The following is a 144,179-nucleotide window of genomic DNA, read 5'->3' as shown; positions in this document are numbered from 1 at the left end:
ATTAAAGTAGGGAAGACTGGACACTGTTGCAACAGGGGACAGTTGCAACAAGTTGTACTCCAAAGAAACATCTGGTAAAGTATTTTTTTTCTCAGCTGTATTTTTGTCACACTGTCCCAGTCTTTTGTATGAACTTGTTTAGTTTGAATCATTGTTTTCTTGACTGCTGGGGGACATGCTTGACGTGTGTCAAGGTCACTGTATCCTGCAAGCACATGATGTTCTGTTATGGCTGACCGTCCCCAAGCTTGAGACAAAAAGCAAAAGTTAACTTGTGAAATTTTGTTTTTAACACGTTGCGACGTCCCCTGATCGTGTTAATTATGAACAATGTGCTATATGTAATCATCTGCAGACACAGCAGAGGCATGTATATTGTTTAATCAAGTAGGACTACAGATACTTTTTACTGTATAAAAGTAAAAACTTCCCTCTGATGGACATTTCATTAGGTCATTTATGTAATTTTTGTCTTGTTACGTCATTTTCATCTCATAGTTTTTGTGTTGTTACGATGGTTTTGTCTTGTTTCATGTATCATGCATGATATGTACTGATGGATACACAATTGTCACATTGTCTATTCACTGTGTTATGATCTATCCATTCAGACTGACATAGGTTTCATCTTGGTACACCTTTTATGTTCTTTTGTTACATTGTTTCCATATTGTTACATCTGTCATGTGTGATACGATGCATACACCTGTTTTCTTTTTTATGTGTCATTGTCCCTTCCATTTCGAACATAATTAATAATGCCCCTCAAATCCTTTAAAACAAAAAGTCACAAGCCTGTTTTGGAAATGTACGGAGTAGAAAGTGCAGATATTTGTGTTTAACTGTAGGGAGTAAAAGTAAAAAGTTGTCAGAGTAATAAATACTCAAGTACCAGATACTCAAGTGTCAAATACCTAAAATCTCTATTTACATACAGTAACAAAGTTTTATCATCTTTAAACTAATTAGCAGACAGATTAGTTATGCAGATTTAGTTGGTCTAGTCCAAATAGCCTCTGAGTAGCTGAGAGGAATCCAGAGTGTTGCAACCGTCCCAGGTCTCCCCTACAGAATGAGATCATCTGAATATCTCAGATTCTTGATAATAAGACCACTGTAAGGGCCGTTTTGTTTTTGTTTTTTTCCTCCAGTGATTGCTTACACTGTGTTCCTTGCTGTTAAAGTTGTTGGATGACCCGTTTTGCGTTTTCTCCTGCTCGTCCAGCGTCTGCAGCAGGTCCTGTAACCGCTCTATGTAGCTGATGGCGCTGCGTAAAATCTCCACCTTGGGTAGCCTCTGGTTGGGGTTGGCCACGGTCTTCCTCTTGAGCGCGTCGAAGGCCTCGTTGATCTTCTTCAGCCTCCTCCTCTCCCTCAGCGTGGCGGCCTTGCGTCGGTCCGTGGGCGCCGACTTCCTCTTGCAGATCTTGCAGGCCCACATGAGGCATTGGCCCTCGCAGTGCGCACGGAGGCCCGGGGGCGCAAGGACGTGCTCCTCCCCGCTGCTCTCGCCCCCTGTCTCGGACGGAACGTTATCCTGGCCCGGGGACAGGGGGCTGTCATTGCCGTTGTACAGAGGGGACACCCCCGCCATGTCCAAGTGCTGTAGTGGTCCATGATCCCCTTCTTCCAAATAGCGCAAATCATTGAAAAGATAAGGGTTGGTCTCAAAAAGGTCCATCATATTGTTGCTCCCCCTGTCTCTCTGTGTTTTGACAGTGGGACTCTGGCATTTAAACAGAGCAGCAGGGACACAAGTCACCAGTCAGACTTATATATAGAATGTGAAACTCTATCCAACACTTTGGCTGTCACACTGCATCATGCATCTTTTTTTCAATGGCTCTTTACAACCTACTACCGACTTTGCGGAGGAAATGCATGTACATTATAAGACCATGCAGAAGCTGTTGAAATGTCACCTCAGGTTTCATGACAAGTGCTTTAAATATCTGCATCAGGACAAAATGGCAATACAATGATATTTCCCAGTGGAGCCACTGTCAGTGAAAGCTGTTGTTGCACAGTCAACAGGGCAAAAAATTGAGTTTCTGGTGCCACTTTCATATAGGAAACACTTCCTAAAGGGTTCATGAGCTGTAATTAATGGCTTTATTTATGTATTTTAAAGGGAAAGTTCACTTCAAAGTCAAAAACAGACCTTTTTCCTCTTACCTGTAGTGCTAGTTATTCATCTAGATTGTTTCAGTGTGAGTGTCGGAGATGGTCATCAGACTTTACAACTCCTCCCTTCAGTCAATAGACTGGCCCTGGACTCATCTCACCATTATCAGAAGCTAATTATTATTTATTCAACATTTATATCTCCACTTGGGAAATATTGATCCAACACCACAGTAGTTTCACCCAATAATTCAACAGTGCAATACTTGTGTGCATTAATGATAATTCAGTAGTGGAATAAACTGGTTTAGACTGGCGTCAATACTGCATTTATCTATTTATACTATAAATTTCAACTGACCTATTCTCTTATTTATAATAATCTTCCACACATATTTTTATACCCCATCTTCAGCATTTTTACTTATCTTTTATGTGTAACTGTTGTCTTGTTTTGTATATTGTTTTATACATATTTTTGCACATTTCTATATTTTCTATATATTGTTGTGTATTGTAGTATAATGCCCCTATTATTTTTTTCACAGACTTTTATTTCTATGTCAATTTTCAAATAATATTACATGAAATGAATAAATAAATGGAATGAAATTAGATTTTGGGGTGAACTGTCCCTATATAATATTCCACTTGAAAAAACAACCAAGTAATAAAGTCATAAAAGTTGCTGTTTTAAATGTTAAGAAGGTCCTTCTTTAAAAGTTTATGGGTTTCTATCTTTTTAATAAGATATAAGGTGAGTCGATGTTGTCAACAAGCGTGTCTTGATTCAGATGTCCTGAAGCTCCATTTCAGGGAATCTGACTCAAAAGCTTTGCAGAGCTATTTATTAACAACCAAAGCATTATTTACAACCTACAGTACAAACACAAGGTCCAGTTTGTGAGACTCGGGGGGGATGTATTGGCAGAATACTGTAGAAATGGAATATAATATTCACAAGTATGTTTTCATTAGTGACGATTCCATGGAAAATCATTACCAGACTCTGCAGTTTTCCCTCAGCTCGAGTGTTTTACCCTCTTTCAGTTCATTCTTTTGGTTTTTACAACTTTCAGAAACTTTCAAAACAGCAGCTGTTTTCAGTGAAAGGGCTCTAAAAATCCGCTGTAAACTACTTGCTCAGCACCAGACAGCAGACAGACAAAGTGAGCAACGAGCAGTCGAGGACAGCGGACCGTTTTAGCAGCTAAAGAGACAGATACTCCCTCAGGAGGTGGTGGAGACCAAAAACAGAGCAAGAAGGAAACTGGACGCTGGATTTAAACTCATCACGTGGACACAAACACAAATCTAAATGGATGTTATTGTTGCTCTATAATTATTCAATTGAGCCCAACTTCCACCGACAGTTTTCTCAGTTTACTACTTACGACTCATAAACAGACACTCATTTTTCAAATATTCTGCATTAAATTAAATTAATCAACTAATTTACATGAAATGGACATCCAATAACACAAGTTGTGGCTGCAGTGTTTTTGTCAGAGAAGTGAGTATTTCAAGCCTGTTTCCTTCATTTCTGATGACATATCATGGTCATTATTTGATTTATTATATTAAATATATTGCAGATTTCTCCTTTAATGCATTATTGTAGCCCTTATTAAAACGCCTGTTACATCATATGACTGTGGTACCAAAGTATTTAAACATGTTTTTTGACAAATTTCATTTAAAAAGTCCAACGACTCCGTGCACAATCAGTGTCCCTGCTATTCTTTCTCATTTATCAGACATCAGTGCGAACAGTTCCACATGCTCCATCAGCAGGCCGAACATGTTGTCCACCGAGAGCATAATATCATTCATGTGCTGAAGCCATATAATCCTATTCACACCTCAGATGTGCTGCGCCGGTTTTAGCCGGTGGGAATGGTATGGCCGATTGTAACTCGTAGAAAATCCCAACATAGATAGATTGGAATGTGCAGAGTCAAAACAGCTTCGGGAGGTTAAAAATAGAAAGGTGGCTCGTTCATCTCAGATTCATAAAAGAGATAAAAGCCTGTGAGGAGGCGATGTATAGCCCGTGGCATTTCTGCCGCAACCTTGAGAGGTCTACAGTCGGAAACTTCACAGGCGGGAATGTGAGGGATTCCTATTTTTGTGGGCGATGGGGTTTTACTTTTACCCTATAGGACGTCCCTGCCCCCTCACTCTACCCGGCTTCTGTTACGTTGTTGTGGAGAGCTGAGAGTCACGGGTGCTTTTCGTCATTTGGCAGAGTGTCTGAAATACTATTACCAGTCAACATGGTCCCCCTAACTGACATACACTTCAATATAATGTGTCAGTTATGCCGCATTCACGTCGCATTATACAGACTGTTATTAAGAGCAGCCAAGTGAGAAAAACTATTCATATCAGCCTCCTGGTAGTAATTCCAATTAGATTTATCATAGCACTCTGAAATTCCCATTATCTCTGCATCATAATTACAAACAGGTGGCAAAAAGGCTGCAAAGCCATCATCACTGACACTTAAATCAATGTAAATCCCATATTAACACCAATATAATCAATTAGGGAGCTGCACACTTTGTTTGTATCTGGGTTTATCTGTTAAAGGGATAGTTCGAATTTATTTGAAGTAGAGTTGTATGAGGTACTTTAAATAATCGGTGTATTAACTACAACAGATGAAGCTCAGCATGGCTCAGTTTGGAGAAGCAACAAGAGTGCTGGTGTAGGAAGTTAAGTAGTCAGTAGCAAAATATTTAGCTCGTCTTTACTTTGCCATCAGGCCGTATGTATGGTTCCGTTTGAGCAACTAAAAGTGCTTGATTTAAGATCAGGGAAAGTTTGATGTCTTGCTTATAAACTGACAAAATTGACACTGACGTTTAGTTTAAAAGAGGCTGATTAATCTTTCCAGTATTTAGCCGTGCCACCATATTTCCACGATCTTAACCAAAGTGTTTTAGTCGCCCAAATGACAGAAGATGCAGGGCACAGAGCCACGCTGCACTTTGTTTACCCAGCCCTGCAGGTGCATAATTAATATCATTAACTACATGTGTTCATTTCCTGCTGTGTCAGAAATGTGCCTTATTGTATTTCTCTTTCTGCTTCGAACTCCTGTCACTAAAATTTAGGTTTCCTCACTGTGGACGTAACAGCAAAACTTTCACGAACTACTTATTTAGGCTGACTCAGCACTATGTCATGTGAATTGATGTCAAAAAGGTATTTCCTCACTGCTAATGCAGCAGGACAGAATATGGATGTATAGTATATTTGGTTTTAAAAACACAGTGCAGCTCATACTGCAGTCACTCCAGAGACCCTGCATTATTAATGTGTAAGTAATCATGACCAGAGAAACCTTATAAAAATGCTTAATGTACTCCGGTAAAATGCTTGACTTTTGGTGTTAAAGTAGTAAGCACACTTTTCAAGATGTGTGCATTTTATCAAACATTGCAAATGCATGAGATGTCCTTTGTTTTTTGTTTTTTTTCAGAAGCGAGGTATTCTCGGGGGCAGTCACTTGTGGAAAACAACGCCGCCTTTACTATTGGTTTTCTGTTCGTGATCTTGTCACGCAGCAGAGATGATATGTACAATATAGAAGAGACTGGGGGTGTGTGTGCCAATGAATGTGGTGCATTAAGTTCTCTTGAGTGGGAGGTGTTCGTTTCTGAGTGCATTTTGTCAGGTAAGATAGATTTTGCATCCCATAATTACCATAATAATCAAAATCAGACTAGTGCTGCATTCAGTGCCACTGACACTTTCTTATTTTCATGCAAACAAACGGTCACGGTGCAAAGGAAAAATGACAAATGATGATGAATGAGCAATGATTATAAATATATTAGATAAATTGTTACTCCAAATGGCTCATAAATATAAGATGTATTAAAATTAAGCCTGACTCACACTATAAATGGCCTCGATCATTGAGCTGAAATGATGTGCACCCTTTTTTCGAGATGAATGGAGTCGACTCCCCGCTGTGCCCCGGTCGTGTATTCTCTCCCCAGGGCTACTGTGCATCCTGAACCGCACCGTAAATTCCCGTCAGTGTCGGGGGTTGACGCCTCAGCTGTCAGGGAGAATCATGGGATAGCCTGGGTAGAAACTCAAACTGGAGGATCTGGCCTCTCAGGCAAGGAGGTGGAGTCAGGACGGACTGCAGGAAGTGTAAATCTGTCGAGAATCCAAAGAGGCTCGGAGGCAAGAGCTCTGCAGTCTGAACTCTGCATCCAAACAGTGAAAATTATAATGAATTCTGACATAATGATCTTAACATTCAATATGACATTTTACTTCTCTGTTTTGTGTTGCAGTGGTAAATGAAAAGGTTCATTTTACAGCAACTGATCCACACTAAAAGCCAAAAATCAGTCTTACTTAGTGGAGCAGTTAGAATAGTTATGGGAAATTTGTATTTTGTCTTTTGCTGAGTTCAATGGGAAAATTAAAACCACTCTGAAAGATTAATACCACTGTCCTATGTTTCTGTTAAGCAACCAGTTAGCTTAGCTTAGCAGAAAGACTGGAATCAACTGCACCTCTAAAGCTCACGAATTAACACATAGTTGTTTAATAAAATGACATACAAAAATGTTGCGTAAAAGCAAAGAGCTAAATGTGAGGCTGAAGCTAGCAGCAGTAGCTATTTTAGCATGAAGACTGGAAACAGGGGAAACAGCTAGCCTAGCCCTGTCAACAGTAACAAAATCTGACAACCGGCCCCTTTAAAGCTCATTAATTAGCCACATTATATGCATATTATTTGTCTGATAAAACAACATTCAAAAACTTTTGTGTGAAAACAAGCACTAAATATGAGGCTAAAGGTAGCAGCATTAGCTAATTTAACCTGAAGTCTGGGCACAGCTGGAAACAGCCATCCTGTCTTGTTCCCTAAAACCTTGAAATTTCTGGTGTATTATAAATTTAGAACAATATCTCAAGGTGATAAGGTGAATATCTTAAGGTGATCAACTCCAGACAGAAAATAAACAGCTGGGTAAAATATGTGGGTTTATCTCCCTGCCCTGCATAACCTGCTTCCAGCCACATGAAATTCATGAGGAAGAAAAGTTAAAAAAAAACAAAAGGCTTTCTGCACTTTGGCAGCACCTCAGTATTCCTGACTTTAAAGTAGGACGTGATCCCAGCAGGGACAGACAATGTCTCCTCCAGTGGCACTCACAGATTCAAACATTTTTTCTTAAGTGAATAATTGATCAGGAGCTGGAGGGAGGCGCGCTGCAGATCCAGACTATTCTAACTATATCATTAGCACCCTTTTTTTCCCCCAATTCTTTGAGGAATAATGAGTATTTTAATAGAAAATGTGAAGACGATGCTCAAAATCTATTAATATTATTTGGTGTCCATGTCATAAAATGAGACTAAGAACATATTCAGCATTAATTTTCCTCCAACCTGGCGAAGCATGTGTGCATTAATCACATCGATCAAATAATATCAGTGAGTCGACATGGAATGGAAAGCAGATGCTGTTTGCTGCCAAATATTTCAGTGTACAAGATATTAAGTTGTGCTTTCGTACCACCACTCACCTAACTTAATTTTTCTCTCTTTTCTTTATCTTAAATCCTCAAACTCTGCCTACAGTGTCATGTTGTCTCACGGCTCTCAAGTGGCGTCCGTGTGTTTTTTCTCCCTCTAGCAAGTGTTAGAGGAGGGATCCAGTTAGAACCAGTGCTGACATGGGGGTCACAAACAGAACTGATAATGAACATGAACTGTTGGACCTCGTTTCTCTCCGCCCCCTCCCCCGTCACACACCTCTTACCACTTCTTACCCCCCACCTCCCCCCTGGATTAACTGGACCTCCTGCCTCCGACAGGCTGCACACTCATTGGGCTCTCTTAGAGGAAACTCTGATCACCGTGACGGACACACCGTATATAACCCGGCTCCACACCTGGGATATGAATTAGCCTATCAAGGGTTAAGTACCCTGGTCATGGGCCCGATGACAATGCCTCACCTGGGATCACGACCCTTTGACCTGCAGGGTCTCCAGTTCACTGACTCAGGGTGCAGAGAGAGGCTGGTGGATGAGTGGAAATGATCGCTCATATCTCAATAAAGTTATGGATTTTGAGGCAAGACGTTAGGACGCTAATGACAAATGTTACATCAGATTTTCATCACAGATTGATCCAAAGAGGGAAATATAAGATGGATGGATCATTTCTGCGGTCTCCTTATTGATGTTTAAACATTTTCTGTTTGTAGAGTAACAAATAGACAAGAACCGCCAGCCATAAGTCATTTTCATAAATCATCTAAAGTTTTATCATATCATTCAGACCTTAGAAACTAATAATCTTGTCACAAATGGCAGCATGCATGACAGACCATATTAGCTCCTAGACTATTGCTCAAGCTGTCTGTCGCAGAGTAGGAGAAACAAACATTTATTAACATACATTTAAATATCCACCTTTCACGGTTTTCTCTGAAAAACATTAGAGATGAATTGGCAACAGATTGTTTCAAAGAGATACTTTTCTTTTTAGGTAACAGCAATATGATAACATAGACAATCAGTCAAAGAATACCAGCATGTGTGAATCAAATTGAAATTAAACAGACAATAGCAGGTGTTCATTAAAGCAAATATATTCAGACAGAGGTATAAGGGGGAAAACAGTCATAATATTCCACAAGTTTATTGCTCCTTTTGTTGAGAGTCTATTTTGAAGAGAAAAGGCACAACAATTTCTGTTAATGAAAAAACTCTGAAGTTTGTACTAAATATGAGGCTAAAGTTAGCAGCACTGGGGAAACAGCTAGCCTGGCCCCGTAAACAAAATCTGACAACCAGCACCTTTTAGCACATTACATGTTTGTTTATTAAAATAATATACAAAAACTGTAGTGTAAAACAAGCGCTAAACTTGAGCAAGGGGAAACAGCTGGCCAGTGGAGTGATATCTTTGAAATTTCCTTTAAATAAAAATAAAAATCACTCACTTATGTGTAAAAGGTGTCATGCATACAACTGCAAAAATAAAGACACTAAGAAACAGTCATGTGCCGTGGAAGGCAAGAAACAAAGACGACAACAGGTGACAATGAGCAGCATTCCTCCTCTCTATTACTGTGCTTGTTAGCCATTTTATTACCAGCCAGAAATAACCTCAGATGTCATACCAGTACATGCAATTATTAGCAGACGTAATCTCCTTTAGCAAGAAGACTGCCTTCCTCTCGCAAAATCCATCTACTTTCCGGAGATTACTTTGCAATCAGTATGGCCAGTAATGAGATGTCTCTTGCTTAAAACTTGTGCTTCTATTTCTGTTCACCACTCAAGCTAACTACCTATTTCTTCAGAGTCTTATTTTTCCAAACTGCTGCCTCAAATTATGAGCAGCAAATGGATTATACGGCACTAACATTGAGGGGGACATGCCATTTCCATAACTTTGCCAGCCACACAGGAGAGATATCAGTTAAGTTTAGAAGAGCAGCCCAACTTTAAGGCTGAGAGGGAAAATTTCTCTCACAGCTGAAAACCACTTTGAGGAATTAGGCAGGTTGCCAGAGTGCCATGCATAGAATATTTGAATTTCATCAGGCAATCTCAAATTCCAGGAGACCATAAGGAAGAAAGCCATGACTTTTGCAAGATGTTGCAGTGTCACACACTCACAAGAAATGTAAATGTACTTACTATCATGTTATTTTCATGACATGTAGTTAAAAAATGGGGCCATTTTACAGAAACTCCCAAACTTGTAGATCCTTACCGGTTTGGTTACTATGGTTAGGACCTGATTTAGCCATTTAACCATTAGCCTTAACTCCATGTTCCTGATTTAAGATAGAAAAGTTGTATTACACAGATATACACAGATATATTAGCTTTCACTTTTCCACCTGCAGTAGCAGCTAACTTTCTAACTAGTCAACAGTAGCTTTTGCTAATGGTAGCTATTGATACCTATACTGGATACAGCAGAGAGTGCATTGTCTGTTTAAGCTCTGTATGTTGTGTATGTTTCAATGCGTGTTTTAGTACATTTAAAACAATAGTTACAAAGTTGTTCAGCTAGGAAAGATGAGAAAAGCGGTGCTGTTTGCAGGCATAAAAGTTAATAAGCAATATTGGATTGTAACCTGATTCTAACCTGAGATAAGATAGAATGAAATAAGATTAGATAGGATTCCTAACATTAGTTATTAGGATTTGCTTCTGTAATACCAAAAAGAAAAATCATATCTTGCTCCTCCTAACTTAAGATTTAAGATAAGATCTTTCTGTAATAAAGCCACAGGCCTGTATGTTCAGAGGCACAGAAAACCTCCGAGCCTTCCTGCACAGGGCTGGAAGAGTGCCAGTCGAGGCTAAAGTCTTGCACAAACAATGGCTCCCCTCCTTGGGGCAGCCAAGCCCTGAAAGTCAGGGGCAGCCAGTATCACAGTCAATGCCGGTATGATAGCATCTCCAACTGAAAACACAGCTAATCTTTTTGGCCTGGCTCCTTCAAACTCACAGGCCCAGACTCAACGGTGGTCAGACAAAGCGGGGAGTAACTGTCTCTGGAGCTAAGCTAACAGACGGCTCCTCTCACTCGTGCCCTGAGCTTGCGGGTTAGACGGGTGGGCTTGGGTTTCAAAGGCGAAAGGGGAGGCAACGCTGATGGCATCTGCCTTCTCTCTGGTAGACGACGCAGGGATTCAGTTCAAAGGCCGAACGGCTGAAGTGCATCAATTAGCGAGGGAAAGAGCTCGCTAACTTTGCCAGCTAACTCTCTATGACCTCAGACCACTGCATTATGAGGCCTGATGAGAGTGCTGCTGGTCAGATATTGTCAATAGCCTCTTGTAAATGGACTGGTATTGATGGACAGGCTTAAACGGTTGCTCCTACAAATGGATGCAAAGAATAATAACTTGGCCTTTATTATTAATAAAAGAGGAAGAAACACTAACAAGCCTGCAGGGCGAGCAGACTTTACCAGCTGTTCACATCCCTTTCTTGCCATTGTTTCAACAGGTCGCCACACTGAGATCAGACCCTCTGCAGCTTATCACCTGACAGCCGATGGTGATTTAGTTTGGAGTGATCTGAAGGTCCCTCCTGATTGATTCTGTCCTCATTCTGGAGAGTGATGGATTATTTGCCGGTCAGTGTGTATGTGTTTGGGTGTTGTGTCCCTATCCTCCAGCCAGACAGAGCCACTGATCAGGTCTCGGAGAGGGCGCTGGCCTTGACCCTGCAGCAAATGATAGGAGACCTCTCGTCTGGCCAGTGAGGTGGGACTTTGACCCCGTTGCCCTCTTGTCTGGCCCCTCTGTGTTTCCCTCCAGCTCTTGTTCATGTACTTTTTGACAAGCGCCTCGGGTCTCAACGACAGGCACTTCTCAAAAGTGTCTTTTTATTGCACAAAAAGTGTGGAAATTGAATCCAAATCAGAGGGAGAGACAGTTTGAGGTTGTTTTTTTTTTCCTCACTCCGGCATTGCTTTGATGTCGCAGCCTGTAAACGATATGGTGGAACATCGCTATCATTAATATCACACTGCCTCTGGGAGTCGGGGGATGTAGCCAGCGATAACACACACAGAATCCAATCATCAGCAAGTGTGACTGTAGCCATGGCAACCTGGGTGACAATGATCCACCAATATTAGTTTTTCCTGAAGTGTCTGAGCCAAGAACAAAGCGTGTTTTGTTACAATGAAAATTGGACTCTTGAATAACAACAACAGCAGACTTTTTCTGAGGGAAGGGGGGATAAAGTGCCAGGCTCCAAGAGAAACTAATAGGATATTGATGAATGTCAGTGTTGACGAGTGAGAAGAGGGGCACTGCCGCGCTGTATAATTGGTTATATGGGGTCTATCATTAAAACAACAGATAGGAAGGGGCAGTGAAGCTTTGGCTGGATGCAGGCAATAACCTGATAGCCATAAAGCCACAGTGGGTAAAGCACACAGCCATGTCTGGCTCTGCCATTATGGAGAGCCTTTGTTACCCAAAACCTACGTATTATCCTTTTATCCTATTGATACACAAATGTAGCCCACATCCAGAGTCAACATCATTAGGGATGGGCTTTGTATATGTCTGAAAGTCCCCTTTAGTCTTTTAGACAGTACTGAGATAATTGATTTTAGTCATTCAGCAAAGAAAAACACAAATAGTCACAGGGTCCAGCTTTATCAGCATCAATTTATGACATTTATGGAGTAAATAATGATATACTAATTTAAAAAAATAATTTTCCTATTAGTTCCATACCTAATTGTAATTATATGAAGCTGTCCATCCAGAAATAACAGCAGTTCACAGTACACTATGGTGAGAAAACATTGAAGGAATTTCTTCAGATTTGGTACAAATGACCCACTGGACTCATGGATGAACATATTTAAATTTGGTGCTTGAAGGTCAAAGGTCAAGGTCACTGTAACTTCACGTCCACCCCGCTCGAGTGAACGTGTGATCTCAGGGAAGTTCTTCAGATTTGGTACAGTTTGGTCCACTTGAACTCAAGGATGAACTGATGAGAGTTTGGTAGTTAAGGGTCAAAGGTCAAGGTCACTGTGACCTCATTTCCGTCCCATTCTTGTTCATTTTTACAAAGAGGTTAGATACAAATATTCTTTTCGGTTTGCCTAGTGGAGATCTGCACTCTACTGAGTTTACTCTTTTAGTTTTGATTTAATTCTCTGTTCGAAACAACTTCTCAGGTCTCTCAAGCAATCAATGACAAATAGAGGATTTTAAATGATCAGTAAACTTAATAAGCATCTCTAATATTTGGCACATTACACACAAATTGCTTTTGCTTCCAAATACACAAAATTCAGAATTAGCATCCAAAGCCAACATTGTTTGAAAAAGGCTTTTTCAGTCTCTTTTCCCATAAGTCTTCTTTATTATTGAAATGACTCTTATGAAACTCCTCTTCAAAGAGACTGAATATCAGCCAGAAATAATAAATATGGATGATAAATTAAATAGCTTGGCACTTTACAATTCAACCAAAGCACGAAATATGATGAAATCTTTCTGGTATTAAGTTGTATCCCCTTTTTGAATCTATATTTTAAGTCTTATAAAATCCTTTATTTTGGAAATCAGCTCAGTATCATTCAATATGGGATTTGAAAGACTTTCAATACATGCATAAGTAATCTTTTTTTTATTAATAAGTTATGAAAGAGAAGAGAGGCACATTATCCAGAAATTAATAATGAATGTTGAAGTTGTTGAGTCGTATCCCCTTTTGAGGTGTTTGATAACGGACAATATATAAATTGAGCTGCTTCGCCCTCTAATGTATCCTGTGTTTTCCTGGAAGTTTGATAGCAACCAGCAGCTAGTACGAAACACACTGTTAACTTGAATAAATGTAGGTATTGTTGGGATAATATAAGTATACATCTCAATGCGGAAATGTTACATTTATAGCGTTAGAGCTTAAGAATTCTTAAATTTGAGAAATCAGTAGTAGATGTAGGACTTAAACGGTCAGTGAACTTGGTGAGAATCATGTAAAATAACCCAAATAAGTATCATCCCTACTGACTTCTCACTATAATATTTATGATTGTGTGTCCTGGCTGAAAGCAATAAATGAAACATGATTTACAATTGATCCCTACAATGTTGACAAATGGGCTGAAAGGCTGCATGAATACGTGTGTGTGTGTGTGTGTGTGTGTGTGTGTGTGTGTGGCCCACAAAATGTAAGAGAATCCTGAGCTTCCAACTTTTGACACTCACATGAATTATTCTCAACAGGTTGCTCTCCACACCCAAGACCCTCCGGACTAACATTACTGTCTAAACATGGGAGACAGTAATTGAGCATTGATGATTGTGTGTGTGTGTGTGTGTGTGTGTGTGTGTGTGTGTGTGTGCGTGTATGTGCCAGTTAAAGGGATAGTTTGGATTTATTGATAGTCAGTGTATTAGCTACCAGCTAAGCAGCAAACTGCTGTGGACAGAGTTAGCTACAAAAGGTATTTTAGCCACTTAAAAAAAGGTCCACCTAAAATAAATCAATATCAGTTCAAGTGTACACTATATTTAGAATATTTTTATTGCTTTACTTTGCAGTCAGACAGCTCTTTCTGACAGGAAATTGCTGCTATGTGAGCCAAATATCGCTCTCTCCAAACCAACCAAACTCCATAGGCAAAATGAGTAATTTTACCCTGCAGAATACTGGAGTTGCTGGCCTACCACTGCTAGTTGGCTTGTGTTATTGTGTGATTTCTGTGTTTTAAAATGATCGTTCAGATTTGAAGTCGCACAAAAACACAAAAAACTAGACCAGCAACTCTCGTGTTCTGCAGGGTAAAATGACTCATTTCGCCTATGGAGTTTGGTATGGTAAGTATTTTATGCTGTTAGTGGGATGTTTGCTCCTTCACATGCTGCTGCAAAGAGCCAACAATGAGCAGTATGAGACCAAGGATCAACTGTCCTCTCTGAGGTGTCACACATGCACGTGTAACACACACATGCAAACACAAACACGCAAGTCTTACGCCATGCTTGGTGCCTGTGCATGCCAGCGGCCCTGAAGGTCATCACCACCTGTTTGATACAATAAAAAATCTAGTGTTACCATTGTGGAAGTTATTGGAGATCGAGTTTCATTGTGTGTGTGCAGGTGCATGCAGGGAAATGGTCAGACGGGTGTAATATTATTGACAGGGAAGCGTCCGTCTGCACTTTACAGTGATTTTATTTCATTGTCTCGGAGTGGGAAATAACCAGTGAGTCATTTATTAAGACAATGTTTTTGCAGAGAAAAAAGGTTAATGAAGAATATAATGAGTTGTAATCCGCTGTAGAAATTAATTGTCCATCCAAAATAAAGGTCAAGACATGCCTGCCTGCTCTGCTCACAGATAGAAAATCAATTGCTGTGAGAAGAGAAGATCCTTTTCCAGAGAAAGTCCCTGGCTGGGGTTTTAGGGGATGGTTGCCCTTAATGACTTAATCCGAGTGCAGTCTCAGTGGTCTCAGTTTGTGTGTGTGTGTGAGTATAATCCTCACTGTGAGATGGGAGCCCAGAGCTGACCTCACTGTTTGGTTTCACAGGGTCTCCGGGGGCCCAGGGAGGTTCTGGGGCCGGTCCTTTACAGCAGAGCGGTCTGAAACACTGACATGCAGGCCGGGGTCCGCAGGGAGCGCCGGGCCCCGGCTCCTGTTACCGCCGGGTTAGTCACGCTCTGTGAGATTTATGTGTGGAACAGTAGTGAGGGCTTGTGTTGCACGATACCACCAAAGTGTCGCGATATTAATTCCCCCGCAGGATTTAACTTGTGGTGCCAAAGATGCACAACCTTTGTCCATGTATCTGCTGTACATATGAACATTTATAATGCAAGACGCTGTCTGTCCAATGTCATGATACATTAACTCTGGAAAGTACACTCTTTGGTGAATTGATTTTAAAAGATTATTTACTTAATTCGCTCTCAGCTTCCCCATCACTTTCCCTCAACACGATTTCTCTGGTCAGATACACTAAATTATGCAAGGAAAGCGTGGTTTAATTATACCTCCACACTTTAATTAACACTGCTTTAGCCTTCTCACCCAAATGGCCTTAAGGTGATTAAAAAGAGAGAAAAAAAGTCATGTAAAGTGGTTTGCAGAGTGGAAAAAGTAAGTAATGCATCAAAAGCAACAAGACTCAATTTGCAAAACTGGCCCCTGTGAATGTTATTCTATACATTTCATTATTTTAATTCTGATGTATTCATGTGTAACCAACATTTCGCTGCTGCATTTCGCTGTAACTAACAATGGGTGTAAATTAGCTAGCTACTTAGCTAGCATTTTGCTAAAATTGGTTACGTTGAGATATTTTGATCATTTTTTGATTATGAAGACTTTATCTTCAAACCCAACAATAAAAAAACACACTGGTGGGGATTCTATATGAGAAAAATCCCCTCAAAGTGGGGTCTGTAGTCTAATGTCCTTGACAGGAAAAAGTTTGGGAACCTGTGGCCGAGCACATCATGGACAGGAAAGGAGAAAGTCAATACATAAGATTTTATAAACTCATCATGTTTGGTGTGTAAAACCCTAATCTGTAAATTAACTACAGCTGTAAAGTTTGTATTTACGTGCATAGTACTTAAGTAAATGTAGTTTGTCACGTTCTACCATTGTTAAATCAAGTTTTTTACTTTTTGGAGGGACAGGAGTTACTCAAGTTCAATGTCAGACTAACAGTAACTAAATATTCATTAAATATTTTGAGTTGACATCAAATTGGTATCTCACTTGTTTCAAATTACTGCCTTGTAAAATTGAGTCTTAATTCCTCATTTTCAAAAAAGTGAAAAAAAAAAAAATCTGCCAGTTCTGTCAGAAAATTTCCACCAGTTCGCCACTGAAATTGACTTGTTTTAAAAATTGTGAGGGAAATGAGTGTCTGTATCTTCAAAGAAGCAAAGCCAGACTGTCTGGAGACGCTAATCAAGAAAATCAAGACAGAAATTACTCAAAACAAGCTGATTCTCACAGGAAACCTTTTTTCCCCCCTACTTTTTCCACTTAAGAAAATAAGACTTTTTTTCAGATTAAATAATTATATAAGTGGGTTGTTGCAGTGTAGTTTCAGAAAAGCCTTTGAAATTCTGCATAAAAAGACAGTTCAAGATCGTGGCTGTGGGATACTGGAGAAACATCAACCTTTGAGCTTTGAGAATTTTAGACTTTTAACTTTTCTCAAATCTGTTTCATGCATAAACTTTTTAATGCTTCACCCCCTCCTCCATTACGTGACTTGTTTACTTTTGTTCAAAGATCTGTGTAAAATCTACAAGAATATCTTCTATAAGTTATAGTATCGTACTCTTTTGTCACACTGCCTTCGTTCAGTCCACTTTCTCAGTGAAAATCATAGCTCAGACTCGTCTGCTGCTGTGTAGTTTGTCTAGTTTGTTTCATGCTCTTCTGTCACTCTGTGGATGTTTTAATTGTGACCTGCAGGGGACTGCAGATGAAAATTAGCCCCAGGCTATCGCTGGTACAATGCATCAAATGGTAATGTTTGTGCTTAAAATCCTTATTTTAGGCAAAAATTAATCAGGAATAACTCCTCAACAATAAGACCTATATGCACACTTCTTGTCACGTTTGATTGGTAAAAAGCTAAGGAATAGGAGTCCATTGTATTTAAACCTATTTCTGTTACCATTCCAGACTCAAATGAAGATTCAAAAAAAGGAAAAATAAGATTTTTATCCTCGCCTATGTGTAAAATCTGAATTTCAAAGGCAATGTCATCATTATAACCAAGTTCAAACGGCTTGTTTTGCAACTGAATTTCTTCTCTTAATCCTTGACTACAACTGTAAAACTGCAAATCTAATGAAAATACACAAAAACACAACATTTATGATGCAATATATAAAGATATTGGCCATGTTTTGTCCATGTTTACGTTGGCTGTTAGTGGGAGTTTTATTTCATAACACGATTTATTCACACAGATCCAAATTACAAATAACACAAACCTCCCAAAAACAATGAAATATTAATAAACGCAATGAATATTGATCAGTTTTGAAGAGCTCCATGCTGTAAGGCAGATAAATGGAGAATACAAAGGGCCCAAGTAGCTGGAAAAGGAGTCACATTCAATTAATACTGTGCAGATAAAATAAATAATAACAGTCAGTCCTTTATGCCTCTTCTCTCCATACACACCAACACTATTTCTAATGATGTCAATGTCTTCCTGTCTCTGAATATGGTAAATAACATTTGGCAGTACCTGATGATGCCTTAATAATTGTGTAACCTGTAGTGTTGGCTGAGCTTTAGTACAAATGGGCTTGGCAGGAATGTACCTCCAAATAGTGCAGATGTCAACGTCAACACGTTCTCAAACATCATAAATTCCTTCATTAAATTTTGCGGGTTTTGTATCTTTAACACAAAACCCCATCCAATCTTAAATCAGAGAAGATATTTCCCTTTTTTTTCCGCCCCGCAGTGATTCAGATGTTGCTCAGCAGATGATTTGACGCAGGTTATGACAACAACAACGCAACAAGAAAGGCAATCTGACAACAATGTATCTTCATGAGGAGACCACACAGCTAGATAACTGGATGTGAGGTGGTCGTTTTTAAAGCGAGCACTTGTCCCTGGCTGACATTTGGACAGGCCGCCGGTTAATGTGTTGTTTCACACTGTTTAGCGTTGATAGGGTGGGCTCGTGGTGTGGATGGAGCCAGGCGGGGACCACCTCTCTGGTGGCTGACCCTGGGTGCTCGGGGCAGGGGGACAGGTGGAGGGGGACCCCCCAGACTTAACCACGGACCTCCAGTAGAGAGTACTTAGTCCTGTCTCCCCAGGTGGATTATCACATCAGGGTTTCTTATGGGTTTTTTATAGGTTTTTATGAGGAAATCAAGAGTGTGTGTCTCATTTTATCACTGGGTGGGCAATTTTTAAGGGAAATTCTGAACATTTTTCAGGCACATTTCATGCATTCTGGCAAATTTTTATGCACCAATTTATGTCTTTTTTGCAACAATCTGTGGTGGAGATGTCTAATTCAGGTGTTAGGTGGAATAATGCAGGCATTCGGTATTACTTTCAACTTTTTATTAGATGAACTTTTAACATTTATTGTGTAATACTTAAATAATAAATCACTTTGAAATAGTCAGTCACTGAAAAGAAATTAATCCAATTTATCAATTTGATTGCAAGAAAAAATTAATTAAATCTGAATATTTTTGGATCACTTCTAAAAACAAACATTGAAAATAATGAAAAGTATTGCAGTATGCAAGCACTGGATGCTGTGCTGTAAATATATCCCACAATGCAATGCAGTAATGACGACAACAACAGCAACATAACAGACAAAAGCAGACGTCAGTAACACTTAAATTTAAATGTAAGTAAGGTTTCACTTTGCCCGGTGTAATATATTTTTTTAATTAGTTAATTGTTGCCACAGGTTACCATGGTTACGCTTCTCCAACCAGTGAGGAGGCTCTCAGGAAGTGCCGCTGTATGTGCTGAACAGTATGCTGAACAATAGTGCATATTTTGGGTATCTAGTGCTTAATATGCGATTTTTGAACGTAGCCAGTGTCTTAATATCGGACGTCCTCATCTGTTTCCCTTCTGGCTCCTCCACGGTTATCAAAGTCGCTTCTTCTTCTTTCCGTTTTATGGCAGACAGCTTTTGAGGTTGCCACCGCCTGCTTTGCCAGAGGCATTGTTGTGTCGTGTTCTAGTGGTTTGTCAAAATAAAAGTTTTCTGCTACTGTCACGTTTTTGCTTGTGTTCTAAATACCGATTCAGACGTGTCCTCTGTGTCCTGCCTTGTGGAGGAAATCATGCTACATTTCATATATTCATCTTGTGGCACTGAAATGTTCAGTTTTGTTTCCAGCAAACATAAATATCCAGGAGCTGAAAACATTTTTTTTTTTTGTCAGACATTAAACATCCACTGGAAGTTGGACTTTTCAACTGCAAGTGTTGGCAAAACAAAAGCTGTGTTATTACACCCCGTTCTTTGTGTGGGAGGTTTTAACGTCCCCGTGCTACACTGAAGAGAGACATAAGGGCTGCACACACGCCCCTGCATGGATGCAGACCACAAACAGGCAGCACAAACAATGCAGAGTCTGCCTCGTGTTTTATCTCCTTGCCACCCACAGTTTACGCCGGCGGGGAGCTGAAACCTTGCGCCGCCCGGGGTTCATCTGTAAGCCCCCAGCTAATCACCATACCCGAGCCCATCACAGAGTATGGCTCCAGCCCATTAGAACTAAACCACCCTCTGGCTCGCAGTCAAATTATCAAAACACAAACTGTAACTTTAAACTGCTATTAGACATTATTTCAGTTTTCCCACCAGCCCAGTTCCGCTGCTGGCTGAAAATCAAGCCTGCTTCGTCTGTGTGTTTTTCACCCCTTTGGAGGATTTCAGACATTGTTATAAGAGAGCAGCGCTGATGTTTGAGAGCCTCACGCTCATTTGGACATTCTTTGTGAGTGAGGAGTTCCTTAGGGGGCAATGTTTGAGTTTTGAGTCATTTCTTCATGCTTCTCGAATGGAAAGAAGACGGTCAGGATGATGAACAATAGGAAGGGAATGGAGTCGTCTTGGACCAGTGATTCCTCTCTTTTCCCCTCGGCTTTTCTTTGGCATTTAGACACACCAGTGTCCAGGACTGACCTGCCTGACCCATTCTTAACAGTGCTTGACAAAGGAATGCACATCTTTACTGTCTGCAGCACCCCGAATTCATCATTATAGTTTTGATTAAGTCCTGTCAAAGGCAAACCCCAATTCCAAAAAAAGTTGGGAGCTGTGTGAAACATAAATAAAAACAGAATGCAATGATTTGCAAATACTTTTCGACTTGATAGATATTTAATCTTTATTGTTTTTTTAATATATATACACTCATTCTGAATGTTTTAAAAATGTTGGGTCAGGCAACTAATAACAGGTTAAAGGGGCATCTTGAAAAGGCTCAGTCATTCACCATTTTTTGAAAAACTATGTCGATAAATAGTCCAACATTTTAATTTTAATTGCATGGAATTATGTGATTTCACCATCTGCAATCTATAATATCATTAAAAGCATTGAAAGATTCAGAGAATCCAGAGAAATCTCTCATGCTGAAAACCAACATTGAATGCCTGTGACCTTTGACCCCTGCAGACAGTACTGCATTAAAAACCAACATAATTGTATAAAGAACGCTGCATGGGTTCAGGAACACTTTGGAAAACCGTTTTCACTGAGTAGTGTTTGTCGCTGCATCTACAAATGCAAGTTAAGACTCTATGGTGCAAAGCGAAAGCCATATATCAACAACATCCAGAGACCATGCGGACGTCTCTGGGCCTGAGCTCATCTGAGGTGGACTGACACAAAGTGGAAAAGTGTGCGGAAAAGTCTGACGAGTCCACATATCGGATTGTTTTTGGAAATCACGGACGTTGTGTAAAGAGGAAAAGCATTGCCACCCCATTAAAGCTGAAAGTTACATACAGACAATGTCTTTTTTTTTTAGAGATGTCCTCGCTTATTTTAGCGAGACAATGCAAGACACATTCTGCACGTGTTACAGAAGTGTGACCTCATAGTAAAAGAGTTCAGGTACTTTCAGTCTCCCACTGAAAATGTGTGGTGCGTTATGAAGAACAAAATTTGTCAACAGAGACGCCAGACTGCTGAGCGCCTGAAGTTGTTTATCAAGCAATGATGAGACAGCATTTCACTTTCAAAACTTAAACAATTAGTGTCCTCATTTCCTTAAACTTACTGAGTGTTGTTATGAGAAAAAGGGATGTATCACAGTGGTAAACATGCTCCTAACCCAACTTTTTAGAAATGTGCTGCAGGCATCAAATTAAGAATGAGTGTATATTTACAAAAATCAAAGGTAATCACTTTTAACATTAAATATCTTGTCTTTGTGCCATATTCATTTGAATATTATGTTAGAATATATAGTATTTACAAATCATCACATTATGTTTTAATTAGTTTTACACAACATCCCAACTTTTTTGGAATTGGGGTTTGTAGATTATTCAGCAGAGACACACTGATTCCAGAGCTGTTCTCGGTGCTCCTCCTACCTTCTCTGTATTAGGTTGAGGTAGATGAAAGGCGACAGGGTGTCAGTGGTTGTTGGTTGTGTTTGTCGGACATGTTTTCCTTGATTCACTCTCCCCGTGTGGTCCCCGCTGGCCTGCTTTCAAAAAACAGCCTCCTGAGCCTGGGGAGTGGTGGACAAAAAGAAGAAGGAGTTGAGTCTGTGAATGTGAGAACACTGATCTCACCAGGAGCACCACGGCACGAAGAAGAATCGTCCCGCCGCAAACCCACTGTGTGCTGAAACAAGCAGCACACTGTCAAACTGTATCAGCATGAAAATATGGTTGATAATCCCACAGAAAATCACAAAAAAGGCTTCAATTTTCAAACACATTCAGGCTAATTTATTTCTTTTAATCAGCAAATCTTATTACAACCTGTATACACAACACTGAAAAAGAAAACCATGTCCTTTCACATGCATTTAATAGCTGTTTCACATGAACATATCAACTCAGAATCACAGCTTTTACTTAACAATATGTCCCTTAAAGTAAAACCATCCCCTCTACAACGCATATCCTATTGGTTTACTACTTTTAGTGATTCCATCTATTGTTCTGCTCCATGTTGGCGCATAACAACAAGCACATTTCCCAGAAAAACTGCTGTGCTTGGCTACCTAACATTACATCCCTTTTAGCTCAAGAAATCCACAATCCTGTTTGAAATAATGCTACTTATCTGCTATCACTCAACATGTGGCGGTGTTAGCATGGACCACCAGAGCTAACAAGCTGCCTGATGGGTTGTTGGTGTTAACAACACTTAACAGAATCTGCTTATAAAGGCCTGGGTTTATTATTTCAGCATTTGTCCTCTGGTTTAGGGAATATTTTCCTTGTCAACAAAGGTCTTCACCTGGGAAATGGTCAGTAGATTCAGAGGAAGGAGGTCTGGCATGGTGGGTAAAGAGGGAGGAGCTACAGGACAACCTGGGTAAACACAGCAGGGTCAAACAGGGTTCAAACCCAGACCTCACCCTTCTTCTGTCTTTCTACACTCTGTGTTATTCTTAAAAAGTTGGGATGTCATGTAAAACGAAAATAATACCTTTCAGCATTAATGGTGGCCTCACAGATGTCACAGTCAGCCGTGACGCCATGGGCCCTAACACACCCCATGGATGGTCCCTCTCCTCTTCAGCTTGGACGACACGACGTCCATGATTTCCAAAAACAACTTGAAATCTGGACCCATCAGACCACAGCACACTTTTCCACTTTGTGTCAGTGCAGTGTCTCTGGATGTTGTTGATATATGGCTTTCTCTTTGCCCTTCCCATGTGGTATGCTTTATACAGTTATGTGGGTTTTTAATACAGTTGCCGCCTGAAGGGTCAAAGGTCACAGGCGTTTAATGTTGGTTTTCAGCCTTGCTCTTTACATGCAGAGATTTGTCTTCATTCTCTGATTTTTTTAAATGATATTATGGATTGTAAATGGCTTTGTGTTGAGAAATGTTCTTAAACTGAACCTCACCCCATCCACCCCAAGCTTGTGAACGGCCGAGCCTTTCAAGGATGCTACCTAATCAGATGTGTTGCAGAATATGAGTGTAAATGTACAAAATGACTTGCAAATCACCGCATTCTGTTCTTATTTAAGCTGACACAACGTCCCAGCCTTGTTGGAACCGGGGTGGTATTTGTCAAAGACCTCTAAAATTACTTTGGTCACCGCAAGGGTCATAATTCCCCCTTTACTTCTCCGGTGAAACTTTTCCATTACAGTGATTCAGTACTCTGCAGAGTGTATCTGCATAAAATAAGTGTGTGTGTGTGTGTGTGTGTGTGTGTGTGTGTGTGTGTGTGTGTGTGTGCATGTGTTATTCAAACTATAGTGCCAGGTGAGATATATCCATGCAGACACTCCTGGGCAGAATGTGTGGAATTTCAAAACCTGTATCTCCCCCTGCAATGAGCACAAAGATGATTTGCACCCATGCAGCCCCAGCATTATATCACCAGGAAGAAGTCTTCACTTCACTTCACTGTGCCCCCGGAGTTAAAGTTACATGATGAATGACAGGGCAATCAGATCGACTTTCCAATGCAGCGAGACACCGCCGCCCTTGAGACAGCACCGGAGGAAGAATTGTTTCACAGTCGGGCCAAAAGGACATCGCGATAAAGGAGAAGCAGATATGGAGTGTGAAACTTAACAACAGATAACAACTGATACGATACATTTCTTTAAGTGGCCGTGCTCGATCTCTTCAGGATAAATCGATCGTCATAACCTAATTATCCTGAGAAGAATATGAAGAAGAGCGAGGAGGGGTTCGGGGTTGGGTTGGGGGTGATGGGGTTAGAGGGGATCGGGATGTCACTGCTCCGCTGAGCCTTCATTGAGGGCTTGATGGATGCTCTGTAACCAATGGAGATAGAGTGCCCCCATAGCCAGAGCGAGCACACAATCTTCTCAGCAGATTAACTTCCATTGATTTATAGAGATTTACCTCAGGAAAGAAAACAGCTGGCAAAAGGACAAATACCAGAACTGCCAAGGGATGAATTCAACAGGAGGAAAGCCAGCTCATTTGTTAAAAAGATGATTTTTATCACCGTGCAGGAGATAGAGGATAGAATTACTGAGCAGGTTTATGACATAAAACAAAGCAACTGTGTGACAAAGAAAACAATGCTTTTCATGAAAACCACAGCTATAAAAATCCGCTAAAAAGCTAAGTCAGTATTTTTTTTTTATTTTATTTAATCTCGGTGGCTGGAGACCAAGCTTGAAACACAACAATGACACTTTATCATCTTATATAGCTGATATGGCAAACAGTTAAAGCTTGACAGTCATAACTAAATTCAGGTTCAATTTCAGGTAACTTTATTTGTACTTGAAGGGAGATTTGGTTTGCAGTAAAACAAAGACAGGGCATCCATCATGACACATTTACAAACATCACAAAGACAAACCTGATAAAAGTACTCAGAGGCTCCCAAGGGCTTAATAAAATTGAGAAATAACTATTAAAATACACTTGAATAAAATTATCTGTCCAGTTCTTTAGTGGATTTGGGAAAGTGTACTCTCCTCCTTACCAAATGCATTGGTTAGTACCCTGAACCTTAAAAAACTCAACAGGAAACAGTGTTTTCAACCAAGGAGCAATGCTAAAGTTAGCATTAATTAGCTAGCCAGCTAGCTGATTAAACCTCACTACAACAGTTGAAATTGCAGCTGGTAAAATCAGCAGTTCGAGTGAGAATTTGTCTGCCTCTGCCCTATCCAGGATCTATAATTTCAAAAATGATTAAGACCCTCCAGTTATATTCTGTTCCAGTTATTGTAAATTGCAGATGTGCTGTGTGATAATGGAAACCTTGGGAAGGGACAGCAGCAGTGACTGAGCTGAGCGATGCTTGCCATTTGCCTTCCTATACATCCAGCAGACACGGGGCAACATTAGCATTCATTTGGAGTCGTATCTGTGCACTTGATGAATGAAAGTCCAATATTCTTTCTCCCTGTCTTTCCTCGCCAGCTCCTGAGGGAAATATCTGTCTCTTTATCTGCTAACTGATCCACTATGTGCACTAGCAAGTTGCAAACTTTGTGTATTTGCCATCAGGTGCTGAGCCCTGTTGCATAAACCAACTTAAGTTTGTCCCTGAAGCTAAACATTTCCCGAAGCTAAGGGGTTCACTTATCAGTGTTGCGTAAAAGCCTCTTGTCTCCTTGCCGTAGTGTTTAGACTTTTTAGACTAGAAGCTTTCACAGCAGTTACTGCCATGATACAGCACGTGTGCATCAAGATGACGCTACACTCACTTACCAGTTGTTAGCTAACTTAGCTAACACACTTAGTTAACCTGTATTTGCTAGGTTCTCCAAAATGGACAATAAAAGGCAGAAAAAAAGACGATAGAGTTGCAAATAAACACAAGCAGAACATGTGGCAAGTAAGCTAACTGACTAAATCAATACGAGAAATCTGCTGAGAAACAAACCGTAGATGAATGAAGAAATATATGTATATATATATATATGACTTTATGCAACTCATTTTTTAAGGCATCCTTAGCTGAAAATTTAAGGGAAAGCCTAAGTGGTTTTATGCAATCAGGCACTGGAGAAGCAGTGTCTGAAAGAGGCTCAAAAGCTCCATAGACCCTTAAGAAGCATTTACTGTGAATAAAAAAATATAGGTTAGTGTACAGCTAATCGGTACCAAGGGTATGATTGCTATAAAGAGCCAATATGCTCTAATAGGCTTTATTCTTATCATGTGTGAAACGGCCTCGCTGCTAAGTACTGATTTCACAATTTTATCTAGGACGCTACTAAACCTGCCAGAGGTTAGAGATGTCTGGGTAGGCTGAATAATTCACACTCAGAGAGGAAGCTATTAAGTATAGATTATCTGTGAAGCTGAAATCAGAACAGAGGAGGTAATGTTGGAGACTGATTGATAGCTATTGAGGGAGAAACCTATATAGGGCAGGCCTGTGGGACCTACTTGGACAGAGGCGTAAAAAAGTATATCTACGCTTCCTTCAGCCAAATGATCTCTCCTTTTTCTCTCCTGCTTCCCCTCCGCTATTAACACCCCTCCATTATAGTGAAATATCAGATGTGGTCTAACACGAACATTAACAGAGCTCCCATGACATCAGCGCCGTGCTTTGGCCAAAGACTCTCAATCTTTGGCACAAAAACATCAACTCTGCAAGTGTCTTATTTTTGTAGGATTATTGAGTCAAAGTATCTTAACTGCGGTGTTGTTACTGTAGCTCAGTGGCTTTTTTAGTGTACTTATAATTCCTCGAACATTTCACTTGGGGTAAATTTTCTTTTATGTGCGTTTTGAGTCAAGTGGTGTAGTCGTACATTTTGAACTGAATCCATTACAGACTATAAATGTTGTCAAGTCTCCATAAACAACAGAAATTGGCAGTGTGTGTGAAGCTTTGGCAGAAAACAGTTTGTCAGCGAAGAAAACAAGAGCCATCTGTGGTTTTTTTTTTTTTTTTTGAGCTGTATACATATTTATTTATGTTTATCTTTTGAAGGTGCTAATGCATGGTTTCTTTCTCTGATCTTCACAAAAACAAAATTGCAACCAAAAGCAGGAAGCGGTTCCTTGGCTTCTTGCAACAATCAGTAGGCTATTACAATATGATATGATACCATATGGTATGATACGATATGATACAAAATGATAAGATACGAAATGATAAGATACAACACAATACGATATGATATGATACAATACAATACAATACAACACAATACAACAAGGTACGACACAAAATTATATGATGTATATTGCTAAGCGTTAGATTTAATGAGCGGGAGCCAGTATTTCAAAACCTTTAATCTGAATCAGAATTATCTAGATTTTGTAATCCCTCGTTTTTTTTGTATTCCCAAATAAAAGGTCAGGATTACAGGTTTGCGGTCTTTTGATAGGCCCCCATCTGTTGGACAAAGTGACATTTCATTAATACAGATGTGAAAATGTTTCAAATGTTGAAAATAAAGCGAATCACTTAATTAAAGGGTTGCCAGGTCTGTAAGAAAACCAGCCAAATGGCAGATCACAACAAATCCAATGGCCAATAAAGGCCAGGCCGCATAAACTACTTTTAAAGTCCAAGAGAATTGCTATCATTGCCAGTTGTATTATAATATCTACAAAGTAATACCATAAAAGTTTAGTGTGCCAGCATTAAAATCAGCTTTCCCCATACAGTCATTTGGCCTTAAGTTATTAGATACAATATAATATAAATAAAATACAGCTCTGTTTACTTTTCTTACCTCGCAGAGCTTAACAACTTTGTAATCTTTTCTTTTTTTAAAAAAATTGCAATATACTAAAACATACATACCCAAATAGATAAATCCAAAGATGTTTGTTTGGGGGGGGGATTTAAAACCATACTAAGATAGCAAACACAGTCTCTGCTGTATCCAGTATCCATTGTGCAAAAACACAACTATTAGCTACCATTAGCTAGTTAGTAAATTAGCTACAACTACAGGTGTATAAGTGTGAATATTGGACAGCTTTGCAGTTAGGTTAAGTGAGTTTAATCAAGATTTTGGTTAGATTTTGTTGGCCAACATTAACATTAGCTACTGTTAGCTAACACTGCTGTTTGCTAACGTTAACTAACACTATCATTAGCTACTGTTACGAAATACTATCGCTGGCTAATGTTAGCAAACATTACTATTAGCTAACATTAGCTAGTTAGTGAATTAGCTACTACTACAGGTGGAAGGTTTACCAGTTATCTTAAAGTTTGGAGCGTTTACTTAAGATTTTGGCAAATTAGGATGTTTGTGTGTATATTTTTCTTTTTCTCAGTTAGGCTGGGAACACAGATTTAGGTGTTCATCTGCAATGACTTTTATTTTTTTTTTTTTTATTGCGTAATCAGGTGTGAATCCTAATTATAAATATTGGTAACCAAACAGTAAAGACAGGCTCTGTAACTTAAGAAGTTTCTGTAATAAGGCCCTGAGAGTAGGATTTGGGTTTTAATAACTTACTTCAATTAAGCTATGGGTTTTAGAATATGTATTTCTAGATATCATTCATCTGCTTGCAAAATAGCCAACTGGCAGACAAAACAATTCAACCCCTCCGCAATTCCACAGAAAAACCACAGTCCTGGCAACCCTTCTGAAAAGCATCATCAGTCCACAGCATGTGTGTTTCTTGTTTTCCCAACCTCCAGACAAGTCAGGACAAGTCCAGTCATGTCATGTCACTTCAGGGGACCTGGGACCTCAGGGCCAGTGAGTCATATTACCTCACTTAACACAATGGTGTGGCATTAAGTCAAGTTACATTAGTCCAAGTCATCTAACAGCATGTCGCACTATGTTACAATGAATGAGTTCCTATTAAATTAATCACATCTTATCAAGTCGCATCAGAGGATTTCACTTTAGCTGTGTCCGAAAGAACTCCCTGTTTACTGTACTGTTTTGGACAGAGCCTTTCATGTCAAGCCACATAATTTCATGTCATGTCTCATCAAACAGACAGAAAACAACAACACTTTACATAAAATACAAGTACAACAAATCAGTTACTCTAAAATACAAAATATCTGGTCAGATTTTTGAAAATAGGGTTGCATGAGACATTATTGATAGTCAGTGTAGAATTTTTATAATTTCTCAAAACTATACTGTACATATACAACAGTGGTTTTTCATTGGAAAAGGCTGTCCAACAGCAAGGTAAGGCAGTGAAAATATTCTAAACATAGCATACACTTTAACAGATATTGATTTTTTTCAGGGGGACCTTTCTCTAAGTGGCTAAATGTGTTTTTCTGCAGACACTGTCCACAGCAGTGCTCCTCTCCTCTCCCGAGTATCAATAAGTATAAGTAATCTGAACTATCCCTTTAAGACAGAAGTGGATCCTGCTAACCTTTCGGGAGAGGCTGTTTTACTACACACAGATTGTGTTCTGGCCCAGAGCCTCCGATCAGACGTCTAAAGGGACCAATGAGCCTTCAGTATTTGTACAATAGCAGCTCGTACAGTAGTTTCCTCCTGTGGATGTAGCCTCGTATTGGATGCAGCTGTAGTTGTGTTTAGGTGTGCCTCTCTGGGCCTTGTGTGTAATAATGTTACACGGCTACTGCTCGACAGATGCTCACCTCCCTCCCTCTGACTCGCGCACACACACACACATACAGATGTGCATGGAGAGGGAGACAGAGAGAAGTCTCCTTTTCCCTCCTCCCTCCTGAATATCCTTCCACACCTTGTTGATAGGACCGGAACTTTCCTGTGTTTCGCCAGGGTGGGCCCTGCTTGACTCATGGGGCTGAATGAGAGGGGTCGTGACCCACGCCATGAACTGCTTCCTGTTTCTGTTGAAGCGGTCTTCCGAGGCCCGCGGTGATCACAGGAGAAGCTGGCGGGCAGCCGGAGCGCATCCAGACTGAAGTGATGCTACCTCAGTAAAAAACATACATCAACGAAGCAGTAGCTGGAACAGGAAGATAGTGAAATGGTATTATTTACTGCTATGAGGGCTACAGGGAGAAATATGTTCACTCTGTCAGACACATAAGAGGAGAGGCGGTGTTAGACTGGGGGCTCCATGCAGCTTCACGGGGGAAGTATTCATGAGATTTTCATAGCAACGGTTCCCAAACTTTTTCAGGCTTATGGGCCCTTACAGGGTAATTACATTTTATTACAACCTGGGTCCTATTTTAGTCGTTCTGGCTTTTATTTCTATCAGTTATGATAACATTGTATCTGCTGAGGTCTGGAGATCCGCGACACTGCTGCAACAAAGTTTACTGGGCGAGAAACACGAGAGGTCAGATGATCAGAAAGTTTGTGAACAAGCCATGACTTTAACCAGTCTATCCGAACAATTTTATTTGGAGGTAAAACTGAAATGTCAGTAATAATCCTTCATTGGGCACAAAAAGTGTACAACTGCAATTGTGTTTTCAACTGTCAAGCAAATTTGAAGCAAACTTTTGAAATGTTGCAAAAAACAATGCAAATTATGGGCATTCCTGTCAACTGTTCCAGAGCGAATAAACTAGGCTCTGCAAAGCATAGTTTTGTCAGAAATTGGCAGTATAGACTACACTGACAAACTGCATAGAGGAAGTAGAGGTTTCGAGCCAGAAACAAAACCAGTAGCTGCCAATAAACCTTGCAAATGAAGAAGGAGAGGAAGAAGAAGAGTCGGGGGGGAAAAAAAAATAATTTGATGACTTTAGCAAAACAACAACTTGGTCCCACATCTGGTAATTAATTTCTTTCATTGGACGGTCGACATGGGACAACTTCCTCTTCTTCTCATGGAACAAAATCAGCCGGTCAGTCATGTGAGTTAAATGTTTGCTTATATGTAAACTTATTCTCGACATTGAAATTGAGGAAATATTTTGGAATTTTCTAGTACATTACTTCAAAATGCTATAAAATATCCCAGACACGAAGACTGCCATCTTGCGCCGGTTATGTAATCTGAAACCTGAGTCTGTGCAGTGGTGGTCAGGGCTGGAGATGCCGCCAGTCAGCTGTCAATCACGATGTGAAAATAGCATGAAACCTCGTTTTTATAGCATCAAATATATAAAACCACAAACAAAAAACACTTCATGTTGATGTGACTATTGTGCAGAAAGTCTCTATTTACTGTTTGTTCAAACACCAGTTAAAACTGTATGATTAGCTTCATCACTGATGACAAATTAGGTGGACAAGAGTTGCAAATATTTGTCAGGCGCCTGTTAATTCCAGAGATAAAGAGAATATCAGAGATGTTGTCCTTGCTCCTGGAAAGATGACTCTTGAGTAACCTGTCATAAATCGAGATGCATCACTTGATCAACGTTTTAACAGCCTCAGAAAATATAGAAAAGTTGCTGGTTGCATACAGTAGTATTAGATTAAGCTCAGAAAATCAATGTTAGTTGTGAAAGAGTGTCACTATTACCCCTAAACGCTTTCTTAAAGCCAATAATTGGACACTTACAGCGTTTTATCTCTTATCCGACAAACCCAGTCACTTATGCTATTTGTCTTTCCTCCTCAGTCGATGGCTCATCTGACCTCCTTATGCCCTGCTGACAACTGTCATGCTCTGATTTAGGATTATTTTTAAATCAGGAGCTGTCGAGGTTTGACGGGACGAGGATGGGGTACCCGTGTCCCGGGGGACCTTGTAAATCTGGACAGTTTACTACAGAGAGGGGGAAGAAATGGCCCCGTGCTCTCCTCGTCCAAGCCCGGCGTAATCCCACCACTTCCTCTCCTCCGCTCTGCTGCTCACGCCGTAATGCATTTTCTGTAACTAACAGCCGTTGTTTCCCGATTGTCACGCTCCCATCCCTTTCTCTTGGAATGTGTGTATGTGTATAAACTTGTGTGTGTGTGTGTGTGTGTGTGTATGTTTGTGTGTGTGTGTGTAGCAGTGGGATAGGGTGTTGGGGTTTAGAGCTCTCTGCTGACTGCAGAGAACTGAGGAAAAAAAGAGAGAACGACTGGTAGTAGAACGTCTGGAATTGCAGTTAATATTAACACTACCCTCCTCCATTACCATTTACCACCTCTTCCTCCTCCTCCCCCTCCTCCTCCTCCTCACAGGTCCTCGCCCTATGACCTAAATCCTTGAAGAACTCTTTCGTTAAGGGTTTGTCAAGGGTTCCTTGCACCCTAATACAAAAAGGTTATTCCTAGAACCTCCTGGGTGGGTTTAGGATAAACCCCTTGAAACATAAAAAGGTTCTTGGTAGAACCGGTAGCTGGTAGTTAAAACCCTTGGAATATTATATGGTTCTCGGCGGATTCTAGATAAAACTAAAAAAGTGTCAGTAGAACCACTTGGGTGGATTTTTGGTTAAAACATCAAAAGGTCCCCTATAGAACTTCCACGGTGGGTTCTAGATGAACTACTTGGACTATAAAGAGGTTCTAGGCAGAACCCCCTGGGTGGGGTCTAGATAAAACCCTTGGAATAAAAAAAGTCCTTGGTAAAATCCTCTGGGTGGGTTCTACCAGAACACAAAAAGGGCTGTCCTATTAAAGGTTCTGGTTAGCATCTTTATTTTTAAGCGTGCAGGGTGCTCCAGGCTGGGCCTCCTGCCTCCGTCACGCTCGCCTCCTCTCTGTCTCTTGAAACAAGAACACATGGATGTCAGGTTCTCCGGCTCTGGCAGTGTCCTGCTCCTTTCAACAGCCCGTACTCCCTTTAATTAGCCATGTCCCCCCGTCTCCACATACAGAGTCCACGACAGGCTGAAACACACACATGTATACGGCGCAGGATGGCACACTGAGGGGCGGCCCGGAGGCAGTCAGGAGGCAATTGATTCACGCCCGTCTCTCTCACAGTAACATTCTTCACGACACCTCCTGACAGGTCCGAGCCGAGCTGCTCATGTGCTCCACAGCGCTTAGTGAAGCCGACCAGGAGGTCAAACCCCTCAGAGAAGAGCAACAGGTTCTTGGGAGACTCGCCAGCTTAGCCTCTTAAGTGATGAGAGCATCGACAATAAAATTCACCTGCCCGCTGTCCCCGATCTTAACATTTTAGCGCACACTTTACTCCGTGTTAAGTGATAAAAGGTGACTATCCATCAGAGATTGCTGGCAATGTCAAAATTAGCTAAAATGCTCTTTTAGTTTGAAGCTTTTAGCTGCGTATAAGAGATTAATTGGCCCCTCACAGCTAAAAAAAAGTTAGTTATTTTTCATCTTTCAAATTATTCTGATGTTTTACCATCAGGATAATTTGTATAAGCTGTCAGTGACTTACATTTAAAGGTCCAGTGTGTTAGATTTACTGGGAGTTATTGGCAGAATATGAGATGGAATATAATGTTAATAACAGTAAAGATGCTATGTTTGCTGTGTTGATGCTGTGTTTTGTGTCAACCGAACAACAGACCATTGCTATGGACACAGTTCTGATCGTGAACATGGAGGAGCAATAAATCATTTTTGAAGCCATAAAACCATTTTAAAATTAATATTTTAGGACTTTAGATGTAGGTATATTTAAAAACCTGAGCCAAATATAAACATCACTTGACTTCACAACATTAAAACGTAATCAATCAACCATAAAACCCCCAGCCTGTATTGTAAATTATGAGCAGCTGAAACACAACAAAACAAATATCATGCAACTCAGGCTCACTTCTCTGTTATTATAGAATTAAGGATTGGCCACATAAAGCAGTGACTCATTATTGCTAAACATAGCTTTGAACACAGTGTTACCATGGAGCACCAGAGCCATTAATCTAAAAGGGAGAGACAGACAATATAGTTGCACACACTCTCATCTCTCTGCAGGTAAGCTGACCGATCCTGACGTATTCCTTTAATCATGACATTAAAAGAAACAACAACAAACGTGGCAGGAGTGAAAGATAACCTCTTCACTTCAAAGCTGACTGCAATCAGAGCGCTGTGAACTCTAATAATCTGCTCACCCCTGCTGCACAGGAGGTGTATGAACTCTGTGTTTTCACTAAAATAGATCCAGGCTGACCCCTGAAGAGGGGGATCAGCGCAGGTCCTCTGCAGGTTGTCGCAGGGAATCAGAGCGGCCTGCAGCCAGAGCCGAGGGCTAAAGGTTGAAGGGTGTGCGAGGTAGCCTGTGACCTCCCGATTTGGCTCGGGCGTAACAGACGAGCTCCCGGGGGGGGAGGACCCCTGCGTGACCCGGCTCACCCTGTGTCTGTGCAGGCCGTGTCCGGTGCCACCGCCACACTGCCTGCGTAAAGATGGAGGGAGGAAAAGAGGCAGAGAACACAGGGAGGCGAGGGTAGAGGCAGATTTTAATGGGAGACAAAGGTTCTGCGGTGTGAGCGCACTGGGACTAATTCCACTTTAGTTCAAGTCTAGGTTAAATGCGTCGGGAATGAGTCAATGCTGGCCGCAGAGAGTGTGACTAACAGAGCGGGTCAGTAACAGGCAGCCCTTTTCTGGCTGCTTTCAGACCAAAAACAGGCTGAGAAAAGAAAAGAGGAGAGTGGAGCCGAGGCCTCTTTGCACAGAGCGAAACAGATGAGATGAATCCATCATCGGCTCAATATTCTCTCTCAACCCTCGACGGTAACGAAGGGTACTTTAAGGAGAGCGGGCGGGGGTGAAAGTAAGTGGAGCGTGGGATTGTGGAATAAAGAGAAGAGACCTGACTTTAAAGTTGTCATCAACATTCATGCGAGACTTCTGAAATGTTTATTTCAAACATCCGGCTGGCTGCTCATTTGTGAGCACTGACCTTCCTCACAAGCAGTGAAACCTTTCACAGAAAACAAAGCAGCCATTTGCAGAAAAGTAGAAGACTTAAAACTACAGTTGATAACTTCTATAAAGAACTTTTTGTCATATTAACTGTCACTATATCCTGACAGTATACATGAGACCAAGGGCACAGATCTCATTACAACTTTGTGTGGGAGAGTGGTGGCACTGATGAAATAAAATTCAGCCCTGAACTTATCTGTTCGGGGTGTGCAAAGTAAAGTAGAGCTGCTGTCTCTACTTTGATTGCAGCTTGTACTTTCTGCATGAACTTTTACCGCAAGCCGAGAGAAGCAGAAAACAGGTTTTATCCCCACTTCCTGTATTACTTTCTGCTGTTTACAAGGTTCAATACTAGAAGGTATGTCAGCTCAATTAATGTGAATTATTCACGTTAAAATACCCTCTGCGCTCGGCGATCTTTCAAGTGGACGGACTGTTAAACCAAACTCCATTCTGAAAACAGGTGTTTTATCTTAGGGCCGTCTTTTTTCGCAGTAAAAACTTTACTTACACCATCGCTATGACTTTTCTCTGACTTGCTTCCGTCTACAGGCACAATCGGCACACATTATTTACTCAGCAACATCATTATGTAACCTGTGATGAAGTGTTTGATACAAACACGTATTGACTGGCCCGGCATTGCAGCCGTTTTCACCAGACGAAAGTGATGCATGCGGTTCATACCACTTAGCAGAGTACACAAGAAGGACATAAACAAAACCTTCAAAAAGTGTTTATGTGTTAGTCGACTTCAGTATATATATTTTCAGTTACATAATTCATTTAAAATGATTTATTTGAGGGGACAACTTCATCCTTTCTAGAAGTTGGGGTGGACATGTGCACACTGGGATCTGTGCTCAAGCATGAGACAGATAACATGTGAAAGAATCAGGTTCCCCTGGCTACTTGAGTGCTCTTTGCAGGATTTGCAAGAATCCACCACATTTGAACTAAACCAGTTAGAGCCAGCTCCCAAACCAAAACGTCAACCACCTGGGAATGAGTCCCAGTCGTGGTCTCTCTGACTGTCATTGATTCGATCGTTGCACATAAGTTCAGTGTGTAAACCTGCTCTGTGTGAACCAGAAAGAGAAAGTGATATCAGTGTTGGCTAGCATGCTAACTGCTAACATCACAGCAACTGATGCAATATGCAAGACACACATGTCATTGGGAGCTAACTCACCCCAGCTGGGATTTCAAAGCTCATTTCTAGTTGAAAACTGGTTGATATTCAGGCTGACTGTCTAAGACCTCCTTTTATCTTATTTTCAACCAGCTAATGACATCAACATGACACAAAACACAAATTTGTTTTAGCAAGTTGTTCAGTTGTAAGTTGAACGAGAGAAAATATTGATTAGTGTGAAGGCATTTCTCCAAAGCAATATAAAAAATAAAGACGTGCTTGATGTCATTTAATTTCAACGTATTTAATGTTTCATATAAAATGTCATAAACACAGACAATATAGGTGATGTGCTGCCAACAAGAAGTTTCAAGGACATCATAATGGGAAAAGTTCATTATATAAAATAAATAAAGTGCACTTCTTGCCATAGCCTAAGCACAAGTACTTACTTACAAGCACTTGGTGACACTTTCAACTTCTGTGGGATATATGCATCAGAATGTTGTATAAAGAACGATAAAGATATATATAATCAAGACGACATGGTGGATGAGTTCTTTTCTGTGCATTCAATCAACGTCAGTGAAAAAATGCTCACTTTTGAACCAGTTTTGTTCGTCTTTTCAGCAGAATAAATGCTCATTGGGACTAGCTGACCCAAACTGACAGCAAAACTCAGGTAGAGGAGAGAAAGCAAGATGGTAGATGACATAAAATGACAGTAAAGGCTCTCAAACTGAGCTGAAATCAAACAAGTGCACGTTCATTAGGTTATTAACAACAATAGGGGGCGATATTTTGGGGTGGATATTCAGGTGCAGTGGATTTTTGTCATTAGGAGCACTAGGAGGAATGAGAGGAACCTAATTTTTCAGATATTATTGCAACTAAAGTAACCATGAAAAGCGAACTATTTATTTGCTTTTCCTCTCCACAAATGATTCTGCAAAGAGAGGATAAACTAGTCAGCAAATGATCGCAGCAGGTACATGACCCCTCGACCCTGAATCCTCACATCTGCTTTGTCTGTTACACCAAAGAGTAAAGAGAACAGTGTTAAAAGCTGCTCCCTGCCTGTAACAAACTCTCTTATGCATACAGACACACATACTTAAACATGCAGGGCTGCTCACTGTCAACTGTCTGCAAAGCTCAAGATAAATGAGAAAGTCTCAGTGATTGCTGCTGTGCTCTCTTCATGAAACTGGGTCTCTGATAACTCAGAATCGCTTCTGAGAACGTGCAGTTTGAACCCTTCATACAACTGATCAGAGTTTATTATTATCTTGAATATGTTTTCCTCTGTCTGCAGTGTTGTTATTCTGTCTCTGTCAGTCTTTCAAAGAGTTGTTTTGAAGATATGCACTTCATTGCAAGTGTAGAAAAAAAAAGGCACTGCTGAAAACCATGTGACTGCTCAGTTGGCATCCTGAGTAGAAAGCAGATCTAATAAACACGCACACACTGATATGACTGTCTGGTCATTTATCATAGTTTACATTATCTGCTGAAGCACCGTGGATTCTGGGATGCGGAGCCAGAGGTCGATGTAGATCAGATACCAAAACAGGAAAACAGGGTTTTGGAATTCTGCACATTCTGTTCAAGACTGTCTTGATTAGGGTCGGATAGCAAACCTCAATACTTTGTACACACTGACCGAAATGTGTGTGTGAGTGTGCGTGTGTGTGTGTGTGTGTGTCTGGAGTATTCAAAGACACCTAGATTCTTACGCTGGGTTACACCAACAATGATTCATTTATACATCATACAGGTCTTTAATATAAGGTAATTAGTCATCTGCAATTATACATTTTTTAAAAGTCAGTGTTTAAAGGTTTGTCAGCAGGTACATGACTAATAAATGGACTGCAGCCCTTAAGGTCAGGGGTCATATGTGACAGACAAACAATTATTGAAATGGTTAAGTTTTTGGCAAAAGTGACTGCTGATTAATCGTGATCATCTGTTCATGATTTTAGCAGCAGTTAAGACATTAAACACTGATTAATTAGGATGTTTGACACTGTGAAATTAAAAAGGAATGGGAGTGGTGAAAAAGCAAACACAAGAAAGTGCCATTACGGTATTAGTGCCAAAGCTCATCATTTTGACAAAGTAGACAAGAAAAATGCTCTGGTCTCAATGGAGATACTCCTCCTCTTTCAGACACACACACACACATGCTCCCAGTGATCACCTCCCCTCAAGGACAATGCAACAGATAAGCAGCGAGCCCCTCATTATCACTCTCGGCCCAAACAGCGGCGCGTCGCTTGGCTGGGCTGCATTTCCTCTCCACTGAAGCCAACATTTGTTGCCGCGTGCTACTGTCCCCTGATCCTGAGCCGCTGGCACCCTCAACCAATTGTTGTTTACTCATTCAGGTCAATGAGGCTTGACGAGGAGTTGACTGCAGGAGGAGGAGGAGGAGGAGGAGGAGGAGGAGGGCAGTGGTCAATATATGTTAATGAACATCCCTCCTGCTCTCTGTCTTCCTGTCTTTAAGTCTCTGCAGAAAGGAGGCTGATAGGAAGAGAAAATGAACGTACGGCAGGTCACGCTTGAAGCCTGATCCGCGCGCGTACATGTGGGTGTATTCATATGCTTTCATGTGTTAATTGCAGAGTGGGAGCTCACGGAGGCGTCGCGAGGAGAGGTGGGGATGAAGTGCAAGTGATGACAAAACGCATCCTGGCCTCGCACCTCTGTGTTTGTGTGATTTGGAGACGCAGAGAGGCAGAGGCGTTAACAGAGGAAAGGCAGGTGCTAGCTTCAGAGTGTGCGCGCTCAGTCATAAAGAAATAAATCCTGCACACTTAATGACACACGTTTAAACACCAAAAGAATAACGACACCTGTTGAGTACAAATAATTCAAACACCTTTGTGTTCTGAGTCGAATTGAATTAATTCACCATCACAGCCCTTCGTATTTTAAATGAGCAGAACAGCAGATACTCAGCAGTGTAACTGAATGAAAGCAGCAGCTTGTGGAGAGGCAGAAAAACAAACAAATACAGGTGCCAACATGTTGCACATATCATTTTATATGATTCACGTGGTATTACATATTATTCAGGTGTCTGTACTTGCATGAGTATTTATTTTTCTGGCAACTTTTTACTTTTACTCTCTAGATTTTAACACAATTATCTGTACTTTCCACTCTTTACATTTTAAAAACTGGCTCTATACTTCAGTTTGAATGCATTTCAGGGGAATTGGTGATAGTTTTTATTTTGCATCATTGTGCGCCACCTCCCCAACATCATGGACTGGACAATAACTCATATGATTCCTTGGCGTATCCATCAGTGCATGTCGTGCACAACAAATGTAGCTTTCATACTTTAAGTACGCTTCATTTTTTACGTAAGTATCTGTACTTCTACTTGAGCTTTTGCCACGTCCGTTTTTTGTTAGAATCCCAGACAGCTGCACCTTAAAGCAAAGTTTACTGGGTTCCACTTTTAAACATATATTTAAAGGGCAAAAAAAATTGTTTAAATGGTTAATTGATTACCAAAGATTTGGGAAATTCTTCTTTTTCCATTCTCTGTTGATTGCTGATTAATCAACTAATTGTTTCAGCATTAGTTAAGGTATCAAACAATGATTAATTCGGACGTTTGGCACCGTTAAATTAAAAAGAATTGGGAGCGGTGGGAAAACAGAAGATTGCAAAAAGCCTCATTCTGGTATTGGTACCAACACTCATCATATTGGCACAGAAGACAAATTCCTCCACTGAAAATCTTTAGTTTCAGCGTCATCAGAAAGTGAAGATGAAGAGGGTCATTTATTCTGAAATACATTTTGCAGTTTTAAAAGTTTTATCAGTGTTTCACTGCGTGATTTCAGGTCCTGTAAAAAGGATAGTTCTGCTGTGTCGACGGTTTGTTAATACATTATGACGCAGAGTGAAAAAAAGTGATGAGTAATTTTCCCATCAGGCAGAAAAACAGGTACAAACATCAATTTTGACAGGTTTTTGTTCCTTCTACCTCTGTTCTCCAGCTGCTCGCTGGCTGCATTATCCACATTATTTTCATCTCTGCTGCCAGTCCTTTCTCCTCGCTGCAGAAAACACCTCCATTTCCACAGGCAGTGCAGAATGTCACCGGTGCAGCATTACGGCCTTTAGAGGTGAGGCAGCAGGCAGGGGCAGAAAATAAACAGTAGTAAACAACAGTAGCGGTGGGGAGTGGGCTTCCCTGCTGTGTTGATTATTGGAGGGCTGTACACAGGCCTGATCCCCCCCGGGAGCTCGCCGAGCGGGAACGGCTGCTGCTGGCTGCCCACAGAGAGGCCAACAACATCTGGGCCTCAGCTCAGCTCACCTCATTATACTCCTGTTGTTGTGCTGGAGGAAAAACAGATAGCAGTAACTAGCAATCAGCAAAAATAGGGAAAGAATTCTGCAATTTGGTGTAAAAATGTGAAACAAGGCCCGTGTTACAGAAACCTCCTAACCAGTGGATCATATCCTAAGTGACTGGTAACTAGAGATGCACCGATTGCAATTTTCTTAGCCGATTCCGATTTCCGGTTTTTATAAGGGTCTGGCCTGCCGATTCCGATTTTGACCGATTCCGGAATTGACAGCATTCACAAAAATTTTTGCAACTTTTCTTGTAAAAATTAAATTAGATGTTCATAATATGACACTGACTATTAAATATTAATTAAATACTATTTAAATCTTCTCCAAAGTCCTCCAGGTTACAGCCAGGGCTTATTATAGGTTTACATTAAGATTCTGAATCAGCTGAATGTGATCTCGCGAGACCATGGAATCTCGCGGGATTTCGCGGGACGCGATTTCACGTGATCAGATGGAAACAAACCGGAGACGGACGCGATGCAACAGTTTGCTGCCGTAAAACTTCGCCATGAGAAAAACAGAGGCAGAAGTCAAAGGAGTCTGGATGAGAAAATGTTTGAGGAGACGCATGAACACAGGTTGTTGATTCTTCATCCAGAACAGGAGGTGAGATTTTAACTGTCCCTCTGTGAACAGCAGTCTGCTGCTGGCTAACATTAGCATGAAGAGCTAGCTACATAGTTTACGGCTGTTTTGCGACATTGTCAGCTGCTCTGTCTCGTTGTAGACTGTCTGTCTTCTCTTTGTCTTGTTCTTGGAATCTGTCTCTGATACCAGCTTCAAGCAGACATGTGTCAGAGTGTGTAGCTGTTATCAGCGCTGCGTTGACGTCACAGTCAGTTTGTCTGCTGCGCGCATGACGTGACCATCGTGCAGAACACGTGTGTGACAATGACGGGCACAGAATCGGATATGTGACGCTGACCGGCCGGTCACCGGCCAGGGCCGGTCACGCTGAAAACCGCCCGGTTCCGGTCTTTGGCCGGTGGTGCATCTCTACTGGTAACCATAGTAATTAGGGAAAACAGCCTTTACAGATGAACTGCTCCTATGTCAATGTTTCTATCTTTACTTAAGATAAGAAATATCTATTACATATAACATCCTAACTTCCCAAAATCTTAAATTAACGCTCCTAAATTTAGGACAACTGTTAATAAACTGTCCTAACTTGACTTTTTTTGACATAGCTAACTTATTAACTAACTAGCTAACTAAGTAATTAACGGCAATGTTCGCTAACAGTAGCTAACAAGTGTTAGCCAACAGTAGTTTTTGCTAACAGTAATTGATGGTAGTTTCATCACTAGCAGCAAATCGTTTTAGTTAACAGTACCTAACATTAGTGTTTGTGAACAGAAGCTAATGGCTGTGGTAGTTAACAGTAATTGTGGTTTAACAGCAGCAAATGTAGTATTAGTTAACAGTAGTGTTTGCTAACAATAGTTAAAGGTAATGTTACAATGTAACAATTGTGAATAGTAGTATTAGTTGACAGCAGCTGACAATAGTGTTCACTAACAGTAGTGTTAGCTAACAGCTAGCTTACACTATGCTTACAGTGGTAGTAGTTAACAGTAGTCAGTGGTGGTGTTTCCTAACAGTAACTAACACAGTGTTAGCTAACTGTAGTGTTGTCTAACAGTAGCTAGTGATAGTGTTGGTTAATAGTAGCTAACGATAGTGTTTGGTGACAGTAGCTGTATTTGCTAGCAGTGGTGTTAGCTAACAGTAGCTAATGATAGTATTAGTTAACAGTCACTGCTGGTAGGGTTGCTAGCAACAGCTAACAGACCTGTTAGTTAACAATAGCTAGCAGTAGTGTTGTCTAACAGTAGCTAAGGATAGTATTGATAGCTAACGGGGGTGTTTGCTCACAGTAGCTAACAGTAGTGTTATCTAACTTGCTTGATCTATATCTCTGCTCTTTTATCTTTGGATTTCTCTTCAGATGTCTTCAGTTTTAGCTCATCTGTCTTAAAGTTTTACATTTTTGTAAAAGCCAACAGTCACAAAGTTGTTCGGTAAGATAAGAAAAGTAGTTTTGGTTGCCGGTGACAGACATAAAAGTCAATAAGCGATGTTGGATTGAGCATTTAGGATTTCCTAACCTGAGATAAAGTAGGATGAAGTAAGATAAGATAGGATTCCTAAAGTCAGGATTTACTTCTTAGACGCTTCCTATCTTAACTTGGCTTAAGATAGGATGTTTCTGTAAAACGGCCCCAGGACCTATCGAGAAGAATTAGGAAATGAGCTGTTTTAGTATTGAGAGAGGCAATGAAATTCAGAAATTTTGGCACAGCTGGTTTCATCATATGCTTTCTTTCACACACCTGAACATGGCTGTGTGAAAAAGCATCCATCACATCAGCAGCGACACTGCCTGGTTACTGTGTCTGATTTTTAATAACAACACTAACACAGGTCTGGAACAATAGTCAGTACTGCATTACTGTTTCTCAATATGTTGTTTGCAGAGATTTTAGAGCAAAGTCAGCTTGGGAAACATTTCTAGACTCTGGGCAAAAATTTGTCATTTATCCAAACAGGGATTTATGTGACTTGCTCAAAGGCATTTTGGCTAAAAGGTTTACATTGTGGGGCTGTAATGTGGTGTATATTCATCACTCATATATTTCATGATCTGTGAGACTTCAGGAAATGGCAGCAGGCCAGTTTCCTAATGGCTGCTGGTGAGGGAATCTTTGCATTACTGATTCACCACTGTCTTCTGGCGCCATCTGCTGGTGAAATGTGGCAATAAAGGTGTTGAAAACAAACTAAAAGAATGAAACCACTTAGGAGTAAATGTAAAAAAGCATTTGGGCCTTTTTAAGAGCATTATAATGCAATTTAAGACATATTACACATCCATACTTCCCAAAAGAAATATGTTAATTAATCACTTATTCATTCATTAATATTTTTAATGAAATCTGCCAATCCAAATTGTATAAGACACCTTGTCCTTTCCACTCTTGAAAGTCAAAGGTTATTGGTTCCATTTTGGTTTTGTTTTGTTGCTTCCTCAGCGTGATCAGTACAAATTTTTCACCCAAACCCATTAGGCAAGATTGAAACTGATGCTACTTAATAAAAGCAAAATTAACTTCATAATCTAAGAAATTTTAAGACTCATCAAAATTGCATTTAACCTAAAATTACTGACTGACTTTTTAAGACAAATAGAAAACCTGTATTTTGCTCTTAACGCCAGCCATTTTTCCATGTATGTATGGTACAACAAAATCATCTTTTAAATTTAAATACTAGCCCAATGATTCCCATCGCACCCCCATTAAATATCTTTTTCAAGACTTTGACGTCACAGCAAGAGCTCAGGTGTAAAAAATAAAGTCAATAATGCCTGAACTCCATTAACGGCTTCACTTTCACAGCTCACTGGGAAACACGAGCACAACAAACATTAATGTGATGAGCAAAACCTGTGTTCTTACTGGTATAACAAGTCAAACTGTGTGAAACAGGCCTGTTTATGCCTGCTGACCACTCCTTTTAATGCTTGTTTTATCAAACAGAACACTGACCAAACCACAAAAAAATTAAAACAAGCATTAATGGAAACTTTGTTCTAACACATGAAAACTGCAATAAATAAAATTACTCCCCTAATAGAAAACCTGCTCAGTGAGGTGCAAAACTTATCAGTACAGACCAGTGTAATCAGCGTTACAGCACATCTGCACACTTTTGTAAAAGTCATTAATTTTAAATCAACAACAAAATTAATGTGGATATTATTCCAATATTATGTACCTCCATTTCAAGCTCAAATCTAATAAATTTGAGTTAATAAGCTTTCCACTATTATTACATGAAACAAAATCAACATCTAAAATAAAACCTTAAAAAACTTGATTTTACTAAAAATTTTCTTGAAATCCTTCATTTGAACAAAATATTTTAAAACAAATAATGGTAATTGCTGGTCGGACTTTTTGTTAGATGAGACCATCTGTGGCAACATTTCAGCGTTTCTTTTTTTGTCCTCATCCCGAGGTCAAAAGTTAAAGTTCAGTTTGAGAACAGCTGCCTTGGCCTTGTTTCAGCAGATGATAGATATTGAGCTTCCTTGCAACTATTTTCCGCATCGCTTCAAGTTAAATGAGCAATCAAAACAGTTTGAACCCTCACCACCATCACCAACGGCGTTCAATTTTCTGCACTCATACCACAGGAGAAATATGTAGTTTACTGCCAACTGCATCTATTTTGTGCCATGTGACCGTGAACAGAAACCCCAAGTGTTCTGTATTTCTTGCTAAACACGCTGACATCCCTGCCAGAGGAAAAGTTGTAAGCAAACCATCTTAAGTTTCATGAGTAGAAAAAAAATGACAGAAGAGAAGATTTTTGTTCCTCCAATTTATTATGAAAATGTACAGGGGAATTAACGGTAGGACTTCTGGTAGCGGGCACGAGCTCCAGGTCCACCGAACTTCTTGGACTCGCAGCGACGTGGATCGGCGACCAGCAGGGTCCTGTCGTACTGGATCAGGATGTCCTTGATCTCCTTCTTGGAGGCCTCATCCACATCTGCACAAAGGACAGGATACATTTGACATTATTCTGCCATTTCTCTTACATAAAGAGTTACTACATCCTGCATACTTTAATGTTTCATTCTCAGTTAGCTCTCTGCTGAAAATACATTATGAGCCTGTTGAAATTATACACTCAATAAGACTTAAAAGCGGGCAACACTAAATTCTACACTTTGAAAGCATCCCGACTATATAAATTCTATGAGAACAAGTCTTCCACATCCTCTACTCCACATTCATCTGCCTAATATTCAGTCTTCAGTGATCGCAGTGCCAAAATTTAGCTATATTTCTCTGAGATTACATCACCATTTCAGAACATTCAGCACTCAATGCGAGCACACAGCTGAGATTCTTAACACGCATACACCTCAGTGACAGTTTAGCTTTTGGAAGGGTCAAATATTTCTTGCGACAGCCCTCAAAGTTTCAAGGTTTCACTTCAGAATTACTGATGCACAATTCTGATATTAAAACACAGAGCACAAAACACATTTCTGAAGCTTAAAATAAACTGTCCTGATGAGACAAGCGGCCAACTATCTTGGATTTCCACTGATATGCAGCCTGACTTTTACGGTCCTAAAATCTACTTCTTTTGGCGAGCAAGCATGTTTCAATCAAGCATGTTTAAATCAATTACAATCAAATACTGACATCTCCTGTCCTGAAATACAACACGTGCTTATGAAATTCACTAGTTCCCGTGTATCTGGCCCGAGTTTATTTGGTTGAAACATTTAAAGCAAAAGCATGACTTAAGTTTGTGCACTGAACAATATTTAATACTCACACTTCTGGTAGTAGGCAACCAGGGATTTGGAGATAGCCTGACGGATAGCTGGAAGACAACATCGACAAAAAGTAAGCAACAGATTCTGGCATCGTGACAAGTCTAGATGCAGTAAATTTATCTGTTCATTCAAATTTGCTCCGCTTACCGTAGATCTGTGCGACGTGTCCACCACCCTTCACTCTGACTCTGATGTCAACTCCAGCAAAACGCTCCTTGCCCAGCAACAGCACTGGCTCCAGAAGCTAAAATAGAGCATATAGTGAGGCTAAACATGCATTTTCAAAACCATCAAAACAAACTATCTTTGAGATCAGGGCATTTACAGGTGTTTTACAGAGAACTGCCCTTAAGGCCTGACACATAATAGATTTTTAGGGCCACAGTGACATTTAAGAGAAAAAAAATAGATATATTTAAAATAATTTCAGCTACATATCAGCAGATATTGTAGTGATCCCTTAAATGTCCTTATCAAACGTGAAAAAGATATGGAAGCAGGATATGTTACAGTTTAATAAACTTTACAGTCCAAAACAACATCAGGTCACTGAATTCTCTGTAAATATTGTGAATTATGTTGTCAAAAAAGCTGCTGAAGTTGTGACTTTGGACAGGTATCAAGATCTGGTACCAATCATGTCAACAGAAAAATATCAATACACTCCTAGACAAACAATACTGCTAGTATTAAATATTCAAAAATCATCAATTGAGCAGCTGATAGGGCCAAATCCTCAAAAGTCCAGGCTGACTTAACTAAATTCCAAAAATGCATCTAAATACAATAACTCAGTAAATGCTGGATGTATTCATATTCATTTTTAGCACTGCATAGTATAAATAAGCAGAATCAGCTTTGATAAAAATCTTAAGGATACTCATCCCCAGATGTGATAGGACAATAAATCCATACTAGTTTAGTGGCACAGCTGTGTGGCAGGATTTAGACCACCATCGCAGTACAGTAATGTACACGGTTAGGCTAGAAAGAACAGTATATTGTCTTGAAATGCATAATGATGAGAGATAACGTTACAACTCACACATGGGATGCTGCACTGCTCATACCCATCTGTCACTGCCCCATTAAATTACAGATGTTATAGGTGCTGCTCTCCATCAGCCATGTGCACCCAGATGTTTAGAATAATCCAGATGGGGACTCACCTTGTACTGGAGAGTGGCAGGCTCCACCATCTCCAGGGGTCTGCCGTTCACCTTGATCAGGCCATTTCCCCTTTTGCAGTGGGCAACTGCTGTGGCCGTTTTCTATGACAGAATCACAATCATCAGTTAATATCAGAAACGTATGAAGTAAGGCCCATTAAGGGCTGCATTTCAGTCAACTTACACACAGAGTTTAAGCGAATAAAAGACCTTTCATCCTTCAATTCATTCAAACGTGGTTGGTAAAAACTTGTGGTTTCTCAGGCCATGTGATATATAAGGATAGCATACCTTTACAATTAAGGGAATACTGTAGCTAACATTACCAATAATATAATGAATTTGTATGATCGTTTAAAGAGACGTGAGCTAAATGTAACCACTGTCATCCTCTAAAGTATGAGAAACCAAACCACTGCTAGCAAGCAGGCTAGCTCGTCATGCTAACTACCTCTGCTTCAGTACACAGCAAAATCGACCGGTGGCTAACCCTAACAACTTTAAAGGTGATTTGCAGTCATGTACAACAACACTAAAGCTTCAAGCAAAGTTTCAGAAGGTCTAAGAGTCATACAGACCGAAATAACCGTTTAATTACGCGGGTATACCGGTGTAAAACTACGACACCACCACTTCATGTTAGCTAGTTTAGCTAATGTGCGCTAGTAAGACAGGGCAGCCACAACACCGCACGTGGAATAAATGTCTATATTTTACTTACTTTACGTCCAAAGACCTGGACCGATTGCAAAGGACCTTTAGCTGGCATGTTTCTGAAACACACAGGGAACAATAGTTACATTAGAAACCAGTGAATGATGATAATTTACACTATTTTAGCGGATCAGGCTGAGGAACATACCGTCTTCAGCTAGGGTGCCGTACGGAGAGACCGACGGGGTTTCGCGTGCGGAACATCAGGGGCTATTGCGCGACACTTTAGACGTGCTTTGTGGCAGGATTTACGACAGTTGCTCTCGCTCTACCTCCATTTTGCAGTCTGTGCTCTTCAACTTTGTAGTTATTTACAGAAACGTGTTTCTTGATAGAGAATGGAAATTTAATCACTGTAATTCACCACATATTTGGCAAATTGACGGACAGTGTGTATACAGGTTTTTTCATTGATAATTATAGATAGATAGATAGATAGATACTATATTCAGTCCCTTGGAAAATACTGGGTATTCAGTAGCTCACACATAAATCTAAAAGTCAGTAATAATGGGTTAAAAACAGGGTTAGTAGGTAATAAAATATACAAATACAAATATACAACACAGATAAAAACAAAAGACAAAATACACTGTGCAACAATAAACTCACATCAACACCTTAAAATGTTTTTTTTTTATCAAATACAATTATATTAATAAATCTTTGCACATCATAGTTGTTTTGGTCTTTGAGTTGTGACTTCAGATGGGAGCCTCTGTTATTATGACAGCAATAAAGTAAAGGGACGTCAAAACCATTCATAAAACCTCATTACATAAAACCCATAATAAAAAAAAAGACATTTAATAGTGTGTACTTTGCGCTCCAATGCTATCTAACATCCAAACACTGTATGAGAGAAAAAAAAGTGGTTACACACTAAAAATTACAAATTACATTTTATTTTTATAATCCACTGGAATACAAACATGTTATCTAATCTGAAGGCTTTTGGATTACTTCAAAATCAAACATTGCTCCCAATACTAAAAAATTTAGTTATTTCTCTTTAAACGTCTCAAAACATGTTCAATGCAACTATATTGCATTATGCATATTCAGCATTTACAGCTGGTCAAATCAAGGTCCCGGTACAAAAACAGTACGAGGAGGACTCACTCAAAATGTCCATCCATTTCCAGTGTAAATATGAAAGAATAAAAACTCCATTATCCATAAAGAATCATTAAGAAACCAGCTAAGTCACCATTAACAAAACTGGCAACCTGAGAGGGGTAACTTACTGATTAACAGTGTGGTATATTTGTCTTATGTATAATATTTGCAATTAAATTATTATTATTAAAAATACTCCAAAAATCTGTCATATTTATGATGAAAAATGTAATCAGCATAATATAACATATATAATATCAATTAACACACTTTTTCAAATGTAATCTGGGCTGATCATTGTTACTTTTCTGTCAATCTTATTATGTAATACAAGAACAGATACAACTAATACAAATATTGCATTACTACTCAACCGTGGTGTCAACAGAAGTCCCAGTGGTCTGGTTTATGTCAGACTGTGATCATATTTTGGTCCAAATGAGGCTCCTCCTCATCCACTTTTCTCCATCCCAACACAACAGCACCCTCTAGTGTCGGTGGAATAAATAACATAATTTTAGGTGTGACATCATTGCCATCTCAGCTGGGGGCAAGGTTGTATCATCAGCCAGATGCTGTCTGGCACGGATCGGTGCAGGGCGTTAATTTGTCTTACACTACAGGCTGACAGTTTACATCAAGCTGCGCTGACTCCCCACACCTTGGTTTCATCAAACCTTATTTTTTAATCTGGTGGTGGTGAGCCAAACCGCAGAGATCATGTGGTAGAGCACTGCTGGGGACTGAGGAGCGCAGGGTCAGGGGTATGGGAATCGGACATAACATGGGAAAAAGGAAGTGGGGAGCTTTGACGACATCAAATATCAAACCGTAGTCCTACACAAGAGACAGTCTTTGATGTGACCACAATGTTGGACAATGTTGATGTGACCGAGCCAGACCCTGCAGTTTGTGGCAGGAAACTGCCGTCAGACGGTCCCTTTCTCTCGGCTTTCTCAAGATTCAGCATGAAGGTGAAGCTGACACAAACAAATGGAGTCTTTGTGGCGACTGAGTCGGGATGAAAAATTGTACCAGGAGCCTTGAGAGGGACACTTGTGAAGAATCTCAAGCGCACACATCCTGCAGATGAGAGGAAAGTGTCAGCTTCAAGGCACCGTCTTACCCTTAAAGGAGGGAGGCAGCAGGGCCATTCCTGGCTCAGAGAAGGGACTGAAGACAGATAGCATCCTGGGAATCTGTATACAGTGGCGTGAGTCATGTGTGCGGTGTGCAGTGCCTACCTACGCCTGACATTTACTACAGCATGACTGGTGTTTATAGTGTCGGCCACGGGTGAACAGGCACCTGGCTTCTTTTATTGTCAGAGGGAGTGTGTACTCCCCGCGGGGCTGCCCGATGAGCCGTTCTGAACTGATAATGGTTTTTGCTTCTTTCAGTCTGGCCATCAGCACTGCCTCGACTCCCAAATTCAAACCACAGTGGTGTACATGGAGCCTCATTTGTGTGAGAACATCAGATCTGAATACATGACAATCACCCATCATTTCCCATGGTTTTATTACACAGGCTTTTAAGCATTTTGAAAATAAAGTTCTCTTTTTAAGATAGAATAAATTCTGTTTTTGGCCACTTGAGGGCACTGGAACAAATTGTAGGTCCAACATAAGACACGTGATCTTATATATTTTATATCACCTTATAAAGTTGTTGTGGTGAACATATGAACAAACAGCTAGGCAAACACATGAGCAATTTACATAATTTGAAGAGGAATTACTTTATTAATCCCCCTCTGATTAATACTTTATTACACACACACACGTCTAGACCAGCTGTGTTTTTCATTAGTTTTTATTTTTATTTTATTTTTAAAGGCTCAATATGCAGCATGTATCATTTAAACACAATCAATAATCACTTACAACATATGACATCACTTATATTATCATATCTACAGGTGTGTGCTGGTGTCTGTATCTGCAGAGACTCGGCCCTCTGCCTTTATTTTCTTATTTTCCCATTATTTTGCTGTGCTCAGGACACAATACTAACTCAAAACATCGGCATTTGATGGCCGGATAATGAGAGTCAACAGTCAACTATCTTTCTGGTTCATTCTGGTGCGCAAAAGAACAGCTCTGACTTACCTTTTATTGTTTAAATTTAATTCAGCTGAGTTTCATTTAGTTTCCACAATGAGTTTCCACATTTCAGTTCAGTTTTTATCATTTAAAAGTGCTCAGTTTTACTTTGGTTTTTATTAGTTTCAGTATTGTTTTTGTGATTTATTTTTCTGTCTGGGCCAAACTGACTCACAGTCATGCAGACATCCCACAAAGATTAAAATAAATTTCCAGGAATGCAATGATTTGCAAAAACCTTTCAACCTATATCAAATCGAAGACAAAATACTTCAGGGGTGGCCTGGTAGCTCAGTTGGGAGAGAATGCGTCCCATATACTGAGGCTGTGAGTCCTCTGCAGCGGTCGTGCCTGCGGACCTTTGCTGCGACTCACTCCCCCCTCCCCGTTTCCTGTCTTATCTTGGCTGTCCTATAAATTAAGTGTTTCCTGAGCCCATGCAGTATCATTTATACGATTATGTCAATTTTAATGCAATTTTTAATGCAGCGCCGCCTGAGGGGTCAAAGGTCGCAGGCATTCGATGTTGGTTTTCGGCCTTGAGTCCTTTTATACTCATTCATGATACTGTCACATGTTACCAATCAATTAAATGTTACAGACAGGTGTTTTTTGATCATTCCACAACTTTCCCATCTTTTGTCACAGCTGTCCCAACAGAACGTGTTGCAGGTATCAAATTCAGAAGTGCAGAGTGCATATTCATAAAAAATAAGTCTATCAGTTTGAACATTAAATGTCTTGTCTTTGCACTGCTTTCAACTGAAAATAGGGTAGACAGCATTTGCAAATCATCGCATTCTCTGTGTACTTATGCTTTACGCAACACAAAAGGGGAGGGCGAGACAAGACATTTGCGATCTGCAAGCTACATTACACTAAATCCTACACACTGGTGCTTTAAAGTAGCTTCTCAAATTTCAGATTTGCTCTCATACAGCAGTGAAGTAAGAGAAGACGACTGAGAGACGGTCTGTGTTGAAGTGAATGAAGACATACTGAAGGTGCTTGGACCTTTTCCCTAATGCTCTTGAAGTGACAAATGGAGTGTCATAATACTGTATAAAGGACTTAGTCTGCAGTCCAATCTGTTGTTTTCTATACAGCACTCTCTTTTTGTTGCTCTTTCAGTTTGTGCGTGACAAGTCTGAGGAGTTTATTAGCCAACAGATAAATGCGCGGGATGTAGCTACGGGCCGAGAGTGCCAACATCCACACCAGAGCCAGGCAGACAGAGGAAGCACTGTGCGGAGACCCCCGGGCTGGACGATAAGCTCTCAGATAAACCTGTGTTTGTGTTGTGGGTCACCGGGGGCGCCCCGTCACCGTCTGCATAGGAAACACGTTGAATCGTCTCTGATATCCTGCTCCGTTCGGCAGCCCGCTAAAACATACAATCCTTCTGTCAAGTTCATTTTACAGAGTCCAGACCTCTGAGCCATTTGAAGTTAAACACTCTCAGATTACTGCTTCGGGTTGTGGTATTTTCAGCTTCTCAACACAGTCACATTATAACTAATTCTGTTGACATATGGCAGATAAAATCATAACGTTCCTAAAAGTCCAGAGGGGGCAGAATTACATACATTGTCTACTTAAGTAGAAGTACAGATACTTATGTAAAAAAAAAGACGAGAAGAAAAGTAGAAGTACTGATTCAACTTCTTTGCTCAAGTAAAAGTGAAAAAGTACAGGCTCTGAAATGTAGTTGCCCTCTGAAGGACATTTCTACCAGCTCTCTCATTAAGTCTTTTAAATTTTTTTCCTATTGTTACATCTTTTATGTTGTTTTTTTCTTGTCATGTCATTTTCGTCTTGTCGTTGTTTTCATCTTACATCTTTTACGTTTTTTTTTTAACTTAATTTTCATCTTGTTAAATATGTCGTGTGTGATATGCACTGATGGATATTGTCTATTTTATGTGTTACTGTCATTGTTATTTCAGTTTTTTTTTTGTCTTGGTACGTCTTGTTATGTCTTTCACATCATTTTTGTCTTGGGCATCACTTTGGTCTGTTCATCTTTTGTGTCTTTTTGGTCTTGTTATGTCTGTTAGGTTGTTTTCATGTTGTTACATTGTTTTTGTCTTGTTACATCTTGTACATCATTTTTGCCTTTTATGTCATTTTTGTTTTGTTATTGTTTTTTAGGTCATTTCCGTGTTGTTATGTTGTTTTTTTTATCTTGTTAGGTCTTTCACTTTGTTTTTTTGTTGTTACATTTTTATAACCTTTACTTCATTTTCATCTTGTTTCGTAAGTCTTTTGTGTGTGATATACACTGAAGGATGAACCAGTTGTCTATTCTATATATTATTGTGCCAAACATTTAGGTTGAAATCGTTTTTCATCTTGGTATGATTTTACGTTGTTTTCATCATGTAACGTCTTTGACATTATTTTGTCTTGTTAGGCCGTTTTCATCTAGTTGCGTCTTTTACGTAATTTTCGTCTTGTTACATCTGTCATGCGTAATATAAGATCTACGTGTCATTGTGTCATCCATTTAGCTTGAAATTAATCTTGATGTTGGATGGATGAATCAATAATTACCCTTAAATGCTGTAAATGAGCGTGCTTTAGAAATGTAAGGAGCGGAGCGTACAGATATCTGTGGTAAAATGTAGGAAGTGATAATACTCAGAAACCTGAAAACTGTACTTGAGTACAGTAACACAGTGTTTGTACTTTGTTACTACCTGCCTCTGCAAAAGATCCAAGACTTTTAAATCTCACATTTTTGAAAGAGGCAGACACCGAGAAGCTCCGGTGCTTTAGGAGAGGTGCAGAGCTTACAGTAGGAGGAGAGTCTGCAGTCATCCAGTAAAAGAACTGGCAATAAATAAAGACCACACCATATATGTGCATTTCCTCTCCACAGCCTTATGGAAACACATCACCTGGAGGCGCGACCCCTCGACCTTGTCTTGTCACAGCACCCGGAGCATGAGACAACGCTCACAGATTTACAGGGGAGGAGATGCTGTTCCTGGCCGGCCGCAGCGGCTCATTTGACCATAATAGGCCTTGCGGTGGTTGAAAAAGTGTTGCGGGTAATTGAAGTTTCCCTGAGCAGGAGGAGAGGATCTGCTAAAACCCGGTGGGCGGAGAGGGGCCGAGGAGGGCGCAAAAGGTTTTGTGAGGTATACAGAAGCACGGCCGCCATGGCAACGGGAGAAAACTCTTTTTGGGCTCATGAGGCAGAAAAGTGTCTTCCTCCCTGGGAAAGCAGCTGTGAGGCCCATGAATCTGCAAGTCAGGAGAAATATGATTCAAGGCAACAGGTCTTACCTTTTATATCCCTGTGCGAGGGTCCATAAATAGCTCCCCGTATCTCGCCATTTTCCTGTGAAATGTTCAGATGTGCCCATATTCTCCATTTTATGGCAAGTACAAGTCAGACTACTGAAATCTTTGTCTTACATAAATAAAATAAAACTTTATATATGTATATATAAATTTAATTTTCAGTTTTTGTTTTCACCCCAGTTTCATTTCAGTTTCTGTAGTTTCCAGAGTTGGTTTGCTAGGTTCAGTTTTAGTGTTAGTTTCAGTATTGGATTTAGTGGGATTTTTTTATTATTATCATGTGGGGAGTATTTGTCTGGGTCAAGCTTTAAGAACAGATACAATAATACAAACACAACACTTTGTGAAATCAATTGACTCACAGTCATGTAGAGATCCTAATGCTTCTTCATGATTATTGCGTTGACGCATTTGACCGAACTAACAAAAACCGAAACTTTATCACTCACCATTTCTTGAGAGTTGGGACAAATCATGTCCTACCAAAACAAACTTAATAGTAATTAAAATAATTAATACCAACATTCTGACTTTAATCTTTTGGTCAAAATGTATTCCTCAAGAATTTATACTTAGTATATACAATTTATTCAATAATATAATATAATATCATATCATATAATATAATAGGATAAGTATAAAAACATGCTGCTATAATTTTTTAAATGAAAATCTTAACTTTGTAAAGTTGTGTCCCAAATTTCAGATTTTTACAAAGCACTGTTTAATCAGGCATAAAAGGATTAGCTATACCTTGTCAATAAATTAATAAAAAAAATATTGCTCCCAGATGTATCTTGACCGTAACATGTCAACTCCATAGCCCCTCTGAATCAATCTAAATAAGAATTATGGTTTTAAAATGTGCATTTTGATTAGCATTAAGAGAACTAAACTTAAAAAAAATAAAATGGCTGCTCACTACGACTCTGCTGTGAAATGAAAAAAAAAAAAATCTTTCTGTCAGCTTTATAAGACATCAAATTTTCCATCTGACAGGTGGAATTTAATAAAAAACTGAATCTCCCATTTCAAGGTTTAATAGCAAAGAATTTTAACTTTTAAAATATATTTTCCAGCAAAACTGAAAAGCTGAAATCAAACTGTCCCAATTCTCAAGAACCATTTCTGTTAGATTTTTTTTTCTCTCAAAAGTCTAGTTTTTATTTTTATATTAGTTAACTCAGTTTTAGTTAACTTTGATAACCTTGATTCACACACAGACATCTGTATACTTTCATTAATTGCCAAAACAACAAAAACAACAGCTGTACATGATCCGTGATGGCGACAGCTGTGGCATAATGTTTTCAGGTTGTCCCTGTGTCCCATTCCTGTGAACACGATACCCAAGAATGGCTTGATGATTTGTAAGGATGAACTGATCAGGCTTTGCAGGTCAAAGGTCAACATGTTTTGGGCCATAACTTTTAAATAAGAGTTTAAAGAGTTTTAAGAATTTAAATACTAATTATGACAAAATTTCACATGAATAACTCATAGGATAAAATGTTCAGCTCTCTATCAGTCCTCTGTACTCGTCTGTAAAAATAGTCTCTAAGTGAAGACAGCATGTTTCTCCCTGGAAATTATTTACTGGAATCACACTTCTCTCTGTTTGCCAAAAAACACATTACAGTGTAGTAATCTTCACTACATATATGAGTTGGACAGACATTGATATAAACTGCAACTTAACTTGTTGACGGAGCTCCTAGTTTATTGTATCTGACGCTTTTAAGCCTCTTTCTTCGAAGCAACCATCACCAAGGTGGAGGGCCACAAAAAGGGGGATTTCGTGAACCTGGCATAAAGTCACCCCGAGAGGCGAGAGGTACCAAAATGGCTGCCACACCCCCTGTCTTGCCTGTCTGTCGCTGTGCCATGGCAGCGGTAAATATTGACGTCTGCCTCAGTGGATGACAGCTCATAGCACTAAAATGTAGCCCAGTATTGAACCCTGGTTTGGACTTGAGCCCCTTCCATTAATTTGGCTATTTCAGCACGCATTTACCACATAGCAATGGGCCTTGCAGCTGTCCCCATGCTCTGTCAACTTCCCTGTGGCCTTGGAGTCGGGGCAACAGGATAATGCAGAAGTGAGCGGGCTCAGTGACGCAGCGGACATATTGTCTCCTGCAAAACCTGTGCTTCTCTGCAGTGAAAAAGTCCTTCTTTTATTATTTAGATCAGTGTGGAGCTTCAGCATTTACTTTCCCTGACACCCATGTTGCAATCTGAAGGAAACTGTACTGCTTAGAAAGATGTGTAGCACCTTGATTATTCATTTTAGAGAACTTATTATACCTTTAATACACATTTATGCATCATAAATGATGTCATTTTATTGCACCTGCTTCCAGTAAGCATAGGAAGATCCATTTACTATTCTAGTGCAATTTATTGTGGCACAATACACTTCAAACATCTAGTAAATTCAGAAAGGAAAATGTGCCGAAACTATGAATTTTGCAGTTTTAAGGATGCAACATATCTTGGTGTTTGATGCTGTAACTGCACTCTGCAAACGCTCAACTTTTTTCACGTCCATATCAAGCATTAATGCTTAAATTTTCATTACAATGCGTAAGATTTGAGCTTTTAACAAACAACAAACAGGTCTAAATCCTGACCTTCATTGTAGGAAAAAAACCTGCAGATATTAATAACTTTTAAAGGTCCACTGTGTAAGATTTACAGTAATCTAAATGGAAAATAACATTGATAAGTATGTTTTCTTCAGCTGAAAATAAGAATTGTGTTTTCATCACTTTCTCTATGCACGTCCTCCTCCACAGAGGCTGCAGTGTTGCACCACCATGTTTATACAGTGGCCCAAAGGAGACAAACCAAACACTGACTCTAGATATGGCTTTTTGTGTTTCTCCAAAGTTTTGCGGCCACCGTATGATTCGATCTGCAAACTCACCATTAGAGGCTACTAAATCCCACAGCAGTGCTCAGTGATAACAGAAATAAACTGCCTACCCCAGCTTTAAACCGGCTGACTTGGTTAAATGTCTGTTTTGTCATTGGGAGCATCATGTAAGATTTAGAATAAAAAGTCTTCAGGATATAAACTCTTGAAGGAGATGCGGTTTTATCTGGACTGAACGAGCAGTAATATACAATCAGATTTGGTTCAAAAAAGAAAATTATTTCATTCATCTCACTCAAAAAGCCTCATTATGCATCCCGGCGGGTTTTATTGATTGTGAAGCAGGTTGAGGGGCTCAAAGCTGCACTTGAAACACTGAATTCATGGAGCTGATCTGGCAGTATGAGCGAGGCCAAACTTGCCAACATAACAGCCCTTTTCATTCGCCATTTGTCTGCGCTGTCACACATGGACCAGTACTTCCCCTCGATCAATCTCTCTCTCTCTCTCTCTCTCACACACACACACACACACACACACACACACACACACACACACACACACTCAGCTCGCCCACACAATCTGCCTCATCACCCTCCTTCTTCTCTTGTTGTTCCATCTCACTCTCGGTCTCCCCCTTACTTATTTCCCTCCATCTCATCCTTTCTGTGTTGAGTGTGTGCCTGTGTGTGTGGGGGGGGAGGGGGGGTGGTGGCTCTGGTCAGGGTTCATGTATGAGGCAGTGCGGCTGAGAACGAGGCCGTGTGGGGTCTGGCTGACATCAACAGCGATAAAGCCAGAAAGGGTCACTACTATAGCAAAGCTGTCTTTATTCCTCGCTTTTATTCCTCCTCTTTTATTCCCTTCCCCTCCTCTCTGCAGCGTTTCTATCTGATGGGCTCTGGAACACGGAGCTCCAGCCTGCTCCGGCCCTCGACAACATCTGGGAATACAATGATGAATATGATCGCAGCCAGCCACTCGCATCTCCTCATTTCTCTCCCTGTCTTTGCTTGTGCCTGCACACATATTAAAATGTCCAGAAGATGATGAAGTGTGACCTTGAAAACATGATAAGTACATGTTACAACTTGTGGTCTATTTCTCTCATAAGTGCACATGACTAATGATCGGCACGTCACGCCGCTGGTTCATGTAGTTTGTCTTTGCTGTCTTTGGCTGGGTTGCACCAACAAGGCTTAATTTTTATAGCCAGTTAAATCACTTTTTAACTTCAATTTATGTTCCACCAAAGTTCTAAACTAGAATAAATTTAAATCTCAGTTTATTGCTTAGTCTAAATCTTGTTTAAATTTAATTCTGTCACACCAAAACATTGAACATTTAAACTCTGATCCAGTATTTAAAATTACTTTAAAGGTTTAGCTTTTAAAAAGGCTGCCTTTTTGAGATGGATTGAGAAAAATAATGCTCTGCTTATCCATCATTTGCAGGCTAACTATGCTAACCAACTTTCTAGCTACTAGCAAACTTTTATTTTTTGTGTTTCACTTTGTGGCTTGCTAGCAAACAATAAAACATGTTAACTTTTCAGTTAGCTATCAAATGCTACAACTTTTTTCATTTTACTTTTTGAATAGCTATCGAACAATTTAACGTTTTTGTTAATTTCTTAGCTAACAAACAACATTTTCTACTTTTTAGCTGGCTAGCAAACAATGTAGCATTTTGTTCATTTTTAGTGAGCTGTCAAACAATGTAACCTTTTTCTTTTATCTTTTTTACCTAGCTGGTGAACAATATAATGTTAAAATATTAATCAAATTATTTAGTTCAATTTTAATTTGGGAAAGCAAGTACCTCCGTATTGTTAAAACTCTGTTTAATTTTATTTTCCATCAATAGTCTTGGATTTACTAAACTGAGATTAGTTTTAATTGTGTAATGTCAGAGCTTTGCTTAATTTTAAATCAGGATTTATTCATTTTAAACTTGGTTTTATAAACTCTAATGAGAATTAATGAGATGAAATTAATCTTTGTTGATGCAACCCAGCATTAGCGAACATGCAGTCAATCTGTGAGAGTATTTTGGTATGTTTTTACAGTATATGATATCCATATTATGTTTCCTAGTGTGTCTTTAAGTCTGTGCTCAGTCACTCTGTGTTCCAGGCTCCCAGGGGGAGAGGAGACGGGGCTGGGAAGCTCTGATGGGAAAGTGGGCCAGCGCTCTCAGCCCTCCACTGGAGAGCTCCTTAAAAGGCCTGGAGAGATGATGTCGTGGACTCTTTCCTTTCCCCCCTTATGTTTTTTTCCTCCCTCCTGCAGCAGCGGAGAAGCCCGGCAGCAGGAGCGGAGCCAGGCTTTGGCCAAACTCGTCATGCACATCAGAGAAACACACGACACTGATGACTTCATTGAGCTGAATTAAGGCCTCTATCCATCAGAAGCTGGAAAGGCTTGTTATGAAAGTTAGGATTTCCCAGAATTATTCTGCCTTGGTGTATTCACTGTGTTTGCTTAAACCAAGTACTTTCTGAATTTTAGCGTGTTACAAACAATTGCGGAACTTCTGTAAAGTTCCCTTTATTTGCAAAGCAAAAGCAGAAACAAGGAGGAAATGCAATATCACGGTAGCAACAGATGCAGAAGTGGTCTTTTGCAAGTTGTGTTTGGCTAAGAGTGAAACCTTTTTATTTAGGCACTTTCCGCATACATCAGCTAGACCTGCTACGTCCTGGTAGCTCTGACCAATCACAATGTCCCAAACAAATCAAATAACGGATGTCTTCACACGCAGCTGCTGGCCTTTCTGTTTCAGCAACCCCGACTAATTTTTTCCATCACAGCCTCTGTGATACGGGTCAAGAACCACTTCATGTACACAATGTGTGTAAGGCCATAACAGATCTCTGTGCCCTCTTTAACCTCAACAACAATCACGCTGGAGCCTTTGCATTGGTTTTTCCCAGGTGAGCTTCCAGCGCGTGGAGTGAGATGCACCAGGCGTGCGTGGGCGAGCTCTTCACCCTTTCCTCACGAGGCTCCAATCTCTGAGCCATCTGCTGTTATCTGGGGAATGTTCTCCGCACACTTCATGGACATATATGTACCAGGGCTTTGACATCTTTGCTATATTTAGCGTCGGCCCGCTGTTGAAGGTTGTTATAGTGATGTCACGCAGGCTTTCAAAATAAATCTGATTGTTTATCTTTGGTTACACTTCCTGCCCTCTTTTCATGTCATGTTTGTTTGTATTTATCCATCTGTCACACTGGATTTTTTTAGGCCTGCTTCAGTGTAGGGACTTGTTTTGCCTGACTTAAATCTTATATGATAGAAATATAATCAACACTTTTAAATCAGAGCTTCACAAGCTGTTCATTTAAATTCTTTTAAGTCTTTTGTATGAAAACCAGCCTATATGATGAGATTTAAAGGTTTGATATTTGGGGAACTATAGTATTTGTTTTCTTGCAAAGTTAGATGAGATGATTTATACCACTCTCACATCTGCAAAGTAAATATGTAGCAGCCAGTTAGCTTAAATATGTAGCTGGATGCAATAGCCAGTTAGCTTAAATGTGTCAGTGGAGCCAGTAGCCAGTTAGATCAAATATGTAGTTGGAGCCAGTTAGCTTAAATACGTAGCTGGATCCAGTAGCTGGTTAGCTAAAATATGTAGCTGGATCCAGAAGCCAGTTATCTTAAATTTATAGCTGACGCCAACAACCAGTTAGCTTAAATATACAGCTGGTCTATACGCAAGAGTCTGGTATTTGTTTCACTCACCAGCCAAAAAAGGTTATCTGGTGAGTGACTGGTAAAATTGAACATTCATTAGCCACAGGGCTGGTAGGAAAGAGGTTCATTTTGCACCCTGGCTATACCCCTGTGTCCAGTCTCGCTAGGCTAAGCTAACCTGCTGCTGGTTCCAGTTATATATTTACTGTACAGATATCAGTGTGGTGTTAATCTTCTTGTCAAATTTTCAGCAGGAAGCCAGATAAGAGTTATCCCAAAATGTCAAACTATTTTTGTGAATATCATTACGTGGAGTGCTTGCAGATGGGAGAAGGTTATTTTAGCAGTAAAGACATTAGGCCTCTAAAATCAGTCTACCTTTGGGGCAAAAGCCTTGAACTCTGAACATTTTGTATATTTCCAGTACACTGGAGACTAAACCAGATTGTGTACTGGTTTATGCTCATCCCATGAAACAACTGACCTGTGCTCTGTTGTGTCTGTGTTTGGAAACTCAGGTAAAGGGAAGGATAAATCACCCTCAAGGGGTTAAAGGACACTCAGCAAACCCAAACACCCTGTCCTGCCTTCCTCTATCCTCCTCCTCTCCGGCTCAGGTAAGAGCAGACTTGGGCTGTTGACAGGTACCACATGTGATGAACAGCATCAGTCGTCACCTTGTAAACTGTGACACAGCCACACCTCGCTGTGAGCCACATGCCTGACAAATAACACGGCTGAATCAAACGCTACAGTAGGTCACTGCAACTGAGAATTCCCCTGAACTCCAGGCTCAGTGTGTCATATTGTCTGGAACAGGCAGACGTCCTCGTCCATGGTGTTAAAAATGCACTTCATTTACATTCCCCGGTCTTATTCCGGACATGAAGATTGTGAATATTGGCTGTAAAACTGCTGTGACCCAATTTCTAAATTTAAACAACATCACAGAGAGCACTTTACTGATCAGGCTCCCATCGTCCTGACAACGTTTATAAATTGCATTTGTCTCAAGGTTCTTGGAAGGTTAGCTGAATGTTCCAGGAAGGTTACATGAACATTTCCCCTTAGTGTTCCCACAAAGTTATATTTGTAAGTTTGCCGTACAGGAAAACTAACGTTATGGAAAAGTCAGGTGAATATTCTAGGAGGGTTAGTTAACATTCAGGTACAAAGGTAAGTTTGCCTTATGTAACGTTCTGAGGTGAAATTAATGTTGTGGTTACATTCCCAGAATGTTCCATGAATGTTTGTTTGTGGTTCTGGGAACACTAATTGAGCGTTCCTGGATAATGTTCCATGGATGATTGATTAGCAAGTGTTTCTGACATAAAAACAATGTTATTGCTATGTTTCCAGAACATTCGGAGAATGTTAGCCGAATCTTCCTGACAGGTTACTTTGACATTTCCCCTGTACGTTCCCTAAAACGTTATTGATAGGTTTCTAAACATTCTGGGAATGTTAGTTGAATGTTTCAGTTATTCGGTTATTTTGTCGTTACATTATTAGAGCGTTCTTGGAAGGTTAACTGAATGTTCCAGAAAGGTTACTTGAATATTTCCCCTTAATGTCCCCTTAAAGTAATAACAGTAATCTTGCCTTGCCTAAAACCAACACTTTGGTAAAGTTTCCAGAACATTTTGGGAAGGTTAGTTGAATGTTCCCCTGAATGTTCTTTACATATTACAACAGCAAGTTCTAAAGCTTAGAGTCTTGGAACATTCTGTACATTTGACATCCTTAGAACGTTGTGGGGCGGGGGCGTTACCTAACAATGCTGCAAACAGGAAACCTCAGGGAAACGTTAAAATTTCCTCCCCAAAAAACATTGCTTCACGTGGTTATCAGAGTGTTTTGGGATGGTTGTGTTGCACAAAAAACATTTGCAGAACGTTCTTGGAATGTTGCAGGAGGGTTACTACAGAGAAACCTGCAAAGAACGTTCTTTGAATGCCGTGGGAAAATTATGTTAATTGTAAAGATATAAGAAATCAGTGGAGGTAGTGTAATGTATTTTAAGTGAGATTACATCTAACCTCAAAGAGTAAGATAGATACTTTTCCTTCCTCTCTGTTTCCTGCGATGTCACACCTGCCAAAAACGGTGGTCGAGGTGTCAGTTAGCAAAAATACAGTCTGTCACATCAGTGGTCATCATGCATAACATCCACTGAAACGGTTCCACTCTAAACCTGCATTAGCTGGTGTTCTGCCTCTTCTGAGCACTAATTGATTGTCGAAATATGTGAGGTGAAGCAACACATTCTTCATATCTTTTTGCCTGCAAGCTTTGCTGCAGAAGTTGGTGCTGATAAAACTGTCAGCTGGCTGCATAAAGGGTAATAATCATATGTGGGTGGCTTCACTGCAAGAGGGAGAGTAGCACAAGTAACACTTATCTATTTTTAAGCTGCAGCTTGAGGGCTTCCTTTGTGAAGTGTGCTGATGGAACTGAACATCATTTCTGTTCATGATGAGGAGAGTTAAAAGCTTGATTTTAATACTGGACACAGTTCAGGTCTGAGATGGAATTGATTTGCTCGATTTAAAGACAAAATAGACTTTTATAGGATTCAGGAATAATTCAAAGACACCGTTGGATGGGGGTTTTAACCTCTGGCTGAAACTAACTGAATATGATAGATGCTCGTCATGGGAAACACTGTATCCATTGTAACTTGCAGTAGATTTTGGGATTACCAAGGTCGTGGGAGATGAGCACAAGTTACGAAACAAGATATATGACACCTGTTAATTGAAACGTGAACCTGTCCACATGTGAAGTGAAGTGCCTTGAAGTACTGCCCATGACAAATGAGATGGTCTGTGACCTTTGACCCCGGAGAATGCACCCACTGGGCTCGCACCCCCCGATCATCCGCAGGGTTGAGATCAGTTCACAATGTGTAAGTGGTATTTAAACCTGATAGGGCCGAGGCTTTAAAGACTGAACGCGGCTCTGTTTTTCCGCTCATGCTTCTTTTCATCAAGGTGAATGGAAATAATGAGGGCAGAGGGTTTCGATGGCTAAATCAAGAAGTCTAAAACAGGAGAGCACAAGCTTTAAAATGATGTAAGAGATAAATAGTGCCAGTGGAAATGGATGACAGTCTTCTTTTCAGTTTTCATGGAAATCACTTCATGGAACCTCAGATTATGGTAGCTGGATTGAAGTGGTTTCTTAATACATAAATTTAATAAAACACTGCCAGCTTGATGCCTTTACCATCCTGTCAACATTCAGTTTACATCCATGTCTGCACAAATTCATACAGACTTTGACGAAGGCATGTGTGAGTGACTGACAGACCTGAAGCTTGTCCACAGCTAATCTTGCATACTATAGGAGCCATCATCCCATTTTTTTTGTGCATATTCATGTCTGTTTGCTGAAGGATCTCAGCAATTCCCAATTTTTGAAAAGCCCTGAAAAACATTTTTTAATGCCTCCACACCGACGAGAGCCGTGGCCGGAGGCATGTTTTTGGGTGATCCCATTTTTGTTAGCATGATATCTCGAGAGCAGCTTGAGCGCATTTATTCAAACATGGTACAAATAACCACTTGGATTAAAGGAACAACTGATTAGAGTTTGGTGATCAAAGGTCAAGGTCATTGTGACCTAACAAAACAGGTTTTTGGCCATAACTCAAGAATTCATACACTAATTATGACAAAATATCACATAAACAGTGCTGGGACGTTACTACTGACGTGTAAATGGTTAGATGTTAGTACATTACAAAATAAATGCAATTTCAATCAATTTCAATGTTATTAAATTCGAGTTACTAATCAAAATGTTACGGTCAAATACTCTTTTCGGGTTGCTACACAGCCAGTAAACCCATGAGGACCAATTTCAGCCACAAATTGCTCTTTTTTATATGGACATATATGGACTGTTTTGAGACACTCTGAAAAAATATGAACCTATCCTTTTATACAGTTCCTGTTTAGTTATCTTGTGATCAGTTTCCTTACAGGCTCCTCCACGGTCTTGGTAATTGGTATAAGGACATAAAACATGCTCATCTTCATCTGGCCAGAACATGATACTTATTTTTGACAGCAAAAATTGATGATCTTTTTTTCCATGGCTTGCTTGGCTGGAATGATTCATCGTAGCTTTTAGCACTAACCCATTACAGGCTTCACCGCAGCTCCAGATTTTGGCCTATTATTAGCCTCTTTTCTCTAGGAAACAAGGTCACTCAAATAGCCTTGTCTTATTAGGCTGTCACTACCCATTTGGCCTTAAAGAAACACACATCCCAGAATTAAATGTGTCTGCATCATACACTAAGTCCGCTGTTCATTTGCACATACCTAGCATAACGTGGTCACCATACATTTGAATTGGGTTAGCACAATCAAACATCCATTGTTGTCATGCCAGCATAATGGCCTGGGATTGAGAGAGCACAATCAAGTGATGCTCCAGCTGTACAGCCCCTGCTAAGTGAAAGCGACTGCCCTATTTCTGTCCGGGGGTTACAGCTCAGCTGTCGTCTGGGAGCAGATCACCTCATGAGCACTCCCCAAACCCTTCGCTGTCTTTCCTGTCACATCCTGCACCCCAGTTTTGGTGCAGGGAGCTCTCGCTAAGATATCTCCTGATGTTAAGACAGAGCATTCGGACTGCGAGGTGGCATAGATTGTTTTGTCAAGCTGGTATTTTCCTCTTTGACCTTCCTGATCACATGTGCAGAGTGGCATTTGTCAAATGTGACGCACTCTCTGAGACGGCGTGGAGCGGCTCCAACAACCTCAGTCTGTGCATTTCAGTCCTGACCCCAAAAATACAAGTAGAGTGTCTGCGCAATGATCACTCAGTGTCTGTTCTGTGCCAAACATGAGGTGTTGCTGCACTACTTAAAGGGATAGTTGAGATTTTTTTGAAGTGAGGTTACATGCAGCAGACGGCAGTCGAGACACCCCGAGTTTAAAGAAGCAGCAGGAGTACTGGTGTGGGAAGCCAAGCAATGAACTGCTGTGGACAGGGTCAGCAGCAAAACATATTTAAAAATCAGTTCACTATCAGCTTTCTCCATACACACCTCCAGTAAACACCATCATTTTACGTTGAGGTCATTAGTTTGGATTGGATTTCGATTAGTTTGTATTCACAGCACCTCTTGTGTTCTACGATATTTGGCTTAATAATGGCAGTTTCCTGTCAGATTGTTGTTGTTTTGTAGATATTCTCTGGTATTTGTAGCTGGATTAAGAGTTTGTATTTTCCTGGAAAATGACTAAAAACTGTTGGTGACTCCTCCTGCACTCAGGGGCGGACATGACATTTTCTTATGATGTCGTCAGAGGATGGAAGGAGAATGTATCTGTTCAACACTGTAGTTTACAGCAAACAAGGATGTTTCTGAGGAACTTCAGGACTCACTGTGCAAAAGAACAAGTTTGTGACTTTGATAGATACTTTATTACACTGATTTGGGTGAAACTGGATCATATTTCATGGAGAAAATATTTTCTGGTTTCCCCTCTGAGGTCCTCCACCTGCTCAGCTTCAGCTCTCAGTTATTTAATTAAAGAGTTTTACGGATGGACAGATAACTTTAGCTTACTTGTTGCTATAGCAACTACCCGTGACTGCTGGTTAGGCAAAGGGTTAGGGTTAGAACGAACACGGCGTCCAACAGGGAGTCTGTTTACGGAGTCTCCTGATGGACAGATAGCCTTACTTGTTGCTAAAGTAAGTTAACTAACCGCTAACTTAAGCTAGGTTTGCTGTGCCGGGAGCCAGACCCAGCAAGAAAACCACCCTGGGAAAGTAGCCTATTGCATGTCGTCAAACAGGCCTCCGTTGGCCTTGCAGGCTGTCTGTGTTCACTGAGCTCTCTCGGTGCAGTAAGATTTACCTAATATGACCGCTCTCCTTCATCCTTGAACTGCTGTAGCTGCATTCAGCACTATCGGCTGCTGTAAAAGCAATTTAAGTTCACAGGAAATGCATAAGCAATAAGCCCTCTGTTAGTTGTTTCATGGGAACTTTTTAGGTGAAATGCATTTTGCCGTTGACCCTGTCCACATCAGGACATTTCTTGGCTTCCTACACCAGTACTCCTGTTTCTCCAAACTATGGGCGTGATGGCTGCCATCTACTGTAAATAATACACTGACTATGAATACGTACCTCATACAACCCCACTTCCAATTCCAAACTATCCCTTTAACCCATTTGGTCCAAATGATTAAGGGACCCGGAGAGGATTAACAGCGCACAAACACACACAGAGGAACCCAGACACAAGCATGTAAAGTAGCATCCACAGCTGAGGAGAAGGCCACAGCATGTGACCACCGGCCAGATCAGGTTGCTATTATTATTCGTCTTGATGAGAACGGTCTGAAACAATCCGCCCCCCCCTTCTTTAGCCCACCTGCCTTTCTCTGAACTGCCTCTCCGTCTCTCTCCTCACCTCGCTGCCTGACACAGGGTCGACCTTGGCCCGAGTTTGCTTTCTCATTCCACTCTGCCCCTAAATACGTTGACAGTTGAAGCCCCCCGGTGACATTGTACAGAGAGGTGAAGTTCTGCACATACTTAACATGCAGTCAAATGGAGGCCCGGTCCTCAGTGATGGACGTGAGGTTGAGTCCAGTCCAGCACGCGATGTCACCTTGGGACTATTACTTCATGGATGAGCTCTTCTAGGAAGAATAGCTCCATAGGCCAGAGCTGCTGACTCTCACCTGATACCACAGGCCAGGACAAGCTTCTCACTGCACCAGTGACTAATTGAAAGGGTCTGAAGGGCTGAGCCAGCACTATCAGGGAATTTCTCAACATCACTTTTTAGACATCCTCTGATAACATCAAAGCATGACTATTTCTATCTGCTCGATAGCACTGCTGTCTGGACCCGCAAACTGGGGAAGGAGATGAGTGTGTCAGTGTCGCAGGCGCCAACAACAGACATTGGGTGACATGAGAGCACGGGAGCCGGGCGTCTGGCTTCTCTCAGATGGGACTGAGTTGTCCACACTTCACCAGCCACCCCTCTGTGAGTGCTGCTCGTCTGGGTCACCTGCACAGACATGCCGCTGGATATGACTGCATACAGTTATTGTATCCCCATGACAATTAGGTATTTTCCCCGCACGATCGCACTGTTGTGGCTTTTGGAAGGGTTATATCAGTTCCAGTCTAGACTGACTCCATTGATAACTGAATGAAAGGCAAATTTCAAAGATAGAACATTTGCCCTGAACTTTATTATCAAATATTATCAAGCCTGAATAACCTCAAAAAACAGCAACTATGCTCCAACTGAAAGCTATAATAAAATTCTATTAAGCTAATAAATTCAAATTAGGAATCAATTTTAGAGTACTTTTCAAAATAAAAGTTATGAAGGACACCGCAGTTCAAATATATCAAAACAGCAACTTTACAGGACAAGGAGATTTTTAATATTTTAAGAAATAGTTTGACATTTTGTGAAATACACTTATTTGCTTTCTTGCCAAGAGTTAGATCAGTAGATCAATACCACTCAGTTATATGGCTGCAGCCAGTTAGCTTAGCTAGCTTAGCATAAAAACTGGAAACAAGGGGAAACAGCTGGCCTAGCCCTGTAACAACAGGTTTATTAAAGGTTTTAGGTTGATTAAAATGTATGTAAAAATACAAACTTAATAGTGCATTATAGCAAATCAGTCTAGTGTGAGATACTGTAAAGGAACAGCTATTTTTAAGTAAGTCAGTTAACTGTAAAATACTGTGAAAGTAACAAAAAAACAAGCTCATACTGCAGTTTTCCTTATCAGTGCAAAAACAAGTTTTTGTGACAGTAAAAAAGAAAAGTTAATTTTATGATATGTTAGCAGCAACCCTGCTGACAGTTGTTTATTTTGTTTATGTTACATTAAAAGTTTAACACTGAGAAAGAAAGAGAGTGTATTTTCCAAAACAAGGATTCATTGACAAATATCAAAATCAGAAGAGGACAAATTTTCTTGACTACCACCCAGACCAGTACTCAGTACTGTATCAGATGTAACAGGCTGATATCTGATCTCATTAACAGCAGTACTCCTCCCCCTTTCCAGTCGTCTTTCCAAAACACTTGACTCGAACAACTCATCTGATTCACAAAGCACACCAGGGAACAGTCCCTTCGGAAACACTCAATTAAAGCAGTAAACACGAGCTTCCTCCGGGGGAATCAGTCATAGGTGCCGAGAGCTCCGACAACGATGTCACACCGCTGAAAACACGCCTCCAATGACATGAAATCTGGGTCTGTCGATGGGTTTTAATCGGCTCTCTCATGAGGGTCTCGGCGGATGAACACAAACAGTGAGAGTGCACCGGTGTAATTTTGCGGCATTGATACACTTGAGTCACTCCCAGACACTTTTGTCCTCTCAAGGAGCAGGAACAACAGCAAACAGTCATCAGAGATCAAAGCGGAAAGGGATGAAAGACAGGAGTTTGTCTAGAAGTCTCATGACACATGTGCTGCAAGACGGATCAAATAGTCACACCGGCCTGTCAGAGGTGATGCTGACAAATGACTTTTCTCTTGTGTTGTATAATGTATTTACTGCTGAATCATATAACAAACACTGAAATCCTGATTCATCCTCTGGCATCACATCAATTACCACACTTATTTGCACTGGTTGGATTTATCTGCAGGAAACCTATTTAACTGACGGCATTACGATAAACAAATTAAGCGTAAGGTTAGACGTTTATTTACCAATCTGATTACTAATATCTTTTTATGAAAACAAGCCACGATGTCCTGCATGTCATCACTGACATCACTGAGGTAAATACAGCTGCCGAGGGGGGTATGTAAACAGGATGCATCACTGTACATTCAAGATGTTTGTTACGGTGTTCAGTGGCATATGCAGACATAGGTTGAAGAGTTTCCATGCCTTCAGAGCAACAAGAGGCCCCTCTTACATAACTAAATTGTTGACATTGTGGATTTTGAGCAAACCGTCGGGGAGATTTGCAAGTTTAAAAATGCACAACACCTGTTGGAAATATTCAAATGCCTTGACTGTTTTGAATATTGTCCTTTTTGGCAGTGAGCTATGTGAAAATTTCAAGCATTTTTTTTGGTAGAAATGAACCATGTTTTTATTTTGTTTTTACTGAATAAAAGATTTCTGACAAAATACATTGGTGGGATCCATTTTTAGGGGCCAACGTTATGATAAAGGTGGATGATCTTTTTGGAGAGAGATAGCGGTGGAGGTGGTGGTATGAATTTTAAAACAAAAATCTTTCTTACTTGAATATTTTCTTTTCATGCTACTTTCTGTTTCTACTCTGCCTCCTTTTTTACTTCACTACATTTATTTGCCAGCTTCAGCTACTTTGCAAATAAACATTTTCACTCATAATACATATGACGAGTTTATAAAATATGATGTCTTGTTATAAATGAGTCAATTAACAGAAAATTAATTGCCAGAATTTTGATAAATGTTTAAGTCATTTTCATGTAAAAACATTTCATGGTTCAAGCTTTTCAAATGTTAAGATTTGCTGCCTCTCCTTTTAATTACTTTACTTTTTTTTTTTTATAATAATTTGAGATTTGGACCGTTGGTTGGACAAAACAAACACTGTGAAGGGGTAGCTTTGGGCTCTGGGTAATTGTGACAACATTTCTGACTATTTTCAGAATTTTTACAAAGCAAAGAATGAATCGATTAATGAAGAAAATAATCAACGATTTACCCATAATGAAAATACTGCAGTTTAAGGTTTCTGGGAATCAACATCACAGAGAAACTATGGCTCATTTCTTAAGGAAAACTTAAGAAGGCAAACTTCCAGTGCCAAGGTCTTTTTAACTTCCACAGAGGAGCACTGGAGAGTTTCCTCAGTGGAAACATCACAAACTGGCATAGGATGTGCACAGCTCAGGACAGAAAAACTCCGCAGCAGGTCATTAAAACGGCCCAGAACATCGCTGGTACCAATCCACTGAGCATCAGTGACAACGGGAAGGTGAGGTGCCAGCGCAGAGCCCCGAGGATACTAAAAGACAACGCCGCTGCCATCAGACAGGAGATACAGACGTATCTGCTGCTGTGCTTCCAGACTGTAGAGCAGCTTCTTCCCTCAGGCTGTGAGACTGTTTATTCCTCCTCAACCCCCGTCCATATATATTAGTTTGCTCTCTCTCTATTTTTTTTTTCAGCCAATTTAATCAATCAATCAAAGAGGGAACCACCTCAAAATCTTGCTATACAACCTTGCATAACGATAAATAAATCTTTTGTATGCAGTCACGGGGTAATTTTTGAGTACTTTTACTTTCAACAATTAAAATAATTTTTCTTGATTATGTTTACATACTTTTGGAGTATTTTTATGGTGTGGTATTAGTATGTTTACGTACTTACTTTCATAAGCACAAGATGTTCAGTGTGTAGAATTTAGTGGCATTTAGCAGTGAGCTTGCAGATTGCAAACTGCTTGTCTTACTCGTCCCTTAGAGGAAGTATTTTTATCCATTCTGGGTTACAATAGAAACCTGCACCCTCAATAGGTATGAATGGCAACAATTCTTATTTTCAGTTGATTATAGACTAATAAAAACATGCTAATGAATATTATATTCCTTTTCTGCCATATTCTGCCAACAACCCCGCCTAAATCTTACACACTGGACCTTTAAGTAAAGGATCTGAATATTTCCTCCACCACCGCTTATCATATGTTCAGAGCCTGGTATTCAAATGTTATGAGGATGAAATGTTATTTATTTAAAGCAACCTTTTGAAACAACTGAACCAAAACAGATAAGCACAGCTCTAAAACTCACTTGTGTATCATGCACAGATACACAAACACCTACACACAGAGCACACTCTCATTACGTCCAGAGCTGGATGCGGCCCACATGGCTCGCCTCGCGCTGTCAGTCACCGTGAGGTCGGCCCTCCCCTCCCGAGCAGCAGCTTACACATCACTTTGCCTCCAGCCACCTTCCTGATATCAGCACGCTGAAGCCTCTGGCCAACAACTTCCTGACACTGACGCTGTTGGTGTTCCACCGTCCCCATGAGTCAGAGGAACCACAGTAATTTCCCATGACATTTCTGTAACATTAAGGATCAGTATCTGCTGAGTTTCTTGTACTCTTTGTGTCTTAACCTTTGTGTTCTGGCTCAGACTCCCCTGTGCTGCAGCCCAAGTCTCATTTACCACATTTACAGACAATAAATTATTTAAATCTGTCTGCATTCAGTGTCACTGACATGATGAATTGCTCTGAAATGAGAGAATGAGGGTAGCGTGACTTCACACAATGGCTCATGGTCACAGTTGTACAAATGTTTTGGATTTGAACAGCATGTTATTCAGGATGTCAAGTTCAGCAGGTGGGTGGTGTCTAATCAAGCGCAATTTACATCATTTTCAGTTTTTAAAATGTCTGTAAACGCAAAAATAACATCATTATAATCTGTAATGACACCTCTATGTAGAAAAAAAACCGTGGCTGCATGCTTCATAGCCACAACTTGCGTACGAGGAGGCAATAGCGCACCCCCTGCTGAGTACACATGGGTGTCTGCCAACAATAACACATGGTGGTGCCAAAATAAAAAACACTTTATGCCTGGCCACCGTGTTTTTACTCCAGGTTGATCTGGACCACCCCGGTGCTCGAGTCCGCCACTAGACATTCCTCGCACTTCAAGTGTTACCCATCAAATCATTACAGGTACTTTGTGGTGAGAAGGCTTTTATTTTTCCCTCAGCGAGCAAAGTGTTTTTATTAGATGCAAACTAAACATGTTACATGTGACATTGGATGCGTTCATGTGTGGCAGAGAGGGGAAATACCTTCAAGTGAAAGTTTGTTTAGCTGGCACCACTAAATGCCATTTCCTGGAGTAAAAAGAAAAATGATAAGTCATAGCCAGGAGGAACTCATGTCAGTTTAGCCCCATATCAAAACTAAATATTATTTCCTCCTACCTGTAGGACTATTTATCCATGAAGATAGCTTTGGTGTGAGCTGCAAAGTTCTGGTGATATTGCAGATAAGTGTAGTGTCTAAATATGTAGATAAGTCATAGGGTCTTACTGTGGTAAGATATCAAGAAAAGTCAACATTCCAGGGTTTTTTCCTGACAGAATACAATCAGGAGTACAGTAGGATAAAGTTCATTGATGTAGTGTCTCCATGCTGGAGACTTTTTAAATTTCCAGGTTTTAATCATACTTTTTTTTTTTGGCTGCAGTGCTAGCATGCAGCAGGATGAAATACTTCTAATGATGACTCATGTTGAGTGAGCTGACTCACCCAGTATCCAAAGTTTAGGATCAAAGTCACATCGAGAGTTCACGACTTCAGAAACTGGTGCAATAACATATTTCCAAACAGCTTCTCGGACCGGACAGCCTCAGAGCCTGTGAAGAAGAGTCTACATCCCTATGGCGGAGACGTCATCATTTTGCTTCTTTGGTCTGTAGTTTTCTAAAGTTTTCTAGTTTTCTTCACTTATAGTGCCTCCAGTTTACATATCTCCAGATATACCTGATTTTCTGTTCTAATAGTTTTGTTGACTGGAACATGATTAAGAACAAATTCACAAAACACTATGCAGGTAATAATATGACTCTGCAGATAGGTTCATGTAAAATTAATTAAACTTTAGTAAACTTTAGTTTGAATGCTTGATCTCTTAAAATAAATGACCATCACAAAAAATAAAACAACAACAACAAATCTAGTCATGGCTTTCAGCACAATATAAAGAGCTATATTCATGAAATCATTGTTATGTTATATTGTATATTAAATGTACAAAACCACTATTAATGAATTTCACAGGTCACTTGATGTGTTGAACATTCATGTATTGAGCCTGAACGATCTAGGAAACAGCAGCTTGACATCTTGTTTCAACACATGGTCCAATGTCTCCTGATAACAACTGAACTGTCTCCATGACAACCGAGCAACTCCTACCACCGAGAGGAACCACGAGATATGGTTTTACACTCTGGAAACAACAAGGAAACTGGACGTTGTGTTGAGATTTTATGAGGCTGTTCATAGATTGTTTAAAATCCTACACACAAAAAAATGGTGGCTCTTTAGGCTAGTAGCACCCCAGCCAAACAAAGAACCTGTTAGCCCTTGTATGGTTCTTTAGAGGTTCTGTGTATGACAAAAATACCACAGTTTATTTCTAGTTTTTAGAGTTTATTTAGAATAACCATATCATTTTATTTCAGATCGCTACAGACTACTTTACCTTTAAAGAAAAGAAAAGACAAAATATATGAAAACCTTTTATGGCAAACAGCAACATTTCTGAATACCTTACACCCCTGAAAAGCTCATGTATTGATCGGCTGATATATCAGCCTTCTATCACAGATATACTGGTTTGTTCACCGATATGCACTGAAAATATACAAAAGCTTCTTGTTTATGCATATTTTCTACTCTTGAACGGGAGCATCTATAATGTTTCCCACCAGGGATCAATACAGTATTTCTGATTCTGATTCTGCTACAACCTGCCCCTAACTGACAGACAGTACTAAACTATTCAGAGGTCGACTGATACTGACCAATACTCATGTTTACTTAGCTATTTATTTTATTTTTATTTATTGTTTGTTTTCACAGTATTCCTTTCTACAGATATGTAAATGTGAACATGTTAAAAAGGATATCCTTTAAAGTAATTTCTTTATTTAAGAAAACACCCTTCTGTGTAGTCGTACCGGTGCAAAATCTGCGCACAATCCATACAGCAAAGGCCTAATATAATAATGAACTATATCGGCCACCGTATTGGTAACCAATGATTTTTTTCCCTCTAAAATCGTTATCGCTCTCAAAAATCCTACATCAGTCAGACTCTAATTGGTATGGCTGAACTTTGCGTGAACTATGACTTCTGTTATGTACCCAGTAATATCACAGTAAACAATAGTCTATATATAAAATGGAGCAGTGAAGACATGGTACAAATACCATATAACAGTGCCTCTCTGTCTCTATGCCTGTGAGCTAGCTGAATGTTATGTAATATTTTCAAGTACTCATGTCTTATTTGGTGTACACAGTCTATAAGGGATTACCCTGCTGCTCACTCTCCCCTCATAATCTGCTGATGATGACGTTATACTGCAGCTCCTGAGCTCCAGATCTCGCGAGATTGTGGAAAACAATCCAGACGCCCTCTCTCTCTCTTCTCTTCTCTCTCTCGGCTCCCCCCTCCTCCTCCCTCCTCCCCAGCCCTCCCTTCCCACGCCCCAGTGCGCTGTGGGATAGTGGCACTATAAAGTATATCCTCTCTCGGAGAAAGATAAGAAGCCCGAGACAGGAGGGGGATGAAGATGGCGGACGCCAAGCAGAAGAGGAATGAGCAGTTAAAGCGATGGCTGGGCTCGGAAACGGACCTGGAGCCTCCTATTCTGAAAAAGAAGAAGACGAAGGTGAAGTTCGATGATGGCGCCGTGTTTCTGGCCGCCTGCTCGAGCGGCGATACCGAGGAGGTGCTCCGAATGCTTGACCGGGGCGCTGACATCAACTACGCCAATGTAGACGGTCTCACCGCCCTCCACCAGGTTTGTGCTAGCCTCCTATATGTGTTAACCTCTATCACTGGCACTGGCAGCATCATTAGACACAAATATCGACTTGCTGCTAGCAACTGCTCGCCCTGGAACACCTGTCAAATGGAAGCCATTCTCATCCCGTTGTTTACCTACCTAGTTAGCACACCCGTCCTTTTCGACGCAGAGTAACGTTAGAAATGATCACTGAGCTTGGTTATTTAACACTTTACACCAAATTAGTGTTAACAGCGGGTGTAGTATTCACAACACGCAACAAAGTTAAAACCTTTGCTTCCAGGACTACTTTTCCCACTAAACTAGCCCAAGTCTGTATTGTGTCTAGAATGGAACCCTTGGTTTGCGCACCTCTCGCGAGATTTGTTCCAGTTGTTTCTTTATTGTGCGTGCTTTAATCACTAATTTTGATGTTTTCGGTTGTGACAACGCTGTGGTTAAATATGTGTAGAGTTAAAGGCAGAAATCATTTGGTTAACGCTGAGGGGAGATCATGGTTTGGGTTAAAATGATCACTCTCGCGCGATCTTTCGCGTGACTGGGGTTCCCTTTACTAAACACGACCCTCAGTTAGTTGGTGCAGTCTAATTGCTGTAACGTTATTGCTGCAAATGATTGTTACGTTTATATTGTAAAGTACACACAATTTAAACAAGTATCAGTGTTTATGTGAGTCACGGTGCTACTATCGAGTAATGTCAGAAGCTTTACGGGAATGTTGTCATTGATTGAAACTGTCATCCCGGCAGAGCGAATTCCTGGTTAGCAGTAAAAGTCGGTTTTGTTGATAAACCCCTCCACCGTGATTGCGACTAATCTCTGGATGGGAAGCAGGAGCTAGCTAGTTAGCGTTACTTACTTACAACGTCATTCGGTTGCAGGCTAATGTTGTCCTCGCAAGGCCTTAGCTGTATACTGCCTTTACGTATTATTCACATTGCTGACAACAGTGTTTGGTATATTAGTGGTATATTAACGCTATATCAGTGCGGAATGTATGCTAACCGCTACATTAGCTGGATAAGCTAGCTGCCGTTAGCTGTTTTGGAGGTTCAGCTAAGGTTAATTCATTCGTTAGCTAACTCCAGAAACTACGTCAGCTGATAACCCTTTGTCTCCAGATTTGACGTTTGGTGTCTTTAATGCTTTTGGTTTCAAGCAGAGACATATGTGTGTCAAATCCTTTGCCAATTGTCTGCAATGTCTGCAGGGCTAAGCTAATTATTTGCCCGCTAACTACGGTAGCTTTACGTTTGCTAGCCCCCTGTACTTTCAAAGCCAAATAATGAAAATGGCAGCCTGCTTTGCCTGTCGTCAGTCGGTAACGTCAGGTGCTGTCTTATGTTCGAGGCTTTTTTTTAAATCAAGCATGGCAAATGTCTGATAATGTTTATAAAGCAGCAGCCCAGTGCTTGAAATATTGTGGTAGTTAGTAGATGCAGAACCAGAAAGGGCAGCCCTGATATGGCTAAGTTAGATTTAATGATGTGTACTGTACATACAGCAGATTTGCTGCAATTTGGTTTTGACTCATAGTCTTGTTTAATTCCCTGAACGAAGATTTTCTCCTCTCTTCTTCCCCATATGTGACCTTATCTCTACCCTTTACTGTTAAACAAGTAATACCGGAGGATATCAATAGGTTGGATCCCCTTTCTAAATAGAAAGATTTAGCATTATGTTATAGCATCTGGTGTCATTTATTACAAATTGACTAAGATTGCAGTATGAAAACATTATTAGCTGCAGTACGTTAATGTCAGACTTTTTCAGTTTTTAATACTTTTGGAATTTTATATTTGTTGGTAGTGAAGATTTGTGTTTAACTTTAAATTGCTTCAGTGTGGGTTTGAAACAACTTCATTGTAATCTGTGAATTTATCAGTGTAATTTATGGATTCATTTATATTGTCACTTGCTCAGTTCATTCTCTGCTATGCTCCAGATGTGACTTCATCTGTCTACCATTTACTGTTAAATTCTTAGGAGATATCAATTAGATCCCTTTTCAGATAGAAAACATTTAGCGTTATGTTATTGCATCTAGTGTAATTCATTACAAATTGAATGAGATTTTATTTTGTTAACATTATTTCTGCTCATGTCCAAGGCTTTTTGAAGCCCACCATGGCAGAATGTTTGCTGTATAAGGTTTGTAAAACACCAGCCCAGTAACTGAGATGTTATAGATTGGCATTAAAACTGTAATTACTTCAATTTGAGTTTGAAACTGCTTACTCTGTGTATACGTCAGTGTAGTTTATACATTAATTTACATTGCCTTTTCAGTTCCTTCTCTTCTGTGCTCCAGATGTGAGGGTTAGGTTTCTCTGTACCATTTACCCTAAAGGACAGTTTTAGCGCTCTGTCATTGCATCCAGTGTCATTTATATTCCAAGTTGATTAAGACTGTAATATCTTTTTCAGTTTTTGATACTTAGGGAATTGCTGTAATTGGTAGGTAGTAAATTTATTTTGGACAAAGGTCCCTGGCTGGATTTATGTGTATGTACCTTACCTTACCCCACTGAGGTAACAGGGCACCCCTGTTACTTTATTATAAACAAATCAAAGTTCCAGTTATTGCTGGTGGATATAAGCATTTACACAATTTCATTAATTGCGTCAACAAGGTGCTTTCTCCACCTATTTGTTTGGAGAGCAAGTGCTTTTAGATTAATGAAGGAATTCTTACATTAAATGTTTAATGCTTGCATAGATTTCCACTGATGTCACCTCATTACTCATGCCCACATGTCTAGTCTTAGTAAGCCAGAGTACTGCTAAGTGCACCACCTTGCTGCATGATATGTTTGTTGTCCAAGACTTTACACCTATTAAAAGTTTTAAAAGCAAGTTTTCTGTGATAGGTCATTAGCTTTTTCTTTTAGACGATGAATTGATTATATTTGGTGAATATTTTCTTTCTCCGTGCTTTTATTAATGGTGTTGTTAAATCAACCATTCTTTATGCTTGGAGTCTGCTATAATTAAATCTGGAATTAGCATGGCCCCCCTGTGCAAACTCATTCGGCGGAAACGTTGCCTTTCTTTGGGCTGATGTCCAGGGATGAGCTAGAGTGAGGAAAGAATTTGATTTGCAGTGCCGCTCTCCAGACCTAACCATCTCTGGAGACGAGAAGCTGCTGTTTGTGTGTGTGTGTGTATAGTAGGCCATGTGATCCTGGGGTTTGGGGGTCTTATAAAGGAGTTGAAGAAGGTGATGTTTTTAAGAGTGCTAATCCCAGAATTGCTGCAGAGTCAGGCTGATGTTAGTTTTCTTGGGTGAAGTGAAGAAGTGATGTTTTAGTCCTTATTTGTTCTAGGTAATATAGTCTGAAGCGTAACAAGGCAGCATTTTGTGAAACTAACAAGCTTGCATTAGACAATGAAACTTGCATCACCGGTCATTTTGACAGTTTGGGTTTTTGCAATAATCTCCACTTCCCTATCTTGAATGACTGACCTCTGGCTTTGTTGTGAAGTGTGTCATGTTGTTACATGAGGGCTCACTCCTCACTGGGTGCAGCAATATCACTCCCAGTGCTGGTGACCGGTGCAGGGTTATAAATACCAACGCCACAAGTTCTCCTAACTGGGTTTCAGGAGATGATACTAAGTTTGGGTATGACTCAGAGTCTGTAGCTCTGCTTTGTAGTGCAGCCCTGCTGTAATCTCACATTTGGGCTAGAGGTTGTGTCTTTATATGAGTCACAGAGCTTCTGTCACTTTAAAAACGACTTGTTGCAGAAGGACTCTGTAAACATGTTCTCTTCTGTTGTTGTCTCACTGATGTGATTCATGATGAAGACCATTACAGGCCCTCTTACACATATGGACATCATTAGGGATTAAGTTTGAAGAATTAACTAGTAATAATCTGTGACGTCTTCAGTTTTTGATACATGTGAGAACACCACAGCAAAGAGTGTGACTCTGTATAGGTTTTGTATTATCAAATCACATTTCCATTTCGTGACGTAGTTAAGGCTTGGTACCAAACTTTGATACTTGCATGTAGGGTTGGGTATCTTATGAGTTTTTTTTGATACCTTTGCTAAAATGATAACGTGCCTAAATGGTGCTTGAACCGAGATTTTAAAAAAATGTTTTTAAACGTGTTGCTCATCCTTGTTTTGGAATCTTTTCGTGTGAAATGCAGACACATTTTAGTTGTGGTCAAGGTAGCTACAAGCTAAACCTACCTGCTGCCATCGGAGCAGCTGTATTGCTAACTAATAAAGGCATGTGCAGTGATGACTCGGCTCAGCTCAGTGGCACTGAAGTACAACAAAATCTGCGTTGCAGTTCAGTCCAGTAGATATCGGTTGTATGAGAATGTTGGTACCTTGCTGGTGCAGCTAACCTGTTAGCTTGTTGGTGACTCTGTTCATTACATCGTCCCTGGTGCATTCTCTAGGCCTCAAAATTAGCTGTTTTCCTCTATGTCCTGCGACTGTCCTGAGTTCTACTTTCAGCTGTCCCAGACTTTACAACCATAACCATAGTTGTCCGAGATGCCTTATATTTCTGTCCCAGGTGCTGTTTTATTGTACCCAGGACAACGGGACATCCTTAATTTTGAGTGCTGGCACCCTCGCCTTGTCACCGTGGGGAACCTGGAGCTGAGTCAGAGAGCTTTTCTGATGGCTGTGATAGTGTTGCTTACAGACCAACAGGTAAAAGTAGGGAAATGCACCAGTGGGCATGGTCTGTAGTTGTCGGATGGCAAACTGCTCTTTAGCTCACTCTTTCCCGGTTTCATGAACATTTCAATCATTCCTTGTCCTTCTTTGGATTAGGCAGGCCACTGTCTGTTATTAATGTTCCTTTTGACAATTATTCAGATTTTAACAGTCCATTGCTGTGCAGATATTTCATCGATTTCTTCATTTTAGTTGAGTTATCCAGGTCTCATACATAAATTTTAGGAGAATCAGAATTTCAAATTTATTAAATTGAAGAGCGATCAAAATGAGCTTTCAATTTCAGGAATTGAATCAAATGGCAGAATCAGGGAGTCTCCCAATATTTGTTTTCCTCTCCAAACCCCACCTACTTGCAGCATCTGTTGTGTGCCCAAAGAAAACTTCAAAAAAAAATTCTAAGATGTCACCATGTACTTTACTGCCCACTTTATCACACCTGATACTATATTGACTTTTTAAAGAGGAAATTGAAAATGTAGACAACAGGGCATAAAACTAATGATCTGTTCATCTTTATAAACCAAAACTCAATAGTTGAACAACGGCATAACCTTTAGCGCAAAATCTACGGAAACATTTAAACTGAATTGTGACCGTAATATCGAAAGTCATATTGAGTTGTGGATTTGGGGAATTGTGACACCCCTAATAAATTGGTATCTAAAAAAGAATTGTTTAGGAACAGGCATCGAAGTGGATGTATCAGTTCCCAGGCTTACTTGTGATTGACAGAGACACCCAAACAGTTCCCCCAAACACAGACTGTATGGTTTCAGGTGGACGGGAAAGAGGATGTACAAGTGACTGAGGGGTCTAGTTGACAAGTGGGGATTCCAGACCTCGTCGGCTAAACTCGTCTCAGAGCGTAGCATTCCAAGTCCTGTCGTCCTAGCCTGTGCATTCCTCACATGACAGTCGCTGGAAACCATGGCAAAGAGAGAGCAGAGCAGACATTCCTCAGCTGTCACCTAAACCCCTCCCCTCGAGTCGTTCTCCCTCTGGCCTGCCTCTCCCCATACAATGCCAAGGCCCAGCTGACTGTTGCCCACTGAGCTCCATCAAGGCAATTAGTGTGGAGGTAACCAGGGCTTGTCGCCTCGCACAAGAAAATCTCCCCACTGACCCACACCTGAACTTTTTTTTCTTTAGCGTCCACGACCTTTGCTGATCCTCAGGACCGAGGTGACAGGACTCAGCTCAGCTTAACATGTCAGAGTCAGGTATTACAATGCCTGTGCTCTGTTGACATTACACACCCTCATTATGGCCCTGAAGTCTATGAACACTATCTTGCACTGTCTCCATGACAACGACTCAGGGAAGGTTGCTAGTCACTTGTGTTGGTGGATTTGCATGTACAGAGTGGGAGTTGCATAACAGACCGAACAGAGAGTCAGTCTCTGGCAGTGTGCTCGGCAGTTTGCAGCGAGAATCAACTTCATGAATCTTGTAATGGAACAATTCTAGAGCATGTGGTGGAAGATGGTGAGGTGGCTGAGTTTCTTTTCATCCAGACCGGCATCAGTCATATTAACACATTACATAATTGCTGTGGCTCTCGCTGCAGCCCCAACCCAGAGATTCTCAGCTGTGCCTGAGGCTCGCAGTTGGCCAGTGGAGTGGAGGAGCAAAAAAGAAATGCCTTTGACATGTCCCCGTCCTCTTGATGGAGGCATCATGTCTTCATGCCGGAGGGAGAATATCCCGCCATCTCATGTGGAGAGGCTAAGACAGGCATTACAGGTCCCCCACCTGTCTTGCTATCCTACATAACAGAGATGCAGGTTATTGACTTTGAGAAACGCTTAATCCACTAAAATCTGTCAGGCCTCTCTATCTTGATAATCTGCCTGCATAATAACTCCCAGATCTGATGACTGTTAGATAAAGTCTACCTAGGATTATACATATTTTTAGGGTGAGATGTAATACACACACACAGTGCTGTTTTTAGTTTTTCAGCAGCTTGTGGGGGTGTACTGTACAGCATGTGGCCCAAAACCTTTAGGAAAATGAGCCCAATGCTTCTTTGCATGTAGGTTTAATTAGGAACCCTACTGATATTTGGTAATTCACATAAAGAATAGTAAATGTACTGCCTTTTTGATATTTATGGTAATTACAATCAGGTTTTCAGGCTTTCAAATAGCTTTAGCAGGGAAATGGAGGCTCTTTCCAGTAAAGGGAAGCAGAACCTTGCATGATTCGTACTTTATGTTAACTTTATGTTGAACATCCAGGTTTAGACATCACTCGGCTTGACTCTGCAGTACAGCTTATCGTCTGATATTTTGTCCACTTGTAAGTAGTTGTGTTCTATAAATGACTTATTGTTTAGACATATTATATATGTACCAGGATCTGAAAAGCTTGACCACTGCATGTAAAGCAAGGCTCCCAGATATGGTTAATCATATTGCAAGTATTTTGGCAGACATTTTTATTTCAATATGACTCCCAATTCCTGGGAATTATCATTATTGCATCAAAATTTCCTTTTCACAGGAAAAAAACCTAATTTAAAATCCTGATGGTGTGACATTTGTTGGGGTCTGTTTCAAACAAACAATGTTTTGTTATATCTGGAGAACAAGAATTGGCCAGAGCATCTTTGCAGCACTATTGTACTCCATTAGAATGCTATTTTCAAAACTTTCAGATGAATAATTTCAATAATAATTTGATAAATTGTGCAGCCCTAGTGTAAAGGCCTTTGCACACCAACAGCGACATGAATAAATGGCACAAAATTCTGAATTTCAACATGTCTGTGATACAAGCAATCCGCTATTTTGAATGTTCTGAATGTGATGTTGTCAACATGCAGTTTGATTGATTAGATATTTACATGTCGGAAGCTTAACCTCGGCAAAGTCAGTCTTGTTGTCAAAGCTTGCATTAACTGAATACAGATTGGAAAAAAATATGAACATGAAAATTAATGGCATGAAAAAACACATCTGGTGTGCAAAGACTTAACTACAGTACATGGCACCAGGGTGCTTTGTGTGTAGAGGAGACTACCTGCCATGTATAGAGCCAGTGTGCCCATTTCTTTTGTTGGATTCATGCAGACAAAATAGTCTCTTAGCAGCTGCTTCTATGACATAGCCAGCTGAAGAGTTATCGGTAGGTAGAAAGGCTACCTTAAAATGTTTGCTTAATGAAATGAAAGTTTAGGGAGCTCAGTACCCAGCAGTTAATGCCTATACTGTCTTGAGATGTTTGATGTCTGTCCATTTTAGCAGATGTCTGGTTTCACATCACTTTTCTTGCAAAAGGTTGCACAAGGCTTCCAGCTTCTTTGTTATGGCTCAAGGCCACCGTACAGTAGCAGCCAATCACTCATGCATTTCTAACATTTTGCAGAATACATTAAGATGCAACTTAATAATTCATGACCTGGAATCTAGACTAGTCTTGGTTTTATTGTTCTTTGTCTGGCTCAAATACTCAACTGCCAATCTTCCTTGAATGTGATAAGCTATTGTTATGTTTTGGCTAATTCTGCATAAGAAAAACTAATAGTTTCATTTTACTGTATTTTTATTTAGCCTCTTGGTTCCACTATTAACCATGTTGATGAGTGATTTGTTTCACAAACAGCATCACAGTAGAGGAAATATTATTGCATCATGACATTATTAACCACATGAAACAAAACAGGTCTTGCAGAAGTAAACTGTAGCTTATCTATTGAGTTCAAACAGATGGTAGGAGCAACATCAGGCATACAAGAAAGCAAAGCATGTCAGGAAACCAAACCGTGACACAACAGCAAACATGGGCGCAGATGGACGGTGCAGTTAGATTAAAGGACGTCTTAATACACTTTCAGTTCAGTCAGTTTCATCCTGTTTGCATTTTAAAAATCAGTCAGCAGCTTGTTTGTGTGCAGTACTGAAGGTGTTAAAATGTGTGAAATTTACACAGCAGGCACCAATGCGTCTAATAACTCTTTGGGTGTTTTGAATCAGTGTTGTGCTGTCAGTACACTAATATGAGATAAACCTTTAATTAAACTTCTGACATGGAAGTATAGGTCGTCCAATGCGATGCTGAATTCCAGTCTGCTATGAATCACTGTAGCACTATTGTAACATCCGCGCGCTTGATGACTGAGGGTGTTAATTTTAGAATTGAAGCCCCAGAACATGTATATTTTACCTGTGTATAATTGGCAGGTCTGTCCTTGTCAAGCTGGCCCCGCTCGCTGTTTCATTCAGCCTTCCTACCAACCCCATAATCAACAGCAGGAAGTCCTTGTGGTGTTTGCGCGCCAATGCTTTGCAACATGCCAGGTCATCTGCTGATTGTGACACGTCAGTGTTGTTTCCTTGCACGCTGTGTCAGGAGAACATGTATGGCTTTGAAAATAGACGGTCACTGTGTAAGCTAAGTGGGTTGGAAGGATTGGTCTCTACTGTACTGAAACAGAACATTTCAAACAGGCACGGTGCAAATTTTTTGTACTTTCTTGTCCACCAGCCAAATGGCTAGTGAATGTTCAATTTTTACTTGCCACTCAATAGGCTACCATTTTGTTGTTCTGGCTGTTGCATACTTTACCAGCATTTGGCTGGTACTAATTCTGTGCCCTGTAGTTGATTTTCAAAGGTAGTTTCTTAGTGAAATTAAAGCTGCAACAATTAATCGATTAGTTTTCAGCTGAAATTATTCTGCATCTATTTTCATAATCAGTTTGAAAATAGTTTACTTTTAAAACTAAAACCTCAGTTTTTGGCTCAGTTGGTTCCAGTCTGAGTGGAACCTGTGCATCCCAACTCTTATTTATGGCACTGCTGCGATAATGCACAGCAGGGATAAAATGCCAGAGACATCCCCACCAGAGGATCTGGAACAGTGAGGGCTCTCTGAAATATTTCAGATGAGCGTTGCTGCAGGTTGGAACTGGTTCACCTGGGGTCGTAAGGAGAATTCCTCAGCATAGTGAACCTGCTGCCACGTATATACATATAGCTGTGCTGACTTAACGGCAAGACTACAGACACAGACTTGACCTTTCTCAATGGTGCATTTCATATGAAGCAAAAGTGGACTTTTTCTGTCCCACTTTTTAGCCTAATGTAATTGTATTAGAGCTGTTGTGATACCAGATTTTTGAAATTTGATATATTACGGTATTTATTTTTCTTTTTTTTAAATTACGTACCTGCACACATAGAGAAGAGTAGGTCTTGCTTTCAGCAACCTTAAATGGCAGTACTGCTGCATATGAATTTAGGAAAATGAGAAGTTTATTTCAAACCGAAGGCTGCCATTGCTTCCTTTCTGCTGCACGTGTTTTCATGATGTTAGTTTGTGCTACTTTGATGGGTATTTGTCACCCATACATGAGGTTGTAGCTTTTACCGCAGCATCATGGAACAGACGGAACTTGCTAGGTGCCCTCACCTTTCTGCCTGCCCCCTCTTTTCCAAGCCGTTGCATAGTATCGAGCTGCTGTGAAATGTTTGTGGGATGACTTCAGCTTGTTTTTTTCCCACCCTGTGGCACATAGTGTCTGTCTTCTACTTACGCCAGGTCTTCCTGAAGCCGTCCCGCTGTTGTTTGCTTGGCGGCAGTCACATGTCTCACACTGAGTGTTTTTTATGAGCTGTTTTTGAACTGAAAACACCTGGACCCAGAGACTGTGAATTCCTCATTGTCTTAGAGAGTAGCGGGTACAATTAAGGCAGCGAGCGCGTGTCCATTTGTTGTCTGTTGAAGGGTGAGGTTACATTCTTTCCATTTATTCTCGAAATGGCTGCATCTTCAGCTGACAGAATGAGTGATAGAGGTGAACATGATGATTGGCCTGTTATACACAATGTACACATTGTGTTATTGTTAAGCCAGGCGATACAGAACATGATATCCTTACATTCTCAGTTGAGAAATTTATTGCTCATGGTGGCTTCCACCTGTCAGAAAATACATCACTGTATGCATGAAATGATGCTTGTTCACCAGTATGAATGATAATACTGATAAAACATTGATTTTAAAAGCCAATATCAGCTGATGGTACAATGTGCTAATATACTGCTGCATCTCTAAGTATAATACTCTTCTTTTACACTTGATTGGCATTGATTTTTGTTAGTGCTGATCCACGAGTGGTGTGCTGTTTGCTGTGATGCTACCCCATTAATGTTCTTGTGAGTAAGCGCATGCGAGTGATACTCTTCCTGCAGATAAACAGCAGTGTCAGTAAATGGGCCTGGACCTTGACAGTCTAAGTACTTTGGCTTGTGATTCAAATGGACTTACATAAGTGTGGCCTCTGTGTTAGGTAGAAGCTGATGTTCTTTCGAATAGTATATCTTGTTTTTTGTGTTTTTAAATAATCCTAAAATGATTTTAAACCTTGTTCCAAGCCAAATGTCCCTCACTGAACAATAAAAAAAAAGCTATTAGCCATGTTTCCACCCTAAGCACCTTGAACTTTCAGTCCCAGGAAGTGCTTTTCAAGGGACCGAAAGGTTCCTCCAGCCAGTTGTTGTCTGTGTTTCCTGCAAAGATACGGAGTATTAGTCCATTAATGTAAAAAGCGATGGCTCTTTTTGAGCAGCTATATTACAATGAAGCCCATCTGTTGTATGCTTTCTTCTCCATGTCGATGTGTTGAAGCACAAGTTGGTGTGTCATGATTCTCCAAATCCACAATTTTATTTCACTTTAAATTTTAAGGTCTTGATTTGACCAAAAAAAAAAAAAAATCCTTATTACATCCCTAATTATACCATTTTAAACTGAGCATCCTGTAATTCTTTTTTTTTATAGGACTGAACTAGAGGTGGTTAAAATAATTATGCTTATTGTTCATAAAATATGGGTAACAGAATAATGAGATTTTAACAACAAGACTGATTGCAAAACAAGACACAATGAATTTATGTCATCAGTGTCCTCAAACTGAATTTTATCTCCATGTTTTATAGAGCATAAATGTCAGGTCACTGAGTCCAATCAAGCTGAGATGTTAATAGACTGTTAAATTAATAATTAATTAACCACAACCACTCAGGCAGCTGTATACAGAACAAAGAACTCATTACTATGCAGCGCCAAGATACAGTCAGGTTACGATGCTCAAGTTGTAGGCCCTGGGTGTTTTATAGATCATGGTAAGTTAAAAAACAATGTAATTCTTGCAGTTGTACAGGGGTCATTGATTGATGACTGATTATTCATAGCTTGATATTTAAACACTGTCAGTTTAATGCTGTTGCACATTATGAATCCTCTCTGGGGTATCAGTTGCATGGCATGCATTTTGTTAAACCACTGACCCTGTGCTGTGCTTTTTCAGGCCTAGAGCTTGGGGAGGAAGAGGGGTATTGCTCTTCTTTCCTTACTGAGGTGGTGATGGTAGGAGGGATCAGGGTGTTGGAGATTTCAGGCCAGAGAGGAACAGGAAGTGGCTGTTTATTTTTCTCATTTCCTCTTTGAGGCTCCACTAGTGAGCCTGCTTCTTCCACTCCCTCTGCTTTTATTACTGACACCAGCCTAACAGACACATGTACATACACTTAAGCACACAGATATCTGCATTTTGTTGCCTAATAATTTACTTAAAACCAGGCAAACATATATTCTTGTCCTTTTAAATCTTTGGCTTGGGTGTTGGCTTTTACGTGGTTTGGTGAATTAATTCAAATGTGGATGTGAAATCTGCATTGTATCCTGCTTATTGCTTTGAATTTTGTGAATAGAATTTCACTCCCAGTGGAAAGTCTTGCTGTACACCGCAGTTGTATCTTATTGTGGGAGTGCAAAAACGTTCAAAATAAAAGAGAAATCACTATTTTGACAAATGCAATTTTAAATGTACAATTATTCTGTTTCATTTGTTCACATGGGTAATTTACTCTCCAGTGGAAAACGTATATAGTGATCATTGTTGCAATGATCAACTGCTTATATGAATGATAAAGAATCCTCTACAAATGTCTATACAAAGGATTTAAATAATTTATATCATGGAAATTATAATGTAAGAAGAAAATTTCAGAATTTTGATTTTGAGATTTGATCCTTTGAGGTTGCTGGAGCTCCTCAGTGTGGAGTGTTTGAGCCAGACTTAGCAATGTGAAGTCAGCAGCTATTAGTATGTTTCTACAGAGCAGAGGAAAATATGTCTGAAAGTATGAGCACATTACTAAATGTTAAATGTGTGAAGTAAAATGCATCTGCCTGTTAAGATAATTCTGTTAGGGTGTTAATGGGAATTCTCATTATGTGTTTGGATTGAGCTAATGGATTATGCACTAATAATTTACATATATAAAAAAAGATTAAGTATTCAGAAAAGTCAGTGTTCATTATATACATGACAACATATGGAAAACGATTTTAAAGCTACGATAATTCAGTTTTTTTCTCCTCACTCCCATGATACTTCTTTGTGTGCTTCCAGCTGGCTACCTGCGGCTGCTGCTGCATGCACATGGAAATCATGACAGGAAAAGAAGTCATTTTATCTCAATGAAAAATATTGTCTTCTCATACCTTATGACGAACTGCCAAAAACGAGCCAACAAGATGCAGCGAAGAAACACTGCAACCTATATTTTACATACAGGACTGGACTGAATTATACAGCAGTGCTTTTGAATTATAAACATCACGGTAATTTATTTTACAGTAATTTGAAAAGCCTTTGAAACAGCTGTTCTGTATTTTAAAACAGTCCATAAAATTCAGCAAATAGCGAATCCGTCTGTTTCATTACTTTATATTAATGTAATAAATATCCAAATGTCAATTAGATGGTGATCTGTATGAGAAATAAAGAGAATATAGAATAATCATCTGCTTTTATTTGACCTTGAAAGATGTGATCTTATATGAATTTTCCACTGTAGTTGCACCATATTCATCTTATTTTAGAGTACTCAAAACTGTAGGATAGTTTTGGTCTTTGCGTGACGTGTACTAACACTTCAGTCTGCATCATTGTGATGCAGTGTAACTCTGGTGACGATCCATATTTGAGCTGGTAATGGCTATAAATTGGTAGCATGCCTGCAGGGCAGACCCTGGCACCCACACTATCCATTTAACCTCTTGGGTTCAGAGCTTGTTGGCGTGAGTGGTGACACAGTGCCAGTACGCTGGGGGAAGAGGGGAGGGGGGTGTACTGTGGACCATTCTCAATGCCTCTTTAGTCGACTGACTGTCAGTGACTGCTGACTGAGCTATTTACTGTCCTCCGTATAGTAGCCTCCACATAAGGCTTCTATTATATGGAAATATCAACAGAGGTTGTATTCTGCCATCTCTCTCTCCGTGGCTCTCTGACCTCTCTGCCTCTACCCCCTCGGTGCCCCCTCTCGCCTTTGGACCCCTCACATGGAAACTAATTTGGCTCTCAAGTGGGGCTATTGTTTTGGCTGCCGAGCAAAAGCCCAAGTGAAACATACAGTTACAATCTTGCCGGCATTTTTCCCCCCTCTTCCTCAATCCTGCTCTTCTTTTTCCATGGGAATCCCAGGGCCATATATGGTCGTCCTCAGTAGCAGCAGCAGCAACTAAAGCACTGAAGGCAGAGTGTGTGTATGTGTATGCAAGCGTGTGTGTGTAGTCTGGTTACAGCTCCCAACAGGGCTCATCTAGTAGAAGGACCCAGCTGGTCGCCCTGCAGCGCTTTAACCCTCCCCCTCATCGTACCCTCTGGCCCCATGAACCCTGCCAATAGCACAGGAGCTGTGAGCTCTTTGTCTCAGGCGTAAACACACACAAACACACATGTACATCACCTTATAGAGTGAACATTCATGCTGTAGTGTCACTCACTTTTCTAATCATCGCTGGTTTGTTAATTTCCAATATAATTCTTACTTTTTACACCACATCTGTTCATTGTCTGGGCTGATCTAACACACACACACACACACGCAAACGCAGACACATAACGCACTCATACTTACATGCAGGCGGTAAGAAGGAATTCCTTTTGTGGAAGTGGCTGCGCGCCTCTGAGCCAATGACGTAGCCTGTGAGGAGTGGCCAAAGCGCTGATGCCTGAAGCCCCAAGGCTAGGAGTATTACTTATCTGGGAATTTCTCCACTGGTATGCTAGTCCAGGGCCTTGCTGCTCACTAGTTAGGTGGTTACAGAGAGGAGTTGTAGTTCTAGAGGGAGAGGAGAGGCCAGTTTTGAGCTGCTTTGTTGTCCATACTGTTAGCAGAAAACTGGTCTTTCCCTTCTGAGTGCAAACAAAAAACAAGTCCTATGTTATTAAGCTTTATTGTGGATGCCTTAAGCACAAAGTCTGAAAGCCAACAAGCCTCTTTCTGTCTCCATTTTGTACATGCAATGTTTGAGAAACCTTACACCATAATACCTAGATAATGTTTTGGCTTTCCTGACAGATACTAGAGGGTTTCAGCTGTCATCCCTCTCACCGCAAAAAATTACAGCAGTTTCACTCCCCCCACATCACACAAAGAGGAAGACTAGAAAGAGCAACAAATGATTGCAAGGGATGGCAAAAATTAGTTTGTTTTTACGAGTGTGTTTATGTGTTTTTTTAGAGTGAATGGCAGTGATATCACCTTCCTCCTCCTTGTGCCATGTTTTTAAAGAGCGCTGCATCTTGCGGTCATGTAGGTGCTTTGATCCCGGCCAAAGTCCTGATCACAATCAAAGTGAGAGTGACTCAAGCCTTCTGCGGTTTGGGGGTTTGCACAGCTGTTTCAGTCTCCCCCAGTCACTGTGATTATGTCTTGTTTTGTTGCTATTGTAATTATACATTTAGTGAATGTAGCATAATCCAGACATCTCTGTGGAGAGTTTTCATTGGGACTGTTTATTCAGTTTAAGGTTCAGCTGTCCTCATGAGAACTGTTGACAGTGAGGTCTGTGGATTATCCTGAGGAATCTGGACATTGTGTCTGAAAAGACGTGTCTCTGTTGAGTTAAGAATGACAGTATTCAGTGATTGAGCACCACAAACCAAATTCCATTCACCACCATTGACAAAGCCCAAACTATGCACAAGGTTAGATACCACAAGGGAAAAGAGGGTAAAAAAAATGTAGGATTTCTTCATGAATGATAGAAATGTACAGTATATCAGAAATGTTGAAGATTATGCTCATGCATGTAAATTTCACTTGACCTTGCTTTGCTATCAACTAAAACCTAGCACTGCACTTAGTATGTACTTGCCGTTGTTTGTTTTTGTTACAAGTTTTATAATGTAAGGTAGGGATGCGAAGATACTAAAAACTTAAGGTATATAATACCACAATAAAAAACCATTACAGACCATTGGCAACCACTATAACATCAGCGTAAGTTTATTTATCTCATCTGTCAATGCTGGTCGATGTACAGGATGCTCAATTGAGCCTACAGAGTGCGAGCACGGCAACAAACAAGCCGCTGACTGAAGTTAATTTAATAGCCACCCATATTATTTATACCATGGACTTTCTAAAACTTCCACATTGTACCTTTAATATGAAATACTTTGTAAATGTTGCCACTCCAGTGAAGTAGTCTAGTTAAGCATTTCAAGAATAGCTGATGCTGACAAGTTTGTAAGTGCAATGTTGCTTTTAATTGTGTTTGTGTGCGCATCCTTGATGTGATGTGTGTAGTTTTGTGGGATAACTTTTAATATGGCTCCTTTGTTTTCACAGCCCCTCAGTCTAAATAAAGCAAACTGATTGACTGATTGAGTAGTCAAAATATGCTCTCATGGCATATGGCCATATTTAGCTGACAATCTATAGAAATAATGTGGAATTATTATGAAAATACATTGAAATTGCTTAAAATGTCTGGTATTCACTATACATTAATGTTTCAGTGACCATCTGTGATACCCACTGACGGTTCTCATGACCTCCTGTGCCACCCGGGCACACTGTTGTCAGTCATGGGTGTTATCATGGGCATGCACCATTGACACTGTCACTGAATGGAGAATAGCTGCAGCACAATGGGCTGAGCAGGCTGCCTGTGCCACCGAGTTCCCTGCCAGTCTCGTGCAGGAGCCACAGCAGCAGCTTTCTGCAGGGTGCTTGAGTTGGCCATCTGAGGGTGCGAGTAAAGGAAGTCAAGGAGGGGAGGGGTCTTCAAGTGTCTCCTTGATCTGGAGTGCTGCTAAATTAAGCTCGGCACTCTCTGCACGATGGTCCAGAAGATAATAAACCTACCAGTTTATACACACACAGTAGCTGTACCCCTTTACTGGGGTGCCAGACTTCTCTATCTGAAGTGAAACGTGCTGCAAAACTTTGCAGTTGTCCTTTGTGCTTGTGGGTTGAGCTATTTCAGTTCCTGTTAACATAGAATGAAGCTCATGACCATGACTTTTATTTATAGCTTTCACATTCAGTAAATTTGACTTTTCCATGTTAATTAAAAATACTCAATTTGAATGAAGTGATTCATCAGATTAAAAAAAAAAATCAATTTTCTTTAATTAACATAAGTCACTAATTTTGTTAACATGAATGTCATTTATGGTACTGGTATACTGCTGCGTTAATACAGGTGCGTAATTCCAACAAGTATGAACTGAAGCAAAATATATCAATAGATAAAAACATGTTGTAAGTTTTCAAAATCATTACATCTGGGCTTGCAAAGTTGTGCATTTTCCTTATATGATAGTTGAACACGTTAACAATCTATAATTGATTAATCATTAATATTTAATAGGATACAAAATACATTTCTTTTTCTCAGTTTAATTTTAAACAATTCTCGTAGCACAGTAGTTTTGTGAAACATTAATTTATGAAGCACAAACAGTCAAAACAAACAAGAAGTCTCTCGCTTGAAACGGCTGCTGTTGTCCACCTGAAAACCTGTAACCTCTGGAGAAATGGTTCTCAGTACATACATTTTATTACATCTATGTAGGACAATGTTTTTCAATAAATGTTTGACTTGGATTTTACAGTGCTCTGGAGTTGCAAGGATTGCAAGATTATTTTCTTGATTAATCAATTAATTATTTAGTCGATAGCATTTATATTTATCTGCATCTGTGCAGAAATACTGGGTTTAAACAGAATGAATAGTCATATAAAGAAAACCCTGAGCTTCATTTAAATGTTGCTTTAGAATATCAACGTCATAAACAAAGCTTTGAAGCTTGAAACTATTCGGTACAGACCCACAGTTTGGGATAATGACTTACTATCACTAAACTGGGTCTTGTATTTCTTTATGCTTCAGTGTGTTTTTTATGATATCATAAATCATAGACTATAATTAGTAGCAGTAGTACCCACATAATCGTAATTCAAGACATTTCTTTTTGCCATAAAAGGTCATGAGAACTGCTCCAATAACAGTTAAAAGTCATGCGTGCAAAGGTTTTTTTAAAAAAAAAAGAACGATGGCACCTAAAGATGCTCCATTCAGCATTAGTTTCTCTGGTCTCACAGCGGTTTGCTTTTTGCGCTGCCTTCAGGGGCCATCCGAGCAACCCCTTGTGTGCTTTAAAATGAAGTCTTTTCTCTATTTATTTATGTTTCTTACAAAAGCCTGACAAGCCCTGAACCCATGTTCCCTTTTTGGCTTTGTTGTCGTGGCAACAGACCGGTCTCCTTTCTTAGGTGCACGTCATGGGTACATTTTTGGGCCTGCTCCGAGAATGGCTTAGCCCATCTTCTTTGCAGCGCTGGTAGGGAGTAGGGCTTGAATTCCTCTATATTATTTTAGGATTAGACTGCTGCATATGATGGACGCTGTATTGTTTCTCCCCTAATCTTATCCATATTTATACCCACTGGCTTGAGAAGGTTTATTAAGTTAATCCGTTGATGGTAGTGCCTATAATCAGCCTTATTCAAGGCCTGTTAATTGACGAGTGTGTGAAGTGGCAGATAGGTACATGTTCGTGCTTTACTTAGCTTTATGTCTCAGGAATTTGTTGGCCAAGTGCAGCTCTGCTCTTTTGAAACTTTCACTTAATACGACAAGTCAATATGAACAACACTGATGAGGTATTTGCATATATCAAGCATTTATGACTGTTTATGTTATCTAACAAGGTTTGGCCTGATGACATGTTGATATTTGCCTCTGCAAACAGTCTGTCTTCCAGTTGTTGTAAGCCCAGTTTGTATTTTTTATTTTTTATTTTTTAATGCGTCATGTCCTCTTTGTGTTCAAATAGCGTTCTGTAGTACTTTGTGAAAAGTTTTCAAATTCATCCATTTAAATTGTCATGAAATTTAAAACTGTTTTCAATACAAAAGCTTTAAAGTTAATCATTTAAAAATATTTATAATTACATTTACTTTTAAGTTATTTTGTTACATACTCTTATTCGACCTCTTGAAATATTGACTGTAATGAGATGTGTTGTGTTTGTATAGTAGTAGTAGCAAAACGCTAATTTACAACTCCAGTCCAAATACTTTATCAATTATGTTCTAATCTAGCAATCTATTGTTGTTCTTTTTATGTTTTTATAGTAGCCCTATTTTATTATAATGATAATATGTAACATTTTTCTAGTACATTTCCCTTGTGTTGTTCTTTCACATAACGAAGTAGAAGTGTATGTCTCTTGGAATAATTTGACACAGCCTAATTTTTTTATTTTTTTTAATCACGTAAGGGGTCCTTGGCTTAGAAAAAAATGAGAACTTCTCTTTACAGTAACTGTGGCTTGCTGAAGTGCCACTTAAGGCCACTTCTTTCTTGACAAATACAGGATGACTGTCCAGTCAGTGACGTCTGGCTGATGTTTATTTTAACAGGCTCCCATTAGCATACACCAGCTCATAAACACAGAGGACACATCTTGTGATTTAGAGCTAATGTTTTGAGGAGTTGGAAAAGAACATGGTAGGAACAGTCCTGTATTGTGAAATAAGATTCCAAGTGGCCTGTCACAACCTCAGGGATCAAATGGACTCTACTGAAGCATTACAGTAGATCCTGCTGCACTGTACAGTCCTACAACATAAACTGTGGTAGTATGTTTCCTTTTTACAGTGCTGTTAAATGTGATCTGATTCACCTCATGTAAATTTTTTTTTTCTCGTTGGAATATTGCCAACATTGCTCATACACCCACGAAAATGTTTAAATGATGCCCACTTTCTGTGGATTATGGATTTTCATCAGATTTGACCTTTTACTCCCATTGACACGGATCAGATTTTTCAACTTCAATTAATTTCTAATTAGAGATTAGTGATTTTCATTGCTTTCCTTGCTGCACTGCTGACCACATCCCACAAAGCCTAATGGATAAACACTGTGTAATGTGCACTGTGTGGCCCGCTTCTGAAAACGGTTCTTATCGACCAATCAAATGGAGCATCCTGTGTCCATTGATTTGGTTAGTACTTGATTTTTCTCTCTCTGTCTTTCTCTTTGTTACGTCAGCTTCCCAGAAGCCTCTGTTTCCATTAGAGAGGTACTTTTATCAGAGAGGGCGGCAAAGACTCATCCTGTGGTCCTCCCTGGCAAACTGACAGGATACGTCAAGAGATATCTAACGTGCTGTGGCCATGTGATATTCAGCCAGCTCTTTCTCAGTGCAGAGACCTTAGCTTTCTCAGGTTCACTGTATGTTTAACTATTATAGGGCTGCACAATATGGGAAAAAAAAATCAGCCTGCCATTATTTTGACAGATATTGCAATTGTGATATGAGTCATTATTGGTGGGGATGATCATTTTTCACAATTTTCATTTCACTGAAAACAACTACTATAATCATGATGATGTGACATTTTTCTGTAGGCCTGTACCACACAAACATATTTTCTTATACGTGGAGATCAAGAAAATTAGGAGTGAATGGAAGCAGATGTTTAAGTGGCCAAGTAATATGTGGCATCAAAAGACATAATGTAAAACGACGTGTGCTGTCAGTTTCTTCAGCTATCTGAAGTGTCAAACAATCCCTCCAGGAAACAGCACATCACAATTAATAGGAAAAGTGGACATCACAGGTGTCACAGTTAAGGAAGGCTGTGTTAAAGGAGATGTCTGTAAAATATTTGCTGTAATAAATAATAAAATGGCCATGACATGTCATCAGGAAACGTGCCATGTTGAAATATCACTTCTCTGACAACAGTGCTACAGCCACGGTGTCCTCCTTTTAAAAATTTCTACTCCGATCTGTCACTTGTGTTATTGTTTGTCCGTTTCATGTTAGAGTTCAGATTTATGCTGAATGAGTTTCTGTTCATGAATTGTTAAAAAACCAAAAAAAACCAAAACCCTTAAATAACAGGTTTAAGTTTACATTTACAGACAATTGACAGTTATGAACAGCTGATCATTTACAGTGCAGAACTATTTATTATAAGCACTTGGTACATATTTCCTCTTTAAGCTGCATTAAAATGCCTTTTCTGTGTTGTTTTTACATAAGGTTACATTTTGGCCACCAAATTTAGGGCCTTGGTGGCCCTGTAGTTGTCTGTCCCTGTAGTTCTAATAAAAATCTCATTTTTACCATAGGTTTAGTATATTTCCTGTCTTTTTCGTACTCTCCTTGTTTGTATTTTGTAGTGCCATCCATCTTATTGCCTTCATGCTTGACAAGGCCTCTCGTCTCCCCCTGTCAGTGGCCAAACAGGTTTAAATGGCAACGTGTCTGAGAGTGACTCACTACATGTCTGAATGTTTCACTGCGAGCACAGCACAGATCCTATATGTCAGTTGGAGGCTGACGGTGATGTGTGAGACAGGACTAAGCCCACAATGTTTCTTAATATAACTTAAATGAGAGCTCAACTCCCCTTTGAATCCCACTTCTTTACATTGTCTGACTCACTCTGCCTGCTGTCAGATATGAAATATTGTCCTTAAGATTTTTATATATATTGTATTTAATGAGCCTTGGAGGTCAGTGTCAGTTACAAAAGTCTGCTGCCCCCATCAGCAGCATCATGCTGTTGAAATAAAAGAGGGGATGCCATGTTACTTGCTCTCAACTATCTTCTCCTTTCTCCTGTCCCTCTGGCCACTACACTACTCCTAGTCTTGAAGCAGGCTGTCACCGTGTCACCTGTCAGCCACAGACAATTACAGCCATTAAGAGATTACCTTTGTTGGGCTCCAGTAGCTGCTGGGAGTGGAAGGCAGAGGAAGGTGACGCACTGGAGAGGGAGGTCACAACCAGGACTGCGTTCGCCTTAAGGGGCTTGTTTCCATTCTTAGAGAGGGAGAAGACTTTGAAGAGATAATAAGAGTGTGGGGAGTGACTGAGGGGGAGGATTTACATGGGGGCATGGAGGACAGTTTTCAGATGAGAAGCAGAAAGCTTGAACAGTCCTTTTTTTCAGTTCTGTGGAATTTTTTAGCAGTCACAAATGAAACAGACAAAAGGAAAAGATTGATTTAATGTTTTGTAGTGTGTTCAAGTGCAACTTTTAACTGAGGCAACACAAAGTCTACAGGTGACGCCCATCAGAGAACCAACATGCAGATTAATTCTGCGCCTGCACAAAAGGAAATAACCAGTCACTATTCTGTATTTGTGATTTAAAAAAAAAAAAAAAAACACCACAGAAAAATAACATATTACAAAATAGCCTGCAATTTCCACTCCAGTGACAATCTGTCTAGACTGTTTCTGCGTTCGCAATACAAAATATGTCAGATTTAAAACATTTGACACTGTAATGTTTTATTTAGTAGCGGTTGTCAAATAACAACAAAAACAGTCATGTTTAATCTAGGGCTGCAGTGTCTATAAAATGTCAGAAAATAGTGAAGGGAAAAAAACGTCCCTTCCAGTTTTCAAAGTCCAGGCAATGTCTTTAAATGTTGTATTTTGACAGCCTCAAATATTCCGTTTAATATGATAATGAACAAAGAAAAGCTGGAAATCTCTGTTCCTCTCTTTGACAGGCTGAAAGCATTTTCTGTCATTTTGCACAGAAAATTAAAATATTTTGATAATTGGTATATAGTTTAATAATGCCAGTTAATTGGTCTGCACAGTGATAGCCACTGCTCAGCAACAGTGACGGTCTCAGCACACACACCTGCACAAATATAATAGCAGTGGCCGGTTGACAGTGGTCTTTTGGAAAATGTTAACATATCGCCCAGTCTGTGGCTAATCTGTGGTTTTTCTTTTGTGTAAGATGAAAGCAAAAGGCTGTAGTGAAAAGCGGAGTCACTATTCACTAGGCTGAGCAGCCAGACAGCTCATTTTCACAACAAGCCAATAAATATCAGCTATCATGATATCTGGTTTGATAGATTATGTAGAAGAAAAGGTTGCAAATGTTCCTTAGATGATCCTTAAATGAGACACAATTGCTGCCATTTCTATACTATCAACTAATACTTGATTAAGATGTTTGTAATTGGTTTAATTCCTAATGGTGCTTAAACGATCAGATATTAATTCTCTGTTTTCGAGTAATAGTAATGTACAGGTTATATGAACTTCTATTTGAAATACAAAAATGTGAAATTACCTTATTGGTATCAGCCATGGGAAGCAAGTAATTATCAAATTTAATGTCAGCTGTCAGCCTAATAATAAGGATAATGGAGGACAGGCACAGCAACACGTCAACACGTGAATTTGACCAAAGATTTTAATTCCCAGTGATAAATAAGCACCCATCGTCCTGTACCCTCATAGGATAAAAACATGGAGTTCATCATGATAGCAGAATTAATGTGATTTCTATCAATATTATGATATTTAGAGATTGTCTGCTACACTTGAATAAATGTAGTTGCTTGACTTATCCTGTTTAGAAGTCTTAGGTGTCCCAGTGCTTGATTGTAAAGCAATGAACCACATGTCTGCCTTTGTTGACATTACCAAATTGTGGACTTGGATGGGAACCACAAGCTGCCATGTGTTGGGACAGCCCTGTAGCCACATAGTTTGACATCCAGCTAACAAACCCATGAGGGTGACATTTCACTGGTGATGAGAGCTGCGGCACTTTCAAAGCAACATCATGCCTTGTCGTCTGCACTGTAACAAAGCTAGCTGAACCCAGTCTGTAAAATAAGTCCATCTGCACCTGGAGATACTCTGTGCCTGAGCACCCACACACAACCAAATCACATCAAACACAAACGCACTCACACACACACACACACCGTCAGATAAGCTCAGTGAGGCCTTTGCAGGCACTCTCCAGCTCTGGCCTTGTACGGCGTTGTACACGGCCCAAATTTGGACAAGGATTCCAGCCAGATAGTCGTGTGCCCTGAACGTGAGGCCGCTGTGTGTTCGTGTGTATCTGTTTCCCTTGTCAACGCTTTTGTTGTCATAGCAACCCCGGGAGAGAGCGAGACAGTCCAGGCACAGTGTTCAGCGATGGGGTGAGGGGGTTGAGGTGGCAAAGTTTGGTTTTCATATTGCTAAGTGGTAATTGTTATGGATTTCATATGTGTCTTTATTGATTATTTATTACAGCAACTGTCACTCTGAATGTGTAATTCCACAGATGAGTTTATAATTGTGATCGTGCTGGATTGCTGCAGGGATTTGCTGTTTTTTATCCACTTGAAGACTTTGTTTCTGACCAGTGCTTTGCAGCCCACCTTGTTTTGCGTCTTTGATGTGAGGTAGCTTCTTAACCTCAGGGCCTCTGTGTGTCCTGAATGAGAAGTGCATTGCAGACTCTCCATTGCTGCCTTTCCTCTGCCTTGTTCTGGATGTTGAGCAGAAATGTGACCTCCTTGACAGCTCGCTCCCTCTCAGGCTTATGGCCAAGTAAAGCTGCCGTTTCTCTAACTGTGTATGAATTATATGCAACTTTTTTAATATTTAGTATGCAAATTTGTGCATAGAAAGATCTTACAAAAATGTTCTGTTACCTCCTTAATGTAGACCCATACATGTGAAATGTTACAACTTTTAGGTTGAATTCTTCAAAATTTATGATAATTGTTTTTCTGCAAACAGCAGTGGCTTAGTGGTTAGCAGTATTGCCAAACAGTAAGGGTACTAAGGGAAGGATAAGCTTGTCATGGCGTGAGAAATTTCACAGTGGTGCAAGTTCTCGGCAGAACAATTCCCAAAATAGACTTTTTTTAAAAAAAAGTATTGCGGGGACATTGTGTGTTTCATTAGACTGGAGACAACAGTGATGAGACAGGAAATGTGGAGAGAGAGAGAGAGAGATGGTGATGACATGTGACGAAGGTCCATGTCTGGCCTTGAATTGAGGATAACGATAAATGATAAACCACAATAAAATCCCCCAAATATGTATTACCATTTCTGATTTTAATTATCATTAAAACCATGTTTGGTTTCCGCGATTTGAAAGACTCACAGTAAATCCTGTCCAGCATCAACCAAAGTTAGCAACAGGCTCACAGGCACAGCATGCAACATGAGTTTGTTTTGTCACAATGAAAACATTGGACATGATGCCATTTCAAATCATTGAGAGGATTTCAATATAAAACTTGATGAAATGATGTCAGTGTGTATTTCACTACTTTTCGAACAATTTCAGCATTTATAATAAAACCACTGTGGCGTTTAACTTTTAATTGATATATTAATATTGATCCCTATTACCGTGACACACACATCCAGTGGGGATGTTGTGATTACATGTTTAGTGTGTTAAACACCTAGTCCACTAGAATGGCCACAAAGACAAGAATTTTAAATGACTTTCTTCAGGCCACATTGTACAAATGAAGTGAGACTAAAAAGTTTGGCTCTCAGGGCTGTACCTTGCCCAGAATTTTGTTAGTTGAATTGGATTTGGCCGTTCAATATGAAGATGAGGCAATTCTGCCTTTTTTTTTGTCTGTTCAGCACCACTAACCTCCTGTGTCAGCATTCAGTCTTGTGTTTTAACCTACTGCATGTTTTCTTTGTCCTCTGTGATGTGAAAACATCAGATTTACACACAGTTATAGAAAGTAAGTGTGTACTAGAGTTGCAGATTTTCTCCATTTGCCTTATGCTGTAGTTGAAAACTCTAACAATCCATTAATCATTAATAATTAATAAGATACTAAACTTTTTTTTTCTAATTTTCATTTTGTGTTTTTAATTGATTCTTTATTAATCATTGACACCCCTAGTGTGCGCCTCTTGTTCATTGTTCAAAAATAAAATCCCAGAGCACCATGAAGTGTCTCTCTTGCCATGCTACTGCAGTGCGTTTCTACGGTATCACTCTTCTCAGCTGCCATCAGTTAGTTTATAATACATAAAAATGTATTTATCATTCCCTTATTTATAATTCCTCATTGAAATGTCATCCCTGTGCATTTTTGCAAACAGTTTTATCCTGTTACATAGGTAAGATGTATCTATTGATCCCACGTAGAGGAAATTTGATTTGCCCAATGGCTGACAAAAAAACGAAACAAAAAAGATTGCCTGACTTGAAGAATGATCTCACTTGACTGAGGGGTCTTTGACAGACGTTTTGACTTCAGTGGGCAGTGCTAGCAGCTTTACTCCAAATTTTAATTTATCATGTATAAACTCATAGGTTTTAAGCAAAAAGACAAAATGCATTCAAAATTGTTGGGTATAGATTTAAGCATAGAGACCGTGTAGGTCTGAAAAAATACAGATCTTACAATAATGCAAATTTCCTTCCTACATTTAACCAGCACCTGTCTAACAAACAGTCTGAAACGCTGATTTAAATGCATAATGGAAACCCAAAGAACTCCCACCCTGGTGCAAGTTCTGCTTCATAATGTGGGTAAAAACACAACATTTCCCACTTCATGAGTCAGAAGATCTTAAATTAGAGTCTCCCACTCGCAGCCGCTATTTATTTCTGTGGGTATCACTTTTGTTTTCACTGTGTCGTCCGTCATATATGGTTTGGTTTGCTGCATGGGGGGATGGTTATATAACATCATGGATGGTGTGAAGAAAATGAGGCTGGTGCATGCACAGCGCCCACTTTGTTGTCTGTGCTCCTGCCAATCATTATCAAACAGGCAGGATATTTTTGTGAGTGGTCTGCTAGTTTGCAGCCCAGCATCTTGACTATCATTTCACTGTACTGAAAATATGGCTGAGAAATCTGGCTGTATAACACTGGTTGTACCACATGCCCCAGCAAGAATAGTCTCAAGTGTGACCCTTAATTTAGGGCTGAAGAAAATAATGAATAAAAAAAGATGAAGGTGACGCAAACTGGAATGCTTGATAGGTTACTACTATCTAATTTCTGTTAGTTAATAATAATAATAATGGGCTTAAGAAGTGCATGTGATAGTAAATGTAATATTGTACTGTTATGCATTGTATTGTATGGTATTTATGGTATTAAATAGATTATATGAAATAGAAAAATAATATTTTTTGTAAAAGAATTACAATAATTAAGAATTTGCTGTTGTTTTTTTCCATCCTTAGTTTTAATAGTTTTACATGAATTCAGATGTTCCTTATAACGTGCTCCAGTTTCCTCCCACACTGAATGACATCTATTTGAGGTCTCCTCTTGTCCTCAGTCAAGAGACTGGCTTTAGGTCTGTAGTTTGTCCCCAGCACCAGAAAATGGCACTTTATGATTAGGATTGATTAAATGAAGAGGAAAAACTCTGTTTTCCTACTTTTTCTCAACCACAGATGTGGATTTAATTGAGTGATTCATCAACTGCTTGGTGTAAGAGAAGAAGGGATGGTGGTTATTTCAGTGGTTTGATTTATCACACATGAGGAAATATCTGGCTTGAGTGCAATGCTGACTTTTTAAACAAAAGCAACAGTGTTTTTAAAAATTAATTCTCTCACTTTTTTGCGTAAAGTAGCAGCATATAGGCGCATCAGCTCCTCAATGCTTCCATCAGCAGTACTACGCTATGTGGTATTCCAGGCACCCCCGCTATGTGCAGGCATTTTGGGAACGCTCCGGCTGCCAAAATTCCCCAACAATTCTGAAAGCACGTGGCAGGCTATCAGATGCGGTGCAATGCTCTTTGCATGCAAGCTGTAACTAGAGCACAGGGCATCCCACTGACACATACACACACACAGAGGACAGGTCACACTGATTGCTTCTTACAGTGGTCTTACTTGCATTCTCTCTTTCTTCTCTCTCAGGCATGCATAGATGACAATGTTGACATGGTGACTTTCCTGGTGGAACATGGAGCCAGCATCAACCAGCCTGACAACGAGGGCTGGATCCCCCTCCACGCTGCAGCCTCCTGCGGATACCTAGACATAGCAGAGTAAGTACAGAGAGGGAGGCCTGTGTGCGAAGCAGTCTGTTCAGTTTCTAAGAAACAGTATCTTGTTTCATCAGGTTCGATTTCTGCAAACTCATCCTTACATCCTGTTTTGTATCTAGCTTATTCTAAGAAACATTTTTTTTGTACTGCAGCACATTACATTCTCAAGTTGGTATCAAAATATCAGAATGGTAAGGACGAACCTTACTTCCTGTATAAAGGTCCAGTAGGGGCTGCACAATTTCATTTGGGTTGTTGAGCACAAAGTAACATCAGGGCTGATATGGCTGCAGCTGAGATCTGCAGTGTCCTGTCACCTTTCTGAACCCCCCCATTAGTGTCCTCTGTCTTTATATTGCCAGCTGCTGGCCAGACAGCTGACTACTCATTTAAATCCAGCCAGCTACTTTATTAGACTAATTTTTGATTAGAATATAATAGATTACAGTTTGCTTTACTATTTATTTTACACTCATGAGCCTCTGCTTCAACACAAGGAGCATGATGACAGAGAAATGTGTTAGTCACACTTTGTGTTAAACATGACAGAACCAAATGAGGTACGTATAAGAACAAAATATGCAATAAAAACACAATAAAAAACATTATAGGAGCTCATAGTAAATAAGTATATAAATAATTGCTGCCTGCCGCCTAGTTGGAAACCCATGTGCTCCCCCTGTGTACTCTGAAAAAACATGCTTAGCTGTTCTACCATGTAGAGAGTGGAAAGTTGTCTTTAATGTTTGCCAAATCTTAGCAGCGCCATTGATGACAAAACTGAGGATTGGATTGACATCCACATTAGGCAGGCTTATTTGGAAAACACTGGTAACCACATTGGGCAGCAACTTGACAGTTACGCAGCAAGAATTAAAAAGTCCACTGAAAGCGCTCCTTTCTCCACTTATGCCACACAGATGCTTATGTATGAAAAAATTAAAAAAGTCTGTATTTACATTGCTGTTTTTACAGCAGAGCCATCTCTAGGATGCTTTGCAAACACACACTAAAATAGGCAGTGTTGTCATGGTAACAGGCTCATGTCATATGAGTGAAATGTAGGCTATGCCTCAGTCTCACAATAAAGTTTTTACAGTTTAAAATGTCCCAGCTTTGTATTTTTGGCCATTGATAAAACATGCAAACTAATGTCAAATGCCTCAAATCATTTAAAAATAATATATGATGTTATTTATGATCCACATCATACTTCTTATCTGTGGTTTAAATTTTTGGTTTTCCTGTTGCTGAAAAATCTTCTTCTGCTTTTCTGTGTGACCGTGTTCATTCTTACATCATATGTCCTTACTGCCCATAATAGCCATTTACAGACCTTTTTAAAAACTCACCACATGTTTGCATTCAGCGAAGCAAACTCATTAAAATAAAGAATAATTAAGATTGGTGTATATGATGGAATAGTGTCATTAGAATATGCAAGAGGCCACCAAATTTTGTCTTTTATAGTCAGAACTTTTCTCTCTGGGGGCATGCCCATAGGTGGCTACTTTTCCACACTGCCTGGTTACTTCATATCCTTGTTGAAACCCCTGTATTGGTGTGAGCAAGATTGATGCTTAATATGGTCTAATGCAGTGCTGTAATCATAGGTTTTTAGCTCAGTGAAAAAGGATTTTGGTCTTTATGATAATTTTGAGGTTGAACAGCAGCGCTCTTAACTGGTTTCATCTTTTGTTGTAATAAAATTAACATTGTTTTCACTCGGTTCCATTGAATTCCTTTACTGTTTGTCATGCTCAATCCATGCCAAACACCACATGTTTACTGTAGAAATGCCCCTGGTGCCGTTTCAGCTAGCATGCCAGAATCAACATGTCAAGATCATTTTCAGTAGCACACAGTTCTCGTCACATTTTGACAGGAGCAGCAGCCCATCTGATAGCTCAGACACACATTGTTACAGTGATGTAATCAAATATGGAGAGATCATTGTCAGCCACTATATCTGGAATCGAGCTCTAGAGTTGCATTCTAGTGTTTTCATGCCGCTAGTCCTTTTCAGGTAAGAGGACTGTGCTCACAGGGCACAGAACACAACACAGAGATGTTATCGGAGTATATTTAAACAGGCTAAAGGGGGCTGAAGGAGCTCAGTTGTACTCATTGTTCAGCATATTGGGAGTGTGCTGTGACCTGCTTTACTCCTGTGTTACATTACAGGAACCTGGCTACAGATTTATCCCCACTATTGATGTTTTCTCAAAAAGTAACAAGTGGAAACTGGCTCTAGGAGGATAAACATGTGGCTTACGTACAAATTAGTTGCTCGGAAAATGTCTGCATGGTATTTAAGTTGTAATGTACAAAACCCAGTTCCAAAAAAGTTGGATCGCTGTGTGAGACATAAATAAAAACAGATGATTTGACAATGATTTGCAAAACCCTTTCAATTTATATTTAATTGAATATGGTACAGCTTTTGGGAACTCGGTGGTAAACCTGTCCCAACTGTTTAGGAACACATTGCAGGCATCAAATTAAAAATGAGTGTATATTTTCAGTAAATACAATAAAGTTTATCAGTTTGAACATTAAATATCTTGTCTTTCAATTGTAATTAGTTCACATGGGTCAAAGTTTATGCAAACCATTGAATTCTGTTTTTATTTACATTTACACAACATCTCAAAAGTTTTTTTTAGAATAGCGGTTTGTAATAGCCTTTTTGAACAATAATGTGGAAAATTATAGATTAGCTGCTTTATTAAATATGTCCACACAATTTTTGATATTTCAGTGTTAATTTCTCAGACCCACCAAGTCTTTGCCCAGTAAGCCTCATGAACACAGCATCGGCGGTGGGCTAGTATTGCAGAAAACAAGGCGTTTTTTGTTGTCACATAATGAATGAAAAGGTCAAGTGGCTGGCCTGATATGGGTGACTAATGGAGACATCATGTCATAGAGAGACACTCTGCAACCTGGTGTGGGCGGTGAGCTCTCAGTAGACCCATTTTAATCCCAGCATCCTCGCTCACAGTAACGGGAACTCCAAAATCAGGACTGTATCTGTAAGCCCCTGGTGTCACCACAGCCGTCTAATGGTAGGGTTGGTTGAGAGTCCCACAGCGGGACTCCACACCACAAAGCCATCAAACCTAGTAAAGCTGACCCGAAATAGGCAGAATAGAAAGTCCAATCAAGACAATATAAAAGTTTGAAACGTGAGCGCAGTCAGTCAGCTGCCATTTAGGGGGGGAAGTTGTAAGCACTGAGCCTGTTTCAAGTGGTGTGTTGGCCCTAATGAGAAGGGCCTGAGTCTCACCGCAGCTTTAATTGGAAGCAGCTGCAAGTCAAGATGTTGAATGGTTAAAAAGGTCTTGAAACTCTGCTGGTGGTGGGAGACAATGATGTAAAGGGTTAAATCACTATATAGCCTTGGATACAGTAGTAGATGCCTATTTTGGTTGTATGATATTATTTATAGAGTGTTCTGTGATTTATCTCCGGGTCTGTCATGCTTTCAGATGATGTGTTTGTAAAAGGTCGTTCAGACAAAGACTGCTGTGAGAGTTGTGATATTCATTCAATTTAAACTAAATCATTGGTGAAGGTAAAGATTTCCATTAAACGGTGCTTTGCTTAAATCCTCAATTTGACAAACTGAAAAATTATTTCCTCTAAAGGAGCAATTGAAAAAGAAAACTTTATCAGTTTTATACTATAGCAGCAAAAATCGCAAGCATAGTTTTATGTACTGAATATCCACAACTGTCAGGGTTTTGTCTGATGACTTCTTAATTAACTTTTTAAGTTTTTTTAAGTGTAATACTTATAAGTATTTGTATAGTAATGACACTACACAGATTTTGCAATATTTTAGTTACACTTTAAACAATTTTAAGCTGCTCAAATTACAACTACTGGAGCCTGACAGATAAATCAGCTGGTATATATTGGTTAATACATGTTGGCCAATAACTAATAACAACAGTGCAGAAATGCCAAATATATTTTTGTAAATAGTATCACCATCACACAGTTCAGCACGAGAGGATACCGACGAGTTTGTTTTTCAACTAATTACATGTTCTGCTAGCTTGCTAGTTTAAGAGATTCTTTAATTACAGACTCTTATTGTTGGTTTTTATTAACTCTCAAGCACTGATATTAGGGAGGTTCCTGGTGACTAATTTCCCTGTCGATTAAATAGAAATTTTAATTTAGACCGTTCTTCTTTCAACAGTCAAAATTGAGCACAGTTTATCAATCAATAATGTTAAACAGTGACAAGAGCCATTACAACCCCTTAATCCAATTCTTCACTAACCAAATTGTATTTTATTTTTAATTGCTGTTGAAATGTGTGGCACTTTGTGCTGTGCATTATTAACACTGCATCATATCTAACAAAACATAATAATTTTCAGTCTGAGTGGGATGACAGAGTCTGCAGGTAAATTATTTCATATTGGTTTACAACATTATTTTCATTTGGTAGATAAAAAATACTGCCAAACACAGCTGGTTTAATGAGATGTCATCTGTCCCACTTTCCGATTTCCACCTTGCTGAATCACAACATCCAGTCACTGGAGCAAATTTAGGGGGGGGCTGCAGCCCTGACTAATGGCAGGCAGCTGCATAATGGGCATTGTACATGAATAAGATGTTTATTCAATTTCAGCACTAGAAAAACTAGGTGGCTGAACTAATTATTATTTCATCAACTAATCGTGCAAATCCCTTATTAATATTGGTATTGGCCTCAAAAATCCAATGTTGGCTGGCTATAATGACAACACCGGCATAGATAAAATAGACCAAAATGTGTGGAAACTGCATCTTCATGTAATAGGGGTACAACTGTTCACTGAAGTGAGCTCAGCTTGACTTCTCATGTCTGCTTTCCGTATCACAGAGTCCATTCTCATGTGTCCTCTACTACAGAGCATTGGAGCTAGTTGCATCTTTGCTGCAAAACGAACTGACAGTAGTTTAGTGTAAAATGCCAGAGATTAATAAACAGCCTTGGCCCACACCTGTCTGGATTAGTGCCACTCCCTGTCCAGACTGCTCTTTGTCTTTATTATTCAGGTGTGGCATGTTCGGTCTGTTTGCACAGCCTGAGGAAGACCCTCTGCCATTTAAACATGGTGTGACTTGAGGTTTCAGCACTTAGGCCATTCGCATCATACTTATTTGAGCTTCTAGCATGGTTATTTACCTTTATTACATAGTGTTTGCTAACAACTCAGTGTGTGCTCAACGCCAGTGAAAGACATTTGCATTGTGAACACATCCTTGTCTCTATGGACACGGTTCTTTCTCTTAGTTTGCGTATTTTTAACTCCCCTCTGGATTTGATTTCAAAGAATATTCTTGTTAGCATGTCTTTTAGCAGCAAAAATAAAGCAAGTTTAACATTTTGCAGCACATAATTATGCATTTAATCATTGTTATTAATATAATTCATATAATCAGGGTAAGTGGTGAATAGATGTAATTTGTTCTGGAGGTGTGGGGGAAAATGTGACTGGTAGAACAGGAGATGCAGACTCAATGTGGTCTGCTGTCATCCAATTTTGGCATTGAACCAAAAGCAACATTACACAGCTCATGTCCTTCAACTGTTTCCTCATCAGTTAAAGGAAGTAACAGTTGCCTTTACCCCCTTTCCTTTTCACCCTGTCAAAGGCTCGAGTTTGACCTCAGACTTCTCAGCACAAAAAAAAAAGCCTCTCTGGATTTTTTTTTCAAAGGATGTTAATATAAATATAATCTTAGCTCAGACCTAAAATTCCTGTGGTGTTTTTGCAGGTATCTCATCAGCCAGGGTGCCAATGTAGGAGTTGTGAACAGTGAAGGTGAGACACCTCTGGACATTGCAGAAGAGGAGGCAATGGAGGAGCTCCTGCAGAATGAGATAAACAGACAAGGTACAGTATTACAGACATTTTTAACTCTACTGTCCAGTCCATATTGGATGACTGGGTTATTATTTTCTCCCAAGGCAACCTTGATACAACTGTACTATACTATATCACAAGTAAATTTAACTACTGATAATATACTGTTGTTAGCATCGACTAAAAGACCAAGAGGTTGTTTATTAATGTGAGAAGAAAGAAGAAGTGGAGACAGACCAGTGCTTTTTGTGTTGATACCAATATTTGGAAAGCTAAATACGACAGTATGCTCTCTGCTTTCTTTATTAAGTTATTTTACAAGGACATTATTGCATTTTACTGGATATTCATTCAAATTAGTAGAGCTCATACTTTTGAACATTTTGTCCTGCTAGTTGTTTATTTAACATTATTTAAATACAATAGCAGAATTGCCCCGATGCTTCACAATATTTCAGTACCAACCAGTCTGGGACCAGTACCAGATTAGTCCCGATGTTCAATACCCATCCCTGGTGAAAAAGTTTCAAGTCTTACCACGTAATCGAGCTCAATCATTCCTAGAAATAACCCTGATGTGCTGAGCGTGAACACAGCAGCACAGCTGGTGGGGCCCCGTGTGTATTTCATGCATGTATGAATATGTTGTCAAATAGAATCCGAGTGTCAGTCACCTGCTGTTTTTCACTTGCTTGCTTGAGGAAAACTTGCATAATATAGAAAAGTGATCCAGTTGTGTTGTGAGCACTCGTGTGATGATTCCAAACTGAAAAGTCGAGTCTTTCTATTTTTGGCTAGGGCATTCTTGAGATGATGAAAGGCCCTCCCCTATGGTGAGAGGCCACGCATAGACGTGTTAACTGGCCCCGGGCCAGAGGGGTGCTCCTCAGCTCTTATTCACTAATAAAGGTTGGCTGGCTTTCCCCTCTCAGTGGCACCATTTGCCTTTTTTTAAAAGCAAGCTTAACATTCTCACATTTTTACTACATGTGTTTGCATGCAAAGGGAATATGCTATATTTATAGCCACAGCCATAGTTTACAACAAGGTATAAAGTCTTGCAGATCAAATGATTCTGCAGTAGTTACAGGTATTTATCCCCTCCAGTTCTAATTAGCAGTGATGGAGACATGACACCCGGGTTGACAGGCTAATTTTCTCCCCTTTTCCAGCAGAGGACATGAAACCTTGTTGCAGCTCTTTTGCCCCTTATCCATACACATAGTCAGCTGCACTTGTCTTGAGTCAAGTTGCAATAAAACAGTGGACAAACACACTCATTTTCTAAGAGTTCTGCACAATGAAACTCCTCAGATATTTTGATATTTGAAAGCTTTTATTATAAAGCAGCAAAATCAAGAAATGTCAGGTTTTTATCAGCAGTAACATAACACAACTCCTATCCAGCTGAAACATGAAACAGTAAAATAAAGATATCTGAATGTACAAACGGCGACACAGGAGAGAAACTAAACTTCAAACCAAAGAGAGTCACTTAGAAACTGCAAAAGTACTGAAAGCTGAACAAAGAGAGACTTTAAAAAATGTCTTTCTGTCTGAGTTGAGTCTCTGCTTTCTGACACATCAGAAGAAAAAAAAAAACTGCCAATGGAAAAGGAATCCATCTTGGATTTTTGGTGGGTTTACCTGCTTTTAAAAAGTATGTATACATTAATTTTGGTGTGAATTTTACTGGTATAAACTATCTAGTGTCTATAGTAACCTTAAGACAAAAGGCTGTCTGTAAGCTGTCAATCTCTTGACGGTCCAAGCGTTTGGAAGCACATGGCATCCTATGTTAATTACCCAGAGAGCTGTTTGCATGTTCCCCTCTTTGACCATATTATATAACCGCGGCGAGACAAGCACCCATCCGAACCTCAAGCATCTCGGCCAGCAGCTTCTGTCAGCTTTGATTTGCAGACGCCTGATAGATGTGCTGCCTGGTTCGGAGCATTCACACGCTGCCTCCTCCAAGAACCATCACTAACAGACACAAAACCAAGTGTGCATCTTCATTTACCATGTTCATTTACTTCCCACAGACTGCTGAATATTTTGTCAATGCGTGCACATTATTTATTCAAGTCCAAGCCTTATTTATCCATTCATTAATGCAGATTTTTTTGAGATAAAACTCACCTAAAGAGTAAATTTGTAGTTATCCTGGCCTCGGGGCAGCTGCAGACAATCCACAGCTCACTTCTCTATGCGGTAGCAAGCAGCATTATGCAACACACTGTTGTGTAACGCTTCTGTATGTTTGTAATGTGATTTTCTCCCCTCAAAGAGATAGCAGTCATGGGGTTAAACTTGTTAGCAAGTGGCCATGGTTTCCTTTTACCAGGGACAACCTCTAGATCCTCTCCTTGACCCTGATTGGGTCAAGTGACCGGGCAGCCCCGACACCCTCCTTCCCTCCTCCATCAGCTGCCTCATGAGGGCTGCTGCTGCCCATCCTTGTAATGGACTGAAGGTGGACAAATGTTTCTAACTCTAACTCTGTCCCTGGTGTTTACAGGACGGGGGGGGGGGGGGGGGGGGGGTAATTTGGATCTGGCAAGCAGTAGTATTCTTTTTTAGTTCCCTTTTTTTGCCCCTTTTTTCCTTGTACATTTTCTAAAAAAATCCTGGTGCTTGCTTAAGGGTAGATTTCCATGCATACTTGATTTTGGCTTGAACCAACATACTGTAGGTATATTGTGTGATGTGAAGGGGGAGGCAAGTCCTTTTTTGGTCTATTGGATTTTCTCTTTATCTCCTCAATTCTCAGTCAGAAGATGTGCTGTTCCCTTGTAAAAACTCAACTTTGAACTGCTGCCAATTCCTCCACTCGGCTCTTGTTCTGTAGTCCTACTTAGAGGCCATTAGGCTCCCTTCTTTTTATAGACACAGTGTAGGCTACTTCCCAAGAGATCACGGGATGTTGGTCTACCTGGCCAGCTCCCATTGCCTACATTAACTCAACTGCCTTTAGGAGGTTTAGCTTAAGTTTATGCACTGTGTTTTCTCTTACTTGCCTAACTCAAGTTTGAATTGTGACAGTTCTGTGGTTGTCTCACAAAGATTAAGTACACTAGATTAGTTACACTACACATCCCAGGGTGCTCTCTTAATGAGTTTGGTTGACTTCACTACACCATCTGCGAAACCAAACAAGGCTGGATCACATATTAAAATGAAATTTCTTGTAACATTATACAGTTTTGTTTCTGATGCAGGTAAATCATGTATTTTGATATACATTTTCATCACATCTCTAATCCACTAATCTTATTTTACTAATCTTGGAAATAAAATAAAAAGTCCCTGTTTATGCAATCCAGAGTCTTAACTGTTACTCTTCACAGCAGAGTTGGTCCAGACTCTGAAAAGCTAACTAGTTATCATCTAATCAGGCTAAACACAATTAAAATAGCCTAAAACCAGAGCTCTCCAAATTAGAGCTGTGGAGCTGGAAGGTGCGAACAGAAAAATAAATGTGATCAGATGAAGCAAAAGTGCTAACACCAACCCCACAATACTCCGCTACAAGTAAAAGTTCTGCATTCATTCTAAATCTCACTAAAGTAAATGTATCTAAGTACTTGCGAAATGTAGTTAAAGTATCAAAAGTATAATATGCAGTAACATGGTCCATGTCAGTGTTTTAATATTATAGCTAGTGTATTTGGATTAATATTACTGTTGCATTAATGTGTAATTTGCATTTTACTGCTGGAAATGCTTAATGTTGTAAAATACACAAATGTAACCATACTTAAAATCATATAACATCAGAAATAAGATTAACACTACAATATGTCAAAAAAAAAAAAAAACACCAGAACCCACTCAAATGTTCACCCGTGGGTCCTGGGGACTCACTGTTTGAAATGAAACTTGAAATACAGTCATCCATAAACTCAGACATAAAGTCATTTTCTTCCCATTTAGTTTCACTTTCATAGACCTCAGTCCACTAATCCTCTTAATGAGCAACATGTCCAGTTTCCAAGAAGTCTGTTGCCGTGGTCAGTATGAGCCTGTGTTGTGTTTGTTAGAAAGAAAATGGATTTTCATCGACATTTAAGGCTTGTACTAGACCATTTTTCAAGAAATTAAAAGAGCAGCAGGTTTGTCAGTGACTTTGTTTGGGAATCGAGTGTCCTGTTCTTGATAAACAGACACTTCTCTCCAGCTAGCATGCACTAAACCTCTGGGTAAAACTAAACTTGCAGATGTCTTCTTTCATTTGGTTTAAAAGCTTGGGGCAATCTTGCAGCTTTCTAGGGTGTCAGGAAATGAGTGATGATGTATCCTTGGGAGGAGAACAAAAACCTATAAGATCAGCTGAAGTTTTGGCTCCAACCCCAGAGCACTTCTTGGATCACTGTTTATGTAGTTCAGCACAGTTAATGCTCAGCTGACGAGTCAACGACTCGTGCAGCCGTGCATTTCAGACCGTCTCGTGTTCCAACCAGGTGTCAACAAGACAATACAGGCCTGTTTTCACTGCAGCTTATAGCTTAGACATATTGACCCACTTAAACCAGCTGAGGACTGTGTGTTTGCAGCCACTATTTTATTGTCAAATTGACAGAAAATTGGCACAAAACTGTTTGCTAAAGGTGAACAAGTGCCTTACAACACCCTCTAGTGTCTAGAGATGTTGCCAGAATAATGTAATCTTTATTTTTCCAACATTAATAGAAGTCCAGGGGTGCATGGGTTCGAGCTATCATTGTTGCATTATCACAGCAGTGTTTAAATAATCTGCAAAGATTAATGTTATGGCTATGTATTGAAATAGTTCTGTCTAATATGATCCATAGTCACAAACTTACGTAATTTACTCCAAACATTCACATACCTTTCTCTAGATGTAAGACAAGTAGTACTCATAATAAGTTCCTCAGTGCACTTGTGTCTCACCCATGTTCCTTCGTCCTCTGGGTTCAGTGTTACAGCTGGCAGCGTGTTCCTAAGTAGCAGGTAATCCTTCAGCGCCACTCTTGACAGTGTCCGTCTCCTCTTGTCCTTTACCAGGGGTGGACATCGAGGCAGCCCGGAAAGAGGAGGAGCGGGTCATGCTGAGGGACGCCCGGCAGTGGCTCAACAGCGGCCAGATCCAAGACGTCCGGCACGCCAAGTCCGGAGGAACGTCACTCCATGTAGCTGCTGCGAAGGGATACGTTGAGGTTTTAAAGTAAGCAAGCGCTCTTTATTCCACCGATGTCTTTCCATGTTGGGACAAAAATGTAATGAACACCTCATTTATTGCTCCTTGATACGTAAATTCTTTCCTGTACATATCATATAAATACTCTTTATAGTCATGGCTGTGGTGAGGCCTCACATTGTGTCTTTTACTTTGCTAATGCCAAACATATCTTGGTCTCTGTATCTTGTCAGTACATTGTTCCGACATCGTCTCTGTAGGCTGTTAATACGACTGCGCTGCTCGAGGATAGGAACTGCAGCCGTCTGTCCATCTGGTCTGGGAAGCCAGCCAGCACACTCGACTGCCATAGACAGCTCTTAAGATCTCTCATGTTTAGGACGACTACCATATATATAATACAGGGATCTAAATTAGAGTTAATTTTGTCAACTTTTTTTTTTTTATTTAAATTTAGTCAACTTGCTTAACTTTACATTGACAGACAACTGACATTAATAAACAGCTGATCAACTTACAGTGTTGGACTCGTCCTGGCTTGTTATTGTCAGATTACAATGTTACGATCATCTGGTGCTCCGGCAGTGTTCCTGCAGCCTGCCTGAGCTAATGTGTCTCCACAGGTTTGCGGTGTTCTTACCAGTCATGCCTATTTTATAGCCACATTGCTTCCTTTCTGATGAAACAATGCATCTGCGTTTTTTGCAGCATCATTGTAACAAACATGGGCCCAGATATCACCTACTTTCTGTCTCCCAAGCCCCATCATTGTTACTTTATCTTGCTTTATATAAAATACTTTATGTAAGTTACTCTGAGTCCAGGCTCTGCTCATTGTGTGCTGCCTTGAAATTTGGTCTCTCGTTTCTTTTTTGTCAGCAACATTGCATGTTGGTGTAGTCAACAGGTTAGTGTTTAACACTTTGGTGCCTTCTCATTCTTCAACGAAAATTAACACAAATCTAAATGTTTTTTCCCGCCATTGCAAAGTTGTGAACTGAACTATTAGTTTTAAAATTTACCAACCTTATTTTTGCTCTTGCAGATTTTGTGTCCATGATTTTAGGGAATGGACTCTTAATCTCATAAGTCTGATTTGTGGTTACAATGCTTCCAAAAGCCCCTGGCATCACCTTGAAAGATTAGTTTATAGAATCAAATCAAATTTGACAGAACTGTATGCACTAATTCTAAGTGAAACCATTTCTTTTTCTCTTCTGTTTCTCTCTGCCTCGCTTCTCCCCACCCCTCCATTGTGCAGGCTTTTAATCCAAGCAGGGTATGATGTAAATATTAAGGACTACGATGGCTGGACTCCTTTACATGCAGCAGCACACTGGGGTAAAGAGGAGGCCTGTAGGATACTGGTGGAGAATCTATGTGACATGGACCTCATTAATAAAATGGTGAGTAACTGGAACTGTCATGTGTCAGTAAGTGCAGCATAATCCATGTTTTAGATATCATATCATAGAGGTCACCTTGAGGTCATGAGCCCACGTTTGCAAGTTTACATCGTTTGCTTTACTGAACCTGCAGAGGGTCTCATATCATCGTGCTGCTATAAACCTGTTGCTACTTATTTTATAAAGTAGTTGCTCTGAATTTATTACTAGTTAAATTCTGAATAAAACTTAAACCTTAAAAATTGTGTTTGAGATAGTTTGAGATCATTCTATCCCTTTCAAATAATTCTTTCAAAAACATGTGTTCTCCCACAGATAACTTTGATTCTATTTCTTTCCCTCAGGGTCAGACAGCTTTTGATGTAGCAGATGAAGATGTTCTGGGATACTTAGAAGAACTACAAAAGAAACAGAATCTGGTGAGTCAGAGTGGCTTCTAATTGTATAAATCTGTACAAAACAACTTTTTCAGTAGTTTTATAGGGGAAACATTAGAATGGGTTCTGTAAAAAAAAAAAAAAATATATATATATATATATATATATACACATATACATACATATATTAGAAACCTCTGATTTAGTGAAAGATGAATTGTGTGCTTTGTTCTCTGTGAGAACTGCTGATTTTTGTTTGGTTCTTTGTTCCAGCTGATGAGTGGAAAGAAAGATGTTAAGAAGTCTCCTTTGATTGAAACGACAACCACCGGGGACAACAACCAATCACTGAAACCACTCAAAAGGTAAATAATCAATAGAAGCTGTCTACTAATTTTACTTTTTTTTAGGAATATTATTGGGATAGTTTGGATTATTTAATGTGGGAGATACTTTTCAATAGTCAGTTTATTACCTATAGTTCATGACCACTGGCACACACACATTCGATCGAGGTAGTGGTAAACCGCAACTCCCATGTTCTGCAGGAAGTAAAATAACTGATTTTGCATATGTAGTTTGGTTGATTTGGAGATAAGGATATTTGGCTTATATAACGATGGTTTCCTGTCAAGAAAAGGCTGCCTGACAGCAAGTTAAAGGGGTGAAAATATTCAAAATACAGTGATATTGCCTTTTTTAAGTGGCTAAAATTCCTTTTGTTGCTGACCCTGTCCTCAGCAGGTCATTGCTTATCTTGTAAACTGGTACTCCCCTCTGCTTCTCCAAACTGGGGCCATACTGACCACCATCTACTGTATGTAATGCACTGACTGAACAATAAATACCTCATACAACCCCTCTCCAAATTATAACTAGTAAACTTCTTTTTGGTTTGAATATTTCATGTTTCACTTTGCTTCTCTCTTGCAGTTGAAAATCCTGCGCTTCACTGATGCTGCTGCTCTGTACTAACTGTGTTACATTTGTGCGTTGCAGCAAAGAAACGCTGCTGCTGGAGCCAGAAAAGAGCGCCCCACGCATCGAGACCTTAGAACCGGAGAAGGTGGATGAAGAAGAGGAGGGGAAGAAGGACGAATCAAGCTGCTCCAGTGAAGAAGAGGAGGATGAAGATTCAGAGTCGGAGAATGAAGCAGGTACAGTGTGTGACTTATTTTAGACTTGTTGTGTGGTATCAGTAAATCACAAGCCGAAGTGTTTACTGGTTGTCAGTTCGAGCTCTGTTTTGAATATTGTTGTGTTTGATAGCTAATTTTTAATTATATATCTTTATTGCATTGGTGAAAGTGATTAGTTGCAGACTAAAAACCACTCTATTTAAGATGACTGATGGAGGTTTAGTACTGAGGCACTGTTAAATGTTAAATTGCAAGGTAGACAGTGTGCAGGAGTACTATTGTAACTTTTTGGAGAGACAGCACTTCAACGTTGTGACACCCCTAAATATTATCATCCATTACAATGAGCATTAAAGGAATCAAAACAGGTTTTTATTGGTGGAACAAACACTTTCAATTGTTTCTTTTTTTTCCAATTCAAAAACCAATATATTTTAATAATAGGTTTTAGTTACATAGCACTTTGTAAACAGAGTTTACAAAGTCCTTTGAGAGGCAAAACAAAGGCAGGTTAATCAGAAGGTAATATAACAACTGAAAGCCAAACATTAAGGCCAAACAACAGCACTAATGCAAAAGTGTTTTTCAGAACACTAATATGGTATAATTCAGTACAGTAGATAAGCATGTATATGGTATGACAACCATTAAATTTGATTAGTGGAAACCTCAGATAGTCACGATGTCTGTCCAGGTCAAATTGGTCACTATAAGCAGAAGATTATTATGACCCATTCATTTAGTTTCTCTTTATTTTTTCATACAGATTAAATGACCATCTAATTAACATTTGTATATTTACTGCATGTAATATCATATCAAGTAATGAAACAGACTCCTTCTCTATTTAATGACTTTTACTGAATGTTTCAAAATGCAGTACAGCTGTTTTAAAAGCCTGTCAAATTACAAAATTAAATTCAAATTAAAATGACTGTACTGTGTATAATTCAGTTACACTGTAATACAATACTGTATGTAAAATATAGCTTACTTTAGTTTCACTGTTGTGTTTGTCATGAGCTTCAAGGAGACTACGTTATTTGTTAAGAGAAAATTAGTTAGTACAGTATCATGGGAGTAAAGTTTTAAAAAAAATTACTGTAGTTTTAAAATTGTTTTCCATGTGTTCTTTGTATAAAAAGACCCCAGATAAACACTGTAAGTGGACTATTTGATTACTATAAGGGAATTATTTAACAGCATTTGTATGGGAATGACTCCCAAGATTTTTAATCCTGCTGCAACCCTTGTTCCCACGTGTTCAAAGAGAGGCAAATTTGGGCCACTCTGTCTCTCTTAATATAGCACAGACGCCACACAATATCTTTGTTTTCTGTAATGCATTTAAATTCTTGACTGAGCATGTTTTTTCATGTTTTTAATTAATCATTGCTTGTTGACTCAAACAACTCTCACACTTCTTTCTCTTTTTGACCCCTCCAGAAAAGGGCAAGCCTTCAGCATCGGTGAGCAACAGCACGACGCCCACCGCGACCACCATCACCGTGTCACCTCCAACTAGCCCAACTAACCAGGTGACAACCCCCACTTCACCCGTAAAGAAGGTACGGCCTGGTGGGCGAGCATTTATCGTCCAACCCTGCGCAGACAGCTGGCATTTTTCTAAAAAATCTAAACGGACAGATTTCACTCAAATTAGCAATCAGCTGATTGATTTTAAACAGCCTTGGTGGAAATTAAATGATCCAATCATACCACTTTTCTACCTGCCCCTCCTCTGTTACATGAAGCCGATGCAATCCCGTCCTCCTGAGACATGTTGGTATACAAATCAATAAATTCACAATCTATTTAGTTTTTCTCCCCCTTGAACACAAACCTAATTTCACAGCCGGCTGAAGATACTGAGGGTTTTACATAAATGAGTTTGCACTTCACACTCCAGGCCTTGGCAGAAAAAAAATTGTGCCTTGTTGTGATTTGCTCGTCATGTTGCGGTAAAATAAGCACACCAAGCTAACAAAAGTCACAGAGGCCCATGAGAATGACAGTTAATACTAATTATCAGTGGCGTTTAACAAACATGGCAGTAGTGGGGATGATTTATGGTTCAGTTTACTATATGACTGTAAGGATGCCAGGAGGCTCTAGTGTACTAAACAGTGTACTGGGTTGGTTGTTGAGAATAGAACTAGAGCTTCCATGTAATGGTAGTGCTTTCCCACATTTGAGCCTGCTGCCATCTGCTGGCAAAATGAAGCAAAACATTTAAGCAAAGTGAACTGGGTGAATATTTTCAAGGGCATGTCTGTTTCCTTTAGTCCACTGGTTTTAACATACTTAACACTGGAGACGTATTTTCAAGTGTTTTATGTGGCCTTAGTTGAAATGAGATACATTTAGAGCTGAAAATTAAATCCCCAAATAAAAAGCTGTGACACTCATTCTATTAAAGGAGTAGTTCGGATTATTTGAGGTTGTTGTGGAGGTACTTATCAATAGTCAGAGTGCCACCTACAGTGGATGGTCAGCAACTTGCCCCCCATTTAGAGAAGCAAAGAGGAGTACCAGCACAGAAGCTAAGTAATCTACTGCTGTGGAGAGGGTCAGCAACAAAAGGTATTTTAGCTACTTAAAAAGTCCACATAAAAGATAAAGGAATATTAGTTTACGTTTAAGATATATTTAGAATTTTTTGCCTGATTTATCTTGCCGTTAGACACCCTTTTCTGATAGGAATCCACGGTTGTCGACGCTAAATATCACTCAATCAAAGTCCACAGGAAAAAAAATTACCTTACAGAACACAGAATACACTTTTTTTGAGATACTTTTTTTTTAATATCTTTTGTTGCTGAACCTGTCCATAGCAGGACATTGCTTAGCTTCAACATTGTACTCTGTATGATTATATAATTACAGTAAAGTCCAATCGGTCCCTTTATCACTCTGTCCCTTTAATGTAGCATCATATTAACTACTCAAAGATTCAATATTCAAAATGTCATTTTTGCTGGGAAGTTCCATTAAAAAAGAGTAATTAGCAAAAAAAACTAAGTAAGTTGCGTAATAAAAGACAGAACAATTATAATAAAATTCCTCTAATTGTGAAACTCATTCCATAAAGTCTGATATCAGACACGACCTACACACTGCATCATCATCTCACACTCCAGCCTGCAGCCTTAATAGGAGGAAAACGCTACAGTATTCTACCGCTTTATCTGAAGTTACACCCTGTAGTTGATGTTTTGCAAATCAGCGGCCACCTATCCAGCACTTTCTGAATGTTGTTTCCTCTTTTTTTTCTGCTTCTTTTCTTGCAATGATCTTCTTGTTCCGATCCTTCTTTGAAGCCTAGCGCTCACACATCACAATGTCTTCTGTCTAACAAGAGTGAGCAAAACATTAACAGCGTCCAGTTTTGACACTACCAAACGTTTGTTGGATCTGTCACTCATTCCAACAATAACGGTAGTCCTCCCTGGTTTGGCAGTAAGCATTGTGTGGCGTGACTAGGCCTTTAAAAGAAATCTGTCCTTGCCATAAAGTGTGTTTCTTTTGCTGCAGCTGCTTCTGTCTTATTCTGGCTTTTTTTCTGTCTCAACCTCCTCCCTGCCCTCCCTCCTTCCCTCCCTTCTTCTCTGCGTCTTTCTCATCCCGGGCTCTTGTCTTGGTTGGCTTTAGTTTGATTGTATTACTCCCCTCATGCCTGTGGCGGAGCCAGGCTGTCCTGCATTGTGGCGTCAAGGCTTGCGCAAAACTGGCATTTCTCTAGTGCCCAAAAAACCTATGGTGAGGCATTGAGTGTGCACCAAGAGTTGTTCTCTTCATCTTACATGCACCTGTGCACTGACAAAGTATATAACACCCCCCCCTCTAACCACCGTGGTCCAATCCAGGTGATGCAGATTGAACCTCCCTGTCGCTGACTTTCACTCACCCACCCTACATGGTGTTGTATTCACCTGTAGTCAACAAATGCACTGTCCTGATTGTGCTTTCACTGTGTGTCTGTGTGTCTGTGTGGCTTATGTGTTTTTTGTTTAGTTGCTTGTCATGTTTTGATAGTTTGATATCAAAATGTACATGTGGCCAGACCTGCAAACTATCAGTCGGACCCTGAAATCCCAATTACACCTATTATACCAGACTGTTACATAATTAGTTTATTTTGAGAAGAGCCTTTCCTCTGGAATGATTTCTAGATGTGATCGTACCTCTTAACTGGCATGCCCTTCCTTTAAAAATGTCCTTTTATGGTCTCATCAATTGTAGCCCTTGGAGATTAATCCGAACCGTTTTTGACCACCGTTTTTGACCTTGACTCACCAAGTTGACTAAAAAAAATCCCATTTAACATCTCTATCCTTTTAAATTGCTGACGTCGTACACTAAACTGCCACCCCTTCCTCCCTCTCAGCCGACTCAGCCTGCTGCAAAGGTCTCCTCTAAAGTGGTGGAGGAGGAGCGGAAGGACGAGTCTCCGGCGTCGTGGCGGCTGGGTTTGAGGAAGACGGGCAGCTACGGGGCGCTAGCGGAGATCACAGCCACCAAGGAGGCTCAGAGGGAGAAGGACACGACTGGGGTGATGCGCTCAGCTTCAAGCCCTCGCCTCTCCTCCTCCCTGGACAACAAAGACAAAGAGAAGGTCAACAGTCCCATATTAACATCCTTTATTTTTATATAATGAGCTGCTTATATGGATTTTTCATTTACCACCTGACCGCAGTATGTATGCATTACGGTTTGTTTTTAATTTGTTTATTAGGCAGCTATTCTTCCTGCGGTCTACACCAACAATGACAATAAAAATAACACATTTACACTACTCATCACAATCATAGTACATCCACTATAAATAAGACAAAGTAAAACAAATACAGTTTAAATAACAACAATCACGTAGACAGGCTCCGACTTAATCTGTCAGAATCTAACAGAGAAATATCATCATTTACCATAAGATTGTCACTAACAGGGGTCCTGTTTTTTCCTCCGTCTACAGGAAAAGGATAAAGGGACCCGGCTCGCCTACGTGGCCCCCACCATCCCCGGCAGGAGACTGGCCAGTACTTCAGACATTGACGAGAAGGAAAACAGGTGAAGCCCCGGGGCTGAGTGGCTCCGTGCACAACATGCATTGGCATGAGCGGCTCCTGCTGCCCACTGCTGTGTGTTACAGGCAACACAATGCTCTGCATGGTGTGTTTGGCCCTGAGATACCGTCCATGGTTAGGTTGTTATGGATGTAGTCGACTTCAGAATTACTAGAAAAACACTAGTGGGTAGAAATGGGTTTTAAGGGATTGGGAGGGAAGGGAAGTGATAGTTTGGATTAATTTAAGTGAGGTAGGCACCGATAGTCAGTGTATCAGCTACAGTAGCTGATAGTTTGCTAGTTAACCCAGTTTGCAGAAGCAAAGAGGGGCACCAGCATGGAAGCCAAGCAATGCATTGCTGTAGTCAGGGTCAACAGCTAAACTTATTTTAGCCCCTTAGAAGAAGTTCCACCCCCCCAAAATATGTACCAGTTTAAGTGTAGGCTATATTTATTAATATTTTCAATGCATTACTTTGTCATCAGACACTTTGTCAGGAAACTGCAGTTACAAAAGCTAAATATCACTTTCTCCAAGTTAACCAAACTGCATAGACAAAATCAGTCATTTTACCTTGTAGAACATGGAATTTGCTGGTAAACAGCTGCTTTGATCTGTTAGTTTGTGTTATTGTGGTGTTAAAAAAAGGAAAGTTCACCAAAGGTTTCACACAATTACACAAATTAAGTAACAGATTTAGGCAGTGATAGGCCAGCAACTCCTGTATTGTGTGATGCAAAATTACTGATTTTACCCATGGAGTTTGGTTGGTTTGGACAAAGCAATACTTGTATAACCACAATTTCCCATCAGAGAAGGCTGTCTGATGGCAAGATAAAGCATTAAAGATACAATGAACATTTAGTTGTTGTCCCTGTCCACTGCAGTTCTTTGGTTAACTTCTAACATGGTGCCCTTCTCTGCTGCTTTAAACTGGGGGCATGTATCTACTGTAGGTTATACACTGACTATTCATAAGTACCTCATACAACCACACATTAAATAATCCGAACTAACCCTTTAATGGGGAAAGACTAGTATTTCTGTCAGTATCTATTTGTGGAAGCCTGGGATACGATTGTAGCTTGTGGTTCCCAGGGACTCTACTGCTCTGATACGTAGTGGCTCATACACCCGGCGACGCTGGGATGACGACCTGAAGAACAGCGAAGGAAGCGCCTCCACCAACCGAACCCCCAGCTACCAGCGCAGGTTAGCTTCTACTGCGATACAAATGTTCAAACTTCCATCCCTCATCTGGTCATCAGATCTCTGTTCCATCTGATCTGATGTTTTTTTTTTCTCATCCATTATGAGGTTGACTTGCATAGCTTTGGAACTAAAACCACTGTGTAGACAGCATTGATAGTTGTTTATCAATCATCTACTGTACACATCGCTTGGATTATGTCATCAGAGATATGTACGTACATGCTTTTATGCACAGCAGCAGCAGCTACTGAGAAAGCCATGCAAATCAGCCTGACGCCTTTCTCTATCACTGCCACAGAGTCTGTTGCATGACTGTACCTGTCCTGTCTGGGTTTCTGTGCCACTGAGTTTGCAATGCATTACTCAGACATTTTAACAAGCCTATATATCTGTTTGATTTCCATATAAATCAAATTCCCAGAGTTGTTCTTGGCACAAAACCTTGGCATGGACTTATGCTGCATGCATGTCATATTGGGAAAACACTAGATACAGCTTCTTGAATAAATTACAATGTTTTTTTTAAGTTGATCTCTTTTGCAGCAGCTATATTGATATGAAATAGTAGGATAAAAACAGGTGTTACCAGTGATACTAAGGTCCCGTTCAATTTAGTGTAGCACAGCCTTTCCAGTGAGCCAGCATACACAATAGCCACACCTTGACTCAGTTTGACTTGAACAGACCAGGGGCCTACATTAGAGAAACTTCCCATTTCAATTTGGTATTACAGATGCAAATCCTGACTAACTTTAGGAATCCTATCCCATTTTATTTCATCCTAAATACTCAATCCAACATCGCTTATCAACTTAAATGTCTGTTACCCTAGCAACCAGTACTACTTTTGTCATCTTATAGGGCTTAACAACTTTGTAACCATGAGTTGTTGGTTTTTTTTTTAATCATACAAACATACAAAAACATTTAAAAAAATTAAAGCAAAAATAACAACTGACAACTTCAAGACAAATGAGTTAGAGGTTAAATTTACAATAATGCTAACACCAGAGATCAAGGAAAGTGGGGCAGGTGAGCAGCTGTACAGATTAAACAGTTAGCTAGCATTACCCTTAGCTACTGTTAGCCAAAACTACCATTTGCTGCTGTCAACAAATACTACCATTAGCTGCTGTAGGCAAACTGTATCGTTAAGTACAGTTAGCAAATGCTACTGTTAGCTACTGTTAGCGAAGACTACAATTAATTACTGTTACAACACTGCCATTGCCAACTTTTAAAGAACTGTGCTGTTAGGAACTACTACCATTAGCCAACATTAGCCAGTGTTTGCTAACAGTAAGTAATACTACAATTAGTAAGTTCCTGTAATCTGGGCCTAGAGCCTTAATTAGTATCAATGGTAACACCTTTGTTGATCATATTATTTCATGTCTAAATGGCTGCTGTGAAAAATGTCTATTAGTAACTTTTCTTTCTTTTTTTTAATGTCTTAAGTCTCTGAATTTTGTTGTTACCAACCAAGACCTCCTTAAACAAAATGCAGAAAATTTGAAACAAATGTTCATCTTGTAAAAATTTAAGTGGACTTGGATGTGTCACTGTGTGTGCTGACAAGACAAGTCAGTCGCAATCAGCAAAAAACAGTCATTTATGGCTCAATTTTCAATTCAATCAGTTGTCCAGTCAACACATAACCCCATATGACATGCATGCATCGATAGTGTGCAAGGCTTAAATAGTCTTAAATATGAATGTTTCTTTTACTGTATCTGTGTGTGTGCGCCTCCACCGCTAATCTGCCTCTCTCGCCCACCCGCCTGCCAACACGCCAACAGCACGTCCCATACGCTAGCACTAGGGCGGAGCGGCAGCACGCGGGACGTGCCAGCCAAGTCTTCGTCCACCTCCAGCTTGGACCCTAACACCTGTAATACTAAACCCTGGCAGCCACCCACCTCCCACTACCAGTCTTACAGCATTTACCGCAGGTACACCAGCCTCACCGGGGCACCACCGTCTCTACACCCACCTCTCTTCTCTGACCGTGTGTCTCTGCGCTGCTCAAGTGCCCACCATGTGTTCTGTGTTTCTCTGGTTACTTCTACTGTCCAAATGAATATTGGAAGGAGAGATGTGGTTGTTTCAACACTTAGAACTAGGTTGTGGATGAAGCCTCGTTAACATTTCCAGAATATTTAACTTAAGATCTAAATGTTTTCTATTTCTATATTTCAGATTTTCTTTTTTTTAATTTGTATCCACTTGAATACTGATGTCATCTACTGATAAAGTAACACTGCATTAAAGGAACAGTTCACCCCAAAATTTAAAATAATAATATTTTTCCTCTTACCTCTTTTATCCATCTCAATATTTTGGTGCAAGTTGCCAAATTTTGGAGATATCTGCCCTAGAGATGTCTGCCTTCTCATAAATATAATGGAACTAGATGGCGATGTGCAGAAAAATACTTTCGAAGAGCTCAACAGCAATGTCTTTTTCCAGAAATTTTGTTTCTTGTTTCTAACTGTTACATCAATAAATGTCACTGCAATCACTGCAAACTGCAGTCACTACATATTGCTCCTTTAATTTTATTTTCAACACCATGGCGGTGTGTAAGTGTTCATGTGACGTAGCCTAGCGTCCGTGCACCCTCACAATTTTCTAATTTGGTCATTAAAATGATATAGGCTTATATTCCATGACGCATAAATGTAATAATGTTGCTTGTAATAACTAGTTTTTCATGTCTCCCAGAATTGTCCCAGACATTGTAGCTTTGTGTCTCCGAGACAAAGGGATGTCCTTAATTTTGAGCTTTGAGATGCACACTTTGCTCTGCAAGGTCGACTGTAGTTAGGTAGAAAAAAAAATTAGTTCCAATGTGAAACTGTTTACAAAAAGTTCTGTGGATCATCTTCAGTATGTATTTTTGATTTGGGGATAAACTGTCCCTTTAATTTTCACCCAACAGGGTTTTGCAAAAAAAAACAACACACACACAAAAAAAACATTGATCCATTCAGTCATCTCACACAGACGAGTTACTTTTCACAAATTAACACAGTAATATCACACGTTTCTGCATATGGTTTCACTGCTAATGTATTGAGCCTGTTTTTCATTCATGGGCTTGATAGATATTTTGTATGTAATACATGCAGAAGCGTCATTACTAACAAAGTGTTTTCCTCACTTTTTAATCATAAAAATAACTAAACTCTAGTTTCCCACTCCCTGTTATTTATTTGCCTCCTAAGTTCATGCAGTCATAATGTTGATATATGATACAAAAATATTTCATCTTAAGACATAAATTCTAATAATCTCAGTTAATAATCAACTCGTGATGATCAACATTGTCGCTGTGATCAGTCATGTCCCGCTCTGCCTGACTGGTTGTTGACTGCTGTGTTTTTGTCCCCCAGCGGCTCTTTTGGCAGAAGGCACGAGGACTTGAGTTCCTCGACCACCTCCTCCTCCACCTCCTCCACGACCACCACCACCTCCTCATCTGTTACCTCGCCCACAGGCCATCGCGGCCTGCTCTCCAGCCTGGGCTCCTCCTCCACCCGCACTGGCTCCACCAGTCTCACCAGCAGGTACATGAACACCGCTCACACTGAACATGTTTAATGCATAGCTTGTAGATATTCCACTAGTTTTGTAATGTGATTGAAAAGTGATTTTTCTCATAGGGGGATTTAGTTCACGTTTTCTGAAAAGTTGAAAGAAACATGTCCCTAAAAAATCTTCTACAACTACAGATTTTAGTTCCACAATCTAAGCAGTTGAAATGGAATCTGTTTAAAAATGACAAAAAGTAAGTATCTTTATAAAAATGCTGGTGTGTGTGTGAACAGGTACTGGTCAGAGGACAGTGCAGAGAGGGAAAAAGAGAAGGAGAAGGAGTCTGCTGCGGTCATCCCCACTATAAACACTGGCTCTACTACGACCACCACGTCTACCACTACCACCACCGCCATATCTACCACTACCACCACCACTGGCACCGTCACTGGCTCTGAAAGACGCAGGTAACAGACTTAACTTTACATACAACTAAACAATAATGAGTAGTTTCTCTGTCGAGAATTAAAATGATACAATAATGAATTGACACTGTTGCATTAAGATGGGACAGTGGGTTCATCTTATCTGGATTATTAATGATTTGTTTGCAGATGTTGGCCTATTATTAGATATTATTAGACAGGTTATTGTTATTAGCCTTAGGTATGATGCATTTTGTTTGATTACATACAATTTATAGGTCAGATTTTGTTAACTGATGTTGTTATTTGGGTTAATTCCCATGGTGTTGTACTTGTTTGTTTTTTTTTTTTATCTTGACCTGATTTAAATTCACTTGGGAAAAGGCAGAATGCTTAAAATGTTCTCTTGCTTTGCTTAGTGTTTTTATTTACTGTACTTGTTTATGTATCTTCATGAAATTTTCAAGTTGAAACAGCTTGGATATTGCATCAAAACATTTACTGTAAGCAGATTCCGGAAATATTGGCATTAACCTTTAAGGCCTCCATCAGTCAAACAGTAATCCGGATGCATTTCCTCTGTTTGAGAACAGGGTGTGTGTGTGTGTGTGTGTGTATGGTCTTAAAGTCTGTACACACAGTGTGGACAGGAAGAGAGAGTGTATCTGCGTCCGTCCAGCATGTTGGAGTGTGTCAGAGACGGCGCGTGTGTGTGAGTGGGGTCGAGTGCACGTCTTCCTGTTGCGGTGCTGAAATAAGCCACCTGTCATGGTGGGAGTCGGGCAGGCCTGTTTCACAGCCTGGACCGCTCCACCGACTTCTCCTTATAAGGAAGGTGGGGCAGAAGCTGCACATTTTCTTCAAGGCTAAGGCTCCTCTCTGCACTGATTGAGTTCATACTTCTGTGTGGCCAACAGAGGCTCCACACTGAGAGAAAGTGCCAGAATAGCTCACTGGTTTATTTCCCGAACTGTGCTGCCTGTTGAGCCTGATCCTGTTATAGCAAAAGGCTAAACACAGAGATCTGAATCCTGTTTTAACACAGTAACTTAAAGAGCCGCTCCATCTGTGTTGTTTTTCATTTTTTTTAACTAGAAACACCCACTCAGCTGTTTGGAAAAAAAAGCAGTGACGTAGGTCAGAGCGCTGATGCTATCCCTCCCTTTACTGATACAGTGTTTGGCAATATCACAAAATATGACACGATATCATATAAAACTATCAGTTACATGATGACTTGGATAACTTGACACTTGACACTCACAAATGGAGTCAGTAACAGGTTTGAACTGTAAAAGTCAGGGAGAGGAAGAGAGTTAAAACAGGCAGTCCACCAGGGCTGTTTTAAAATGATTTTATGGATTTTATGTCCATAGCAACAGTCTGTTCTTCATAACAACAGTCTGTTCTTCATAACAACGGTTTGTTCTTCGTAGCATCGGTCTGCAATACAGAAATAACAGACCTTAGAAATCTGTAATTGACCAATCACAAATGAGTACTTAACACAGTCGTGTAATAACAAACATTCATATACTGTATATGGTCTGAATGCTTATGTGCTCTTGTGTGGAAATGGTGATACAGTCATGTGATACAGGAATTTCAAAACAAAGGCTATTTAAAGATGGTGGCATGATCAGTGTTTTCACCATAAAACATGCAACCAATGAATGACCAGTTGAATGTTTGGATTTGATTACTTAGGCGACACTGCTGGCCCTATTTAAAGTTGGTTTGAGGATAGTTTTAAAGTTTTATCTTGGGTAAAATTTTCCAGGAATATTCACTTTGACAAGCATGCTTCAAATTCACATCAGTCCATGAATGTATATGTGGAGCTGGATAGTAAATCTGCAGTCCTACTGTTGGAAAGTTTAGCCCACTGAGCAGCTCCACGGATGGTGCTGATTAATATCCCTGCTCTGCTGTATATAATGTGTGAGGAGAGAGAGTTTCTCACCTAGTCCATAAATTAGAGCAGCCAGGCTTGTGATCAGAAGTAACCTCATGTAACCTTAAACTTGCAACGAGTAACTTTTGTCTCCACTCTCTGGCAGTGTGGACGTGTGCTTATGACCATACCTACAGTTTGCCTCCATAGGCTCTGCCATGCTGTAGCATACTCTGTCACAACGGCTTATCCCCCCTTTATCCCTGACAAACCAACCATTGCTGTTTTTGACATCACAACCAGTACACCAGCATGGGCTTGGATCAGCATACTGTGAAGTCAGTGAATGTAGCAGGCGTTTATGTATATGTTTAAGTCCCACACTGCAGGTTTAAGGCACCATACGTATTTATAAAGAGATGTATCTTGTCAGTTTTCCCATCTCATCAGGCATCTCCTGATAAAGTTCTACATATTTTTGCTTTCATCTCCAAATGATCAACCTTGTGTGTGTGTGTTTGTATCTTCGTGTTTGTCAGGTCATACCTGACACCTGTGCGAGACGAGGAGTCAGAGTCCCAGAGGAAAGCTCGCTCCAGACAGGCTCGACAGTCGAGGAGGTCCACCCAGGTTAGTTAACATACATCATCTTTGATCTCTTTGCACTTTCTTTATTTATTATTTATTTACATGACTAGAGCAGAGTCATGTTACTGTAAAATGTTAACAAATGGTGACGTGTAGGTGCCTCTGGTTTGCATTATGGGTTTATAGCCATAGACTGTTTAAAGAAATGTTATTATCCTGGTCGAGACAGCACTTTCTGTGTATACAGGCAGCACTTAACATCTAGTTTTGTAGAAAGAGCTGATAATTTTACAAGCTGACAGAATTTGAGCTTTGTCCTTTCCTGTACAAACAGCTGAACTGTACTGTGCAGAAATGTTTTGACTTTTTACTGCAGAGCTGCAGCGAATGTAAATAATAAGATTCTGGTTATGAAATAAAATAATGAATTGACATAGAGGTCATATATTTCTCTCCTCTTCTAGGGTGTGACTCTGACTGACCTGCAAGAGGCTGAGAAAACAATCGGCAGGAGTCGTACTACAAAGACCCGGGAGGAGGAGAAGGAGGAGAAAGAGAAGCAGGACAAGGAGAAGCAGGAGGAGAAGAAGGAGATGGAGACCAAGGAAGACGATTACCGATCAAAGTACCGCAGCTACGAAGAGGTGAATTTATTTTTGCTAATAACCTTCCCAGGTATCTTCACCCGTAATCTACACTGAAAAGTTGACCACGCTGTCCTCTGTCCTCCTCCACCAGCGCTACCGGCCTTCGTCTTCTTCCTCCACCATTTCCACAGCCAGCACTGCCTCCACCCCGTCCTACTCTAGCACCACTTTGTCCTCCAGTTCCAGCTCCCTCAACAGGCCTAACAGTCTGACAGGGATCACCTCCTCCTATAGCCGTAGAGACACGGAAAAAGGTCGGTGACAAAAAGCGGTGTTGTTAAATATCTTTTTTTTTCCTAGCCTGACTTCGCAGCTGCAAATAAGAGAAAACCCGAAAATATTCAGTGCAATATATGCCCAATTTCAAAAACGTTAGGATGTTGTGTAAAACATAAATAAAAACAGAATGCAATGATTTGCAAAAACTGTTTGACCTATATTCAGTTGAATACTTTAAAAAGATAAGATATCTAATGTTTAAACTGATAAACTTAATAGTTTTTTGTAAATATAGGCTCATTTTGAATTTAATACCTGCAACGTGTTCCGAAGAAGATGGGTTATAACCAGTGTGCGAAATACGGGGGGGTCCAGGGGGGTCCGACCCCCCCGATTAACCCATGAGACCAAGGAAAGCCTCAAAAGCAAAATTTGAAGGGGGTCTCAAATTTTGTCAAAAGAAATATTTCATTGTCACTAATGGTCACTAAAATGTTTTTAAGCTCACCATGTCCAGTATTCAGAATTAAAAAAAATACTCACAAATATTTTTTGCCAAACGGAGCCAGCCAGTCCTGTGTGTGTATGCAAATTAGCCATGTGCACACCAAACAGAAGAAAGACGTAACGTTGAGAAGTCATACTGGTCATACTAAAAATGGCAAGCAAGCGAAAGCTAAACCAGAGATAGTAATGCGTGGCCACACATTACTATCTCGTGGCCACGAGATAATAACGCGTGGCCACAAGATAGTTAATGCGCGGCCACGAGATAATTAATGCGTGGTCGCGAGATAGTTAATGCGTGGTCACGAGATAGTTATTGTAGTCATCCCATGCAGACTGTTGGTTTTATCATGGACAAGTTTGATTTAATTTCATTTTATTTTAATATAGGAATGAATTACAGTGACATACTTCAGTCACTTGTGGCAAGGCATGGAGTAATTCTTAGCGAGAGACTCGGAGCCCCTATGGTGACATTGGATGAAAAAAAAAATAATGCGTGGTCACGAGATAGTAATGCGTGGCCACGCATTATTTTTTTTCATCCAATGTCACCAGAGGGGCTCCGTATAAAACAACGTGCATCCATACAACTTTAGCCAATGCAAATCCTATGTCAGTGTTGCTTTGCGAATACTATGGGATTATCAAAAATTGTTAAGTGTGTGCCTGTGTGCTGTCACGTAGGCTATAGACTGATTGTCTTGGCTTGCATCCATTAAATATTGTAATGTTATAGACCTACTGCATATTGAGAAAATTTAGATCGGTATTGCGCAACAATCGGGAGATGGGGACCCCCCCGAATATTGACGGGTATTTCGCACACTGGTTATAACCATTAGAGCCATTAAAAATAATTATACAGAAATGGCCAATCTTCTCCAGGATGAAATAAAGCCACAGACAGTAGATGCAGCATGTGGATGCATGACTGTCTAAACTCCACTTGATGCTGATGTCTGTCTCCACAGGTCCACATTCACTCGGGCAAACTGCCACACGCTGATTAGGGCCATTGAGACAGAAAGGGATTGGGTTGCCTTTTAAATTAAGTAGCTCTTTTAACAAATAAATCCATGAAGCATCCCTGGGAAAATAGACGGCAGCTTTAGTCTCTTCAACTGAAGGAAGGAAACACTGACCGCTTTGTTCTCCTACGACCAAAGCCTTTTTTTTCCTCTCTCTTTTCCTCTGAACTCGAGCCAAGTCAAGTTGTTGCCCTGATAGTGCTTTGTGAAGAAGTCACATCAGTGCCTTGTTTAACTTGAACTTTTCCACTTTTCTCTTTGAATTCTTGTTAGGATTTCTGGGAACACTGTTGATATCAAAATAATACTGATCAGATTATTGTGTAAGGAGTAAATGCAAAGAAACGGTGTAAGAAATGGTAATAGAGTAACAATAGCCGTAAGATCAACGTACAGTACGGACTAGGCAGGACATTCCCTTGAAAATGGGGGCTGTGGTGTCGGATGCAAGCACTCGACACACCTAGGGATGTGATTATTTTATATCTCATGACTACAACTACCAAGTGGAACAGAATCAACACACAAATATTGCAAAGCTGTATCGCACTGGTGTGGATAATAATCGTTTTGGTATCATGGCAGTATTACTGCATGTCATTAACCTTTTATCATTCTTCCCAATGGACAGAAACGGACAGAAAGGAGGAGGAGAAGGAGGGGGAGGACAAGTCTCAGCCCCGCTCCATACGGGATCGCAGGCGGCCCCGCGAGAAGAGGCGCTCCACTGGGGTCTCTTTCTGGACCCAAGATGTAAGAGACTTTCCAGAGCTCACTTCTCTCACCCATCATAAGTATTCACAGCACTCATCTGGAGGTTCAGGAGTTAATAAATGTTCCTCTTTGATCATTTGGATTGAGAACGCCGCAAGTCGTGTGAAGGCCTGCTATCTTTTTTTAATTCCAGGGTGATGAAAATGACCCTGACCAGCAGTCCGACTCGGAGGAGGGCAGCACCAGGGGAGAGCCACAGGTAACTCGACACACACACAGGGCAGAAAGTAGATAAAACTGACTTTTAAGCAGGAGCCCTCCAGCCAAAATCAAGCCAGTCCTGCTGCTTTTCTTACGTGGCGCGACCTCCATTTGATTCCTGCCCTTCTGCATTCTCTATTCTGGTCCTTCTTCGTGTCTCATCTCATGAAGTCAAGGCCAAGCAAGTGCAGTAGTCTTTGATATTCACTGTTCTGCCCTGTACAGCTATGATTTCCTCCCCTCCCACTTATCTTTCCTCTTTCACCCTCTGCAGCCTTTGAATTATTATTGCCCCCCCTCTTTCCTCCATTTCCATCTTCTGATGATTGTCTGGTTGCTGGGGTGACCTTGCAAAACCAAAAGTAGTCTCAGCCATAGATCAGTGGGTTTTAAAAACATGCAGGCATACAGAAGAAAGGAAGTCTGGGTCACTGGGGGTCAGTGCAAGCACTGAACAATGCAATGGTGGAGAGTCTTCCAATTTTAAATTTGTAGATGAGAATTAAGGAGAACACTTTTTTTTGGTCTTTTGTGTGCATGAAGGCACTTTAAATGAAACTTTCAACCAGTTTTAAGCAAAGTTAACATGTAAGAAATGGATTAACCAGTCTTCCAGTCCATGAAATGGAAATAAAAACCTTTCAAATCCAATTTAATCCTGTCGTACTATTCATGGAAGACGGCATGGGGCAGAAAGAGCAGTGTTGTGAAAACACTGCTGGCTGGATGAACTTCCTGTTTGAATGGAAGTGTCTTTTGCAGCCAGTAGTTGTTAACTTGAGTATAATCAGCAGGGAGATGAGAGACTCACACACAGTGAGTACAGTATAAAAGGGTGGAGCAGCAGCAGAGCACTAAATGGGAAACAAGCAATTATCTCTGCATGGAGATGGAAAAGCTTTTGAGTCTCTTCCTTTTCCAGGCTGGCGCACTCGGATAAAAGCACCCAAATGTAAAAACAATGTTTGATTAATGCAGGTTTGGTAGAGAATATGTTTTTAACAGACTCTTAAAGAGATAGTTTGGATTATTCGATTTGGGATACTTTTCAACAGTCAGTGCCTAAAGTAGAAACTGTTTGGCACATCTCCAGTTGGCAGAGAGGAGTATCAGCATGGAAGCTAAGTAATGAACTGCTGTGGGCAGGGTCAGAAACAAAAGGTATTTTAGCCACTTAAAAAAGATCCACCTTAAAAATCTGTATCATTGTGTACAGCATGTTTGAAATATTTTCACCATATTACTTTTCCACCAGACTGCCTTTTCCGATGGGAAAATGCCCTTCTACAAGCCAAAATTCACTCTATCCAAACTTCACAGGCAAAATCAGTCACTTTACCTCACAGAGCACAGGAGTTGCTGATCTATTACCTAAATCCATTAGTTTGTCTGTGTTATTGTGAGAGTTAAGTGTTTAAAAAGGATAGTTTGAATTCACCAAAGTCACACAGTATCACAAACAAACTAACAGATCAAGGCAGCTGAAGACCAGCAACTCCTGTGTTCTGTGAAGTAAAATTACTGATTTTCCCTATGGAGTTTGGTGGCTTTGGAGAGAGCAATATTTGGCCAAAATAATGGTGGTTTCAGGCAGCCTTTTGTGACAGCAAAGTAAAGCAGTGCAGTTTTTTAAGTTGCTAAAAAAGTAGTACATTGCTCGGTTTCGGTGTGGTACTCCTGTCTGCTTCTTCCAACTACGAACACAACCACTGTCAATTAAATTTTCTTGAATAATTAAAAAGTTGTTCAATGTATACAAAATGTCAGAAAATATTGATGTTTTTCACAAATCAAACCCCTCAAATGTCTTGGTTTGTCCAGAAAACACTCACATTTAGAAGCTGGAATCAGAGAATTCTGACTTTTTTTTATACAAAAAATTACTTAAACCAATTTATCAATTTATCTGAATGATTGTCGATTTAATTAGTTGGATAAGTACCTAATACAGCCCCACTTCAAGAAAGTCAAACTATCCCTATAAAGAGTTTACATTGAGGTTATAATTCGTCGTCTGTCTCCAGTCGCACATTGAATGGTGCCAAACTGGCTGTTTATCTGATCACTTGAACTCTATGTTAATCATTTCCCCTCGAAGGCTTTGGGACTTCTTGACTCAGATTGTAGTATTGTTGTGTCACCGCCCTCTGTCCGCTTCAGGAAACGGACCGCAATTTTAAAATAGCTGGAAGTCCTACCCTCCAACCTGACCTCCCTATCTGATGTCTGGTCCCCGTTCGCAGGAGCCGCTGCTGTGGCACCGCTGACCTGGGAGACGCAGTATGCCTCGAGGCAGTGGCTGCCACAGCAGCTGTTTAGGAATGGGATTGTGTTTAGTGCAGTGTGTGTGTGTAGGAGGCTGATTGCAAAGGAGTGAAGGTCAGATGCTGATACGTGCAGAGGAAGGCTGCTGAATGTGAAGGTGGAGGTTCAGTCTAAAATGAACAGCATGTCTCATTTCATCCTTTGGCTCAGTTTTGTTTTTGTCTCTGTAAGTTCATGGCAAATTCACCCCACAATTTGTTATTAACATTAACATTCATTTTCTTTCCTCTTTTCCTACAGAGTGACAGATTGTCCAGGTATGTTTTACCCCTTCATATTATCCCCTTTCTTTATTATCCTTTAAAGTTTTATCTGTAAACAATGTGATTTTAAGTGACTCCCTGTTTTTGCTGTCGTAGGAACGAGGTCACTTCATCCTTAGATCGCGTTGACACTCTTTCTAGCCGTGGCTACGGTGAGAGTCGGAGGACGTACTCAAGCCGACTGGATAGAGACGACACCACTGATTATAAGAAGGTATGTGATACATATTAAACACTATTTTGCATCAACTGGTTCTTGTTTTAATCCTACAGTTTCATGTGTAAAATATGTCTCTAGGGATTAATTTGAAGTAAAGTTTTGAAGTAAATCTATACATACTCCACGTCATTTTCAATATAATCTGATGTTTCATCTACACAATACTCATTTGATATTTGAAATAAAAGGAACCTGTTGTCATATTTGTCATTCATAGCTCGATTAGTCTCCTGTTGATCCCTGATTGATGTTTTTCCCCCTCCCTTCAGCTCTACGAGCAGATCTTAGCTGAGAATGAGAAGTTGAAGGCCCAGTTACGTGACACAGACCTGGAGCTGGCAGACTTGAAGTTACAACTAGAGAAGGCCACACAGGTACACTGAGCTCACACTGCTTCAGCTGGTCAGTATTGATAAGATAGGTTTCCTGATCGCTTTTATCTTTCTCGTTGCAGAGGCAGGAACGCTATGCTGACCGATCACAGCTTGAGATGGAGAAAAGGGTAATGCCAGAACCAAATTGATAACTCTCATCTATTACATTCTTTGTTAAATTACTGAAAAGATGTTTAACTTCTGTTTCTTTCAAGTTTACCTCAAATAACCTATAAATATAGTACCCAGAAGTCCTTGTGCCAGTTATTTTGATCAATCCGACCTGCTATAAACATGTTGGTAACACCACCGATGGGTTTATGTCTGAAGGTAACAAGCAGGCCCCAATATCATCTGGGTGGTGGTATGATCTTAACCTGAGTTTTTGTATCAGTCTACTCTCTGCTGCTGGCTGTCGTGTCACACACGCCCTTGTAGCCGGGGGTCATAAGGGACTTCCTCCTCCCCTCCTCGCCACCCAGAACACTGCCACCCTCTCTCTCACCTGTTTTTGAACCTCAGAGGCAGCGTGTGGTCACCTCTTCTCAAGACTGCTTATTTTGTTCTTTTTCTGTGTGTGTGAGAGTGTGTGTTTATGTCGTTCTTATGCAGGAAGTAGAACAATTGTAGATTGATAAATTGCCGTTGAAACTGTGCATGTGTGTGTTTTCATGTTTTTTTTTTCCTCACTCATTCAGTAATCATGCTGGCGTCTTCAGCTGCAGTTGTGTAGCCATGAAACCAATAACCACCGGATTTGCAAAATTCATCCATTATTTTTAAAGGGATAGTTTGCGGTTTTTGAAGTGGGGTCGTGTGAGATACTTTTTTATTTTAGCCTCTTAGAAAAGGCCCAACTGAAAAAAAATTCACTTTAAATGTCAGCTACATTTAATGTATACATAGACTGATATTGATGTTTTTTCCAGGTGGGTCTTTTTTAAAGTGTCTAAAATATGTTTTGCTGCTGTTCATGTCTACAGCAGTTCATTCCTTAGCCTCCGTGCTGGTACTCCTTCCACCATTTACTGTAGCTAATACACTGACTGTGGATAAGTACCTTGTACAACCTCACTTTAAAAAATCCAAAATATCCCCTGAAGCCATTTTAAGACCATCCTCCATGTGTCATTTGTCTTCACAACCTTTTATAATATGAGAATGTCCTTTTTCTGTTCAGAAAAGACATTCCGACTGCCGTGTCTATGAGTCATTTCATTAACTTAACATCCAACACAACCTCTAAACATCCATGTCCCCATTTCTCGACTCATTCCAGCCTTTAAATTATGTATAAATCACTGAAAATGTAAGTCCGGACTGGCTGTTGCTTGCAGACGCCTCACAAGACATGCGTGTGTTCAAGTGTGTGTGCTAATGCTACACCATCACCATCTTCCACACCTCATTTTATGCAGTGTGTAGAGCCTGCACAAGTGTGTGTTTTTTCTGCCGATTGTCTCTGTGAAATGTGCAAATTTAACCTGCTTTCCTCCAACCCACAGGAAAGAAGAGCTCTAGAAAGGAAGATTTCTGAGATGGAGGAGGAACTTAAGGTACCACCACATACAGTCACACACACACACGCACACACACACACACACACACACACACACACCCACGCACACACACACAGTTCATTATACTCTCAGGTTTAGAAGAGATCCATTAATGGAGTCAGAATCACAGCTAGTGTGTAGGTGGTACTTGTGAGTTCCAGCATAGTGTTAACAGCCGTCACTTCAGTCATGAGTGTCCCTTTCTATATAAGTCTGGGTCTTGTTTTTTTTTTTTTTTGGTTTAATCAGAGTGGTGAGGCATCAGAAATGCTTTGACGCTCAAAAGATAATATGGGTTTATTACAACATGAGTCTTATTTTCGTGGTTTTGGCATCAACATCTATCAGTTATGAAAACCGTGTACTCAACAATGTAATTTATAGACTGTGGGAACCAGTGACTTCACTACACACCACAGCATATTCTGATGAAGATAATTCTGATTATTCTAAAGCACTTTATTTGCTCGTGTGTCTTTGCAGCAGTTTTCCTAGATCTGTGCATTTTCCGCCTCTCTAAATGATTTGGAATTAAGAGGAAAAGTTTTTAATACATATATTTATGTTTTTTTGACCAAATCCCAAAACATGTCTGATGTTATGCAAAATATGTTCTTGAAGTACTAATATATTGGTGGTAAGAATATCTAACGAGCAAGTAAGGTTTGCGCCTTGTGCAGCTACAGGCCTGTCTGTTTTAAACTACCAAAAATTTAGTCATGGAAATGAAGTAAAATATGGTAAAGTTTTGAGAATTCATGGTTAAAATGTGCTGGAACCCTATATAACCAATAGGAATGATGGGCTAAACTCAATTAGACAAGTTCCCTCGCCTTCCGATGTGCCCCATGAGACCTAGCCAGGAAGTGAAAGACCTAGCAAGACCACCAGAAGTATGTCCAATATAATCATGTTAAATAATCATGCAGCCTTAACATTCATTAATCCTACATTTGTTTAGTTTGTCCACCAGTCTTGCACTTCCAGTTAAAACTCAGTTGAAATGATTTTCTCTGACTCATGGTATGATGACACCTGTAATTCTTGGCTGCTTGTTTGTACATGCTTTTTTTCATCTGACATATTTCCTCCATAGAGGCAGAACAAGTCACAAACTGAAGGAAAAGTGACTAAACACAAACTCAATCAAATTCAACACTATATAACCACATTAGACAAGCAACTGTCAGGCTGCAAACGGCCCCTGAGGGGTCCTCAAAAAGACAGTCTATCTAATGTGAAAATATAAATGTCTACTCCTCATATGTAATAAAACTTCGACTCTCTCAGCTGTAATTTCCAAAAGTAAATTGTTTATATTCTGCTCAATGCAGTACCTTACCTCTGTTCACATCTCTCCTTGTGTTCTTGCTAAATGTGCAATTGTGCGTCTCTTATTTTGTTCAGGGCACCTCACAGGTCAGCTGTTGTGATCTTTGTTGACTTAACATTTGAGCTATTGAGTCGGCCAATTAAATGTTCCTGATTTAAGGAGGAGAGAAGAAAGAAAAGTCCATTAAATTCTAGTAAGCAAGTGTTGTTCCCATGGCTGTGATAACAAAAGTGTGTTTATTTTTAGGTGGTAGACAGCTGGCTGATCTTATCAGTGTCACTTTTCCATTCTATCTACAAGCATCACGCTGAAGCGGAAAATCTCTTAATCATTCCTTCGGTTTCCAAAATCTGTCCCCATTTTCTAACAATCTTCCTTTTCTGTTTTCCCTTTTTTTTCCTTCTCTCGGCCCCTCTTCTTCTCTATTAATTTATACTGTCCTGTCTTTCATTAATCCTCTTCTCTCCTCATTTGTTTCTTGAAACACATTCTTTCACTCTCTCTTCCCTCCTTCCCTCCCTCCCTGTCTCTCTGTTCTCCTGTGTTGTGGTTGTTGTTTTCCCCCCCTGCAGAACCTCCCCCAGGTAAAGCAGGTTCAGGCCCTGCGGCAGGTTAAAGAGCGGCTGCAGGCTGAGAACCGGGCCCTGTCCCGCGTGTTGGCAAAGCTCTCGCAGTCCGCCTGCAGCCAGCTGCCCACCGTGGACCTCTAAGCCACGTCCGTCTGTCCACCACCATCTCCTCCTTCCTCCTCCTCCTCCTCTTCTTCTTCTTCCTCACCCCCCCCTTCCCAACCCCCATTCTTCTTCTTCTCATGCTCCATTCGTGCTCTGCCCGCACCCATAGACAGGCAGGTGCCCAGCCGCCCAACCACTACTGGTTTTGTAAACTCCCCTTTCCGTCCCCCTCTGCCTCCCCAGAGCTTTTGGTTTTCAGATTGGGGAGGGTGTCTTTTTTAGTTTCTACAACAGGACACTCTCCTTTTACAGTACGCAACAGATTTCTACTCACATAAATCATCCTAAATATGTAAAATCTAGCTAAAAAACTCAGGTAAGTATCATTTAAGTGTCTAAATTTACTTATTTATTGACAAACATACAAAGTACTGTAACGGAAAGTGTCCTCTTGGTAGTTTTTAGTTGTGATGCTTCCATCAAAGGGAGCTCAGTTGTTCCGTTTGGCTTGTTCTGGCTTCTTTGCATGAAGTGGCTTACCTTTTTTGGCATCAACTTTTTTGGTCCAAATCTTCAGAGACTGATCCTTTTTTTTCTTTCCCCTCCTCTTTTACCCCCCAAATTTTTTAATTTGACTGATGACAACAACAAAGTCAGCTGCATGCACCAGCAGGTTTATTTGGATACAGGTTTAGCATTGTGTCTGATCAATCAAGTATCAAGTAACGCACTGTACTTCAGATCATGATCAAATGTTTAAACCGGCAGTTGATTGTCATCTGTAATCCATACGTGAGTCTTCACCACCGCAGCATTTGTACATGTTTTTAAAGAAGATTCAAACAACATGAGCTGACAGAATAATATGTGTAATCTTCTAGTAGAATTAAAGGACATACCCAACATACGAACAGGTTAATTTCAGTTGCCATTTTTGCTGTTGCCACTTTAATTTTGTTCAGTATTTTACAGCAATCCAGCAAACTTTGATTCTGACATGATTTGATGAACTTGAATTTGTGACTTAACCCTTTTGAGGTTAGATTATATAAATATATACAAGAATACACCCATTACGGCTTGTTATAAATGTCCAAAAAGAGGTTGTTGTCTGTCTATCAGATGTTGTGGAGCGTTACCATGGAGACTATGGAACCTGGCAGGTGTCATGATGGGAGAAAAATATTTTGCTCATGAATTATTTACTCCTAAATTTATAGTTAATGTACACAATTTAACAGAATATAATGGTAAATTATCTCGTTGTCATTTTAAGATGTTAAGTTTTACAGTATGTGCATCCAGTGTAGCATCACATCTGTATAATGATGACATGAATTTAGTATTTTTAAGCACCTCAGGGCCAAAATATAGCTTCTAGCCCACCGCTAACTGCTCGATTCCTCTTGGGATGGCTGCGTCTTGTTCTGAGTCTTTTTTTTTTTGACGGCGATTTTTGACAGAGATTGCGCCGAGCAGGAAGTCAGACACAGGAAAAACATAAAGAATCCAGTTAATTTTCAAAATAAAGACCCCATGCGACCTATTTAACTACATAGCCTGCTTATCCATGGTAGAGACACAGAAATCAAGGAAAAATTACCAAATCAACGAAATCTAAGATAATCAACAAAGTCAGGCGGGCCAAACCCTCCACTTCTGAAATGCTGCTGGTGGGGCATCAGGCCGTCTGTAGGGCCAAACAAAACTATGTCACAGTGGCAAGGTGCCCCGTGTAATCAAAACATAACACAATAACACCTAACTTAAATATTCAGAGTGTAAGGTTTGGCAGAATTTGAATATAATAATCAGATGTTTTCATTAGTGTATGATTGTGGGGGGGTTTTTTTACCTTAGAATGAGCAGTTTATATCTACAGAGGGTCCAGATCCTCTTTCATGGAGTCGGACATGTTGCAAAATCATGTGTCTACGGTAGACCAGAATGGACAAACCAAATACTTGGTCTAGGTACAGCCTTTCACAAGTTTCACGCCCACCGTAGGTTGCCCTACATGCTTCGAAGGGGAGAGTGAGGCGAGTTGGGTTTTTTTGTAATCTGAAACCACCACTACATGCCACTAAATCCTGCCCTCTTGTCATTTAAAGTCCTGCTGTTTCAGAAACTTGACAGAATTTTTAAGAGCATAATTTCTGTATTTGTACAAAAAAAACCAGAGTAACTCCTGACACCTGCCAGGCTCTGTACGACTCCATACAATGACAGTTAAATGTGCACTCGATGAAATAAAAATACTTATTTTGTCTCTGCTGTGTATTTTTCTGGCTGCTGATGAGCAGCCGTTCAGATTCTGCATGGCTTTCTCAGGATCTTTTGGCCTGTGGTGTGCCCGCTTTTACTTCTTTCTCTCCTGACTTGAAACAAGGATGTGATGTTTTTTTTTTTTTTTTTTTAAAGGAGAAAACAAAACAATGAGAGATGCTGTGTGACTCGAAGATTGCTTACACAGGCTGCAATTAACCATTTGTAAAAACTGGCCTGACTGGTTTTAACAACACCGTGTTATCTGTCAAGACTTGTCTAAGCCTTCTCTCTCTCTGTCTGTGTCTCCTCTTCCCCTCCCTATTTCCTTTTTATTCCCTTTCAGATGCTCCCAGACTTGAAAGCAGACAACCAGAGACTAAAGGACGAGAACGGAGCACTCATTCGAGTCATTAGCAAGCTTTCCAAGTAGAACAGACCCCCCCGCCCCGTCTTCTGCACCCCCCCTAGTCCCCCATGGCAGTGACTAATGGAATTGCACATTTAGATATTAATTGCAACAGACATCAGAGACAAGACTCCTTTTTTTTTTTCTTTTTCTCCTCCCGAGTCCTTTTTACCACCGCAGCATCCATCCATCCATCCATCTACCCCCCTGCGCCACCTCCTTTGACTATAATCCACTTGATTGTGTGGCTGCTGTCCTGATAGAACCACTGAGTTTACAGAGCAAAAAGGAAAAAGGGTTGTGTGATGATGAGCATGTTAAAAGCATTGTGGGCGGGGAAGCCTGAAAACTATTTAACCAATAAGCCTTAGTTGTACATAAAGAGAAAAAGAAAAACACGCATCGATCTCTTCTCTTCTCTCTTTTCTCGGCTATCACTGAACAACAGATATTATCCAACACCTGATTTTATTTGTGCCACGATCTCTCTGATGTTTCTTTTTGTTTCTTCTCCCTGTGTAAGTGTTGTGTGCAGTGCAGTTCTCCTCCCACCTTGAAGGGATGCTTTCTTTGAAGTGGGGTTGTACGGGATTCTTGTGCAGTCAGTGTATTAGCTCCAGTAGAGGGCAGTTGGTACACCCCAGTTTGGAGAAGCCGAAAATGAGTACCAGCATGGAGGCTAAGCAATGTACTACCATGGACATATTTTAGCCACCTAAAAAAATCAGTGTCAGTTTAAGTTTACTCTATATTTAAAGTATTTTCACCTCTTGACCTTTCCTTCAGCCTCGTATCGCTCATACATCACTCTGCTCCATAGTCAAACTCAGTTATTTTACCTCACACAACACAAGAGTTGTTGGTCTACCACTGCCTTGATTTGTTGGATATTGTGTATATAATAACACAATAACACAAATAGCAGATTGAGGCAGAAGTAGATGGGCAACTATCCTTGTTTTACGAGGTAAAAACTGCTGAATTTGCCTGTAGAATTTGTTTGGTTTGAGGAGAGCAAGATTTGGCTTGTTTCCCATCAGAAAAGGCTGTAGGCAAGTTATTTTCCCACTTAAAGAGGTCAACTTATTTAAAAAAAAAAAAAAAAAAACCTGTATCACTAAGTGCTATATTTAGAATATTTTCACTGCAAAGAAACTTTTCTTACAGGAAACTTAAGTTACAGAGGCCAAACATGGCTCTCTCCAACCAAACTCCACCGGCAAAATCAGTAATTTTACCTCACAGAACACAGGAGTTGCTGATCTACCGCTGCGTCATTATTTTGTCTGTCGTGTGACCTTCAGTGTATTTAAAGGATAGTTCAGATTCATCAAAATCGCACAACAACGCAGACAAACTCGCAGATCGAGGCAGCTGTGGACCAGCAGCTCCCAGGTTCTGCGAGGTAAAACTTCTGATTTCACCAGCGGAGTGTGGTTGTTTTGGAGAGAATGCTATTCGGTTTAATAATGGCACTTACCCATCAGAAAAGGCTCTCTGATGGCAAAGTAAAGCAGTGAAAACACTATAAATATTCTGAAATTGATGTTGTTTTTAGTTCATTGCTTAGCTTCCGTGTTGGGACTCTTCTCTGCTTCTCAGCCGTCATCTACTGTAGCTAAGACACAGACTATCGATAAGTACCTCATCCAGTCCCACTTGAAATAATCCGAACTATCCCTTTAACCCCTCAAAGTGCCACCTATGCCCCGTATCAGCTCCCTGTGGCCCCTTCCTCCCCTAGTTTTTTCCTTTTTTTTTTTTTTAAAGCCCCCTTCACCGATGCACACATACACTCGC

General features: G+C 40.1%; 3 protein-coding genes across 11 annotated transcripts in view; 1 reads left to right on the top strand and 2 right to left on the bottom strand.

Annotated features, from left to right (window-relative positions):
* The window catches only part of myf6 (myogenic factor 6), a 2,708-nt gene extending 951 nt beyond the window's left edge, over positions 1–1,757 (bottom strand). The window contains exon 1 of one of the 2 annotated variants that reach the window (XM_084710853.1): positions 1,163–1,757. In XM_084710853.1, the coding sequence (XP_084566979.1) occupies positions 1,163–1,684 (522 nt within the window). In that variant the 5' untranslated portion in view covers positions 1,685–1,757. The remainder of the gene's footprint in view (positions 1–1,162) is intronic. The other variant, XM_084710854.1, reaches the window with a different exon arrangement.
* A 42,693-nt stretch (positions 1,758–44,450) lies between these two features.
* Positions 44,451–47,567, bottom strand: rps16 (ribosomal protein S16). The gene is made up of 6 exons (XM_084711174.1): positions 47,470–47,567; positions 47,329–47,380; positions 46,608–46,709; positions 45,586–45,682; positions 45,438–45,485; positions 44,451–44,636 (listed from the first exon to the last, which is right to left on the bottom strand). The coding sequence occupies exons 2-6, from the start codon at positions 47,374–47,376 to the stop codon at positions 44,491–44,493; spliced, it is 441 nt and encodes a 146-aa protein (XP_084567300.1). The 5' UTR covers positions 47,377–47,380; positions 47,470–47,567; the 3' UTR covers positions 44,451–44,490.
* Positions 47,568–74,694: 27,127 nt separating this feature from the next.
* Positions 74,695–142,887, top strand: ppp1r12a (protein phosphatase 1, regulatory subunit 12A). Of its 8 annotated transcripts, XM_084710594.1 has the most exons (28): positions 74,695–75,034; positions 102,770–102,900; positions 108,685–108,803; positions 113,802–113,961; positions 115,196–115,340; positions 115,685–115,759; positions 115,991–116,082; positions 116,717–116,874; positions 118,303–118,424; positions 120,508–120,615; positions 121,244–121,471; positions 121,829–121,923; positions 123,021–123,134; positions 124,934–125,086; positions 126,530–126,703; positions 126,965–127,138; positions 129,530–129,620; positions 130,043–130,222; positions 130,317–130,479; positions 132,614–132,735; positions 132,890–132,955; positions 135,523–135,539; positions 135,642–135,759; positions 136,035–136,139; positions 136,220–136,267; positions 137,645–137,695; positions 139,604–139,878; positions 142,317–142,887. In XM_084710594.1, the coding sequence occupies exons 1-27, from the start codon at positions 74,798–74,800 to the stop codon at positions 139,739–139,741; spliced, it is 3,384 nt and encodes a 1,127-aa protein (XP_084566720.1). In that variant the 5' UTR covers positions 74,695–74,797; the 3' UTR covers positions 139,742–139,878; positions 142,317–142,887. The 8 variants fall into 8 exon arrangements, with proteins under 8 accessions (XP_084566720.1, XP_084566724.1, XP_084566722.1 ...); XM_084710598.1 differs by lacking the exon at positions 120,508–120,615 and having other exon boundaries at positions 118,303–118,394; XM_084710596.1 differs by lacking the exon at positions 120,508–120,615.
* Positions 142,888–144,179: the final 1,292 nt, after the last annotated feature.

This window comes from Lutjanus erythropterus, chromosome 22, assembly GCF_056507025.1.
Source record: "Lutjanus erythropterus isolate fLutEry1 chromosome 22, fLutEry1.hap2, whole genome shotgun sequence".
NCBI classification, from domain to species: domain Eukaryota; kingdom Metazoa; phylum Chordata; class Actinopteri; order Lutjaniformes; family Lutjanidae; genus Lutjanus; species Lutjanus erythropterus.
The sequence above is the reverse complement of the archived record's forward strand: the minus strand, read 5'-3'. Positions and strand labels throughout refer to the sequence as shown.

What these genes read in the sequence shown, in the direction of transcription:
- rps16 (XM_084711174.1), bottom strand. Translation starts at nt 47,376, where the DNA reads ATGCCAGCTAAAGGTCCTTTGCAATCGGTCCAGGTCTTTGGACGTAAA. An exon ending in TCCAGGTCTTTGGACGTAAA is followed by an intron (nt 46,710 to 47,328) that starts GTAAGTAAAATA and finishes ATTCTGTCATAG; the next exon opens with AAAACGGCCACAGCAGTTGC. An exon ending in GGTTGCCTACTACCAGAAGT is followed by an intron (nt 44,637 to 45,437) that starts GTGAGTATTAAA and finishes TCCTTTGTGCAG; the next exon opens with ATGTGGATGAGGCCTCCAAG.
- ppp1r12a (XM_084710594.1), top strand. Translation starts at nt 74,798, where the DNA reads ATGAAGATGGCGGACGCCAAGCAGAAGAGGAATGAGCAGTTAAAGCGA. An exon ending in TAGTGCCCAAAAAACCTATG is followed by an intron (nt 120,616 to 121,243) that starts GTGAGGCATTGA and finishes CCTCCCTCTCAG; the next exon opens with CCGACTCAGCCTGCTGCAAA. An exon ending in TCTCTTTCTGGACCCAAGAT is followed by an intron (nt 132,736 to 132,889) that starts GTAAGAGACTTT and finishes TTTTAATTCCAG; the next exon opens with GGTGATGAAAATGACCCTGA.